Source organism: Amblyomma mixtum, chromosome 10 (assembly GCF_055824585.1).
Source record: "Amblyomma mixtum isolate Tamu chromosome 10, ASM5582458v1, whole genome shotgun sequence".
Lineage (NCBI taxonomy): Eukaryota > Metazoa > Arthropoda > Arachnida > Ixodida > Ixodidae > Amblyomma > Amblyomma mixtum.
This window is the reverse complement of record NC_143021.1, coordinates 77,417,810-77,533,368: the sequence shown is the minus strand read 5'-3', so window position 1 is coordinate 77,533,368 and position 115,559 is coordinate 77,417,810. Positions and strand designations below refer to the sequence as shown.

The 115,559-nt window shown below is 46.4% G+C and overlaps 2 protein-coding genes and 3 long non-coding RNA genes across 7 annotated transcripts; 3 read left to right on the top strand and 2 right to left on the bottom strand.

The window, feature by feature from the left end:
• Positions 1 to 9,667: 9,667 nt before the first annotated feature.
• On the top strand, positions 9,668 to 63,577 carry LOC149326200 (uncharacterized). The gene is made up of 4 exons (XR_016286405.1): positions 9,668 to 9,677; positions 21,198 to 21,318; positions 31,972 to 32,059; positions 62,861 to 63,577. It is a non-coding gene; the product is annotated as an uncharacterized LOC149326200 (long non-coding RNA).
• Positions 33,402 to 38,554, top strand: LOC149326201 (uncharacterized). Its single transcript, XR_016286300.1, has 2 exons — positions 33,402 to 34,024; positions 35,942 to 38,554. It is a non-coding gene; the product is annotated as an uncharacterized LOC149326201 (long non-coding RNA).
• On the bottom strand, positions 60,556 to 82,533 carry LOC149326199 (uncharacterized). Its single transcript, XM_089563385.1, has 2 exons — positions 82,429 to 82,533; positions 60,556 to 61,839 (listed from the first exon to the last, which is right to left on the bottom strand). The coding sequence occupies exon 2, from the start codon at positions 61,570 to 61,572 to the stop codon at positions 60,556 to 60,558; it is 1,017 nt and encodes a 338-aa protein (XP_089419511.1). The 5' UTR covers positions 61,573 to 61,839; positions 82,429 to 82,533.
• On the top strand, positions 82,459 to 105,684 carry LOC149326198 (chromosome-associated kinesin KIF4-like). Of its 3 annotated transcripts, XM_089563834.1 has the most exons (12): positions 82,459 to 82,723; positions 84,015 to 84,045; positions 84,887 to 85,123; positions 89,661 to 89,938; positions 92,660 to 92,820; positions 93,482 to 93,573; positions 95,105 to 95,218; positions 99,744 to 99,981; positions 102,175 to 102,295; positions 102,445 to 102,535; positions 103,300 to 103,481; positions 103,706 to 105,684. In XM_089563834.1, exons 3-12 carry the CDS (start codon positions 84,901 to 84,903, stop codon positions 103,853 to 103,855), a joined length of 1,650 nt encoding a protein of 549 aa, XP_089419960.1. In that variant the 5' UTR covers positions 82,459 to 82,723; positions 84,015 to 84,045; positions 84,887 to 84,900; the 3' UTR covers positions 103,856 to 105,684. The 3 variants fall into 3 exon arrangements, with proteins under 3 accessions (XP_089419960.1, XP_089419962.1, XP_089419961.1); XM_089563836.1 differs by lacking the exon at positions 95,105 to 95,218; XM_089563835.1 differs by lacking the exon at positions 82,459 to 82,723 and having other exon boundaries at positions 84,006 to 84,226.
• Positions 105,685 to 107,961: 2,277 nt separating this feature from the next.
• On the bottom strand, positions 107,962 to 112,987 carry LOC149326197 (uncharacterized). The gene is made up of 4 exons (XR_016285984.1): positions 112,751 to 112,987; positions 112,357 to 112,425; positions 111,782 to 111,846; positions 107,962 to 109,425 (listed from the first exon to the last, which is right to left on the bottom strand). It is a non-coding gene; the product is annotated as an uncharacterized LOC149326197 (long non-coding RNA).
• Between the last annotated feature and the right edge of the window lie 2,572 nt (positions 112,988 to 115,559).

The window sequence follows — 115,559 nt, the reverse complement described above, 5'->3', positions numbered from 1 at the left end:
GGCGGCTTTGGTACACGAGGTGTGCTAGCCGCGCGATGCTGGCTGGTTTTCGACTGAAATGGGGCAAGTGTTGGTACAGGTGTGACCGCGCAGTGATGCGGCAGGTCGTTCGGAATGGTTGTGATGATGCTTATCGCAGGGGCACTGGCGGTGGCCGGTTGGCGGGGCGCCAGGGTCGGCTTCTGGCCATTAATGGCAGACCGGTTGCGCCTAAGAGGCTGGTATCCTTTATGGCTACAGCAAGCGAGGTAAGCATAAGTTTTAGGTTGTATTTCAGAAAGCATTGATTGCAGTGGTATTATGTGCAATTTAATAGGGACAGTCAGAAGTCGTGTAGTCATAGTACACTGTGTACAATTTGTTTTGCATCAGCGAATGTACAGTGTTATGCAATTGCTTGAAATGCATGAAGCAGAGGTCAAAACAAGAAAGTGGTATGCATCAGTGTGTGGTTTTTCTGGGAAAAGCAGTGCGGAATTCAGTCCTTCGGAAGTGGCCACATGGATGCATAGCTAGCAATCAGTGAGCCCACTACAGCTGTTGGGAAACGCGAGGAACAGTGCGTAGAGATATGGACAAGCAAATGTGGCAAGAGGTGACTGCGGCATCGACAAGGTATATTTATTTGCTACATGCTTGGCATGTCTGGAAAGAACAGAGGAAGAATCTGAAGGAAAAGAAAACTAAGGTAGCACAGAGCAAACAAAACTACTTGAAAGGGGGGTGGAAGAGTGTGTTAAGTAGAAGTATGTATGCTACAGCTGTGACGACAAGAAGCATACACGAGATGGCAATGAAGCATGAACACACAGATTGTGTTAGGCATCACATTTGTAGTGCTGTAACTGCTCATAACAATAACGAAATGCTAGCAACTGCTACGTTACTTTGTAACTTGATGGTAAATGTCTTGTTTTTTTTTGCTGTGTGTGACTGTGGCATGCCTGCAGCTGCTGCTAGTGGCTGTGCCTCGGCTGCGGTGGGATCAGGCAGCAGTGGGGCCGGAAACTTCTGTCGACATGCACTCCAGTGGGAGTGCTGTGAGCCGTAAGTAATGTCACCACTGTGGCATGTTAATTACGCATTTCACAGCAGTTCCTCGTATGTGCTCTCAACTGTGTAAGTGTGTAGTGCTGTGTGTAGAACCTGAAGATGTGTACAACAAGGTGTTTGCGTGCTGATCGTCACTTCATTGCTGCGCATGTCCGAAAGGCATCTTCTGCGGCATTAAACTGTGAGGCAATATCTGAAGTTTTCATTTTTACTCTAGCCACATGTGTGTCATTGTTTGTTATAGTAAACAGTTTTTTTCAGTCAATGAGCATTTATTGTCTGCTATGAGTAAGTTTCGATAAGAGATAATATGGTTGCAAAATGTCCACGTGTTCTGAATGTTCGAAGGAGTTCTGAAGCACCAGTGGTCAAGGCAGTATAACCCAAGAGACAGACAGTGGCTGTACAGTGGGAACAGAAACAATCATATTTAACTACTGCATCATGGGGCCAGTAACGACAAAGTGAGGCAGGACTGTGATAACACAGGGCTGTATTGGGATTCGTTGACCAACCAAGATATACTTGCAAGCATGAGGGAAGTTAGGAGAAAAACCAGAAGGGACACTTAAACTCGGCCTTCATGGTATGACGCGATTGTGTTAAAGGATCATGTCAGCAACATGCAGTGCTCTGTGTGCTTCACCTCACCTGCGTTCTGCCGACATGCTCATAATGCGGGGGATGGTAATTGCTTTCTTTTGCTCATAGATCGTGGGCAGTTTTCGTATCACTTCTGGTGCAGTCGTACAGCCGTTAAGCGATGTGCTACTGCCCCAGAAGGTGGCTGTTTGAAGCACAGGCACCGGTGGGGATTTCGAGGTGTAGGTTGCCCTTTTGAAACTGCCTCTCACGTCCTGTCATTGATCTAAGAGCTAGATGCAGCTGTGGGGAGGTGGCCACCTGTCGCAGTGTGCAGGTTGTGATGACAATACCACGTGAGGTACGTGCCAGGTCGGCCACCTGGCTTTTACGCTCACGGCACGGACGTGGTGTTTCCTTCAGAACAGCAGCCTTAATGTTATCATCTTGAAATGCAGAGTCTTCGTTCCCTGCTGTCATTACGTCGGCAACAGTTAGGAAGGTTGGGTTGATCTGCATTGCACTTGGCAAGTAGCCCAAAATGATAGGAGGGATACTGTTAAAAAGTGCGACCTATGAAATGCACTGCCATTGCTTTGAGCATATGATGACTGCAAGCCGTGAGCCAGTTTCCAATGTTTCGTTGGAACACCTGTATAGCAAGACATTATGACCTTGTGGGGCCTTCAGAACCGCGAGTTCTTCACATTTTGTCAGTCATTGCTAAGCGTGCATTAGTTCTGAGTATATATCTTGCAGATATAAGCAGAAGTTTCATTAATTGAAATGAGTATGCTATGCTGCCTTATGCAGGTTTATGTCTGGATATCAGGGAAGGAATTTTCATTGATTGACTAATTGCGTTATGAAGTGGCACATGTTAACAGACGTGGTATTTTTTCAGTCGGTCTTTGGTTTGTTTAAAATGAAATGTTGGAGGTAAGGCTTGTAAGAAAATTTCCTAATGAGGCTCATCCCTGAGATTTGTCCTAGCAAAACACAGGCTTAACCACTCGGGCCAACTCCTCAATGAGTTCCTGCATGAAACCAGGGAAGTAAGCAGTGCAGGCAATCGATTTTGCTAGAGCATGAATGCACTGTAGGATGCAGCTTCTGATGAGGCATTATTTTTATACGTGTACGTTCTGATGGTGTCACAAACTATTTAACTCGGCAGGGGCTGCATCCCGCATAATAGGGTCTTGTTGGTTAGGCCAGGAGGGAGAGGGGGTCACACCCTTGAAGGACGCAGACATGCATGTTTTGTGCGGATGTAAATCGACCTGTGGGCTCCCTTTTAAAGACAGCCAGTGCGCATTTCTAGCTCCTGTAGCAGTGCATTTTGGAAGAGGTAAAGCATGGTGCTAAATTACAGTCTGCCTCTCAGGTGCAGATCTTTGAAAGCAGGATGGATTGTTTACTGTTACAATTCTAAGAGGTTAACAAACGTTTATTGCTGCTACTACTGGGCCAACTTAAAGGTGCGTAAACACTCTGTACGGGCATATCTGGTTTCAAGATATTATGCGAGCCGAGAACCGAGCTGGCACCTGTGCCCTTTTTTGAATGTTTAAACATTTTTCTAATTCAAGGGTTTGGTTTCGCTTCCAGTATAGTGAGACATGTAACAAGTGGAGGCGGGCTAGTTGGTGGTTGACAATGGAATGCTACTGCGACCGCGCAAAACGACGAGGGACGAAGAGAGGAAAGCACAGGACAATACACGTATTGTCCTGTGCTTTCCTCTCTTCGTTCCTCGTCGTTTTGCGCGGTTACAGTATGAATTCCATAGTGAGACATGGTGGACAGGTGCGCTCCTGCTTGAAGTACGCAGGATTACGCACAAAAGAAGTTAGAAGACGAGATGTAGCACTTGTCGTACTTGCTTGCATGTTTTGTTATTGCAAACGGTGGGTTAGGCATTGGTATAGATGGATAACGTAGTTGCGTTAACGTACAAATCCAGCAAATAATGTATAAATCAATTTATTCCTCACGCCGTTTTGGTCGGCGTCCCTCATAGCTTGAGTTGCTTCGGGACGTTACACCCCAACAAACCATAAACCAATCAAGTTTCAGCAGTTCAATAATGGCTGTGGCGAGTAATTGGTGCCTAGGTTGCGTGAGGCATGAAACGAACAGTAGTGTAACCACTAATACATCCTTTCTTGTCATTCCAGCTGTTGCAGCAGGCTGGCATAAGAGCTGTAGTGATTAAAAGTATGTACAGCATAGTTTTTTTCATGCGGTTTTTCGTGCCTCATGTGACCTAAATGCCAGCTGCATATCTCAGTCACCATTCATTTGAAGCACTAAAATAGTGTCACGAAGAAAATAAGATAGCAGTTATTCAACGGTGCTATACTTGAATAACGTGGACTGAATCATGTACATTAATATGTAATGGAACATTTGCGGTAAGAAAACATGGCAGCAAAAATGTAGTGTCTGTTGTCCTTGAATACAGAAGAGCTTTTTTGGCATGTTGAGGTTTTGTGTAGGAAAACTCGGCCGTGAGCTATGTTGCTGCTGACAGGAGCCTGAAATGATTGTTGGTGTACTGTCATGCAACTTTATATGTAGTGAAACCTTTTTCTGACATTGCTGCCTTCCAGCTTTCTGTGGTAAATCGATTTGCTGACAAAGCAGCTTGTCGCCACTTCTCGCTGTTGTATGCAACCCTGATACCTCGCACTGTGTATCCTGCCGAGTGCAGGCACACTTCACGGCTATTGGCAGACATAAGCTGGCTTGAACAACTGTCTCTGCAACAGCGGTGGAACTGACTGTTGTGGAGGGGGACAAGTATTGCATGTGTCATGTTTCAATACTGCGTAAGGGCCAAAACCTGAGGGATGTGCAGTAGGGCTGAACAGCATGTACCATACGCGGTGTGCATTTGTCTGCAGGGATGCGAATGTGAAACGTGGTGGTCTGAAGCAAGTGGCCGATGTGAAACTGCGATAAAGTAATAGAAAAATGCCATAAGCAGCGGTCGCATGCCGTAATGCTCACATAAAAGACAACATGAAATGTATTAAGCAAACAAGGAAGGGGAATGAGGGCCTTTAAGCGATGACATATTAGTAATATTCTAAATTGATCAACACCACAAAATAAATAAATGAATTTAAAAAAAAATCCCCTGTGCCCCTTGGTTTCTGTGGCTGTTGGCTTCTGTCTTAACATGAAATGTATGTTACTTGTTTTGTACAGTATAATGTGAACTTTTCCCTTTCCCTCGAAGATCATAATTGAGCTTAAAGTTGTACGCACATTTTATTTTCAAGTCTTCATTAAATTTATTGCTGGTGGCAATTTTCTTTGGTACAGCAGAGAAACACTGTTTATTCTGTGTACCCCAGCAGGATGTGGCAAGCCACAATAGATGATTTATGTTGATCAGAAAAGGCCACTACTGCATGATTTGAAGTTTTTACTGCATATAGAAGTCGGCGTCTCCTACTGCCTCCCAGTGTGATGATTGTGCACCACTTGGTGCAGCTTACCTGTTTCCCGTAACCGGATGCTGGGTGATAGGCTGTGAAGCAGTGTCACAGACTGATCGTTTGTCCCTGCTCCTGCTGCAGGGCCTCGACCGTTGCAGAGGAGAACCCCGCTCTCGGAAAGGTCAGTGGGGGACGGAGCACCGCGGACACACGAGGCTGAAGCAAGTCACGCGACGCGGGTCGAGCCTTTGCAAGAAAGCCGAACTGTATGTATCTGTGGGTTTGGCAAGACATGTCCGTATTACGTTTCTGATTTCACAGCGGTGGTTTTTTACTGTACCATCAAAGTCATTACGAGGCAATTGAACAGTTTTTTTTTTTTTTCAATTCGTTGCTTACTTTATAGTGCCAAATGGGGGACACCACTACTTGTGCAGCGCAATGAGATTAAAAGGATCAGATGTGTGCTACTGAGAGACAAAGCTTGCAAAGCATGTCTGTGCTAACATCTGAAGTGGTTATGCAATTACCTACTGAAGGTGCAGGGGCCTTCAGACTTGTCTGCAGGGCACAGTGATAGCGCATGATGGGATTGTCTGCGGTGGAGGTACGAGTTGAGTTCAATAATAATTGCTTCAGAGAATAGAGAGGCAGTGTCCAGAGGCGAAGGCCCTTGATTGGCAGCACCCGAAGAAGCAGTGCATGCCCCCACTCACTGCTGTGGCATTGTAAGATGAATTCACAGGTTTCACGTATAATTTACAGAGAGCTTTCCATACTTCTCCTACAGGCTTCACGCAATGAGTGCTTTGTATCATGTGGAATTCTTGGTAACCAGTTGTGCTCCATTTAAACACGCTACGAAAGGCATTTGATGTCAGCTGGTTTGTGCAAGCAGAGAAGGCACTACATGCGAACCATAAGTGGCGAGACAGAGCACAATGATGCCAAAAAACTGAATGACAGGTAAAATTACGTATGGAACACGTTGATGGTTATGTGGGCATGATTTGAGATCACCCTGTGCTGAACTGCCGGCTGGCGAGGACAACTCAGGCTTCCCACCTGTACTGCACATTTGCGTGTCTTCTTTTCAGTCACACCACCAACAGACCGAGATGTGTACACTGGTGTGTGTGGTGCGTGACATATACACAGAGATAGGTATACACACCTACAGGACAGCAACGCTGCCGTGCAACATTGGTTGTGAAAAATGTCTGGCAATATAACATGGCCATTAAACACCTGCCTACGCATCAAATTTTTTGCCGAATGCTGTTCATGTAATGATCTGTGCACACATGTTGCAAGGTTGTGCTTGGTGCATCGTGACCGTGACAAATAAAAGTTGTCTTTCTTTGCAGAATGCAAAGAAAACTGCAATACAAGTGGTCCACTGAAACAAATAGATCCAGTAAGGGAACACTGTATAGGCAAACAGAAATGCAATACCAGTATTAGCTGACGTCAAGCAGTGCACACTGTGGGTGACGACTTTGTAAACCCTGCGCAGCTGAACCTCATGTTTGTTTCCAGTATTAGGTTGCGAGTATTCAGCCTTGAAGCACAGCGTCCAGTCGTGCGTCTACTGCTGCTGAGGGCATCGTTACTCTTTGTGGCAGCTCACGGGAGGAGCCCGGAGGGATTCGGCCATTCCCCGACCGAGTAGCTGCATCCTTGGAGCGGCTCATGCGCCTCATGGATGCAAGGCAGAGGAGGCTCTGTGGACACCAGTTTCATTCGCAACAAGCCAGCAGGTGCCCTATTTTTTTACATTTATTTTGTTGTGTTCACGTTCGAAGTAGGCAAAGCATACCTGCTGCATAGTTCATTTTTCAATTGCTTCCGGCTTGGTCCTAGTTCATGTAATGTTTTAGTCATGTTAACTTATTTATCGGTCATTTTATGTTTTAAGCTGGGAAGCCACTCCTGAGGCGAATGTTTCATGTTATTGCTTTCCGTCTCAAAGAGACACTCCTGTGGCGCGTTTGTTTAGTGTTTGTTTTTAAGGGGGGAGGTGGGGATTGGAGTGAAATTCCTTATTTTTGGTAATAGAGCAATGAAATTTTGCACGGTTATTAGGAACTTTGCTGAATGACTAAATACAAAGTTGGATTGATATATCTCGAGTAATTTTGAGATTAAAATTTTTTATTTGCATCATTCTTATACCGAAATTTCAGAAAGCCTAGTGTGACAAAAAGGTGGTAAAAAGCCCACAATTGCTTTCTTATTTTAGCCAAATGCAGTGAAATGCCAAATGCTCATGCAGTGACATTCTCGAAATGTTTTTATCACCCTTATCTTTTTTACATAGGACATATATTCATGTTTAAAAATTGCAGTCGTTATCAACATGCCAATTTAGGTACACAGTAAAGAAATGAAGTAGTTATTAGAGAAAGTAGGGATGTCACTGCATAGGGAATTTACTGAGAAGTACAATGCCACAACCTCGGTGCCAATCCCACAAGGCATAGTTGTTCTATGCTTGGTGCAACCAGGACAGTCGGCTCAAAACTCACTTCTGAGAAAACTGGCTCCAAAAGCTGCACAGCCACTGCATGTTCTTCGAAATGCCCTGGGGCTGTAATACTCGGTGTCTTTGCTTGCAGGGGTCTTCTGATGCCTCTGCTCTTCCATTTTTTCTGCGGTGTGTGCTTCTCTGTTTCTTTGTTGGTCCTCTTCCTGAGCACTCTGAAGGGCAAAGCTACCAGGTTTGATGCCCCCAGACTTGCATACTTCAGTGTCGGCGCACAAGTTCCCAAAGTTGTAGCGTGCAGCTGCTGCATGGATTGCAGTCTCCACTGCAAACAAGGAAGCATTCTCATCTGTTGAAGTCATTGACCACATGACAGGATGCAGGCATTCTGCGTCTTGTTGCCCTTGCAGTGCTTCAGCAGTTGCGGGTCAGACGGGCGTTGGTAGACAGGTGGCGATGCCTCTGCTGCCCGTCTAGGTAGCTTGTGCTTGCGGGGCGGTGGTGGCTCCTCCATTGTGGCCTGTGCTGACCTATCTATGCCTGCACCAACTGTCAGGGCCAGGTGGGCAAAGCTCACAATGAGGCTCGTCATCTGGAGAAGTCACGGGATACAATGTGGCCATCACGGCCCCTTGCATGTCACTGGCTTGGGTGTTTCTGTGAAAGGCTAAACTGTAGTAGCTGGTCAGCTTTTTAATTAGGTCCTGCTTGAGTCCACCTTTTTCAACCCAATGGCTCCCCTTTCTTTGCTCTTGTCACCCGTGTGCAGAGTGCCGTGGCCATTCTCCTGTGCACATGGTGTATGCAGAGTCCTTATTGAGGGGTATGAAGCCTGATACCTCATCTCTGCAGAGTGCATGAGATGTTCAGCTGTCTCCGTCACTTACGACACTTGTGTAGCGAAGGCCATAGCTGCTGAAAGAGCGCCCAAAATGTACAAGTGCCGCTGCCACTTCCATTTGACCTGAGCCAACATGTGTTTTTCCGGCACCAATGTCGCTCAATCCAAGTGTCAAAGCTAGGGTCCCCTCTGCTGGTCGCTGACAGCACCCTAGGCAGAAGTTCAACAGTACGGTGCAGTCCAGCACAAGCCCGGTGTAGAATTCTATAATGCAGCCTACACCAGTGTGAGAGCTGTGGCCTCGTGTAAGCCAAGTGCCATCATGCACAACTGTGATGTTATTTGTGCTGGATGGTTGCATCTTGCTGGAGGCGTCTTTTACAGCATGTACAGCATCTGCAAAAAATATTTTGTGCAGCTTCCTCTGCTCGAGGTTTAAACAATTTTTTTGGATGGTCCTGATAGGTCTGGTGGATGTCAGACGTTCATTGTGGCCCAGAAGGGCAGTGGGCCCTGTGCACTAAGCCTGAATGAGAATGAACTGTTGTTGGTCGCATTGAGAGTGCTGAGTAAGAGTTCGATATGTGCATTGTTGCCGGCGGGCAGAATGCAGCCCACTGAAGTTAATCTCCATGCTCCCCCGCAGTGAGCCTCGGCTCATCCGCAGAGAGATCCCATGGGATACAGCAGGTGCGCTGGTCTTCGCAGAACGCACTCATCTGGCAGGCTTGAGTCCAGTTGTCAAGTTGAGCACCTTGACAACTTCTCCCAGTTTTCTGAGCTACCTTGGCAGGAGATGTTGGTAAACTAGGACCAATCTCTTGCTTTGTGGTGCTAGACTATGCAAGTCGAAGTGCTGTTCAAAGACTGTACAGGCATTCCATCTGCACCATCTTTTGGTGGTATCTCGAAGCTGTGCCAAAGTTATTTAGCACAGTTAGCACAGACGCAGAAGAGTAGTAGGTAGGCAGGGCGCTCAAACACTTTCCCTCTGGCAAATGGGACTGGTTGATGGGTGCTGGTCCAGTTGTAGTACTGGTGAGATCATTCTGTTGTCATCTGTTTATCCTTCGATGCCATGCAGTTATGCCATCATGCTTTCCTGTTTGTTTCAGTGTGCACAGGAGACCTTCCCGTGCTTTGCCTAGCATGCCGGCAGCAGTGTGTTCTGGAATCTGTCTCCCAAGAAGGCTGCCTTCCGACCACCAAGCAGTGACCCTGACATTGCACCTGTACTGACGCATGCTGTGACAGTGTCTCGCAGTCGGTAAGCATTGAGGACTGTAGCTCAGCCTGATGCTATGCTTGCAAGCAAAGCTTTCATAATCTGGGCCATTGTGGCTTTTCCCCTTGCTCGTTTGGACTTTGTTCTCATTGTCAGTGGTGCAGAGGCTGATGCTGGCACTTAACAATAGGCATGGCTCACGGTGGAAGACAGAAATAACCGGGATTCAGCTTGGGTGCTACATAATCTTTTATTGTGACTCTGGAGGCTCTTGCCAACTCCCAGCGACAATGCTTGCCCATGAGCGCTTCATACACCAGGGGAAGGTTTGATCATTTTCCAGTGACAGGCGGGAGATAAAAATACTTTTAAAAACAACGCGCTGGGATTTATGTAAACTACACTGAGAAAGGAAACACTGGCCGGGGAGCGTCGAAATGAGAGGCTCGCTTCTCCGGGATCGCTGAGTGTCTATGGCTGACCTTGATGGAGCAATTGCCCCTCCATGCAACTGCCCTCACACACACAAAAAATACATCACAGGCCGACAGCGCTTTCCCCCAGGGGGGAGTAACGGGCCGAGGGATCCTTCTCTCGGACACAGTGGGTGGCTCATTGTGTTGTGCAGTGACGATATCTCGGGAGGGGGGGGGGGCATCTCTGGTGCGAACACTTTAACTTCCTCCCTACCGAATGAGTCTCTGTGCCTTGAAGAGGTGCAGGAGTTGAATTGGTCTCCTAGCAAGCATATCCCACATCCCAGCAGGGGGGGCAGACGTTGGTTGGTGAGTGGCGACACCACGGGGTTAACTCGAGCATCCGCAGGGACATCCCCGCAGGGGGATGATGGTGAGCAATGCGCCACCACGGACCCGAGCATCCGCACATAGCCGTGCGTGGCATCGCTGTGTCCGGGGAAAAGGGGATCCTGATGGTTGAGCCGATGCCGAGCGTTTGGACCCTTGGCAGAGGCAACACACCATTGTGGCCCCAGCTTCCTGTAGACGGCACCTCCGGCCTGACCCGACCGGGGGAAATTGGCATTCGCCTTTTCCTATGCTCCCCTCTATCTTTCACTTTCCTATCTTCTCTCTCACAACTTTCCTGTATTCTCCTCTCTTAATTACTTTTTCCTGTTTCCAGGCAGCAAGGGTTAACCCTGTGTGAGTAACTACCTTGAGTTGAGTCATATTGGGTTACAGTTATTGGGTTATAACTATAGGGTTATAGGCGTGCAGCTGGCGTGGGCAGGACTTGCTTTCAAGTTCCTGTCCCGTCCCCTTGTTGGGCTCCACGGTGGGCGGCTGGTACCACGGCCAAACAACAAACTTAATTTATGGCTCCTCCGTCATCACAAACTGATTGCCATCCTCAAGAAAAAGGCGGACCAATGTATTGTTTGAAATTTTCTGCAAAAAGAAAGAACCTTTTGCCAAATGTCGCATAATCTTTAGTGAATCAAAAGAAAAGACAGCCGGAATGATTTCACCCTTCCTTGTTGGAAAGTCTCTGCAGAAGCTTTGGGCTGTGGCTGCAAGGCAACGAAGTTAACCAGTGGTGAACTTTTGCTTCAAAATCTGCGACAAAACCCAACTCCTAGACTCTCGAGCAATGTCTCATTCGGAGAATCCCCTGTAGCTGCCACATTCCACCGGTCCCTGAATACGGTGCATCGTGTAGTATCCGACATGGACCTAATCTCTCTCACACTAGGAGAAATATTAGAAGGACTCGAGGAAGAAAACGTGACCAACGTACAAAGGATAAAAATCACAAAAGACAAAAAAGTCCCCACAAAGCACATTGTCCTCCCCTTTGCCTCCTGCACACTGCCTGACTCAATAGACGTGGGATACATGAAAATATCTCTGCGTACGCACATCCCCAACTGCCCCGCCACGGTGGCTCAGTGGTTACGGCGCTCGGCTGCTGACCCGAAAGACGCGGGTTCGATCCCGGCCGCGGCGGCCGAATTTCGATGGAGGCGAAATGCTGGAGGTCCGTGTGCTGTGCGATGTCAGTGCACGTTACAGAACCCCAGGTGGTCGAAATTTCCGGAGCCCTCCACTACGGCGTCCCTCATAGCCTCAGTCGCTTTGGGACGTTAATCCCCAATAAACCAAACCAAACCATACATCCCCAACCCCCACCGCTGCTTCAGTTTGGCCATGGCTCGCATAGCTGCTGTGGTCAGAAAACGTGTACGAAATGCTCCTCCAAAGATCATAAGCTCAAAAAATGTACTGCTCCAGCTCACAGTGTGAACGCTGGTGGGGATCATCCAGCCTATTCACGGTCATGCACGCCATGGAAGATGGAGAAGGAAATCAGTACGCTGAGAACAAGTGAAAACATTGCATTCAAGGAGGCAAGCCAACGAATGAAAGTTTTTCCTTGCTCTGGACACAAACTTCACCGATACGGTGCGATGAGGTGATGCACCACATCAGTTGTCAGTGCCTTCCCTGCCAACTGGGAGAGGCCTCGTACGTCCCTGGCTTCACGCTACTCCAGGGAGGCGATGGATGCCACCGCTGCGTTGGACTCTGGAGGAAGCCAAGAATGATGCCTCCTGGAAACTAACATTCCGCCAACTTCCAACACAATAAAATATGGCATCTTTTGGTTCAGTGGAACTGTAGAGGAGTAATGAAAAACTGCACAGACATTGTTAAATCAACGTCGCCCATAGCTTTCTGCCTTCAGGAGCCAAACCTAGGGCCAAAACACACAATTATCCTGAAAAAATTCCAAATTTTCCGAACAGGCGAACAAGCTCTCAGGTGGCATCGCAATCATAAAACAAAGCAGCGTCGCTGCATGTGAAAGAGCATTGAAAACAAACTTTGAGGCTGTTGCAGTCAGCGTAGTTACACACAAAGCAATAACAATGCGCTCTGTATACATGCTACCACACCTCGCAGTTACTATCCACAATTTGGAAAGCCTTTTCCAACACTTGTATAAACCGTATGTGGTAGTTGGGGATATTAATGCGCACTCCCCCTTTTGGGGCAGTGAGCGCACAGACACCAGAGGCCAAATAATTGTAGATGTTATAGTACTTGCAAATAACATGTGCCTCATGAATACAGGAAAAACCACATGTTGCTGTCCCAGCTCGTGAAAAATGAGCTGCCTCGATATAACCTCCGTGTCACCATCTGTTTTTGATGATTTCAACTGGGATGCTTTGAATGATCCATGAGGAAGTGACCACTTACCCACAGTTTTTAAATTACCAGACTCCATCCAAATCATTCCAACACGACCTCAGTGCTGGAAACTCCAGCTGGCTGACTCTGTCACTGCTGGCCACACTGCATGGAGAAACAAGCATGGACGAAGCGGGTGTACAATGAACCACCTGCATAATTTCTGCTGTGAAGATAGCGATTCCACAAACATCAGGACAAATAAGAAAAAATCACAAGATTTGGTGGACACAGCAGTGCAGACTTGCAAAAAAGAAGAACAAAACAATGCATGGGGAATGTTTAGAAGGTGCCAGAAAACGGAGAACTTGTTGTTGTTTAAAAGGGCAAGGGCCAAAGCGTGACAGATTCGCAGAAATGCCAAAAAAATGTCCTGGAAGAAATGTGTCTCCGCAATAAACAGTTCACTACCGTCCAAGAAATTGTGGGATGAGGTGGGGATATGCAGTGGCCGCTGTTCCCCTCGCACTTTGCCACTTTTGTCCACTCCTGGCGCACAAACAACATCAGAAGAGCAGGCAAACATACTGGGTGCACACTTCGCTGCTGTTTCCAGTTCTTCCAACCACACACGGAGATATTTCAAAACTACAAAACCCTAGCAGAAAAACAAAAACTTCCCACAGGACCAGGCATGAATGAAGGCAATGACACAAAATTTACAATACAGAAACTAAACAGAGCACTGTCCGCTGGCATACAGGCAGCAGCAGGCCCAGATAGCATGCACTGCACCATGCTTGCAAATCTCTCTGGGGACGCCGTTGAGGCACTCCTGAAATCCTTCAACAAAATCTGGCTTTCAAGGAAGATGCCTGAGCCGTGGAAGAAAGCCATCATAGTACCTTTCTTGAAACCTGGAGAACGATCATCAAGCTCTGGGGGTTACAGACCAACTGCACTTACCAGCTGCCTAGCAAAATCATTTGAAAGTGTGGTGAACATCCGACTAACCTTTGTTCTTGAATCTCGTCAGCTTCTCGACATGCATCAGTTTGGTTTCAAAAAGCATGCTCCACCACAGATCATCTTGTCTGTTCTGAAAGCACAGTGCGGGAGGCATTCATGCACAAGCAGCATTGTCGTGTGGCCTGTTTTGACATGGAGAGGGCGTACGACACCCCTTGGAGGTTCGGCACACTCCGTGACCCAGCAGGTCTAGGCATCCGCGGGAGGATGCCGAACTCTTTGGGCAACTTTCTCACAGACCGTTCATTCTAGGCACATCTAGGTGCTAACCCATCAGTGAATTTTATCCAGGAGAATGGTGTACCTCAGGGTTTTATTCTCAGTACCACACTTTGTATAGTAAAAATAAACTCCATAGCAGAAATAATTCCCAAGTCGGTTATGTATTCATTGTGTGTAGATGACCTGCAAATTGCAAGTAAGTCCTCTAGTGTATCAACATGTGAGAGACAGATGCAGACGAATGTCAATAAATAGGCTGATTGGGCAGATAGAAATGGATTCAGATTTTCTCCACACAAAACAGTGGTGGTGCTCTTCTCACTCAAACGAGGCTTACAGAGCGACCCCACCCTGTACCTGAATGAAGTAGTGTTGCCAGTAAGACAGGAAAACAAGTTGTGGGGCATAACAATTGACAAAAAGCTTGCATTCATATCTCACATAAACAACTTAAAAGAGGAAAGCATCTCGAACCATCAGCGTACTCAAGGTACTTTCACGAAAACGCTGAGCTTCTAATAGAACTTGCCTTTTGCGCATTTATCGCTCTATAGTTTGGTTTGGTTTGGTTTGATTTATTGGGACCTAACGTCCCAAAGCAACTCAGGCTATGAGGGACGCCCTAGTGAAGGACTCCAGAGATTCCGACCACCTGGGGTTCTTTAATGTGCACTGACATCGCACAGCACACGGGCACCTCTTGCGTTTCACCTCCATCGAAATTCGGCCACCGCGGCCGGAATCCAACCCACGTCTTTCAGGTCAGCAGCCGAGCGCCGTAACCACGGAGCCACCGTGGCGGCTATTGATCTATAGTGCGCTCCTGTTTATATATTGTGGATCCGGGGTGTACAGTAGAACCCCGCTGTTACGTTCCTCACTGCTGCGTTTTCCCGGCTGTTACGTCATTTTCTTCGGGTCCCGGCATAGCTTCCATAGGATCCAATGTATTGGGAACCCCGCTGTTACGTCGTAGCCGAGGAAACGATCCCGCATGATATGTCGCAGCCGGGCTCCCCGAACCCAACCGGGCAATGCGCGCCAACCGGCATTTTGATTTTTGACGAGTCTTGGCCAGGCTTGGCTACGGAACTGGCTGCAAGAAGCCGCACGCGAGTTGGAGAGGCCGCCACTAGATGGCTATCTGCCTCGCACGCCGAACGCCGCGATCTTTATCGTGGGAGGTGGTGAGGAGGAGGCCCGCGGCTGCGGTCGCTTATCAGCGCGTCTTTTCTTTCACTCTTTCTTTTTATCTTTTAACTCTCCTCTATCTGCAAGTGACAGCGGTGGTGGCTCGGCTGGAGCCAGTCGGCAGGGCCCGTGCAATTTCCTTTTCATCCTTCTCAGTCGCGACAACATCTTTATTGTGCTTTGATGGCGTGATAGCGTTGAGTAAGCGGAAGGGGCCTTCCCTTGAGGAAAAGCTGGACGTACTAAATGCAGTCGACAGGCAGCCAGGGCGGCTTACGCGGAGCAGCGCGGCGAGCAGCCTACGAACATTTCAGTGCTTGACGCTGTGCACAACGTCGCTTCAGCGTGGACTGCAGTGAGCGCGTGAACTGCACAGCACTGCTGCGTGCGTGCGGTGTGGCCGCACCGCAAAGCGACGCTGACAGCAATGCGGCCTTTGCTATTGAGAAACGCGTTGTTCTTTCCAGCGAGCGAAAGAAACTGCAATCCACCATTCTCGATTTTTTAAAGTCCTAGGGTCAATTTGCGGAAATAAATTGTTTCAAGTCAAAGCTGCACTGTTTTCATTAATTTTCGGTGCTTTCCTCACTGTTGCGTTTTCCAGGCTGTTACGTTTTTTTTTCCCGGTCCGGTGAAAAACGTATGAACGGGGTTCTACTGTATATGGTTCAACCAGGCGGTCATACTTGAAACGGCTAGACCCACTTCACAACTTAGGTCTTCGTCTTTCAGCCGGTGCATACAGGACATCTCCCGTGAATAGCCGTTATGTGGAAACAAATGAACCATCCTTAGCAGACAGGAGAGCATATGTACTGAAAATAAGATCTCTTCCGAAACATATTTGTTATCTGATTGCTACAAAGTGCACCTCCAGAACACTGTTCAACAATAAACCGAAATCAGTCAGACCTTTCCTTCTCCGCTTCGAGGAGAGTTGCCCAAACTTGGAACTACTGGGCAGCCTTTCTGATGTGGCGCCAGGGCACGACCCCCCATGGTGCAGCCTGCCCACTGGATGTGACATCACGTTAGCACAGTTCTGAAGAAAAAAAAAAAAATGCCACGAGAGCACATATTAGAGGAATACCGGGCATTAAAGGAAAAATATGAGAGCTATACAGAATTTGGCACTGATGGCTCAAAAACAGCACATTATGTTGCAAGCGCAGTTGGACAAGGAAACTGGCAAAAAATGGCTGTGCATCCATTTTTACTGCCGAGTGTTATGCTGTCTCTGTAGCTGTGAGCAGGGCAGTGAATAGCAGCAATGAAAACGGCATAATCTACACAGATTCACTTAGCATGCTCACGGCACTAAACTCCAGGTGTGCAGTCGAACTGTTAGCAGGAAGCATAATGCACAGCAGAGAGGAAGTCACAACACAGGGGCATACAATGAAATTCTCCTGGGTGCCGAGCCATATTGGAATAGCTGGAAATGAAAGAGCCGACTCACGTGCTGCTCAAGCTCACAGTCATGAAATCAAAAAAGTTAGCATGCCCCATAGAGACTGCATGAAATTAATACATAGTAATTTGAAGGCAGATAACTTGGGATAATGAAATAAATATTTAACAAGCTGCCTTTTTGTACAGCCTGTCCTCGGAGAATGGAAGTCCTGTACACACCAACAACGTTTTGTGGAAATAATTCTATGTCGTCTCCGCATAGGACACACACAGCTGACACAGAATGTTTTAGTGACTAATCAAGACAAACCTCTTTGTGAAAGATATAGAGATGAGCTCACACTAAAACAAATTTTACTGTCATGCTCAAAACTCGAAGAACTAAGGAAAAAGTATTTTACTCAGTTTTATAATGAACACATCCATTTTCATCCATTACTGCTCTTAGGAGTTAATGCAATTGTTGACATACCTCATGTTTTTCGCTTTTTAGGAGAAGCTAGTTTTCTTGATGAACTAATTTTTAGCCCAGTGCCTCACTTGTCTTTCATGCACCTCAGCCACTTTCTCATTCCTGAGAAAAAAGCTGAGGTGTCTAAATCATTGGTTGGGAGCCTGGAAATCCTTGCCCAGCCAAGGATGGCCGCCGAGGTTACCTGACATTCTTTTAAAACTTGTACCTTTTTAGAATTCAAATTTTTTTCCTTTATTTTCACTAGGTGGAACAAAACTTTTAGGCCCTTTTACACCATCATTGTTTTACACTTTTTATAAAACCCTGCACAAAAGAATTTTCAATACCTTGTGTTTGGCGCACGATAGCCTTAGATGCTTATCCACCACTAAACCCAACACAACACACAAAGCGTGTCACACAGGAGCACGTTCTTCCGTCTTGTCCAGGAAACACCTCCGTGATGTGACCAGTTTTCTCTGTCTGGTGAGGGTGGGAATCGGCATGAAGGGGCACCGGGTTGATCAAGTGAAGGCTGCTTGATGCTCTTCTCAGTGGAATTGGGGTGTGGCCTCAGTGAGCACAAGCATTCTGTTCGCCACCCGCTCCACAGGTCTTTGGTCAGGCACTTCCAGCAATGGCTCATGTAATGCACTGTAGCACAAGTGCTGTCGGTTTCATCTGCTCGAACCTTTTCAGCAAGGCCTTGGTCCATGTAGTCGCAGAGAGCTCCATCACAGACCGACAGCCTGTGTCCGCTGGGTGTCACACGCTGTGACAGCCTGCCCAGGCATTCTTTTGCCAGAGCTTTGTTGCTTTCTGCCCCTGTTCTAGTGGCTTCCAGTACGGGAGGCTGGCCTCGTAGTGCCCATCAGGCAGTCGGATTAGGATTGAAATCTCTCACCTGCTCTTCGTTCTTTCCTTGAGGGCAGCTGCTTGTGGTGATGCAGAGGCTCTCCAGCTCCCAGGAAGCTTGAACTTCATCCGACAGGCTGGCTTCTGTATCGCAGATGAGCAGAACAGCCACAGTGGAGCAAGGCACACCTGAAGCAGACGGCACTGTCGGTCTCTGCAGGGTCCAACCGAAGCCTGTCTTCAGTGAAATTTCAAGGCTCCCTGCACTCTTCTCACTTCTGCATGCACCGCAGTCCATTAGTAATCTGCTAATTCCAGATCAGCCGTCTCACTTATCTCGATAGGATTTTTTTGGCAGAAGGAGCTTGTCGGAACAGATGTCTTCAATTTCAAGCGCCTCTTTTCGGCCATACTGACTTCTCAGCCGCACTCGAACTTGGTGCCCTTTTCTCTTCATAATATTGGCCGAGCCACCAAAAGGCAGGTGGTCACTTCTTTGCCGATCACCTCCAGGCTCAGTTCTCGCGAGAGCTGCTTGGTGACACAGGGTTTCTGGCTGCCTCTGTCTGAGAGACAGCGAGCGAGGCGTTCTTCATGCCCGTCCACCCACACCTGTGCAGTCTGCAGCAGCACGGCGTTGTTGTTGCTGCTGCTCCTTAGAGATGCTGTTGAGTGCAACGCAGTAGCGGTCTTTCCGCTGGAATTCGGAGCAGGTGGGTCACAAAGCGAGGTGATGTGACGTTGGCCCCACTTCGTGCAGCCTAGTGACCAATTCTTCCACCCTTTCGTCATGTGCCTTCTTTTCGAGTATCAGTCGTATCTCCCTTCGTTTCCAGTTTTCTCTCCTCCGCCTTTGGTATCGGGGCTTTGCACTCTGCTGCCTCGTGCATATCGGAAGCGCAGGAAGGGGGCACCTCTCCCTGCCACACTTGACATCCACCTGGAGGCTGGCCACTGGGCCTGTGACGCTGTCGGAGAGTCGTTCTCTCGAGCGTTCTGGTCTCTGTGTTTGGGGAGGAACGTGCGTACTTCCTTCGTGTACTTTCTCTCTGCGGTCTACTTCCCAGCGAACCTACTGTAGAATGGCTTGGAGATTCGACTTCTCGAGCATATCCTTGTCCGCACTGTGGGCCTTATGATGCTCTACAGCCCACTCAACGGGCAGTGCACGAAACAAAGCCGAGCAGAGCACCGCATCGTAACTTTCCAATTTGGTGCCTAAGGTGTCGAGTCCTGCGATATTTTGTTTAACATGGTCATGAAGGTGTCGCAGCGTGTTCACATCACGCAGAGCTCCAACATGAGAAGGTTTAACAGCTGCCCAAGGTGTTCTTGCACGAGTACATCCTTCCCCCCCGAAGTGCGCTTGGAGTGTCTTTAAAGCACAGTCGCAGTTCTTTCTTGGCCCTCACCTGGATGCCGGCCAATGCTGCTGCCACTTCCCCCGTCAGCGCTGTGCACAGGTGCTGGGAATTCTCTGCGCTTGTTCGGCAGTTACTCTCGTGGACTGCTTGCCAGAACACTGTACCCAGAATGGCTGCCATTCAAGCTTGTTGCCGCTGAATTTCTGGAGCTCATGTTTCAGCAACCTCAATTGTGCAGAAATGTGTCGTGTGCAGAAATATGTGCAGAAACATGTCATGTGCAGAAATATGTGCAGAAACGTGTCATGTGCAGAAATATGTGCAGAAACGGGTCATCACACGAGCTGATGCAGTGGCTCGGTGGTTATGGCGCTGGGGTGCTGACCCAAAAGACGCGTGTTCGATCCCTGCCACGGCCGTCAAATTTTTATGCAGGCGAAATTCTAGAGGCCCGTGTACCCAGGTGGTCGACATTTCTGGACCCTCCACCATGGCCTTCGGGTGAAAGCTAGCACCCCTTCTCCCTTCACTTGTGTCACCCTCATTCCTCTCCGCTGTGTTCTACACTGCAGCCACCCCACCCAGCTTTCCACTATTCATCAGTGCACCACCTCTCATCTCTGAGGCAGCCTGAAGCAGTAGAGTGCTCCTTCTTTGCCAGAAGTAGGCAGGCTGTCTTTATCAACTCTCGTGCTATCAGGAGGCCTATTTTATCCAGAAGAGGATAGCGGCAGCAGAGATTCACGTCACACAGGTTATCCTTGCAGCCAACAAGGGCTGACGACCACGGCTGGGACAATCTGCTGACAGTCTTCTTTTTCTGTGTTCAAAGCAGCCTGTTTACTTTTGACAGAGACTGTACAGTTTGTCAGCACTGGCCATATTGAGGCCATATTGTTTTTAATGTTTGCCAGCCTAAGCAGCGCTGAGTACATGTAGCAGCATGCTCCTTTTGAAAATACTGGTCATTAAAGACAAAATGTGCGGCGCAGTTCTACACTGACCTTGAAGTTTTGAATTAAAGGAAGTTACATGAAACGAAATGACTGTACCAATACCTTTTGGGAATTGCGGCAACTGCACCTCTTTCCTGGTCAATAATGTTTGCTGCTCACAGTCGGCTCGTCCCTTTCACATGTAACACTATTTTGAGGGGGGAATGCAAGGCACTGCCACAACTGGAATGCAGCACGGCAAGTGCAGTTCAGATACAGAAGCAGTCAAGCAGTGCCCACTTCGCATGCCACCCAGTCAGCCTGTGTGAAGCTGTCATGTGCAGAAACATCAGAAGCACACACAAGTGCACCGTTCTTCTTGCTCCTTTGCAAATGATGAGGCCATTTACAAAAGAGGCAGTGAGGCAGGTTGCAGCCATTACTGAAGGGATTGCGTGCCGTCTTCATAGTTCTTTGGGAATGAGGCCACTGAGTGGTGAAATGTCAGCTGTAGATGTGGTGTACGTTCTTCTGGTGGGCAAAAGCATAGAGGTGAGCACAGTGGGCACCAGAATATTTTTCCCTCAGCCCCAACAACCAGCAGCGTGAAGGAGTGAGCATTATTTCTCTGCAGCTGTGGATTTAGTTTTGGGGAACCTGAGCTGGACTCCGCATCGGATGTGGCCTGTGGAGCCATGAATAATGACCGTTGGCGATTTCCTCTCAGGTGCTTGTTTGGAACTCGAAAATGCCAATGTGATATTGATTTTGTAGTCTGTAGTCATCGTCTCTTGTCCCGGTGTTTTACGCTGTTCCGTCACAAATGAATAACCAACATGCCCAAGCTGCTGTCCTGGTCAAGAGTAAAGTTGCACTAAGAGCCAGGAAGTGATCGTTGTCTAATGCCACGGTGTATCCTACATGTCACCATTCTTGTGGTGCAGTACGGCTACGGCCCCAGGGACTCGTCGATGGTTGTGTACCGGATCCGCAAGCACCGCCACTATTGGTTCTCGGTGGCCGCTGACTGGCCGGGCGGTGTCTGTGCCACACCAACCATGTCTGGTAAGTGTGGCTTCGTTTGACGTGAAAATGGATGCCACGAGGCAAGCTAGGTCAGTGTGAAGGTTCATTGTGAAAGGGCTCTTGGTTCTGGGTGTCTCTCGGACCAGTCCATTAGGCCCAGTCTTGAACCTGACTTGCTTTGCATTCAGGTGGCAGCCTGTGGAAGCAGCACAGTATTGGGGACCACTCACTTGGGGATGTGAGGCTAGAAAAGTATAAAAACTGAGTGCACTCTCTGCATTAACACATCAAGCATTGGTGATCGGTGATTAATCCCTCTAAAACGAAATTCATAGTGTTCAAAAGTAGCCAGAAAAATTATTTCGTGTCCTCCTACGTCAAACCTTTGTTCTTGTATTATTCCGGCTTCTGATAACGCCAACTTCCTTGGCGTTATTCTTGATTCAGCTCTTAAATTTTCCGTCCATATCGCTCATCAAAAAAAAAAAATCTATGTTTGGCATTAGAGCTCCAATTAACGCGCGTCTATATTTTCCAAGCAACCTACTCCTATCTTTGTATTTATGCCTTCATACATAGTCCCATCACTTACGGGATTATTGCATGGGGAAATACTTATCATTGCCATTTATCGTCTCTGCAACACTTACAAAACCAGGCCATCTGCATTATTACCCTTAGCCCTTTCTCAACTAATGCTCGTTCTTTATTGCAGGAGCGCAATATTTTACCAGTCCACCAGCTTTTCCAGTATCACCTTGCAATCATGTTCTTTAGATTACTACATGGCACCCTACCAGATTTGCAGCAAGAAACAATTTTCTGCTCCCCAAAGTCCATACCAGTTATGGTAAATCGATGCCGTCTTTTCAAGCAATTTCATTTTGGAGCACATTGCCACCCACTATAAAAAAATCAGTTTCCTTGCCTGAGTTCAAAAACAAGCTCAGAGTATTTTTATTGGAATGCTGACGTGTTATCCTCTTTTTGTGTATATTACCTGCGTTACTGTGATTTTTTACTCTTTCTGTGAAGTATTGATTTGATATTTTCTATATTTTGTATTTATCTGCTAACTGTGCTATAATCATTTTTTGTATTATTGATTTATCGAGGGTCCCGGTGCAGTCTTTGACTTTGGAACCCTCGTCTGTATTTTTATGATGTTTTGTGTATATTTTGGGACCAATAAAACCTAACTTCTTAAAAAAAAAAAAAGCAGTTCAGGGATAAGGCAAAAGTGATACTGTCAGGTCATATTGTCATGCAGCACAGATGGCATTAAGGCAAGGGTGCACGTGGATGCGTTAATTCACTTGGTGCCCTTAAGAAAGTGGGCTTGGTAGCAGCAGTAGCCGGATGCACACTTGGTTCTCTTCGGCTCAAGAACGGCCAAGCCTGTTTGCCACACCCCGTTTAAAATGACTCGGGAAAATTCTCAGTAAGGGGCGTACATCTTCGCAGGAAGTCCCCTGTGGCACAGAATTGCCTTCTCATGAGTGTGAATCTTTGAAAACAATCCAGCAGCATCGACAAAGGACATGCTCAGGTTAGGTTTATGGTTTTAGGGGGGTTTAATGTTCCAAAGTGACTCAGGCTATGAAGGACACCGTAGTGAAGGGCTCCGGTGATTTTGACCCCCTCGGGTTCTTTAAAGCGCACTGACATCACACAGTATGTGGACCTCTAGAATTTCACCTTCATCAAAATTCAGCCGTTGCGGCCTGGATTGATCCCACGTCTTTCGCCGAGTGCCATAAACACTGAGCCAGCGCGGCGGCTCATGCACAGGTTACTCATGAGTGGTAAGGCCATGTGATGCCAGCGAACAAAAAAGCATAAGAGGTAATAAAAAATGTACAAACATAATATAACACTGCTATACATTTATAAGTGCCCAAATTGAGAGCCTGGATGTGGATGGATGCACGGATTGTAACGGTAACCTCGAGAGCAACTGTATATGATGATAGCAATATATCTTTTAGAATGCTTTTTTTTTATTCAAACAGGGTTGCAGTCATGCAGAGTGATCATAGTGCCAAGTTCGGGATGCACCTATTATGCACAGAAATAAAAAAATCTTTTTTTTCACGGTCAAACTGGAGATGTGCCTATTATGCGAGTGCACCTATTATGTGAGTAAATACGGCAGATGACTTGTACAAAGCTATTACAGCTCTTGCTGTTATATTTACCATGATGAAAACAGTTCTTGTCAGCTTTTCAGCAGTTGTTGATAACAGTACAAGCATTTTTTCCTGTCCCTTGCACTTTGAGCTTTGACTGTATTGTGGAAAAAAAATGCACTTTCAAATGGCCTTGTTTGGACGAAAATGACAGTTGTTTCGTTTGTATGGTAGCATGTCCCTGTTGATTTTTCCTCCTCTCCGATGGTGATGTTTGCTTGAAGAAAGTAAAGAGCAGTGGGATATTTGTGTTTACAGAGACAGCTTCTTGAGGTTTCATGAACACATTTATATTACCGATGCTGCATCTTCCCTGTGTAGTTTTGCTGGCAGGATCTCATAGGTTCAGTGAATCCCTTTGTTTGATGACATCGTTTTGTTTGCTTGCGTGTTCTACGCTAGAACTTGCATTGGTTACTTGGAACTGATTGATACTGCGCCTAAAACTGGAGTTGAGAACAATGCCATTCTATTTGCATGTATTCTTTGGGGACTTTGCCCTTCGTCTTCCCCTTTGGTCGGCTTCCCCGCGATGCACCTTCCTTAGCCGTGTTAGTTACTTTCACTAACAAGGGAGGGTGCCAGCGTCGTAGTGACTGCTGCGCACGCGGGGGAGGCGTTCCGCTTCGGAGTCTGTCTCATCCAGTTATCCGAAGAGAGCAGGCGTGCATCGCATCACTGCCGGGAATACTGGCCGGCCTCTCCTGTCGTCACTTGCTCACCAGCCGCTGTCCACAGCGGATGTGCTTGCGCGCTGCTCCCACGACTTCGTGTTTCCTCGCCGTCCCCGTGCATGCCTGGCGGTCCTCCCTTGCGATGCCTGCTCTCTTCTAAGCCCTCTCCAACATCTCTTCTTCAGGGCATTAATTGGCCTGCCACCGTTCTTCATCGTCCACGCCAGCCCCTTCCTGTGGATTATTTTGTCTTCACCTCCACCACAACGCCATACCCAGTCGCCGCTTTCTGGGTGGCAACAACACACTCGTCAGCTCCGTCTCCTGCCCATGGCTGCTCCATCCACCCCCTGGCCTGCATACCTCGTAGTCCCCAACTTCCCCTGCCTCGTACTCTGTGAACGGGCTCGCCTCATCTCACAGCCCTGGACTTGCACGGCCATCGCTCCACCCTACCTTGGACCACAGTAGGGAATGCCTGCTCTACCACCTGGTGCCCTTGTCTCCGGTGCTTCAAGTGGTGAGCAGAACTGTTCCACACTGACCACTCGTTCAACTTGTAGACCTAGCCCTTAGCACATCGCCCTTTTTTTTGCGCTCATCGCAACTAGAACTCTGAGCAACTCATCCCCGCTCCGCGTATTTTTACCATGCCATACAAGTCATATGGCTTTTCCCTAGGCCTGTGCGTCTTACATCCCACATATTAATGACCTTTGTCTCTGCTATTCATTAACTTCTTCAATTTTGTAACCCACTGCCTAGCACCTTTTACATATTGCACCACTTCAAACCATCTTAGGTCCTTTATATTGCCCATTCATCCTTTCATATTTATCACATATATCACATTCGTGCAAACGCGCTTTGTGCTTTTTTTTGGTCCCGTTTTTCTTGAGAGAGCAATACTCCCCTCCCTACTGTGATATACATTTCAATCCGCCTTTTTCACGACGCGACTGCGCATGCGCCCATCCCCTGGCGGCGGTGTCGCGAAGCATACTGGAAGTGTAAACAAACCGGCTTCCTACGCGGGGTGCATTGCTACAGCCGTCGGGCGCTCAGCACGACGCATTTGGTGATGCCTATGACACGTGTTACATACGGCTGCAGTGCCCAATGTGTAAAGGGGAGCAAAGTCGGGTTTTTTTGCTTTCCGAACGCTTCCCGAGGCCGCCTTCGACACAAAGCGTGGATAAAAGCAGTCCGTCAGCTCGACAATCGTGGCCGCCCTTGGGCACCGTCAAGCACGTCCAGACTGTGCGGGAATCACTTTGTGACAGGTGCGGACGAGGTACTGGGGTTAAATGCGTGTGCAGTCTATCACGAAATCTTTTATTCATGGGCAGGAAGGCCTCGGATGCTACCGCGGCACCCAGACTTCTGGTCGCTGATCTCAAGATTGCGGTTTCGATGGAGACCACAACAGCCGCATTTCAGTGGAGGCAAAATACAAAAGCACTAGTGTGCTGTGTGTGTCAGTGCGTGTGAAATAAATCGAAGCCGCATATAGTTATGCGGAGCCCTCCACTGAAACATTCCACGCAGCCCATGTGTCAGACGTTTAAGGCCGCGTATCAATACCATGCCATGCACTCATCGCAGGCAACTGTTTTTCAAGAAACATGCAAAGGTGCACTGCTGCGGTAGCCTCACACGCTTCCAGTTCGTCACCGAAAATGGGTTTAGGTTTGTATCCCGGTAGGGCAAAAACTGAATCGGGCATATTTAAGTTATCTCCAAAAGTTTTGCAGCCCCCACATCTCTACGGATCCGTACGGACGGGCGGATGGTGGGACGGAAAAAAAATAGCGGACACTCGAGGCAAAAATATGGCCATTTCATCTGTTCCTATATTAAAACAGTGCAAACTGGAATCACACACCAGCAAGCACATACGAGTTTGCACATTCAGTATCCCGACTGTATGCAGATCGGCCTCCATGCAACTAGGCTGCGGCACGATTTGATAAAGCTAAACAGCACTACCGCCAATAAATGCGAAATGATCGGGGATATTTCATTGAACATTACGTTCCGAATGTAGCCTTCATCTTTGAAGCGGCGGCCCTTGCTTAGCTGGCGATCGCATTGCATGCCGGATGATCGGAGATACTGAAGAATTTGCTCTTCGGTGGGCACAGCAGCCTGCCTCGGACTTCGCACCCAGCCATCAGTCAGCCGTAGAAATCCTCCAGATACCAGGTGCTGCCCAAGACACGCCATCGTCGACAGATTCCAACAAAACGTGCTCCGCTGCGGCACTCAGTCCGGCCGGGCTGGGCGCGCAGTACCCTTCCAGTGAGCTTCCAGCCTTTTACGCGAGGTGGCAGCACAGGAAACTGAAAAAGGCGGATTCCTCTTAAGTTTCTGTCTTGTGCATACATTTTTATTTTATTTTCTTCATTTTTTCTTCTCTTTCCCTTTTTGTGTTTGCGTGTGCAGAGGTGTTCTTATCCTCCACCCCTGCACTTTGTTCCGCAGACAATGCCATATCGGACGTGCCTTTTGGCTGAGTTTCTTTATTATTATTTGTTTTGTTTGTTGTGTTCTGTTTCTCTTTTTGTTTTGCTTCTGTCCGTTTGTGCCTTCTTCTCAGACAATTTTGTCCTCACAGAGTCACGTGCCACTAGTCTAACCGTTATTTTTTATTTTATTTACTTATTTTCCTTTCCTTTCCCTTCTTGCTATTTGTTTTGTTTTGTTCTTTGTTTCTGCCCTTTGTTTTCTTTTTTTATCTTTAGTGTGTCTTTCTCTCTCTTTTTTTTGAAATTCCACACTTTGCTCCACATTGTCGTCTGTCTCAAAATGGACGCTCCCCCAGACAACATGAATCCTCCTAGCACCCCCCACAGCCATCGTCGTCCTCCCACTCACCTCCCTCGTGAGACTCAGTGCAGTGCTAGCATTGGGTGCGACGTGCACAGGTTCCTCCGTCGCCTTCGACTCAGTGTGGGGGCCCAGTATGCAGAGGTCACAAAGAAAGGTCTTCTCGGGGCTGCTGCAGCGATGGCTCATCCTCCCACTCCTGCCTCCACATGGCCCGATTCCTCTGAGACCTCGGAGGAGGAGCTGGACCAACCTCGTTCCTTCCCCTGTCATCACAGGGCAGCGAGCTAGAGCCTCTGTCTTCCGGCCATAAAGCAAAATAAAGAAGAAAAAGCCGAAGAAGATCACCTCCAAGCATCATACAAACAAACATCTTCCTGTTGGAGCTCCTGTCTCACTTGACACCATGCAAGTCCTCTCCTCCACACAACCAGCATCTGATGTCGCTCATGCCATTGCACTTTCGGAAGGAATAAATCCTGCAAGCTCTCCTGTCAATGCACCCACGCATTAGACACCTACTGAACAGCAGGAAGATCCTCGTAACGACCCCACCTGGTTCACTGGCTCGTATCATGAACACAAGGTCCCTACAGGTGAGAAGAGCCCCTCTGAGCACAACGTCCTTTCAGGCAAAACGAGCCCCCCTGAGCTCAACGACCTCACTTCCCCCCTCTCACTCAAGGCTCCCCTTCAGCCAAAGAAATCAGGGGACCATGCACAGGGCACCTGGGTGCAAGTCTGCTACAAAGGACGCCCCTTCACATCCCCCACGGAAAAAAGAACCACCATCCTTTTCAAACCAAAGGGTGTCAGAACATGTTTTCAGAGCTCGAAGGTCAGTGGCGACCGCAGTGATGGAACTGACGCAGACTGTTTGCTCCTCATTACACAACGCTAACATAGCAGTAGTTACATTTTTGGACCTTAAGAAGGCTTTTGACACCATAGCGCATTCAATTTTGTTAAACAAATTACAGCAGTACGGGTTTAGAGGGAGAATTTTTAGTTTTTCCACTAGCTGTTTAAAGAACCGTCAACAGTACGTTCGTATAAACAAAATTTCATCTTCACACCCAAATGTTCTAACAGGAGTACCTAAGGGTTCCATTCCATTCTAGGGCCAATTCTGTTTTCTCTTTATGTTAATGAGTTACCCTCAATTATGCGGGTATGCCGATGATACAGCACTCGTTTTTTCTGGGAAAACACTGGAACCGATAGGCAACCTCGTGAACGAAGAACTTAGGGCAAATAGCTTAACACTTAACACCTCCAAAACAAAGTACATAGTGTTTCACTCTGCGTACAGGCATATTGACACGCATTTTCTATAAATTTCTTTCGACAATTCTCTGTTGGAAGAAGCTGGCACTATAAAATATCTAGGCATCGTTTTGGATCACAACCTGAACTGGAAACCACACATTGCGCATGTGTGTACCAAATTAGCATCATCATGTTAGGCTCTACTCAGAAGTAGAGTGCACCTTGACAAAACTGTCTTGAAAATTATTTACTACTCCATATTTCATTGTCACCTCGCTTATTGTTGCAACTCATGGGGCTCTGCGTTTAAAACCTACTTGGATCCTGTTGTACGGCTTCAAAAACGGGCGATACGTATTGTGACATTCTCCAACCGACACCAGCCAAGCCGTCCGCTTTATCAACGACTTAAAATACTTCCGTTCATGCTTGTGTTTCAGGTTAAGGTGTTATGTGCAGTGCACATTACCCACTCCCAATCCATATTTTTACTATGCCTACCAGTAACATCAGGAATGCTAGCCACCTCAACTTCAATCTCCCTGTAACACGCAACATTTCTGGTGCAAAAATTTGGAATGATATCCCGCTGGAGGTGAAAATATCCACAAACTCTGAATACTGAGTAAAAACTTTTGTTCTTATCAGTATGTAGTAATTACATGTAGTGTTTCCAATTTTCTGATTGTTTCTTTTTCTTTTTTGTACTATGTCAGGGATGCATTTCCACCATTCGTACTTGTGATGCCAAGTGTGCGCAACTATGGGCCCAAACTAGCTATGGCTATGGGCCCAACAAATTCTGATGTATAATTTATGTGTTTTGTTGTCTGTCTGACTGTCTCTCTCAGATCTTGCATCAGAGAAGGTGTCTCCGCCTTCCTCGGTGCACAACCACACGTTGCCGAAGTTCGAGTAAGTCTCAGCAGGATCGTCACTGCTGCAGATGTCTCCGGCAGTTGCCCCACACCCCCACACCTTCTCTCTCTCAAAACCCTTGGTGGCATCCCAGTCTTTGCCTTCGAGGCAGGATAGTCCACTGGTTCTCTCGGTGCACTCCACGGTGTAGACCACACCCTGGATCCCCCTGCAGCAGTGCAGTCACTTGAAGCAGAAGTAGACATCATTAGCCTACGCGAAGTCGGCCAAACCTACCTCATCCGCTTTGCTGCCCCCTACCCTGCGGAGTCTGTATCATCTCCGGGGAATGCGCTACACAGTCTGTCCTGTTCGTGAGAGGCCTCTCCTCTGCAGCCGTTGCTCAGGTTACAGCCACGTGGCCACCTCGTGCGTCAACAATCCTGAGTGCTCCAAGTGCCGTGGTATGCGCCTCTCCAGGTACTGCACCTCCACCCACCGCAAGTGCCCCCACTGCCATGGACCCCACTCGGCCACAGACTCCTCCTGCCCAGCCTGGCAAAGGCAGAGCCATCTCTCCACTGCCCTCCAGAGCACGGGGGAGATGGCTCAACGCAGGGCCATGCTCAGTGCCCATCGCCCCAACAATGTGCCCACAGTCCGCTCTGCTTCCCGCCCTGAAACGAAGACAGAGGCAAACTCTCCTCAGCCTTGCCCCCTGCCAGCCTCCGCCTCACTTGGCTCCCCCCCCCCTTCCACTCATTCTCCTGAGCCATCCTGGCTTGGCAGGTGCCCACACCAGCACCACGGGAATCACCTGATTATGGTAGGCTCTCCAAGGAAACATGAGAATTAGTTGCAAAAATACAGCCTCCCATCTACATGGAAAACTATGGACATATAGTTTCATGGTGGGCATCGACGGGCCCATAATAGTGTGTAAGTTGTGCTTTACTGCAGAAAAAAAAATATATTTCTGGATTTTTCCATTTGCCTAACTCAAGCATTCCATGAAAATGTACACATTTTTCAGGCACAGTTGGGTAAATACCCAAGCTGTGTGATGTTGTCAAAACAAAACATACAGTTACAAGCCTACATTTAGCCGCTTTGTTCTCAAAGTTCTTAATTTACTGACAGACAACATGTATAGAGCACTCGTGATGCCAACTGTATCATAGCAGTGTTTACATGAATGCGACTCCTCAACTTTCTGGTGTATCGTACAAGGGAAATGCATCAGGACAGCATACATATTGCGTTAAGCAAAAGAGCTACTACTGGGGCTAGTTGGAAATACACCCTTGAGGGTATTAGGAAGCGCCAGCAAGAATACAGAGGGACTAACATTTTAGTGCTTCGTCCTATGTGTGCGTCCCTCTCTGCATTTTCCTAGCGCTCACCTGTACCCTCAAGGATGTGTTAAGCAGCCAGACGAGGATAGATCAAGGAGGGAAAGGCAGCAGTGGATGGGAACAGGCGACGTGTGGCCAGTTGGATTGCCTCCCAACACCTGCACTGGACAGAGCACTTCCTAGCAGAAGATACAAGCAGCCTACGCAGAAGGTGGCTGCGGCTTGCCTCCCCGCGGCCTGCCCTGGACATGGCGCCACTAGACTTGGGTGTGGTGCATGCAAATGATGGTGGAACAGCTGAACGAGATACACAAAGAAATATAATGCGCCATGATCGCATTTCTGTAAATATTGCTTATGCATCCTCGAAAACTTCCTCAGACAACTGTTAATAGGAAAGCCATTACTTGTAGGTGCTCTTGGTTCCTTTCATTATTTCGTGAAATTTTGCGTGTTCTGTGTTCGAGTTCTTTTTTGCCAACGGTATTTTTTGTGGTTGGGAATTTGTGGTCCCTTGACAGGAAAATTCTCAGGCCATTAAAGGATAAAATTCCCCTATGAATGGTCATTTCTGTCTGATGGACAGTATAAGTCGTGCCTCGTTAATAGAGACACTTTGGTTTCTTAGAAAGGTTTCCATAAAGTGAGCCTTTCGTAATAATGAATCATGAAGAAAAACAAAAGAAAATATCTTAACAGCAAAAAAAAACATTTAATGGTTGTAAACCGCTTCTGTGCATGGTAGCGGACCATGAAGTGAACACTGGGCAATCTTAGCAGCTTGAGGTGCGTTATTCTGGTTGCTATTATCCCGAAAATCATGTGGTACATGTGGAGGCATGTTTTGATGACATGTTTGAGGCACATGATAGTGCTTCTTGGTGTGTTGAAGTATCTGCTACTACGACTGTTCAGATACCAAGGACTCTGTGCTCACTCGCCTGAGGGCAGCTGAATGTGGTTTTCAATGCAGCATACAGAATTTTGTTTTCGCAGCCACTCATGCAATGCAGCAAATGGTAAGGCGCGTTGAGCGGGCACCTAGCCGCTGCAAAGCATGAAACCATGGACACATAGAAAGGCCATTACGACGACAGTTGCTCATTCGCTGCCTTCCGCCGGGTTTCTGCACTCAAATTATAAGCAGCAGAACAACAGGCAGAAGCATTCAGGACTCTGTTCTCACTGCTGTCCATATTAAAGGGACAAAAACACATGGATACCAATGGGCTCCGTGCATTTTTACCCTGTCCGTTGTCCGCGCAGCGAGTTTCCATAAGGCGATGCGTAAATGGATTAAAAAAGTTTGGTCACCAGAAAAGCTGTCTACATCAGCAGTGGTCATATTAACGGGGCATGACTGCATTCATCATTTCGCACAGAAAAACGACATGGCACTGTGTGGTGGGCAATTAGTAGCCCTGTGACTACGCCCTCATCGTGATTTTGCGTGGGATATCGGTTTCTCTATGAGGCTGACAAAAAATGCATCTTTGCTTTCATTTATATTTTTTTCAGCTGAAGCTGGTCCTAGCGGCCTCAGTGGTGCCACAGAGAACAGCGCTGGACGGCCAGTGGTGACGCCAGCGCTGGAAACACCAAAAAGGTGACGTAAAAAACGAACGCCTGCGTACAGCCCCCACATGAAAAGGCACTGCGAGAAATTGCATTTTCGAAGCGACAGATGCCGGAAAGTACTGAGCAGGATTAGAAAAAGGCACGAGTCAAGCGGAATAACGCAGCAGGAGGCTTTGAAGAAGCTTGAACCACATTTGCCAGAAGACCTTTTTGAATTGGTTTAAGCTCAAACCTGGCTCAATTCGTTTCCAAAATCCAAAAAGACAAATGAAGCAATTTGCTCTCAATTTGTTCTTTCACTCTCCAAAAGCTTATCAATTCCTCAGAGAAATGCTTCATTTGCCACATGTGAGGATACTGAGACGCTGGCTGGCAGACATCCCAATGGCACCTGGTATCATTCCAGGTGCCATGGATGCAATAGAATAAATTACAAAAGATTGGCCACTACAAGACAAAGCATGCTGTCTTTTATTCGATAAAATATCCCTGAAAAAAAATTTGATGCATGATCAATCCAAAGACATTGTAATTGGCTTCACAGATGATGGGAGTACCAGGACTTCTCGTGTGGCAAACACAGCTCTTGTTATCGCGGTGTCTGGCGTATAAAGAAGTTGGATGCAGCCAGTAGCCTTTGCAGCATCCCACAATGCAACTTCTGCCCTTGCAATGCGCAAGCTGCTATTAGATTTAATTCAGCAGCTTGAAACAAAAGGTCTTCTGGTGAAAGCGGTCACCTGTGATCAAGGGTCGAACAATGTCAGCCTGTCAAAAATGCTCATCCATTCTATTCCTGAGCCATATTTCATTGTCAACAACTGCAAAATGTACTTCATGTTTGACACCCCACACTTAAAGGGATACTGAGGCGGTTTTCGAATCAGCTAATTTTTTAGGAATTTGAAGTAGTGTCATTGCTGATCACGTCTGTGAAATTATTTTTTCGATTTTGGCTAAAACAGTGACGCAATCACCAATTAAAAGCGCGATGTTCAAATCTCCCGCGCCCCGCGCGAGCGTAGGAGAGGATAACAGCGGAGAGGGAAACCTCGTCCATGTCGGCCAACGTGACGTCACATTGAGGAGCCGGGGATACTTCGGCGCACCCGAGCGCGCTTTCAGCGCACGTTGTTTCTCGTGCTGCGTGCATTGTGACGTACAAAGCGTGTCAGCCGACCTTGAGAATTAGATTCAACATGAGGTACTACTCTGCGTTCGTGTCCATGAACAAATACGGCTGAGACTGTGTCGTCTTCCACTGTTTTTCGCAAGATCAAAAGCTCGCAGCGCAAGTGCTCGCTGCTGTGACGAAGAATTCAAGCTGACCACAGCAAGCCTACTCTGCTCGAAGCACTTTCGTAAGAGCGGCTACATGCAGAGCTTGTCCCTAATGTGACCTCTGGAGATTTCTGTCAAAAAGGCGCGGCTGAACCATGACACAGTTCCTTCGATTTTCTCGCGCATGAGAGGCATGCAGTGATGGGAATGCTGCGCCAATTGCGCCAATCTGCGCCATTTCGATAAAGCTGCTACATGCTGCTCCAAAAAGGGGCCTTTTTGCAAAATTGCGCCAAAGCTGCGCCAAAACGAGCCGTCGCCAACGTCAGGTACTGCCCTGTGAGGGAACTATGCTTGCGACTGTTGTCCGCCATTGAAGTCTGAGAGTAGCCGGTAAAATCCAATACGATCCAGTTCTCAGTCTTCGTCTAGAGTGCTCCGCATGGTGCTCCGTCTACTTCGTCTCTGATGGGAGAGTGTGACTGAGTGAGGGTGTCGTGAACGCGTCACGCTTTCCACCGCGTCCGAGCTCCGAGCGTTTCCGGTGGGCCGGCACCGGAGGCGAGTAGTTGGTGGAGTGGGCCGTGGCTAGGCCTTGGCGCGTCGGTGCGCGCTCTTGCACTTTCCCGCCGCTCGTTCGCCTCGACTGCGTGGTTTCAGCGGTTTCAGCGGCGTCGTGGCGGCGTCACGATGGCGCTCTCGAAACTGAAAGGTAAGCTTTTTCTCGTTTTTTGCGCCTTTTAGTTTATTCAAATGAGTCTTTCTGGACATAAGAGCTGATGAGTCAGTGTGGCGGGGTTCAAATTTAGAAACTGAACATGACTTAACAGTAGCAAATTGAGCGAATGGCGGTGGATGCACGTTGCAGAACCGCGGTAGTTTGAGCCTGCAAGAGAGGGTGCTGTTAATTCCCGGTTTGTTTACTTTTTATGAAAGAGTACTTGTAGTTTTGTGGCGTTCGTCTTACGCTAGTATCAGCTTCGAAAGCCCTGGAGCACGTGGCGTGCTGGGCAGCCGTGTAACGTCGCTCAGTAATTTCATATTGCCATCCGCAGTTCTACGAATTCCGTGGTTGAAATAAAGCTACAGTGACGTCCGGGCTGCCCATAACAACCTTGCGGCACGAAATGCATAAAACTCGCCGGCGACCGGGCCATTCACGCGCTCCTTTATTCACTCGGCATGCGAGGTCGCTTGGTAGTTTCGGATTGTCCGGCTGCGGAGCCTACGGAATGCGTTTTCCTGACATCACTTGGCTGATTGAAAGACGTCCTTAAAGCGGTGCCTTTGCAGCTTGAGCTGAAAGTGTTATATGGATATGAGCACTGAACTCATGCTAAGGAGTTTTATGTAGCGGCTTCTGAAATAAAGTGTATACCGCGGACGTATATGACGCCGTACATTTCTCACGGAGTTGGTGGGCCTTCTGGCCTTCGTGCTCGTGTTGCTGCCGTAATTAAAAAAACTTCCGAGGCGAAAATGAAAGAAAGTTCCACGGAACGCGGTATTTTGCAGCCTTCCGGCTATACGATGAAGCAACAAGCGTCTTCTGGCGCGCCCGCTACGTTCGTACGATTTTGGCGCTGCGCTGACGGCCCTGTCTGTTGTCGAAGCTTGGCAGGCTTCGCGAATTTACGGCGGAAGCTTTCAAAAAGTAAGGGGAAACAAGGTCGTTTTTCAGGGCAGCAATTAACGGGCGGGTAAGGGATACGTGGGAGAAAGCCTCCACCCTTCCTCGGCGGTCGAGGACTGCATGATAGCGCGATCGCGCGCTCAAAGCAGGTGCGCTCTTTGTCGGCGAAAGTGGTACTGCTTTTATAATTACACGTGTCCGGTTTTTAGAATGGAGCTTGCTCTGCCAAACATCTAGACAGAAGCCTTCAATACTTTGCAGTTAGTGAGCTGCAAATTTTTGGCACTTTGCTTATTCTGGATTTATAACAAACTGCTCTTTTGTTTTTACGTGTTCAAATTAACGTTTATCCAAATTAACGTTTATTCATCAAATTAGTGCAGGAAAGATTGCCGGTATGTGCAGCTCAGGTGCTCTGAAAGCCCTGAAAAAGCTACTTTTGCAGCTATTAGTGCAACAGCTACAACCTCCTTTTGTTAAATTCTTAATCACTGGATAACATGAAATGAAGGACAGATCAGCAAGTGATCAAAACATGAAACCCTGCATATCAGGGCCGTCACGTTTAACAAAATCTTCTCTTCAGTATGTTGGTTGGTTTATGGGGTTTAATGTCCCAAAGCAACTCGGGCTGTGAAGGACGCTGCAGTGAAGGGCTCTGGAAATTTCGACCACCTAGGTATCTTTAACGTGCACTGACATCGCACGGCCCTCTGGAATTTTGCCTCCATTGAAATTTTGTTAAAGTTAATTTTTAATATTCAGTTCTGTATCGAGGAACGTGTTTCTATAACTTGTACTGCCACGTTTGAATGAAGTGTATAATTGTTAACCATGACTGTTGTGGGAAAAGAACCATAGTGTTTCCTGGGTCTTTATTTTTTTTTTTAGAATATGTTTAAGCACTCTACAATTATTCTCTAATTTACAGGATCATATTGCTTGCATAACAGCTTTTTATTTCATCAAACTAACATTATTATTTATCGCTTGCAGGACGCAACAGCAAATTTAACTCTGGCATATTGAAAGATGTCGACTGCAATGGAGATTGCTTCGAGGTGTGGTGCAGACCAGGAAAAAGGGAAGAAAATGCTTATTGCATTATTTGTAACCAGACAATCAACTGCTCACAGCATGGTGTCACAGCAGTGAAACGGCATTCACAGAGTAAAAAGCACTTGGAGCTGACCAGCAAGCTTCGGGGCCCTGACGGGAGGCTGAAGAGGCCAGCTGCTGTTCAAGCATCGTTGGATTTTTCATCGACAGGCACGATGACCCATGCAGACCGTGTCACAGCTAGCGAAGCACTTTTTGTTTTGGCATTGACGATAAAAGGTCTCCCATACTCATGGGCGGATACGGCTACACCCCTTCATCGCTTGATGTTTCCCGACTCAAAGGTGGCTAAAGACTTCTCCTGTAGTAGGAAAAAAGTGTCTTACGTTGTGTCAGATGGGCTTGGGCCTTATTTCAAGGGACTTGTGCATGAGGAACTGAATCGTCCTGGTGTGTTTTACAGTATCAGTGTAGATGAAACACCACTGCCAGAACAGCGGTGCCAGCAGTTTGATGTTCTCGTGCGCTACTTTTCTGGTGCTGAAAAAGGAGTAGTGGTCGAGCACCTGCAGTCGTTTCGTTTGGGGAGGGCAACGGCTGATATCCTTTTGAAATGTGTAAATGAAGCCACTGAAAATATTCCTCGAGCAGGGTTTTTTTCATTTTTCAGTGATGGTCCAAATGTAATGAAGTGTTTAAAGAAAAAATTGACCCAGGAAAACGGCCCCTTAATGGAAATCGGAGAGTGCTCGCTGCACAAGGTGCACAACGCGTTTTCATGTGCTCTTGATTCATTTGGTAGTGAAGTTGAAACTGTAGTCAGTGACGTGTATTACTTTTTCAAGACATCTTCGGTGCAAAGTGCCCAGCTCCAAGAAAAACAAGAGGCTCTTGGATTGCCTGAAACTGTGTTTTTGCGTCATGTCAACTGTCGCTGGTTGTCTCTTGTACCAGCCGTGGAAAGACTAGTCGAGCAGTTTTCTGCCCTAAAGAGCATCCTAGACTCCCAGAAACCAGTGCGTGCTGCAGGTAGCATGAGGGCGAGACTAAACAGAAACCTGAATGACAAAAGTTTCTACGCAAAGGCTCTGTTTGTGAAGAATGCAGGTGACCTAGTTGTGGGATTTCTGACGCTGTTTCAAAAGAGTGAACCTTTGCTGCATGTTCTTTATGATGAAATGGTGATGATGTTGAAGAAAATTTTGGGCAGATTTCTGAGGCCTCAGGTGTTCATGTTGAAACAGGGACATGAGCTCGCTTCCATTGATGTCGAAAGTTCGCAGAATTGGAAGGAAAGCATAGTAGTTGGGGCAGATACTGAGGAAGCTATGAAATCTTGGTCTGCTTCAGAGAAAGCTGAATTTCGACTAGGAGCTAGGTCATTTTACATAGCGTGCTCAAAGTACCTTCTGACAAGGCTTCCTCTTCAGAATTTGACACTTCAGCACCTCAGGTGCTTGCACCCAAACACCCACTCCCAGGAGTCTTCAGCAGAATCGTTCAGATATCTTGCAAAATGTGCGCCTCAAGTGATACAACCTAGCCAAGTTTCATCTCTCCTTGATGAGGTGACACTCTTAAGCTCTGAAGCGCTGAATGTGGGCACTGATGGGCCACTTGACAAATACTGGCATAATATATTTATCATCAAGGGCGCTCAAGGTGAGAGAAAATATCCGCTTTTGACTAAGCTTGTCAAGGCCCTTCTTTCGCTTCCGCATGGGAACGCTGATGTTGAGCGAGGCTTCAGCCAGAATACAAGGGTTTTGAATGAGAGGTCGAACCTTTGTCTGGCAAGCGTGAATGGTATTCGCCAGATTATGTCATTTGCCAGAAGGTACAACAGTGACCCATGCCAGCTTTCAATTTGTCCAAATGTCATTAGGGCCGTTCGAGGCGCATCGAAACGGTATGCAGAGCGCATTGCCTGCGAACAAGAGAAGTCGAAAAGGCCACGTGCAGGTGCGGATCCAGTGCTAGCAAGTGCCAGCTTGTCTAAAGCACAAGCGAAACAGAAGGTAGATGAAGCGCAGCACATGTTCAGAAATGCTGAATTGCTGATTGAGCGGGGCATGAAGCTGAAGAACTTCAGTGACATTGCGAGTGGCCAGGCAATATTGAGCCAAGCTAGGGAAAAAATGAATGATAGTGTCTCTCATCTGGCTGCCTTTAATAAGGGCTCAAAGAAAGGAACATAGGCCTGTCCATCTGATATCAGTATTTTTAAAGCACATGCCTAATTCCCTTTCATTTCTCTTGATTCTTGTGCGAAGGGTTGTCATACATGCTTACTGCAATCCAAGATGGTCAGTTCTTTTTTTTCTCGAAAGCAGGTTTAGTTCAGTGGCTGCTCCTGTTTACACTCATAATTTATTTTAATATTTTGAGTACTTCGGTCTCAGTTCTTTGTTGCTGGTGAAGACAATGTTTCTTTGTCTTGCGGTACAATTACCATGGTAATGATTACCAGTGCTAGTCAATATACACTTTGTGTGTTTCTGTATTGCATTGCATTGATGTATGCTGTTACAAATAAACTATAAATTTGTCTTCTAAGCTTTTTTTTTCGGAAATGCCGGCTCTTGCTACAAAACAAGTGACGCTTGCTACAAAGCGAATATTTTCCTGCTACAAGGCCTGCTACAAAATGGTTTTGGCCATTCCCATCACTGGGCATGTCACCATTCCGAAGAAGTGCCTCTTCTATGAGTAGAAACAGGCTCACTTAGCCCCTGAAGAAACCTTATAGAGGCTTAAGCATGTGTCGCTCTCCTCAGCTTAGGTGCGGCCAGACCACCTGAGACGTGCTCAGCAAGGCTCGGTTAGGGATTTTATACTCGGTTCGACGTGTCCAAGCAAGCAAGCAAGCAGAGCAAAGCACAATAAAGCAAAGCAAGCAAGCATCGAAGCTCTTCATATGTGGCATCTCGTTTAATCGTAGTTAAGCGATTAAAATGAAAGTGTTCGACGTTGATTTCGGATGCAAATTTATGAGAGAAATGAATGCCAACCGAGATTTTGCAAAAAAACACCGCAACCTTACTCGGTTTCTCCATCAAGTTGTGGCAGCGGGCGAGTTGCAGCTAGCTTGGCTTTTAAACACACATATAGTTGGCAACGACTTCACTGAACCTAAACTGCAAATCTAGGAAGGGCGAACGTTTCCGAGGCAGCGATTAATATTATCTGGCATCTGCTGAACGCGCCACGAGTGAAGCAGCAGCCTTCTGCGCGTATGGCTTGGTTTCCAGCGCACAATGATTGCGTCACTATCTTGTGGTCACATGCCTCGCAGTGCTTGGCAACTGCGCTTCGCTAATTTTGACATCAACTTTGTGCTCCTTCATCGTTTCCTTGAAATACTTTCTTGCCCCAACCTGCAACGCCAGGTACTGAGAACAGGATTTTTTGTACACAGTGCTTTGGGCCTTTTCTTTAGGATGACGCTCTTCCGGGCGAGCCAGGAGGCGTCGGGTGGTGGTAATTCACTTGAGTATTGTTCGCACCCCTTCCTTTCCGAGAATACGAGCCGAGGTTGTGCTGGCACCTTTTACGCATGGCCTGCATCGCGTCTTTGACGCTGGCGTATGCTTGTGCTAGGCGTAGATTTTTTTGCTTGTCTTTTTTGGTTTCAGGCGATACGTGGAATGAGCAAACTGTAGTATCCTTTTCTTCGGAGGTCAGTAAAAAAAAATAGTCCCCGTATTCGCTTTTACAATGACACGGAAAGCTGCGATATGCACTCAACGCAGCGCCGGATACGCATCGGCAGCTTCTCCACTCCTCACAGTGACGTCACGACCTCTCTTGACCAATCACGGGAGGCGGCGCGCCGCGCGGCGTGCTCCGCGGCACAGGCCTCATATTTCGGCTAAAAAAGGCAATTCGCGCTTGTTTTTGCCTTATTTGGATGCGATATTCCAGTATAGAGCATGAAAAACTATAGGACGCTGCTGCCAGCCCGATTTTCAAAAAAAGTGCTTCAGTCTCCCTTTAATCAAGTGCACAAGGAATAATTTGTGAACACACAAGCTCACAATTGGCTCTGAGGTTGTTGACTGGACATACATCAAAACCCTTTACCAAAAAACTTGTATCATAGATCAAGCCTCTAACACACCAACTGAACATCTCAAAAACAGATTGGCAAAAAAACTAAAAGAACAACACATGTACAGGATGCCCTTTACTGACATGAGAGTTAAGTATGTCACACAAGTGTTCAGCAAATCTGTGTCTGTGGCACTCCTCACTCTCATCACCATTCAGGAGCTTCCTGTGGATGCCAAATTTACAGCAGAGTTTACGGAAAGGATGGATAAGCGTTTTGACTGCCTGAACAGTTCTGCCCTGAAAAAGCAGGATGACAAGTTTGGCACGCAGTGGCCGAGGGCTCGGAACATCATGTCTTTCTTGAGTCGTGCATGGACTGGATAGCCCAGTGGCATTTTGGTAGCCCTGTGGACAAGCGACCACACACCATCAAAGGTTCACAGATTACAATCAAAGCCTTGCTTCTGCTGTGGACAGATCTAAAAGATTTCGATACCACTCATGTTTTCACTCGTCGATTGCAGCAAGATCCCTTGGAAAATTTTTTTGCAACACTTTGTCAAAAACATGGCTGCAATGAGACACCTAATGTGTACCAATTTGTGGCTGCTCTAAAACGTATTTGGACTGGCAAACTCTTAAACTATCTCAAGGAAACTGCGAAGTGACAACAAATGCGTTCCTCACCAACTTGGGGAGTGTTTCTGCATTACTGTCGTCGAGCACCACTCCAACCACAAGCCACAGCAGGCAGCAAGGCTCAGATTCATCTGACGTGCCGGCCTCTTCGCAAGATGCCTCTGACGTAGTATATGGAAAATGTTATATAACATGGCACTCTCGTGAAGAGCTTTCTTGACCAGAGGACACATGTGAGAGATTACTCCTAGCAGCAGGCGTTGGCTCTCTCCATGGGCGACATCAGTTTTTTGCACTACTCTAGGAGAGTGGTCAGTTGCCAACAACATCGGAGGAATGTCTGAATTATATAAAGGAATTGGATCAGCAGCCAGGTCATCAGCCAAGCACCAGTTTATTTAATGCTGCCTCTCGTGCCCTCTCTTGAAGTTTTGTTTTACTCTTTATAATGTATATAAGTGTTTATTTATTTATTTATTTATTTATTTATTTACAAATACTGCAGGCCCTTCTCGGGCCCATGCAGGAGTGGATACAAAGGAGACAAAACAGGGGAACAAGTTAGGTACATATGTAATACAAAATAAGATTTATTCATCATCATAGCGGCATCGTGGTGGTAATGATGCCAATTCAGGGAAACGAAAATAGCGGGTTCAGTACGGAAGCAAGTATAGTTACAAAAAATACAAATGAAAGTCAGCATCAGAGCTTTATCATGGTGGCATTACTGATGAATCAATGCTATTGACATGCTCTATGAATAATTCAACTGAGTTGAAGTTTACAGCTGTCGAGGGTAGTTTGTTCCAGCTAGATATAGCCGCTGGAAACAAAGAATGTTTATGAGCATTAATATGGCTTATGGGTTGATGAAGTGCTGTCTCGTGGTTAGTTCTCGAAGAGTGACAGAATGGTTCCTGGAGGTATGTTTCTCTTGATATTGTTATCTGCTTAGCACGCACGGGGGTTTATTCACAGAGGGGATCGGTCGGAGCAGAATGGAAGCAGGAAGCCTACCAGCGTCCTTCAGCTCTTTCTCTTCCTTTCTCTGCTGGTCAGTCCTTCATCTTCTGCTTCTTCCGTCGAGGTTCTGTGGAAGCACGTGACATTTCCCTCCTCGCAGACAAAGCCCGTCGGGCGAGTTAAGTAGACCATCTGGGATGGAATCGCTTGAGGCGGGCTACATGCACCGCCTAAGACTGCCATGACCGTCGACCACTTGCAGGTAGTCGTGATATAACGTAATTAACGTCACTTATGCACGCAACACAACAAACGGTCCAGTGTAGTGGGATAGCAGTTTCTGACACAGACCACGCTTGCGTAGAGGGGTCCACAACCATACAATGTCACCAGGAACATAAGAAACTTCTTGGTGTTGGACGTCGTAGCGGTTCTTGGAACGCTCTTGCGAAGATAAAATTCGAACGCGGGCAAGCTGGCGAGCTTCTTCAGCTCTGCAGAGTGTGGTCGCAAGAGAAGGTTCGTCGTGGATGAAAAGTGGTAGAATGGTGTCAAGGCCGCAGCGAGGCGAGCGAGCATAGAGCAGGTAAAAGGGGCTGTAGCCAGTTGTCTCATGTTGCGCTGTGTTGTATGCATGAGTAATGAACGGGAGGACGCCATCCCAGTCCTTATGATCTGCAGCGACGTACATAGCAAGCATGGTGGTGAGCGTCCGATTAGTGCGTTCTACCACACCGTTCGTTTGGGGATGATATGGCGTGGAGTGGCGAAAACTGCAGCTGCTGAGGTGGAGAAGTTCTTCAACAACGTCCGCTGTAAATTGGCGTCCACGGTCGCTAATGAGAACTGCAGGAGGGCCGTGCCGAAGAATGACGAATCGAAGTAAAAAGTTAGATACTTCAGACGCAGTAGCAACTGGTATCTTGGTTGTCTCACAATAATGGGTTAAGTGGTCTACGCACACAAGAATCCATCGATTTCCTTTCGAGGACCGTGGGAAAGGTCCAAGGAGATCAATGCCAACTTGCTCAAACGGGGCTGTTGGAGGTGTGATTGGCCGCAGTTTGCCCGGTGGACTTGAAGTCGGCAGCTTAAAGCGCTGGCATTGCACACAGCTGGCTACATAGTGCTGGATGGTTGAACGCATGTTAGGCCAGTAAAATCGTTGTTGTGTGCGGTGGAGTGTGTGTGTCACTCCCAAGTGCCCAGACGTGGCGTCGTCGTGCATCATTTCAAGAACTGTGATGCGTAGGTTTTCGGGTACGACAAGAAGCATGCGTGCTCCTCCAGAAGCGAAATTCTTCTTATAAAGCAAACCGTCGCGAATGCAAAAAGTTTTCTTTACAAAATCTTGAGCGGCATCAAACAAAGAGGTTAATGTTTGGTCTTTGCGTTGCTCAGTTCGGAAAACTTGAAGATCGGGGAAGGCTTGTGAAAGTGACGCCAAGTATTCATCAAAGTTGTCTGCGTTGTCATCAGTCGTTTGAAGCGGCAAACGGGAAAGACAATCGGCATCTGAGTGTTTATGGCCGCTTTTATGCACCACAGTGAAATTAAATTCTTGTAGGCGCAAAGCCCATCGAGCAAGCCGGCCACAGGGGTCACGAAGACTCACTAGCCAGCAAAGTGAGTGGTGGTTGGTCACGACGGTGAAAGCATTCCCGTACAGATAGGAGCGGAAGCGCTGTACAGCGAAAACAACGGCGAGACATTCTTGCTCAGTAACCGTGTAATTTCTTTCGCTTTTACTCAATGAACGGCTGGCATATGCTACCACGTGCTGATCGTGACCATGGCGTTGTATAAGTACAGCGCCGATACCGATACCACTTCCATCAGTGTGCACTTCAATTGGTGCAGATGGGCAGAAGTGGCATAGGATGGGGCCCGAGGTCAAAAGAAATTTCAGATGTTGGAAAGCTGCGTCACATTCGCTGATCCAATTGAACGGTGCATCTTTATGCAGCAAACACGTGAGTGGGTAAGCGATGTCCGCAAACCTAGCTATAAAGCGTCGAAAGTACGAGCAGAGCCCTAAAAAACTCTGCAGCTCTTTCACTGATTGAGGCACCGTAAAACTTTTGACAGCTTCAATTTTCTTTGGATCTGGTCGAACACCTTCTTTATCAACTAAATGACCAAGAACAATTGTTTCACGGTTCCCAAAATGACATTTCTTGGAATTGAGGATAAGGCCAGCTCGTTCCATGCAGTCAAGCACAATATCCAGGTGGCTGTTGTGCTCACTAAACGTTTTGCCAAAAATTACAACGTCGTCCAAATAACATGAACAAATTTGCCACTTAAGGCCAAGCAGGATTGTATCCATGAACCGCTCGAATGTTGCAGGTGCATTACATAATCCGAAAGGTATAACGTTAAACTCGTAAAGTCCGTCTGGTGTTATGAATGCCGTTTTTTCCCTATCTGCAGCGTGCATGGGGATTTGCCAGTAGCTGGATCTCAAATCAATAGAAGAAAAGTATGAAGCGGAGTGCAGACAATCAATTGCGTCATCTATACGTGGAAGCGGGTAGACGTCCTTCTTCGTGGCCGTATTTAAGCGACGGTAGTCAACACAGAACCTCCATGTGCCATCTTTTTTCTTAACAAGGATAACTGGAGCTGCCCAAGGACTGGAAGACTCTCGAATTATGCCTCGCTTTAGCATCTCTTGAACTTGGCCATCTATTAACTTACGTTCAGTGGCTGAGACTCGATAGGGCTTCTGGCGTATAGGAGGTGTGGAGCCGGTGTTGATCGTGTGATGAATACAACTGGTAGGCGGTGGTGTAGAATCGTCTTTGGCAAAGTCGAACACGAACACGCGCTTCAGAAGGAGTTCCACTAGAGTGCGACGCTCGGTTGTGGGAAGAGCCTGATTAATCATAGCCTTAACTTGGGTCTCCATATCTCTTTTCACGTGCTGCTCACTGACAGAGTTGGTTAACACCGCGACGGAACCTGACACACCTTCCTCGAAACGGGCGAGTTTGATGCTCCGGGGCACAGCTGGCTCTTCAGAGTGGTTCACTGTCCACAGCTCGGTACGGCCTCTTACCACGGGAATGACGCAACGAGGCACGACGATACTCTTCTTAGAGCAGGCGAGTGTCGTAGGCTCTACCACAGCTTCAAAAGATTCTCACTGATTGTGAATAGAGGAAACCCGCACGAATGCTGCGGAGAAAGCTGGTACAATAGTGTCTTCTTCCACCGCAAATGCTCCAAAATCCGGTGTCGAGTTATCCACAAGAGCTGAAAGTAGTGAAGAATTCAAAGCAATTTCTCCCGTACGACAGTCTAATGTTGCACCACACTCTTGCAGAAAATCAATCCCAAGAATCACATCATGCGTTGACCGTGGTAGCACTGCGAATTCTGTTCTAAACGTTAGACCACCAATAACAACATCCGAAGCACACACACCAAGTGGAACCAAAGGTTCACCACCGACACCACGGAATAACGCTGCACGGTCACCACTAAACATCACTTTCCTACCTAAACGGTTCTTAAACCTCAAACTCATAACGGATATGGTAGCACCAGTGTCCACAAGAGCCATTGTTTTCACACCATCAATAAACACTTCCAGTTTGTTCTTCAACATAAACACGGGCAGAGGTATATTGGACGTCATCGACTCGCCGGCGGCCTCACCTCCATCGGCCGCGCCTCCTAGTTTCCCGGAGGCGGAGGGGATGCACGACGTCGAGGAGAAGGTGACCGCCGTTGGCGCTGAGGTGGCGGCGTCACACTGCAGTCAGATGCAGGTGATGAACTCTGCAAATTGCTCGGACGGTACGGGTCCCAAGCGGACGTTGGGGGTCGCTGCTGTGCGGTGTGCAGTTGTCCGTAAGTATGCGCCGGGGGTTGGCAGTCTTGAGAAGTCGGGAAACGACGGTGGCAATATCTAGCGATATGCCCTGCATTGCCACACCGGTAGCACAAAGGTTGAGAGCGCCAGTGACCGCCATAAAAGTCCTGGCGAACAAAGTCGCGACGTTGGCTGGAGCCAGGATCTCGCTGCTGACGAACCACGTCTTCTGGGTAGGTGGGCCTCCTTTCCGTCGGCTGGTGGCCATAACGTTGGGCAATGTTCCGATCGTCCATGGGCAAAGTGCCGTTAGGTTGAGCCCACGGAGTCGACAGGGCGGCAACATCTTCCTCCAGTGCAGAACTGTGCCGCAGATATTCTGTGCGGCAGAAGGTGTCCCGGGATCTGGACAATTCCTCGCGCACAATCTCTCGAATCATATCAGCCATAGAATTTGGAGGACAGGCTTCAACACTGGCTATAGAGGTGACATTGGCCAATCTTCCGAATTTAGGGGTGATTCGACGCAGCTTAAGAGCTTCAAATGTTCTGCAATGTTTTATAACGTCAGCGGTGGTGCTCAGGCTCTCTTTACTAATCAGGAAATTGTAAACATCTTCCGCAATTCCTTTTAGAAGGTGGCCGACTTTGTCTTCTTCAAGCATACTGGAGTTAACTAGCTTGCATAACTTTAAGATGGCTTCGATGTATGCCGTGCAAGTTTCTCCGGGTACTTGCGCGCGGTGAAGCAATGTCTGTTCCGCACGCTTCTTCTTTGCCAATTCATCCCCAAAATTTTTCTTGATTTCGGTCGTAAAGGTAGCCCATGAACTCAGTGCATCCTCATGATTGTCGAACCAGTCAAGGGCAGTGGCGGCAAGGAAAAACACCACGTTAGCCAGTTTGGTAGCAGCGTTCCAGCGATTGTATTTGCTCACCCGCTCGTAGTGTTTCAGCCACTCGTCAACGTCCTCTTCAGGTTTTCCAAAAAATGTGCGGGGTTCTCGATAATGTGGCCAGTTGTTCGCTGTGGATATCCCGGGTTGCTCGGCATTGTCGTCTCCAGGCATGTCCGATGGCAGTGGTGGGAAGCCTGCGAGTCTACGGCTCCTTCGGTAGATGGAATGCTCCGTGGTCGATACCCCGCACCTCCACCAAACTGTTACGTGCTGCTTAGCACGCACGGGGGTTTATTGACAGAGGGGATCGGTCGGAGCAGGATGGAAGCAGGAAGCCTACCAGCGTCCTTCAGCTCTTTCTCTTCCTTTCTCTCTGCCGGTCAGTCCTTCATCTTCTGCTTCTTCCGTCGAGGTTCTGTGGAAGCACGTGACAATATGTTCAAATCACCATAATAAAGTAAGAACAGAAATTTTAGTCTTGATGTTGTTCTACGCTGTGCCAAGCTGTGAAGATCTGCTTTGTGAAGTAGGTTAGATACGCTGGAATGTCTGGAAAAGCTTGAGTATGCAAAGTGCACTGCTAAGTTTTGAATGCATTCTAGTTTGCCTATCAAATATTGCTGATGTGGACTCCAGATAATGTCAGCATATTCTAAGGTTGGTCATACGAGCGTTTTATATGCATTAAGTTTTACATTAGGAGGAGCGTTGCGTAATCTTCTTCTGAGGAAATATAGCTTTCCTTGGGCCTTATGACATATGTTTTAATGTGTTGTTCCCAGCTTAGATTGCTTGATAGTGTCACTCCTAGGTATTTTATATAATTAGTTTTCTCAATTGGGACATTGGCTATAGTGTATGAAAAATCTAGTGGCTTTTTCTTGTTGCTAAAACTTATGCTTTTTGTTTTAGTGGCATTGAGTCTCATTCCCCATCTGGTGCACCAAGTCTGAATAGCCGATAGAAATTCATTTAGTTTAATTTGATCTTCTATGGAATCTATTACCTTATATACTACGCAGTCGTCCTCGAACAGTCGAATTTGTACCCCAGAGTGAATGCATGAATTGATATCATTGATATAAATTAAGAACAATAAGGGGGCGAGGACTGAACCCTGTGGTACTCCTGAGTAGACATCCAAATTATCAGACTCAGAATTTTTCAGTTTTACACACTCTTTGCGGTTTTTCAAAAAGCAGTCAATCCATGTAATGATGTTATTTTCGATACCAATAGCCCGCAGTTTCGTAAGTAAGTCTTGGTGAGGAACTAAGTCAAATGCCTTAGAAAGGTCTAAAAAAATGGCGTCTAACTGGCCTCGTGCATTAAGGGCATTTGCAATATTGTGTGTTATCTCTGCTAGCTGTGTGGTTGTTGACAATCACGATCTAAAGCCATGTTGTCGACTGTAGAGAAGGTTATTAACTTCTAGGTGATTAATAACTGCTTTATAAATAATATGTTCGAGTATTTTACAAGAAGAGCTAGTTAGTGAAACCGGTCTGTAGTTATTTAGTTCATGTTTGGGACCACCCTTATGAACTGGAATTATTTTAGCCCTACGCCAGTCATCCGGGATTGTTAGTGTTCGTAACGAAAGGGTGAAAATTCTTGATAAGTATTTGGAAACCCAGAAAGCATATCTGTTAAGGAAATTATTGGAGATGTCATCAGGCCCTGGAGATTTCTTTACGTCTAGTTTGCACAGCAGGCACAATATGCCATCTTCACTAATGTTTATTTCAGACATGGGATGAGTGATGATGGGGTATGAGTCAAGAGAAGCACCTGAAACCGAGCGCGAGAAAACAGACTGAAAGAACGAGTTAACTGTTGTAGCAATAGCGTCAGGGTTAGTTATGATTCCACTCGAAGTTTTTATTTCACAAACTGTCGATTGTTCACTCGATAAATAGCGCCAAAACTTTCGCGGGTCATGTTTCATAAAGGACGGTAACGTCTCCGAGAAGAAACGTGTTTTCGCGGTTCGAATTTTATCTTTGAGCGTACTGACAAGGCCCACAATATCGCCTGATAGGCAGCGCTTGCGGCGACGCTTAATCTTTCTTTTCAGATGGATAATGTCTCGCGTTATCCATGGATATTCTCGGTTGACGCGTTTCCTTCTCACAGGAATGTACTGCTTTTCGCAGAAGTGAACACTTTCTTTAAAATAGGACCACATTTCACATACGTCGTTCAATGCCTCAAATGCTGGGTAACAAGATTCCAGATGAGCTAAAACAGAAATGTCATCAGCCCGCTCGTAGTCTTTAACAAAAGTGGCAGATGGTTTGACAGTCGTATTCGAAACATGCAATGAACATTCCAGGAACAACATCTTATGATCTGAGATTCCTTCAGTTACATTTACTGAGCAGTTGTCAAGTGAATTGCTAACAAGCATAAGGTCGAGTAGAGAAGAGCACGACCCGAAAGTTCGAGTATCAGAAGTAACTAATTGGTTTAGAGAAAAACTAAAAGTGCTTAGTAGCAATATTTCAGCGCTTTTCACTTCATTGTGATCATGTGACATGTCTAACCAATCTATTCCAGGCAAGTTGAAGTCTCCTGTAATGATTATTTTGGATCTAGAATTTGTACGTTGCATGAGGTAGTCGTGCATCACTTCGAGATACTTGGGAGGAGCGTTGGGTGGTCGGTACACGCCTCCAAGGAGTATGCGTTTGCCCTCGTATTCAATATTACACCATACGCTCTCATGGCCATCAATGTCGTCCATGCGGGAAAATTTAATGTTATTTTTAATCGCTATCGCCACTCCTCCACCTCTTGTTCCTCGGTCTTTGCGGATAAGTTTGTACGATGGCGGAATTATTTCCGAGTCTTGCACTCCTGCATTCAACCACGTTTCGCTAATGACCAGGATATGTGGCTGATAAGACAGTATTATGCCTTCAAGTAGACTGAGTTTGTTAACTATACTTCGCGCGTTGAGCGACACAACTCTAAGAACTTTATGGTCACCTTGTCATTTTTTCCCTCCGGACTTTCGTTTTATCAAGCGCAGAAGCCCTTGAGCGAGATACCTCCATTCTGCAATTTTGTTGTGAACATCCCCAGGATTCCAGCCCATGCGCCTCGGAAAACCGGTTGCGCCATCTCGCAACAGCCTGCGGCGCGTAACTTAATGGCGATGAAAAATAAAAAATCAATATCTCGCCACGCATAACAGTTACAAGCGAGCTCTGACCCTGAGCGGTTAAATAGCTCATAAAGTTTCTTTTAATAAAGTTTCATCACTGTTGCTCAAATATTGCGTTTACCCTGCGCGATGAGATATGGTCGCATGAAGCCTATGACGAGGTCGCGAAAAAAACCCCACTTGTCCTCACTTGATCACTCACCGCTGCCACGATTTACAATATATCGGCCTGCTCTAGGAGCTGTAGGTAACGAAATGTCCCATCTTTTAATAGGTGTAAAGTATTTTACATTTGAATGAGGCAAATTTTTTCCCTGGCTATTTTTCTATTCATCATGAATCCTCAGCATCGGCAAGAAACGTGTGGCGCCCTCTCTCGGTGCGTTTGGCTAGGCGCACGTCTACGCTTTTTTTGCTTGCTTTAGGGAGATCAAGTCATGCCTTGTGAATGCGCGCTTTTATCAAGTGTCCCCATCGGATGTAGGCACACAAACATGGGCCGCTACAAGAAAGCGCTCGCCATGTATGGGTATTAGAGAGGATTATAAGGAAACTCTGGAGCTTTACAGATACATTTACTGTTGCAAACGCATACAGTGGTTACTTGGGGATGAGTGGTAGTGGAATTGCGTGCGCATTAACAATACAAAGCCACGAAACAGGTATTAGCGCATTAATCGCTACATCTTAAAGCTCAATAGCGGTGAGCTCTTCGAAAGTTTAGGCGATGTGGTCAAAATGCAGCAGGGACGCGTTGAAGTCAGTGTACCTCTGTAGTCTCTTTATTGAATATAAAGCTATTTCGTGCATTACTTCGAGATACTCGGGAGGAGCGTTGGGTGGTCGGTACACGCCTCCAAGGAGTATGCGTTTGCCCTCGTATTCAATATTACACCATACGCTCTCACGGTCATCAATGTCGTCCGTGTGGGAAAATTTAATGTTATTTTTAATCGCTATCGCCACTCCTCCACCTCTTGTGCCTCGGTCTTTGCGGATAAGTTTGTACGATGGCGGAGCTGGCTTGATTGATCGTGGCTTGATTGGGCTTGTATACAAGCCCAATCAAGCCGAATTCGTTTGGCTTCTTGCTGTACTCCTGTCATCTGTACATATATAGATGCCCATAAACTTGTATGTTGCAAGTACTGCAGGATTATATGCAAGGAACCTGCTGCGTTTCGTGCCTGTTTCACTAACTGATTGTGCGCGTTAAGCAGTTTGTCCAGTGTAACAATTCGTAATGTGGTAATTCACAGCATTTATTCTAGGTTGTTAAAGTGCCTCCAATTATTCGATCATTCGCCGTCGCTAAGGGCTTTGGCATTGCCGTAATCGCTGCTAATTTCCGCGTTCATGTCAAAAGTATGTGCAAACTATGAAGCGATAACGAAGAGTTCATAGAACAGCATGTTGTGAGCTATTCTGACAAATTTGCCATTTACTGTGCAGCAAGCTACGCCTTTTCCCAAAGCTGCAACCCAGAGGCAAATCCAATTTAAATTTTATGATTATAATTTCCATTTAATTGAGAAGCAAACGCCAGCCAAATAAGTTCTTGTAGGATAACACGACGTTTCAAAACTGGCTCTGTTTCTGCTTTAAGGCGGCAGCTGCAACCGGGCCACTTGCGCAATGCGCCGCTCGCGCTGTCCATTAGCGACAGGACGCTAGGCGCACGCGGCCTTGAACATGCAGTGAATTTACGCGTGTTGTAAATGTGTACAACAATGCTTAGGCACTAGCTTGCGAGCGGTGCGACCTTGATGCTTTTTTTTGTATTTTGTGAATTGTGTACAAAGCCTCCCAGTCTTTTGTGCCGGTCGCTTTCCTCGGTACTTTTCCTCGCTATCCTCTCCCTGTGACTTCCGCCGGCTGTGAATTCCCTGAATTCCGCCGGATGCAGCTCTCGTCCTTCCTTTTGTATTTTTTTGTCAGTAAACGATTACTACTACTTCTTGAAGGTGTGACTACGGGCGCGTTGTGGAGGCTTTTTTAAGCCCACATAAGGTCGACCGCAGGGTCACGGAGCTTAAACCGTGGATGTAGGAAAAGGGAGTGGTTCCCAGAAAACATTCAACATTCTCTTCCGTCATGACTCAAGTAGAAGGCTTCTGTGCTGTTTGGTTCTGTTTCCGCCACAATAGTGCCGTCAAAGTCGCCCCTGTGGTGGCATGGCTAGGAAGTACGACCACTGCGCTGCTGTTCATTTGCTTGACATAAGCTTTGTGCTGCTTCACCCTTTCCGTCATATTGTTGGTGTCCCCAGCCTAAGCCTCATTTACATGAACCGGGCTGCGGTAGATTGAAACGGGGGGTCGAGTTGTGTAAGGTCAGCCCGACTCGACGATTGCGTGTTTACATGAACTAGATTTTAGCGAGTCGAGACCGGTTCAACTGCAGCGACACCAAGCGTCGAGCAGCGCAGCGGTGAGGGCAGTGGCAGCCTCCAAGATTGCGGCATGGCGCCGCTGTCTCGCAGGCGCGATGGCGCAAGCGTAAACACAGGATCGCAATTTCTCCTCTCCCCTCCCGCTAACCCAGTGTTGTCGGTAATGCGTTACTTTTCTAGGTAACTTACTAACGTACTCGTTACCATTTCGGAACTGTAACGGGTAACGTACTTACTGGAAAATTGCAGCGCAGCAGTAACAAGGACGAGACGAGAAGGACGCAAACACAAGCACGGACTAGCAACTGTGTTTTATTGCTCTGAGCCAGCCTATATAAGAACTAGGTACAAAACAACAAAACAGAAACCAACACATCACCTCACGCATTCTTGGCACGATTATCGGAATTGTCTCCCGTTCCTCCACTCTTTCGTCCTATCACTGGCGTTCAGAAATTACATTTCTTTTTCACTAAGGCGTACAGAGGGGTTGCGGACACACTTATCTGCGCATTTTGATATCGCCAGAGCTTCTGCTATCAACCTTGTGGTGGTGTCCCGACACTTGCGAAGAATAACTGTTCTTTCAAGGGCAGGGGTGCAGCCCTCGCATAGGCTACAGTGTAAGGCGAGTTCCCCTGAGTTTGGGTCCCTTAGGTTCCTTTTGTGCTCTTGTAGCCTTGTGTTCAGGCATCTCCCTGTTTGGCCTATATAGACGTTGCCGCATGACAGGGGAATTGAATATATCACATCTTTTTCGCAATCGACGAGACGCGGACGGTGCCTCGTCACGCAGTCGGGCTCACGTTCGGTGTCAGAATTTACTCCTTTGCACAACTGATGCAGTTTCTTCGGGGCCGAGAAGAACGTAAATGTACTTACGTTAACATTTTTCGGTAACGTGAGGTTTCACGTAGCTAGTTACTTTTTATTTCAGTTGTCCCCCTCCGCCTCGTTTTCAGAAAAAAAACGCTGAAAATGACGTTGCAAATAAACAGTCTCCAGGTGCTCTCGACGACCCTTGTTGCGGCTCGCATGCATGCCAGAAAACTCCTGCCCTTGTCGACGCACTCAACTAAAAAAAAAAACGCGAACACGCATTCACACACTTGTTCACCCCCAAACCACTCACACACCCAACTCTCTAAGAGTGGATGCATGCCGAGCCACCAATGGACCATTTGCAGAAATCTGTAAGTCAGTTTCTGCGTAAGCTTGTTTTCCAACCAAAAGGCCTCTTTCCCAGGCGACACTCTCGCATTCCTTGTGGAAGCAGTTCCCTCTTCTGAGTAAACTCAGGAATGTCGCCAGTTTACTTCAAGATGGCCCCAAGAGAGGCGTCGAAATAGTACAATGGAGCAGCACAGAAAAGGGGATTGCAGTCAATGGGCTGTAGCACCGAAGTAGAGGAAAAAGAAGGTAATGGGCCTTTGTTCCTGTGCCGGCAGTAGTCAGCTACCTCATAATAAACTTTCTAAAAATTTTGTGCCCAACAACACTCTCGCTCCAACTTTCTCCCTTCATCAACATTGTTTTCACAATAAATTTTGCTTATTTATATCTGCAACTGCGGCTATGTTTCTGCTTATTGAGTTCCTAAACCGAGCGAAGGTGGCCTTGGATGCCTTGACATAAACATTTGCATTTTTGCGATAATAAAAATTGTTTATGTGTGGAAATATATTTTTTCCGGAACTATGCAATTTAAGCATTTCTTTATTGCTATACAATTTCTGCGTAATTTCGTAAGCAGATGCACACCAGAATTACTGTAAATTTGTTTAGTTCAGCTATATTTTCTTTGTGGAGTTGAAATCATGTGAAATATGAGCTTTATAAAATTGTTTTCTTGAGTTCTTATAGCGATGACGCACTGATTAAAATTTATGGCCATGGAGTAACGGCAAAGTAACGTGCGCTACTTTTTTTCGGTAACGGTACTTTTTTTCGGTGCGTTACCTTTTTTTTGTAGGTAATGTAGGGCGGTAATGCGTTCTTTTTTCTTTAACGTAAGGAGTAACGTATTTAGTTACTTTTTTTCGGTAACGCCTACAACACTGCGCTAACCCGACTCTTCGTCTTGATCCGGTTTACGTGCTATCTTCCGTTGGGGTTGAGCGAGTCAACCCCCCCCCCCCCTTTGGCAGCGGAGTCGACTGGACTCACTTCCTCGACTCCCGGAACTGACTGTGCGGTGTTTACATGAAACCAGTAACCGGCTTTCAACCCACCAACTCCAACGACACCATATCCTGGGCGTACGCGCCCAGCGTCGGTGCTCTTGGCGTACGCCGGAACGGGCATCGAAAAGGGGCATGCATCTCCATGTCCCTGGTGCTGGCTGGCTCCCCCTCTCGAGTCGATTGAAAGAATTTCAAGCCGTGAAGAAAAGGGGTGGGGGGCTCTGACAGGACGAATTAAACCGCGAAGAAAAGTTCGGGGAACACGAAGCCTTGAAGAACAGAGTCCCCGAGAACCCCGCGGTCCTCCGATTGTTGTCAACTGGACCCCGCTTCCGACGCGTGCAACAGATATTGGCGCCTCGCCGAGGTTCGCTGGCGTCTCCTGCAGCGCGCATGCACATACCGGTTCTGGCGTACGCCAAGAGCGCTGACGCTGAGCACGTACGCCCAGGAAGTGTCGTTGGAGTTGGGGCTTAAACTCAATCCCGTCAAGTAAACGCCACTCTAGACGCCAAGCACTCGAGCACGGCTTTTGCGTACCACGCCTTGCATCTTTTGTGTAGGACGACGAGTCTTCGCGACAGTGGAGGAGACGCCTGATAATGATGTCCGGCTGGTACCCAGTTTCCACCGCTTCCTTTCCGAGAATGCTGGCCAAGGTTTTGCTGACGCCTTTTACGTACGGATTGCATACGCGTTTTTGCTCCTGGCGTGTACTTAACTTAGCCTACGCGTAGAATTGTTTTCGTCCCGTGCTTTTCTATAAGGATGTTTTCATTTGTTGGCGAGTTTTAATGGTGCAAGGGCAGCCTTGCACCAAAGTGCGCCATGGAACAGTGTTTTCTTCTACATAAGGTTAGGTGAAAGACTTTTTTCGAATCAATTCACCTAAGAGAAACCACGAGAAAATTTGTATGCATTGGAAACCGATAAGTACCCGGCGGCACTGGGAATCGAACAACCAAACCGCCCGCGATCCGCATGCGCAAAGCACTGCTGTCGCTGATTTTAAAATAAGGAAGAATTGGGAATCGCTTTCAACCTAAACTTGCTTGAATTTCACCGTACCCTTCCGACGCAACTCTTTGACAATACCTTCTTCTCAGAGAGGCTATGACAACGCGACACAAGATTAGCAGAATTAAATGGATGACGAATAGGGAGGGGCGATGGTATTAAGCGCGAAGAAGGATGTGAGCGGGGGCACAGGGAGAAATGGGAGAAGAGGTACGTGGGTGACCGGTTGCGGGGGTAAGGGGGAGGAGAGAGCAAAGGGCAGTAGGGAGAGGGTGCTGTCTCCTGTTGTACCTTTGCTTGCGCCTTTCTCTTTTTCCCCTTTTACTTTTCCTCGAGCCGTGGACCGCAGACCGAGGTTTCTTCTAAAGTGCGCTGTTTTTTTACTTCCGACGCTGAAGAACGACAAAGCTGGCGCGTCTGCCAAAGCAGTCCTGAAAGGTCTCATGCATGAATGCATCCTTGCCAGCTCACGTAAAAAAAAAAAAACCCTTACAGCGGCTAATGTGTCACTCCTTAGGAAGGGTCAGTCCTGAAGCGGTGAAACATTTCTGAAAAATCACATCAGAGTTTTTGGAGAGAATCAGTTGCATTCTTTGACGTCCTGGTTATGCAGGACTGCCACCAGCTTTGTAAAGAGCGCAGTGCAAGGCACAAAGAGTGGCACAAAAACAAATTTTGTTCGATTTGGCGTGGCTACGGCAAATGCGAATTAGGTGTGTTAGCACTGTGGTTTCGATATTCGAATCCACTGATCACGGCTGGCAGTTGATGCAGAAGATACCCAAAGAACAGCGCGAGAGACTGGTAGTTTAGGACACGGGATGTTCGGCTGCGGCCATGTAAGAGCAAGTGCTATGCTGCTGATGTGTATCGTATTACGTGTCATGTCAACCTGCCACTGTTTTCCTCATGGTTTGTACGTGGTTCATGTACATAGAAGAAAAGGCGATGATGTAGTGGTCTGATGCAGTGGCCAGCAAAACTAATCTAGTCGCGCCGTCCTGATTGGAAACCCACTCACGGCCGTAAGGTATTTTCTTTTAGTTAATTTTATTTAAGGTCAAGAAAACTCCAGACATACAGACGGACCTCGGCGAACACTACGATTGAAAGCCTCACCGCCGGATAAAAAAAAAATTCGATCGCATCAGGTCGCTCTTGTTCCACCGCCATGCGGAGGCAAAGGCAAGGTGTTCTCCGGCCGCCCGATAGAAACGCATCATCGTGCGGCCGTGGTTCTCGTCTGCTGACCTAATGAAGAAGACTGTACAAGAAAAGGCTCTACCTTAGAGCCTTTACTTCGTAAACAATTCATTACACAGCCATTATGAACAGGCGAGATCTTTGTGCGGCCACGTAATTGGTGAAAGCTTTGGAAACCACGTGTCCTCAGCCTGTGTGTCAAGAAACCAGTTGTATGGAGCAAGGCATCCATTTCTCTACAGATCATTTGTAGGTGACGAAAGCGACACAGCCGGAGGATCTGGTTGCGTGTTGCGTTCTCGAATATCTTGTTTACACTATCACAAGACAGACGCCTGCACTTGCAAAGCATCACGTCCTGTGCCGATCCAACCCCTTCTAACCGCTGGTAAGGCTCCACCAGCGCTGGTGGAGGCCTATCGGCGGTCTAGCTCTCAGGCCTATATCAGATGTTAGGTGTGTGTGTGTGTGTGCGCACACACACACACACACACACACACACACACACACACACACACACACACACACACACACACACACACACACACACACACACACACACACACACACACACACACACACACACACACACACACACACACACACACACACACACACACACACACACACACACACACACACACACACACACACAAGGAAGCGAAGAGTGTCAACAAAAAGTTTCGTGAATGCAAGCGCTATTCCTATGTAAGCAAGCGCTATTCCTGTGTAAGCGCATCAAACTATATCATATATGCGACGGCAAATCTCATGAAAATGGAATCATGTTTGAGTAGAGCTATCTGCATAATATTCGTTTAACAGTACCTTTTGCTGGGCTAGTTGGTGTGACATTGTGTTCAGAAAAGAAAAAACAGCGCTAAATTCTACACAAACCACACAGAAAGACGGACAGGACGGGCGCTGACTCCAACTAAGTTTATTGAAAGCCACATGTAGCATATATATAGCCCGAAGAAGGTGAACGCATGCGCATTTCCCACATGGCAACAACACCCACACACACACGGACGATAACTTCTCATAATCGCGTATTTTTTAACAATCTGTGCTCACTTCCTCGTAGGGAAATAGAAGTGGTGCTGACGCACATGCCACCCCTCTCTTTGATAAAAAAGGCTTCTGCCAGTTCGCGAGCTAATCTATCTTTACTTCTGGTTAGAATTTTAATCTCTTCAAGTCGTGGTGCACAGTGCTTTTTATTTTCATCAATGCAAGAGCGGCAATGGGCGGGAAGGTTTTCGAACGAATCCGATGCGTTCCCTAAGGACCTTCTGTGTTCCACGGCACGCTCGTTGACGCAGCGTCCGGTCTGACCGACGTACACTTTGCCACATGTAAGGGGGATCTCGTAGACCACTCCCGTGGCACACCTTACGTATGGCTTTGAGTGCTTCTTCCCACACCCAGATGTGGCTTTCGCACCGCTGCTAATCTTGGGGCACATCTTTGCCAATTTGCAGGGGGCGGAGAAGACCATGGGGACTCCGTATTTGTTGCCAACTCGTTTTAGATTGTGGGACACGTTGTGCATATATGGTATCACCACTGGTTTGGCTTCACCAAAAGGTTCTTTCCTCCGTTTCCCCTTTGGCTTGCCCTTAAGTTTCTGCAGCAATGCCTCGGTTACGGCAGCCAAGACGTGGTCAGGGAACCCTGCTTTACGCAGTCTGTTCACCTCGCCCTCGAAGCTCTCCCGCATCATGTGAGAGCACGACTTGAGGAGTGCTGATTCCATAGAAAGGGTGGCGATAGCCCTCTTGACAGTCTTGGATTGAGCCGAATCATACAGTAAAAAATCTTTCTTGGCCCTGGGCATGTAGCGCCAGCAAACACTGCCGTCCCCCAGCTTAATATTAAGGTCCACAAACTGGGGGCGGTCCTGTTCAGGAAGCTCAAATGTGAAAGACAGCCCCTTCCCATGTGTAAGGTGTGCCACGGGAGTGGTCTACGAGATCCCCCTTACATGTGGCAAGGTGTACGTCGGTCAGACCGGACGCTGCGTCAACGAGCGTGCCGGAGAACACAGAAGGTCCTTAGGGAACGCATCGGATTCGTTCGAAAACCTTCCCGCCCATTGCCGCTCTTGCATTGATGAAAATAAAAAGCACTGTGCACCACGACTTGAAGAGATTAAAATTCTAACCAGAAGTAAAGATAGATTAGCTCGCGAACTGGCAGAAGCCTTTTTTATCAAAGAGAGGGGTGGCATGTGCGTCAGCACCACTTCTATTTCCCTACGAGGAAGTGAGCACAGATTGTTAAAAAATACGCGATTATGAGAAGTTATCGTCCGTGTGTGTGTGGGTGTTGTTGCCATGTGGGAAATGCGCATGCGTTCACCTTCTTTGGGCTATATATATGCTACATGTGGCTTTCAATAAACTTAGTTGGAGTCAGCGCCCGTCTTGTCCGTCTTTCTGTGTGGTTTGTGTAGAATTTAGCGCTGTTCTTTTCTGAACACAATCTCCATAATACTGCACGGATGCAGGAAACGAGCGCGATGCATTTTGTGTTTCTCCGTTTCGGACAAATGAAAAGAACATGGTGACTGAGGTTGTGCATATAGATGTGAAATACCGTAAATTAGCCGCATGTCCTGCTGCATGTATCCGGTCACCATACGAGATCAGCCTACACTGACCGACCCATATGACTCTGCAGCCTCTTCGAGCAAAAAGAAAAAAAAAGTGAAAACAAATCCGCAATGCCGTGTTTTCACTAATGCTTATGCGGCCGCTAGTTTGTTCAATAACAGTTTTGCGTGGCGAGTATAGCATGTGGGAACATCTGTCCTGCTATAGGCAAACAGTCCTTCCTCTGCGTCTTGAGGCAAGCTCGTTATACTTTAGGCGGTGCGACAGGGCAGTATGATATTTTTAACTGCCCACAAGGCACCTATCGAAGCCCCCCCCCCCCCCCCCCCCCGTTATCTCGAAGTTAACCCCGGGTCACTCTCGAAAAAAATTCCTGCCTACGTGCCTGCTGACCGCACTACTTCATGTAAATTGAGGTGTTCACGCTGTAACTGGGCTTTAAGTTTACGACATGTGTTTCTGATTAGTCGATATGACAGTGATCTGCAGAAATTATTTCCTCACAGAAAAATCCAAATAACTGATATGGAAATAATTTCGTAAATACAAAAAATCATTCGTACTACGTAGAACATGTGCTGAACGCAATTAGTACAAAACTGGGCGTTTAGACTATCTCAATTTCCCACGACTCAAAGCAATCTGTTTTCGTGGTTCTTAAGTTTCTTAGGTTCCATTTTTCGTTTGATGCACTGTTCACCTCACGGCTGTCCAGGCTCTTAATTTTTAGTGATACACTTTCTCTCAGAATGTGTGTGCACATTTACCTTCTTCTTCATACTTTAGAGAAGTTGTCGATGGTGTTAATGAGAGCAACTGCCGGGCTTTTAAGGCACCGCTGTCTGGTTATCGCAGCAACAAGCTTGTCTTCATAAGTTGCTTTGGCATTCTCCTTGTCTCGAAGTTCTGAACGGCTTTTGGAACTTTTGGGTATTTCTTGTCCCGTATGCAGACTTGCATTATTAGTACGAAAGCACTGTTCCGGTGTGTAAATCCCGATCAAGATCTTGCTATAAATGTAAGTTTGTGCCAAGAACATAGCAACTGCAACATAGCATCCGCAGCGACATAGCAGCGCTGTAATGTACTTATGTAAACAAATGAACAAACAAACAAAATAAATATTGCCGCGACGGAGTTTGCAACCCGCGGCGGGGCAAACAGATCAGTCTCGCTGGCCTGTACACGAGAGCACTACGCTCTCGCCGAAGCCGATCACCGCCTTGTGCTAAACTGCAACACACTCTCACGCTGTGCTTTGCGCCTCGTCGTCTTCAACAACTTCAATCTGTGCACAAGTCATGAAAGGAAAGGAAACAGGTACGCGGCGTTGGTGTCCACACGCAAAAACTTGCTTTCGAAAAATATTTCGTAGTTAGCAGAGCTAAACCGTCAGCAATTTTTCGACGAAGACGACATGCGTAGACCGCACTAGCCACAGTCCGGCTTCTTTTCTTTCACCCCAGCAAAGAAGGGAGCGAGTAGGGGAGCCACACAATCAGCGTGCCTTGAACACCCTGGGTGACAGAAGAAAGAAAGGAAAAAAGAGAATCTCAGCCGGGGCCCCGAAAAGCTGGGTTCACGCGTGGGGACTACACAATAAGTGGACAGTGGGGGAAGGTGGAGGCATCTCTCTCCCAAACCAGGAACGAGGTATGTAAGAGGAGAACGAGGAGCTCAGCTTCATGCGGCGCGTGGTGGCGGATTTGTGAACTAGGGGCGCATGAACCAGAATCCTGGCCATGATTCCATATGTATACCTTTCCGTCCACTTTCAGCTTGTCGAACGTAAGAGACACTTTCGCTCCATTCGCCTTTTCTTCTGCTGCAGAACGCCAAAGGTTTGATCGTATGTCTCTTACTCTCTTTGGAAAGTCCTCACTTATAGATACATCTGATCCCTTCAGTTTAAAACAACTAGACATAATTTTAGCTTTTTCAGAAAAATCGAAAAGTCTCAACATGATCGGACGGGAGCGTTCACTGTTGGTGTTTCCAATTCGATGTATTCTTTCCATTGAGACTACTTCTATTCCAAGAACGTCTTTAAAAATGTCTTGCTTGACTTTATCCTCTAGTGCTTGTGCACCTTCCTCCGGCTCTTCTTTTACACCGTATATTAGGAGGTTATTGCGTCGACTCCTGTTTTCCAGGTCACCCACCTTGGCTGCCAGGTCTAGCATCTGCTTATTGGTATTCGTACAAGCTTCATCGCATTCTGCTAGTTTCTCTTCACAATGCTTCAATCGGCTCACTTCCGTCTCTATTGCCGCAATCCTGTCTTGAATACTACTGACTGTTGATTCTACTTGCTTCAGGTTCGTTGTTAGCTCTTTCAAAGCTTTGTTGGTTTTCGTCTGCTCTTTAAGAATTTTTTTCAACATTTCAGTGTTAGAGCTAGAGTCTGAGTGTGAGTCAGAGCGCGGTCCCGGGTTTAGTTCAACGTCCCCAGATGTTAGTAGCAGCAATATAATTACATGAAAGCAATCAACCAATGTAGAAACAAACTGTGGACTTGGTAGCACCATCAAAGCACGAGAGTCATCACGAACAGAAAATACTGTGTATTTATCATCAACCTGCACAATGAAGAAGAAATGGGTGAGCATCCCTGTTCGTCCGATGCCACCAAGTCCACTGAAGTGTCGGCCGGTAGGGCTGTTGTTTATATAGCTGCGCTGCCGCGCTTCTGTTGACGTCACCTCCTGTGTCAGCTGGTATGGTCGCACCACACGTGGAAGGGAATTGAACAGTGGTGGTAGTGCTCCGTCGATGATACGGCTATCAGTCGAGCGATCCAGGGGGTTCAAAGTGCCGGCCTCTCGGCAAGCATGCGTACTGTGTCCATCGTCGAATCCTGCGAAATACAGTGCGATCTGCACAATGAAGAAGAAATGGGTGAGCATCCCTGTTCGTCCGATGCCGCCAAGTTCATGTGCCTGTTTTTCCACAGTGCTGCTCCGATTGCCCATATACTATGTCGACTGCTTTTGCTCCTGCTGCGTTACTTCCTTTAGAAAGTACAAGTTTGCTTTCTGGAGGGGTTGCGTGCCTTGTGAGTGTGAACATTGCCATGACCAATGGTTCGCAATTTACTCAATAATGCCGAATGGCAACAGCTTACACAGGGTGCGCGGAAAACCCGTGTTTTTCAGCTTCTTCCTGTGCGACAAGCACGCTGTCACAGAGCCCCTCAAGGAATGCCAGAAATCAGTTAATAATGACTGGCTGTATGCTAAAAACAGTCTCTATGAACAGTTGCAGCATGATTTGTGCAAAATTAAAATTGTGAAACACATCATACATAATGTCGAGGCATACATAGACACAGGTGCTCACAAAAACCAAAGGTGCTCTGCAGACCCGAGAGGTTTTGTGGTATATTATTTGGCAACCCCTTTTCATGGCTTGCACTTGGTTGTGCAGCTGGAGAATTTACTGATGACCCACAGGCAGCAAGAACAGACTGGCTGAGGTGCTCGGCTCTGTAACAATTAAGAGGGGTGTACGCATAAGATGCAAATTGGTTGACATGTATGCTCATGTCCAATAGAAGCATGCTCGAACTATGCTGCACTGCTGTTTATAGTTGCTGTGCATTTTTTTTCAGGAAGTTGTAACACTCGAGGTTTCACTTCCTGAAGCAATGCATGGGCTATGAGGGATGCAGTAGCAGTGGCCGGCAGATTACATTGAACTATATGGCGTCCCTAAATGTGTACTGATATTGTGCAGTACACGGACCGCTTGCAATTTAGCACTCAGTAATATTTTAACTTGACACTATGGTGGATGCAATATAATGCAACTTAGAGAAGAATTGCCGGTTTGTTATAAACACTCTGTGCGTTGTTTTCATTTCTCTAACGACCTATTTATATGCACGCATACTTTCAGTTACCCCCAGTGCATCATCACGGCAAACTGAATTAATGACCTCCAATCATCGTTGTTCTCCAGCCATGGTCACAGTTGTTCTGCGGATTTTCAAGAAAGTCTTCTCTGCACACAACTCTCGACTTGCCTTGGTTGCAACTTCCTACCCTTGGCACCAACAAAAAACAAGTAACCGAAATAGGGAATGGCAGACGAGCTGTGCCATACAGCATGCCAGCATGTAACTCATCTGCAAAAGTTAGCTAAACATGCACAAGGTTGGCCGAGTCACACAGTGAGCTTTTCTTGGAGTCTATCCTAAGCACTAGCACTGCAGCATATTATGTTGCCCCTAGTCCAATGCACTGTGATTTCTTATGCACGAGTCAAAGGTTGGAAATTTTCGCTGCATTTCTCTGCATGTGTGTATTCATAGCCACAGACTGATGCATTTCAATACATGTCAGCTGTTTTACTTCCCTGCTATTTACCTGAATCTCTTCCAAAGTCGTGTACACACCTATATTCATTCATGCAGCATTTGATTATATATACCGTACCTACCTTGATACCTTTTTTATCATATATATATTCTCTGTGCGTTCATGTCTTCTAGGTTTACATAATGGCGTTTTTTAATTTTGATTTTTAGAATGCACTGATATTGCAATGCCACTGATGCCTAAAATCACTTTTTGAACATAGGTTGTCACTGCTTATGTTCCTTTAATAAACTGTTCTTTGTACAAAACCATTTATGCTTTTCGTTCTCGAGCGAGTGCCCTAAGGGCCGTTGTACGATTGCTTTTGGGCGGATCCTGACTGGCAGACCGCCCGACCAGACAATAGGCATCCGCCCCGTCCGGCGGGCGGATGGAAAGTTCGTCAACTTTCGAGCGGAAGAGCGGAACCGCCTGGCGACTGGATTGCAGCGATTGGCTGCTTTTTACGTGATGTCTGCCTCCGCTTCTGCCGGAGCAAGATGGCCGTCCATCGACTGAACCGGGGAGCGAGCCATAGGTCGTGGCTGTAGTGGTGGCAGCTATGCCGCGAAGCATATTATATTGGCCACATGTTGATATTACAAGTGTTCAGAGCGACTGCGAACTTCTCCGCGTGCAGCAGCGGCGAGCAGCGATAGTTTCCCGAGTTGAAATCTGCGCTGATGTAGTTGACAGAGCACCTCTTCAAACCGACGCAAGACCGACGCGTTGGCGGTGCCGCAAAGTGTTTATATGGAGCTATTTGTGGCTGCTGCAAGCGTTCCTAATTCCTGCGAGGATCATCACGCACAGCGGCGAGTAACAGCTGCTCACGGTGAACTTCTGTGTGTGCATGAGCTGCCTAGCACAGTGACTAGTGTCCACGTAGTGAAAGTGATTGCGATCGAAGCGAGTGCTTTTACGTCAAGGCAGTGAAATGTGCACCTGTGAGGGCTCACTACGCGCGCTGTGCTTTCCGAATGCTGAAATGAACGTGGCGTTGTGCAGCTAGTCGCATTCCTTGCGATGGTTGCAGTGATCACGACCGAAACGTGCACATGACATTGTTTCTGCTACGCATTCATTACCATTTTGATCGCGATTCGTGTTGGCACTGTGCTTGAGAATTGTCGCGTGTGTGACGTGACGCGAGCTTGGCTGCACGGCTGTCGGACTGTTTTCTGCGGCGACAACAGCGATGTCGCCATCCTTCTGCGCCTTGGTGCTCCATTCAATACATTTTGTGATGATGGGTGCTCGGGTTACGACTCGCCGGAGGAACTGTGTAACCTGTGTGAAAACATAGGTGCAGTGCAAGTGTATCTTCGGGAGCGTCATTTCTATTTATTTCCTGCCGCTGCGTGCACATTTGCCTGCAATCAATATATCGGTGTGATGAATGGGTGACTGAACACTTCCTCTAGCCATTTTGGTTTAGGTTGTAACAGCATCGTATTACGCGATTGCAAACAAGAATCACTGCCGCTGTTAAATCACGGCTGGTTGACGTGTACAAATCTCTAATATGTGCCAACTAATAGGTCTGTTTCCCACCAGCATTTCAAACTGATGTAGCACAGAAAAAAAAAAGTGTGGCAGCAGCTTATGCAATCAAAACTGTCCACAGAGCAAGTTGGGCATAATGAGTCTTGAAGAAAAACAAAAAAGTGAGAAAACCTTTCCCATTGCTTTTCTTCTCTTTTTGCTTAGCAGTGTTAAGTTAATATTGACAGATGCTTGGCAATATTAAGTTGAAGTGGGATGTTGGTTCCCACTACAGTCAGAAAAATGCAGTGGTCCTGAAGCGCCTCATGGGCAATGACAGTGTTTGTTGTCGATCTTGCTCACGGTCCTTTTCGATCCGGAGATCAGTGGTATGAAACTAGATGTGTTCACAATGGTATTGTTGCAGAGCTGCTCGCGAAATGGGCTTTATTGGTGTTAAGCATTTAGTCAGAAGTGCTTCCTGGGTCAGCCACAGCAATTTGTTTAACAAGACATTCTTGAAGCCTTGAGCAGATGTCGTCGATGCACTTGCATATGTCTGTCTGTTACCTTCTTTTGCCTGTGACTGCTTGCTACAGACATGACTACTTGCAGACTGCAAAATAAGCCCTGTGGAGCTGGTAAAGCTACGCTAGGAACAAAGACGACGGTAACAACACCACTGCATAGGGTAGCAATTGTTGCTCTGTCGTCATCCCTTAGCACAGTTTCGACATGCCAACTTGCCACCAGTGCACCCCGCAGTACGCTGTGATCAAGTTCTGTGAAATTTACAGAAAGCAACAACGGGAGAAGAAGCAGGTTGGGTAGGCATATCTAGTGCATGCTGTGCAGACAGCTTCCTGCCTTATTATAGCTGGCCCCTCTGTTTCTAACCCTTCATCACCCTGCACCTATGGCCCTATTTGTGTTATTGCCATGTGCTGCAAATCACCAAACACATTTCATACTCTTGCCCCTGCTAGATTGTTTTGGCCCATTAAGTTGTTTCATCCAAATTGGCAAGCTTCTAGAAAACATTTCTGCAATAGCCAACTTTTTTCTTGTTCTTCTCGACATGCACCTTGAATACAACATTCCCCTATGATGCATTTGTTCTTTCCTTTGAAAAAGCATGCGATTCCCTCATTTATGTAAGGCTGGTTTTCTCGTGCTCTAACTTGCATCCAATAGCTCTAAACTGGATCCAGGCTTAAACAGCCAGCCTTCAGCAGATTTCCCTTGCCAATTATTATGCATCCTGCCTTTTCCTCCAATCTCTGACGTCCCCCAAGGCACTCCCTTGGGCCTCAGCATTTTATTACTTGCATTATTACTGTCTCTTCAGTGCTTTGTCACATGCCATCACTGACAGCTATATGGGGTCTGCCATATTGCAATCAATACCAGAATTTCAGTTCTCCAAAACAACATTTAGCATGCCCTGGATTGGCCAGTTTGTTAGCGTTACTAAGAATGCACTAATACTGTTTTTTATTGTAAGCATTACATTTTGCCAACTTATAACGTGTTCCGATAAAGGTATATTCACTGTATACTGGTTCAAATACCAAATAATCCTCATACACCCACCCACAACTTATGATATTTACACTCGACGTGTCCTTAGTATCACCGTCTTCCAAGTTGCTTGCTTTCAAATCCTCTGTGTGGCATCAGCTTGGGTATTCTAATGGCACATGCCACAAAAACTACCTTAACTAGAAACCTGGAATGAGTTCAGACCTGAGCCGCTTGTTTTATTCTCTCAGACTATTTTTGAAGCTCCAGTGTAACAGCACTAAAAGTGAATCTTCAAATTTCTGCATGTCGTGCAGAAACTGCAGATTTTTTTAACTGTTTATTGTCACATAAGCAACTAATCTGTTCTGACTCATGGTTCCTTCTGCACTAGTCGCACAAGCAGTGTTGTGCCTCAGTTAGCTCAGGCCACTGCATTTCAAGATTCATTTTTGTTTTTGCCACAAAAGGCTGGAATGGCCTTCCAACTCACAGGGCTTACTAACCTCTTTTTCTTTGAGCTAGTCACTGCAGAAATCCATGCAGTAAATGATGATGTTCATCCACTGAATTAGGTATATCCCCCAAGGTGAAGATTTGTGATAAGGGAGTAATTACTCATTAGCATCAACTCAAGTGAAGCTATAAGGCTACAAAGGAAACCTACAAAGCTTTCCTTTGTAGCAGTATGGCTGTACTTGGATGCTAATGGTTAATTACTTCTTATTAGTAAATTACAAACTCATCAAGTTCCTACTTGGTGTATCATGTTAGCTCACCACTAAAATATTGTCACTTAGTACTGTTTAGGTATAATAAATGCTAAAATAAGTTGTTCTAATGAAGTGCTTAGCCACTTGCTCAGCTCAGCAAACCAATACAATTCTATCTTATTTGTAAGAGCTTTCCTCACAATCTATTTCAAGTAATATCGGGGCATATTCACACAATAGTTTTGTCGGACGGTATACAGTTGCATTTAGGCTAACTTGCACACTGCACAAGCTAGGTCTAGCCAGCTAAACACGTGCACTGAAAAGCTAAGCATGCATTACTGTGCCTATCTGTCTCAGTCTTTCCTTGGCGCTTCTCTCTTATCGTCTCTTCAGCTAAGCAAGACATCGACTTCATAACATGGCTCAGTGAGAATGCTGCAAATGCATACTTATGCATGTGACTTTTATATATTCAAGATAGTGTCAACAGGACTGCTGATTCATCTTAAACACAAAAGCTGTCAACTTCAAGTTGCTGTATAGAGATGCCAGAAACGACAAAAGCCATCACTGCTTTTCTGTTTTTCTTTGGCCTAACTTCATATTGGTCTTTTCCAAATTTCTGTTGCTGGCAGTGATATAGGTATATTTTGCTGAACATGTTGATAGTGAGCAACTAATAGCACTCTAAAATTCAGCATATGTTAAGCGGTATGAATATCAGTTAGCAATGTTCACTTTTGCTTGCTACCTTGGGAACTGGTCATCGTTATATTGAGCCATTCTACATTTTACTGATCAGTGAAAATAACTTTAGACATTGCTTTAAGGCTGTATCAGAGAACTTATGCATATATACCTGTCACCTACTTAAACAGCCTATTTGTAATTTTATTTTATTGCACGATATCATATATATCCCTTACTGGAAATCTAATTTTACAAATTCTGCTTGATATGTTAGTGTTTGCTTGAGATAACCATGTAATATGGCCATCGTACCCTGTTTTCCTGACTGTACAAGTATTCTTTCTCAGCCTAAGCCGGGAGCCGTGGCCATGTAAACCCTTAAAATTGGTTCTTGCATTTACTCTACCTGTAATCCAGTTTACTGGCTCCGACATCTCATTATATTTATATTAATGAGAATGGCATGTACAGGCTTTTATGCAATACAAAGGCACCCACTTTGTTTTGTATTCACAGCAACATTTGAGAATGCTTTGGACTTGCACAGAGTATATGCCAGCTTGTTTCGTACATGGCGACAATGACATGGCCTCCAGCAGAACTTCCCATATTTGTTTTCAACACTGCATTCTGCCTTGTGCAACTTCAATATGAGCTCAGGAGGAATGCTAAACCTCAACTTGATGGCCCGCTGTCACTGTGCAGAACAAAGCCATGCACTTTTAGGCTAGTGATGCACGTCTAAGCCCCTTTGTAGCCACATAGTGCTATTTCTATTTTGACTTTAATAATGGCCTGAAAAACGACAAAAATTATTGTTGCATTGTCACTGTTCTGTGAAATGCAGAACTGCTTTATTACAACTGATTTTACCTGTTCCAATTAGCTGGAAATATAATTTCTCATGTCCATTAGCATTTGTGTTAACAGCAGTGTTGTGCTATATTGTGAATGTTAAATGCATGCACAATGCACACACCAACACGCACGCGCACGCACCTTATATATTGAATAGGTTTACATATTACAGTGACTGTGCAAAATGCTTGGAAAAGCCTGCAAGTGCAATTACTTTTTTTTCTCGGTCAGCAATGCAAAAACACTGCAGTGTGCTATTTTTAATAACTGGCTAAAAATTTTAAGTATGTAATCTTAACTATTTAAAAAAAATGATTACACCGATTGTAGTTACGGACGGTTGTTAAGGCGCGTTTATAGTCCGACGTGTTCAGCGCGCGGGCGAGCGTCGCTCGCAGTCTGTTGCGCTACGCCGGTTTCGCTGCGCCGGCCAGAGCGCCACCCCCTCTATACTTTGATGCGTCCAGACGCCGCGCGCCGCTTCGGAGCATGCGCAGAACGACCGCCGACTCGCGCGCCGATCGTCGACCGGCGGGTAGTTTGAATTCCGTTCGCGCCTTTTTCTGCGTCGCGTCATCCGTTTCGCTCCATTCACGCCATTGCGGCTACTATATGAAATATGGCTAGGGTGTTATCCGTGCGACAGAAACTTGCTCTCGTGTTACTAGTCCACCGCTTGCGGCGAAAGCGCAGGCGCTCAATGTATGTGCGAAAGATTTTCGCACAGCGGAAAACAACAGGCGAGTACCACCAGCTTGTGCAAGAACTACGGCAAACAGACCCAGAGTACCATCTCAAGTACTCTGAAATCGAGTCTTTTTGTGTCGTATACACAGGGGTGTTGTTTTATGGCTTCAATAAAGCGTTCCACAACGATATCCGGCTCGGTTTCGGTGTTTGGGCAGCTCGCGCCACTCACGCCGCTCGCGCTGGCATCCGCCATTTTTCTCCGCGCAATGCATTGTGGGTCGGCGCGGTCGGCGGCGCCGGCGCGCATTTGGAGCAGGAGCCAAACCTGCGCCGGGCCCGTCGGGGCACGCTGGCAGCCGCCGGTTGCGTTGGCCGCTGCAGTGCGTCGAACTATAGACGGAGCTGTTTTCACCAACGCAACGCAGCGTGTGCGCGCTCGCTTGCGTTACGTCGGACTATATTCGCGCCTTTAGCAGCGTGTACCGCAGCCTGGCCCAGTCGAAAATTTGCAGTAAGATTCGCGTCGTCGTTGTGAAATCGTCGGGGCAGCGTAACTTTCAGAGCAAGCAGCATTCTGTTAATTTGGAGCAGAAATCACGGGCCGTTGTGAGAACATATCGTCGAACGAGGAGTACTCGATTGCAATGTGACGCGTTTTTCAGCCTCTTAGTAGAAATGGTTCAAACACGTATCGTTTCGGACAACATCGCTTCAGATGACCAGACTCACCTGATCTTGCAAAGTTTTGTCGCGAATTGGTTCGCGGCCGTCAGGGTCATCTGAACTGAGATCCGTGCCATCCCAGCACAAATCACAGCCAACCACGATTCTACCTTCGACGAAAATCTCGCAGCAAAAGAAACGTTGACGCAATGGATATTGTGCTGAATACGCCGCAATTAATATGGGTAATAGAGCACTGCACGGGCCTCAATCTGAGGCCCAGGCCCGAGACCTGAAGCCCGAGCCCGGCCTAGGCCCGCGGCTTTAAGCCCGGACCCGGCCCAGGCCCGCTAAATTATCGCTCTAGCGAGCTCGACCCGGCCCGTGAATTCCGGAGTGAAGCACAGCCCGGGCCCGGCCCGGCCCGTTTCACAGTAACGCTTGAGATATACTGCTCACTCTGAGCAAGTAGACTGTTACTAGACCAACAAGAAACTAACTAACAAAGGTTCTGAAACCACAGTTTGCCTTGCAGAGTTGTTGGTTCTTTTTAACCCCGAAGGAAGTGACTAAGAGTAGTGCTCTCCAGGCCCGTCTTTTGGACAGTGATTTTGTGTAGGTGCGCAACGGTAAAGTTGGAAGTTCCGAGAGCCAAATAGAAAGGGCTGCATACACGCGTAATAGACTACTTTGCTTTCCCCCATGATTTTAATCAGTTATATTTTGCCGCCTGGAAGTATCAACATTTAAGCTGCGTTGCAAACAGTGGGACGACATTTTTTTAGTGAACGCGATCTCACAGGTTGAACTCATAGCCGAACTGGTCACCTTTCAGCAGAAACGAAAAGCTAAAAGGCTTGAGTATTTCACGGTGTGTGTTTTGTAGACTATAAGCATCCTAAACTAATACTTTCTTGTATAGGTATGTTTTGGGATGACGAACGATCAATGGTCAATTAAGACCGGTTGAATTTTCCTCTTACTGGTGGAGCAGATAACGCGCGAACCACGTCATAACTTAAAAACACTTGTCATGACAACCAGGCTGAAGAAGCGAGGAGGGATAGATGTGGTTATGAGATGAGATTTACAAACTCTCGCGAGCTTTTGTGGCTATTTCATTTACGAGACGTTCTGGTCAGCTGATCAAAAAGAAAGCCAAACGCGCTTTAGTTTGTGAATTTTCTCACAAGAGAAAAATGTAGCTATAAAATATAAGCTATGTTTTATTTATTTATTTATTTATACATACTGCAGCGCAATTATATGCGCTATGGCAGGAGTGGGAAAAAACAAAAAGCAAAATACTAAAGGTAACAAAATACAACAAAATGTACAAAGTGAGCACAATGAAGTTCAAAACACACAAAAAGTAACAAACAAAAAAGGAACTGTTAATGGCACGGTAAGAATATTCAGGTATTATGTGTCTTCCATGGCAGTTATAAAACTTTGAACTGGAGATGAACGAATGGATCCAGGTAGAGAATTCCAGGCTTCTATTGAACGGGGAAAAAAACTGAATTTGAACAAATTAGTACGTGCAAAATATGGCATTAAATTTAGCTCGTGATGACTTCTTGTAGATGATAAAGGTGCAAAGTTAATGTAGTGGTTAACTGAGAGCCTTACCGAGGAATTGACGATACAATGTAAGAATTTTAGTGATTCAGTGTGGCGACGGGCGGAGAGCGTGGTTAAATTCAATGAGAGAAGTGTAGAAGAGGGTGAGAAATCGCGATCATAACGATGACATATAAAATGCACAGCGTTTTTCTGGACTGCTTCTAACATGTTAATTTCAAACTGCTTGTACGGGTTCCACACTACAGCTGCGTAACCAAGAAAAGGGCGGATTAGAGATTTATACAACAGTAGCTTTGTGTCTTTTGGTGAATTGGGTAGCGTGCGTCGTAGGTAACCTAGTTTTTTAGTGCTTTATTACATACGTAATATGACACCAAGATATTTATACTGAGAGACCCTATCTACCACACGGCCATTGAACGAGTAACTAAAATGGGAAACGGAAGATTTGTTGCAAAGAGACATGAGGACGGTTTTATCAAAAGTAATTCTCATTTGCCAGGTGCTACACCAACTACAAAACCTATTAAATGACTCTTGCAGATGACGATGATCATTAGGGCCAATAATTACTTCGTATAAAACACAGTCATCAGCGTAAAGACGAATGTTAGAAGAAATGTTATGTGGCAAGTCATTTATATATATTAAAAAGAGTAGCGGTCCAAGGACGGAACCTTGAGGCACTCCTGACGTCACATCAACAGCAGCGGAATAAGAAGAATTATAAGATACGAACTGGGAGCGGGATGAGAGAAAGCTAGAAATCCAATCAACCAAGTGAGGATTGTTTACTACAGCATTTAGTTTAGCAAGAAGTTTGGAATGTAGAACAGTATCGAACGCTTTCGAGAAATCTATAAAAATGGTATCAACTTGGTTTCCGATATTGAGGTTAAGTAATATATCATGAGTGAATTCTGTTAATTGTGTTACCGTACTAAAACCGCGCCTAAACCCATGCTGAAAGTTAGATAGCAAATTACTGGATTCAAGAAAAAGCATGATGTGTTTATGAATGACGTGTTCCAACATTTTGCATGATTGTGATGTCAAAGAAATCGGTCTATAGTTAGACAAGCATTGCCTATCACCGGACTTATAAAGAGGAAGCACTTTGGCTAATTTCCATGAAGAAGGGACAGTAGCAGATGATAAGGACTTATTGAATATGATGGACAGGTATTTCGATGACCACATGGAGTAGCGAACCAGGAACGCATTGTATATTCCATCTGAACCGGTACATTTCTTAACATCGAGGTTTAGTACAAGATTTAGGATGCCATCAGGGTTTACCACAACATCACTGATTGCTGAATAAGAAATTATATTGGTGAGCGGTGGAATGACATTGTTATCGGGAACGAACACTGAGTGAAAATATTTGTTGAAAGCATCTGATATTACTGCCGGCTCACTGATGACGTCATTATCTAATCGGAACGAAGTGGAGGAAGTACCGCGAGGTAAGATATCCGGATGACCAAAATTTTCGGGGGTTAATTCTTAACAGATCGCGCAGGTGGACACGAAAAAAGAAATCTTTGGCCGCATGCAACTTAAGATTAAATTCTTCTTTCGCCTTGTGAAATCTGTCCAAGGTTATGGGATCGTTGCTTCTTCTAGAACGCCTTAGCCTACGAACGCGACGAGATAAATGCAAGATGTCTCGAGTCATCCAAGGAACATTAGTATTTTTTTTCTTAGTTTTAAAAGGAACAAAGCGTTGGACACAATCGTTGACAAGACATTCAAAGTAATTAACAAGAAAATTTACGTCTTGGCTTGCTGAGAAAGCAAGGAACGTATCGAAATGATCAGCTAAAACATCAATGATGGAATTGTCGTCAGCACGAGTGAAGTCAGGAAAAGTAGTAAACAAATAGGGTGATTTGGAAACTGGACAAGAGAGTGAAACTAACACGCCTTTATGGTCTGAGAGCCCATCAATTACTTCGCAAGAGAAGGAATTATGGGCCAAAGAAGCGCTTAGAAAAACTAAGTCGAGAATGGAATTCAGCCTAGTAGCATTAGATACAACCTGAGTTAGTCCAAACAATAAGGAGATGTTTATTAGTTCTCTACAAATTGCAATGTCACGACCAAATGCAGACAACGAAGGCCAGTGGATGCCAGGAGTGTTGAAGTCTCCCATGCAGATAAATCTTGATGAAGCAATGTCGATCTTGCTCATGAAATTTGCGACAGCATGAAGGATATGAACGGAAGAGCCAGGTGGACGATAAATAACACTGATTATAATACTATAATTGTTTAGATAAACTTTACACCACAAGGATTCTGTGTCAGGGGGAGAAGGTAACACTGAGAATCGCAAATCCGATCTGATCAGCAATGCCACACCTCCACCAGTACTGCAACTTCTGTCTAAGCGCACGGCAACAAATCCTGGTGGAGTGAATTCGGAGTCGTAAATTCCACTATGCAGCCAGGTCTCCGTTATGCCAATAATATGGGGAGAGTGAATAGAGATAATGGAAAGTAAATCAGGAAATTTTTTAACAATGCTGCGAGCGTTAATATTTAAGATGACAAGCTTATCAGGACGGCCAGAGCTAAGTCAGGGAGATGATGATGCGGCAGTCAAGGACGCAGGCTCAGAACAAAGAGGATCATGATACGCTTTTACCAATGAATTAGAACTTTCATCCCAATTATAACGAACCTTGTCAATGAAGGCATGATCGAAACTTAACTTCACGACAGAACCGTTGTCACGAAAAGACACTGATGCGTCCCATAACTTTTTCCGAATGGACCTAACCCTTGCAGAAAAATCCTCTGTAATGAAGAAGGCAGAGCCCTTGAGTTTAGACACGTTTTTGAAAACCACACTCCTGTCGGTGAAGCTAGAAAGATTTAGAATAACTGGACGAATATAACCCTTGCGAGCTACACCGAGCCTGTGGAAGCGCTCAATACTGGGGCAGCTAATCTTCAACTTATCAGTAAATACAGATGAGATGCTAGTCAACAATGTGTTAGCGGTTTCGTTCGGATCTTCTGAAATGCCGTGTATGATAATGTTATTTCTCCGAGAGCGATTTTCTAGGTCATCGTTTTTTTTGCACCAGCTGTGTTACTTTGGAATTTAAAGAGTTAATTTCAGCCTGTAAATCACAAATTAGATTGGTATTTTTGGGCGTGGGTGAAGATTCTAATGCAGCCACATGCGACTCCAAAGCATCAAAGCAACTGGCAAAAGATTGCTTAATGTCTGCAATGTCACGGGCCAACTGATCCTGCCCTGCCAGTATTCTAGAGAACATGTCAAACACTGAGGAATTTGAAGAGATTTCGCTGTCAAGATTTACAGTGGAAGCACTCGTATCGTCAACCTCCCCGAGAGTGAGACTGGAACCACTCACAGACCGGGTTAAAGGTCTGCTACCAGATTGACTGTTTTTACTGGAGCTCGCTGGCTTTGATGGGGGGCCTGGATTGAGTTCCACGTCACCACTCAGGAGGAGATGACTTGCACAATAAAACGCGTGTATACACCAGGATACAAGAGTACGTGGGCAAGGGTACAGCAGCAAATATCGATCATCAGATCGGATACACTCAGCGCCAGAATAGTAACATACCTGCATGAAGAGCAAGCAGCGGTTAAACATGATGCCGGTGCCGCTGCAGCCTAGCCCACTGAAGAGTCGGTCCATGCACATGGCTTTTATATCCCTGGCAGGTGACGTCATTGACCAGCAGTGCAGCGAGATTGGCTGGTCCAACAAGAAGTTGGCGAGGTGACTGGATTGCAGACATTTGAAGAAAGCGGGAAGCCCGACGCTATCACGCAGGGTATCAGCTGGCAAGTCCAAGGGCAAGCACACGGTGGTATCCACGTGCCCATTCAGAAGCGAAGAAACCAAACCCGACCAGACGATTCCGCAGGGGCCGTAGTCAGCAAAACAAGCGATGAAATCCATGAAGAGCAAGCAGCGGTTAAACATGATGCCGGTGCCGCTGCAGCCTAGCCCAAGGCTTAAGGGCCCAAGGGGAGTCAGGCTGTGAGAGACACCGAAGGAGAGGGCTCCGGATCATTTCGACCACGTGGGTTTCTTCAATGAGCAATGATACTGCAAAGTACATGGCTGTCATGCTTGCCGCCAGGAGCAAACCCTGGTTCCCTGGCTCAGTAATCAAGTGCCTTGACCAGTAAGCCACCGCGGCGTGGAAATAAGGAAATAAATAAGTCAATGACTAAAACTCAGTTTTTTCTCAGCCCATACTATAACCCATAGCTCATCTGTGTCGCTGCTCCAATGCTGCAGTTGTGTACTTCACTCTGCAATAGTGAATGAAGTCGGATACCAGCCGCTTCTGTACGGACCCAAGCCCGACTCGGGTCCGCAGCTTTAAGCTCGAGCCCGGCCCGGGCCCGAAACTTCAAACCCGGCACAGGCCCGGCAAAACAAATCATATCCTGGCCCGGCCCGGGCTTTCGGGCTGGCCCGAGCCCGTGCAGTGCACTCATGGGTAATTTCTACCGCAAGATATATGCATGTTTCGCTACAAACACATACCTGTACCGCTGCACGTGATTAGACGGGCGGCACTGCCGGTAGCGCCAATCAGAACATTCCAACCATCCGTCTCGTCCGCCAGCATCAAAGTGATCGTACAACACCATTCCGCTCCATGCCCGGGCGGAGGCCGAAAGCGAGCGGATCTGCCAGGCAGGCGGACTGGCGGACCGCCCGACCAGACAATAGGCAACCGCCCCGTTCGGCGGGCGGGAGGAAAGTTGGTCAACTTCAACTTTCAAGCAGAAGAGCGGAACCGCCTGGCGACCGGATTGCAGCGATTGGCTGCTTTTTACGTGACGTCTGCCTCCACTTCTGCCGGGGTGAGATGGCCGTCCGTCGACTGAACCGGGGAGCGAGCCATAGGTCGTGGCTGTAGTGGTGGCAGCTATGCCGCGAAGCATATTATATTGGCCACATGTTGATATTACAAGTGTTCAGAGTGACTGCGAACTTCTCCGCGTGCAGCAGCAGCGAGCAGCGACAGTTTCCCAAGTTGAAATTGACGCTGATGTAGTTGACAGAGCACCTCTTCAAACCGACGCAAGACTGACGCGTTGGCGGTGTCGCAAAGTGTTTATATGGAGCTATTTGTGGCTGCTGCAAGCGTTCCTAATTCCTGCGAGGATCATCACGCACAGCGGTGAGCAACAGCTGCTCACGGTGAATTTCTGTGCGCATATGAGCTGCCTATCACAGTGACTAGTGTCCGCGTAGTGAAAGTGATTGCGATCGAAGCGAGTGCTTTTACGTCAAGGCAGTGAAATGTGCACCTGCGAGAGCTCACTACGCACGCCGTGCTTTCCGAATGCTGCTGAAATGAACGTGGCGTTGTGCAGCTAGTCGCATTCGTTGCGATGGTTGCAGTGATCGCGACCGAAGAATTCACATGACGTTTTTGCTGTGCATTCATTACCATTTTGATCGCGATTCGTGCTGGCACTGTGCTTGAGAATTGTCGCGTGTGTGACGTGACGCGAGCTTGGCTGCATGGCCGTCGGACTTTTCTGCGGCGACAACAGCGATGTCGCCATCCTTCTGCGCCTTGGTGCTCCATTCAATACATTTTGTGATGATGGGTGCTCGGGTTACGACTCGCCGGAGGAACTGTGTAACCTGTGTGAAAACATCGGTGCAGTGCAAATGTGTGTTTGGGAGCGTCATTTCTTTTCATTTCCTGCCGGCTGTGCGCACATTTGCCCGCAATAAATATCTGCGTGGTGAATGGGTGACTGAACACTTCCTCTAGCCTTTTCGGTTTAGGTTGTGACAACATGGTATTACCCGATTACAAACAAAAATCATTGCCGCATTTAAATCATGGCTGGTTGACAGTGTACAAATCTCTAATATGTGCCAACTCATAGGTCTGTTTTTCATGTGCATTTCAATTGATGTAGCGCAGAAAAAAAAAGTGCGGCAGCAGCTTATGCGCGATCAGAACTGACCACAGAGCAAGTTGGGCATAACGAGTCGATGAAAAACAAAAAAAAGTATTGAGAAAACCTTTGCCATTGGTTTTTTTCTCTTTTTGCTTAGCAGTGTTAAGTCAATATTGACAAATGCTTGACAGTATTAAGTTGAAGTGGGATGTTGGTTTCCACTGCAATCAGAAAAATGCAGTGGCCTTCAAGCACCTGATGGGCAATGGCAGTGTTTGTTGTTGATCTTGCTCACGGTCCTTTTCGATCCGGAGATCAGTGGTATGAAACTGGATGTGTTCACAACGGTATTGTTGCAGAGCTGCTCGTGAAATCGGCTTTATTGGTGTTAAGCAGTGGTTCAGCAGTGCTTCCTTACTTAGTCACAGCAATTTGTTTAACAAGACATTCTCGAAGCTTTCAGAAGATGTTGTCGATGCACTTGCATATGTCTATATGCCACCTTGATTTGCCTGTGACTGCTTGCTACAGACATGATTACTTGCAGACTGCAAAATGAGCCCCTGTGAAGCTGGTAAGGCTACACTAGGAACAAAGACGACGGTAACAACACCACTGCATAGGGTAGCAATTCTTGCTCTATTGTCGTCCCTTAGCACAGTTTTGACATGCCAACTTGCCACCGCTGCACCCCACAGTACACTATGATTAAGTTCTGTGAAATTTACATTAAGCAACAATGTGAGAGGAAGCAGGTTGGGTAGGCATATCTAGTGCATGCTGTGCAGACAGCTTCCTGCCTCATCATAGCCTGGCCACTCTGTTTCTTACCCTTCATCACCCAGCACGTATGGACCATTTTTGTGACATAGGCATCTGCTGCAAATCACCAAACACATTTCATACTCTTGCCCCTGCTAGATTGTTTTGGCCCATTAAGTTTTTTCATACAAATCGGCAAGCTTTTAGAAAACATTTCTGCAATAGCCAACTTTCTCTTGTTCTTCACGACATGCACATTGGCTGCAACGTCACCCTATGATCCTTTTTTCTTTTGCTTTGAAAAAGCATGCGATTCCTTTATGTAAAGCTGGTTTTCTCGTTCTTTAACTTGCATCCAATAGCTCCAAACTGGATCCAAGCTTAAACAGTGAGCCGTCGGCAGATTTCCCTTGCCAATTCTCATGCATCCTGCCTTTTCCTGCAATCTCGGACGTTCCCATGCCACTCTCTTGGACCTCAGCTTTTTATTACTTGCATTATTATCTTCCTGTCAGTGTTTTGTCACATGTTTTTACTGACAGCTCTATGGGGTCTGCCACCTTGCAATCAATACCAGCATTTCAGTTCTCCAAACAACATTTTACATGCTCTGGATTGGCCTGTTTGCAAATGTTACTAAGAATGCATAATATTTTTTTTTATTGTCAGCATTACATTTTGCCAACTTATAACATGTTCTGATAAAGGTATATTCACTGTATACTGGTTCAAATACCAAATAATCCTCATACACCCACCCACAACTTATGATATTTACACTCGACGTGTCCTTAGTATCACCGTCTTCCAAGTTGCTTGCTTTCAAATCCTCTGTGTGGCATCAGCTTGGGTATTCTAATGGCACATGCCACAAAAACTACCTTAACTAGAAACCTGGAATGAGTTCAGACCTGAGCCGCTTGTTTTATTCTCTCAGACTATTTTTGAAGCTCCAGTGTAACAGCACTAAAAGTGAATCTTCAAATTTCTGCATGTCGTGCAGAAACTGCAGATTTTTTTAACTGTTTATCGTCACATAAGCAACTAATCTGTTCTGACTCATGGTTCCTTCTGCACTAGTCGCACAAGCAGTGTTGTGCCTCAGTTAGCTCAGGCCACTGCATTTCAAGATTCATTTTTGTTTTTGCCACAAAAGGCTGGAATGGCCTTCCAACTCATAGGGCTTACTAACCTCTTGTCCTTTGAGCTAGTCACTGCAGAAATCCAAGCAGTAAATGATGATGTTCATCAATGAATTAGGTAAATCCCCCAAGGTGAAGATTTGTGATAATAATAATAATAATAATCTTTCTGAACATACAAAAAGACGGAAGCGCCGAAGCCACAAGTGGGCTTGTGCGGCGACAACCAGCAGCCGCGGCAATCTTCGCGCTACAGTGCACATGTTTGAGGAATAAGGGAGTAATTACTCATTAGCATCAACTCAAGTGAAGCCATAAGGCTACAAAGCAAATCTACAAAGCTTTCCTTTGTAGCGGTATGGCTGTACTTGGGTGCTAATGGTAAATTGCTTCTTATTAGTAAATTACAAACTCATCAAGTTCCTACTTGGTGTATCATGTTAGCTCACCACTAAAATATTGTCACTTAGTACTGTTTAGGTATAATAAATGCTAAAATAAGTTCTAATGAAGTGCTTAGCCACTTGCTCAGCTCAGCAAACCAATACAATTCTATCTTATTTGTAAGAGCTTTCCTCACAATCTATTTCAAGTAATATCGGGGCATATTCACACAATAGTTTTGTCGGACGGTATACAGTTGCATTTAGGCTAACTTGCACACTGCACAAGCTAGGTCTAGCCAGCTAAACATGTGCACTGAAAAGCTAAGCATGCATTACTGTGCCTATCTGTCTCAGTCTTTCCTTGGCGCTTCTCTCTTATCGTCTCTTCAGCTAAGCAAGACATCGACTTCATAACATGGCTCAGTGAGAATGCTGCAAATGCATACTTATGCATGTGACTTTTATATGTTCAAGATAGTGTCAACAGGACTGCTGGTTCATCTTAAACTCAAAAGCCGTCAACTTTAAGTTACAGTATAGAGATGCCAGAAATGACAAAAGCTATCACTGCTTTTCTGTTTTCCTTCGGCCTAACTTCAGATTGGTCTTTTCCAGATTTCTGTTGCCTGTCTATGCCTCAGTTAATTTCTTTCTTTGAAAGCAGACTGGCAGTGATGTAGGTATGTTTTACTGAACATGCTGATAGTCAGCAACAAATAGCACTTAAAATTCAGCATATGCTGAGTGGTATGAACATCAGTTAACTGTTAGCAATGCTCACTTTTGCTTGCTACCTTGGGAACTGGTCATCATTACATTCCGCCATTCTACATTTTACTGATCAGTGAAAATAACTTCAGACATGCTTTAAGGCTGTATCAGAGCATATATACCTGTCACATACTTAAACGCCTTATTTGTAATTTCATTTTATTGCACGACATCATATATCTTCCTTACTGGAAATCTAATTTTACAAATTCTGCTTGATATGTTAGTGTTTGCTCAAGATAACCATGTAATATGGCCATCGTACCCTGTTTTCCTGACTGTACAAGTATTCTTTCTCAGCCTAAGCCGGGAGCCGTGGCCATGTAAACCCTTAAAATTGATTCTTGCATTTACTCTACCTGTAATCCAGTTTACTGGCTCCGACATCTGATTATATTTATATTAATGAGAATGGCATGTACAGGCTTTTATGCAATACAAAGGCACCCACTTTGTTTTGTATTCACAGCAACATTTGAGAATGCTTTGGAGTTGCACAGAGTATATGCCAGCTTGTTTTGTACATGGTGACAATGACATGGCCTTCAGCAGAACTTCCCATGCTTGTTTTCAACACTGCATTCTGGCTTGTGCAACTGCAATATGAGCTCAGGAAGGTATGCTATATCACACCTTGACGGCCCGCTGTTACTGTGCAGAACAAAGCCATGCACTTTTAGCCCAGTGATGCACGTCTAAGCCCCTTTGTAGCCACATAGTGCTATTTCTATTTTGACTTTAATAATGGGCTGAAAAACATAACAAAAATAAATTGCTATTGTTGCATTTTTACTGTTCTGTGAAATGCAGAACTGCTTTTATTACAACTGATTTTACGTGTTCCAATTAACTGGAAACATAATTTCTCATGTCCATTAACATTTGTGTTTGACAGCAGTGTCGTGCTAAATTGTGAATGTTAAATGCATGCACAATTCACACACACACATATATTGATTAGGTAAGCATATTACAGTGACTGCAAAATTCTTGGGAACGGCTGGAAGTCCAATTATTGTTTTTTCTCTGTCAGCAATGCAAAAACACTGCAGTGTGCTATTTTGAATAACTAACTAAAAAATTTTAAGTATGTACTCTTAACTATTTAGAAAAATGTGATTATACCGATTGTAATTACGGACGTTTGTTAGCAGCCTATGCTGCAGCCTGGCCCGATCGAAAATTCGCAGTAAGAATCGCGTCGTCGTTGTGAAGTCGTCGGGGCAGCGTAGCTTTCAGAGCAGGCAGCATTGTTATTTTGAGGCAGAAATCACGGGCCGTTGTGAGAACGTATCGTCGAAGGGGGACGCGATGTGACGCGTTTTTCAGTCTCTTGGGTAGAAATGATCAAAACGTATCGTTTCCGACGGCATCGCTTCGGATCAGCAGACTCGCCTTCGATCTTGGAAGGTTTTGTCGCGAATTGTTTTGCGGCCGTCAGGGTCGTCTGAACAGAGATTCGTGCCGTCCCAGCCCGAATCACAGCCAACCACGAGTCTACCTTCGACGAAAATCCCGCAGCGAAAGAAACGTTGACGCAACGAATATTGTCTTGAATACGCCGCATTTAATATGGGTAATTTCTACCGCAAGATATCTGCGTGTTTCGCTACAAACACATGCCTGTACCGCTGCAGGCGATTAGGCGTGCGGCACTGCCGGGAGCGCCAGTCGGAACGTTCGAACCATCCGTCTCGTCCGCCAGCAGCAAAGTGATCGTACAACACCATTCCGCCCCACGCCCGAGCGGAGGCTGAAAGCGAGCGGTCCGCTTGCTGGCGGATCCGCCCAAAAAACGATCGTACAACGGCCGTTAAGCTGCTAAGCAGTCGCGCTGCTCGCCACCATGCTACATCAACAGACACATCGAAATACAAAAGCGAGTGAGCAGATTCCGTAAGTACTTAGGAAATCAAGTGCGAATGCAGCGCGAGAGTAGCTAATCACCAGCATTTACACAGCTCCGATCGAGCAACCAGCCGCAACTATCCGCTTGAACGCGCGCCGCCATATTGGATTTCTGGATTTACTTGTTTGAGCTTGGCTCGGGGAGTTTTGGGCAATCCATGCGTTTACCGCCTCTCCCAGGTACCGCCACCATCGCGGTACCGTTATTCTTGTTCTTGCTGTCCTGGTCAAGTTCAGTAGTATTTGGTCCTGGTCAACACACTAATTAATTGAAAGTTTGAAAGAAAGTAGGTAAGTGTAGCTAACCGGTAAATGTGAGCTCTGTGATTACTCAGTACTTGTAAACTGGCATTCTGTTTAGCACAACTTAATACCACAGTACAGAAGTTCTGTCCATTTCCCTAAGAAGGTAATTTAGAGCCTCGCGCCGCATGCGCGCCCTAAGTTTTTACGGAAGTTACGAAAAAGCTTAATTCCTCAGCAACCCAAGCATGCAGCCTCATTCCCAAGTGTGCTCTGCACTTACCTGCGTGACTGCCGCGACCTGCTTGATGTAGCATCTCACAATGTGAGACCGCGCCTTTGTCTTCTAGCTTCCTTCGAAAGCTTCAGTTTGCTGACGGTGCACCCCTGTACCTGCTTGTTAATGTGTCGTCCGTGCTGCAAGTTTGGAATAGCTTGCGTTTGCAGACTCGCACAGCTGCGAAGATGAACGCACGAGAGTATATTCGCGACATAAGGCAACCAGAGACGAGACGCGGTAATGCGAGTGTGCTGAGTCACCTAGATGGCTTGAAAAGTTGTCACGTGTGCGTATGTCATTGAATGGTGGTGGAGACGGGGCTCCAGCTCACCTATTTTAATTTCTCCCGGCCGGAGGTGTTACGTTTCCGGGTGAATTTCCGTCGCACAAGCATACATGATTCAGCGCGATACAGGGTAAGAACGAAAAAAAAAACCATGTCATATGTGGCTAGCCCCGCCTCATGTAAATGGGACAGCAAAACTGTCAAGCAACTCATAATATATTACAGAAATTCAGGACATATCATACTGAGGATAAAAAGGGAAAGAAGAAAAATTGGTGGGGGGGCTTTAGTTAAGCCTGGCCAGGCTTAACTAAAGCTAAGCCCCCACCGCCCGCGCGAGCCAGTCTGCAAGCGTGACGGTGCAAGTTGCAGCGAACGCGCCGTGCATTGTGAGCTATGAAATGGCCAAAGGTGATAGACGCAAACGCGACGAGGTTTATTCGCCACTGAGCGGTAAAAGAAGATAGGCAAGTATTTTACTTATCTTTTGCCTCTCAGTGGCGAATAAAACTCGTGGCATTTGCGTTTGTCACCTTTCGCCATTTCATAGCTCAGAATGCACGGCGCGTTCGCTGCAACTTGCACCGTCACGCTTGCAGACTGGCTCGCGCGGGCGCCGCAACCACCGTGGACTTATTGGCCTGCCGGTGCATTGAGGTCTTCGCGCCTTGCCAGCAGCTAATTTCATTCATTCAAGCCACGGTTGAGAGCAGCACAATCGTGGCGCGTGAATGCGCTAGTCACTTGATTTTTTTTTTTTTTGTACTTCGCAGGGTTTCCTTGGAGCTCGGAAAAAAGATACACGTGAGGCGCTTTCTTTACCGCAAATCAATGGAATGGCGGTTTCTGAAGATGCTTTCCAACTTTGCTTTTGACATTTGCTGTCTAAAGTCAATATTTATGCGGCTAGAAAAATTATCTTAATTGCTAATTAATTGCAAAACAAAAAATTGCCTATGATGTGCAAGCCGGTTGGTAGATGTAGGTAAGTGGTTTCTCTGGCCTACCTCAAATATTTTATTTTTTAACCTTTGGCTAAAGTTAGTGTGGACACAGCAGTTGTTTTACCGCAGGCCAGCAATGTTATATTCCATGTGCTTATGTAATTTATGGTTAAACATTATTAAAAACTGTGGCTTACAGAGCAGATATAGCTTTATTATCCTAAATCTGTATATAGAAAAGTATGAGCATGCAGTGTATGGCAGATTTTAAACAAATGCAAAAGGTTTTTTATGTTTGAAACCTCTTTTAAAGTGACTGTGGAATAACCCTTAACTGAATGTCAATAATGAAGGTATGAGGAAAATGATAAAATGAAATGACATGCACATTTGTGACAGAAGCAGTAGCGGCTCATAGCTTGCATAGTTTAGTACATTGGTAGTTAGTGTGTTAATCTTGTAGCATACGCTCAAGAAAAGGGCTCCTAATGCTTTTATTGCTGCATATAAAACAACTTCAGAGTCTCCCTTTTTTCTTTTAGCGACTCCAAAGTCTTCTTTTGTATTTGTCTACTTTATGCACAATAAGGATTCAATTCAGGTCAACTTCAGCCATCCTAGTAGAGGCTATGGTTAGTGCCTCAGCATGGCATTTGTGTACGGTATCTGTTAAGTGGTACATGTCTGGTTTCCTCTTCCAGTGGCAGTGCAAACCATGGCGGATGGGGCGGTAAAAGTTGCTGTCAGGGTGCGGCCACCCTTTCCAGAGGAGCAAACCCAGTGCGAGGAAGGCTTCATTGAGATGATGCCCGAGAGAGCTCAGCTCATTGTGGCCCGTGAGCATGGCTTCAGCTTTGACTACGTATTCAACACAAGCACGACGCAGGAAGACCTCTATGCTTGCTGTGTTTCTGATCTCATAGGGAAGATTACCACTGGTGAGTCGTACATTGTGAATGATACACACTAAAGCTGCCTTGAATGATTGCTAATTTAATTGCAGCGCAAAAAAGCATTTTTTTGTTGGTGTTTGTTACTTCGCTGATCAAACTTGTAAATGGAAAAAAAGTTTTTCAGAAGTTCGGTTCCCCTGTCACAGAACTCATTTAGTTCTACCCTAGGAGGATATAAAAAAAACTGCTGGAGTGTAGACGGCGCAGTGGAAGTGAAGCCGCACGGCGCCATCTTGTGGTCGGCAAGAAAGCGCTAGGCTGCTGCACGCTTCGAGGCTGCTAGGATGCCGCACGGCGTTTTGCGTGCAGTGCTGTGAATTTTCTTGTGCAAAACAACGTCTTTGTGAACTCGAGTGCTTTAAAACGCGGATTCAGCAAGCATGGTGGCATCATGCGTAGCATAAGGATGCACAACCGTGTGAATTCGGCACCGGGAATTACATTCCATAGGTGAGTGTGAGAGAGCTGTTCTTAGAAGTTGGCGTGGTGTCCGTTTTGTTTATGGGCAGTTGACACTAGTAATCGTTATGTCGGAGATATTTAAAATTTAAAACAGCGTATCATTAGCAGGTTTCCTAAGGATGCTCAGGAACGATGTGTTTGGGAACAAGCAGTTCGCAGGGAAAGTTGGCAGCCTAAAAAAGAAGATCGCCTCTGTTCAGAACACTTTACATCGGATTGCTTTGATTGAACTGGCCAGACTACACGGCTGCAACCTGGGTCAGTGCCTACTTTGTTTCCTGCCTTTCCAAGCCATCTCCAGATACTGGTAGGTGAGCGAAGAATGGTTCGTGCCGTTGTTCGGCATAAAATCATGCAACATGAACGACGGCAGGTGCAAATACGCTGAAGGTGTGTACTGTGCTTCTCATTTTTTGTAGCAAGATGTATTTAGTAGCTTTACAATGAAAAAATTTCTTTAATGGAGTGATGAACATTTGGACTGTGTCTCTTGAGGTTTTTTTTTTTGCATGCCCTCGCTTGCTCGCCCTTTACTTACGCACCCCATTGAAATATGGATTTTGAAAAAATGAAATCAGCGTTCTAGGGCTTATCAAAAGAGGACGCTACAAATGCAGCATACTCGGACTCGTTCAGCAGTTACTGTTCAGTTGCTGTGCTCTATGACATCGTCTCTTTTACCTTTGTTTCATGAAAAGGCACGAACTATATGATTGAGGGTAGTCAAACAGGAAAAGAAATCGCCGCACAGTTACGAGTTTGTAGAGGAATGATCGAGCACTAGCTGCTGTGTGATCGTAAAAGAGTGGAAATCTAGTAGAGTGCTAACCATTCGGCCATGCCAGCGGTGGCCTAGTGGTTGGAGCCTTCGCCTTCTATCCGTGAGGTGCTGGGAAGCACGGCAAGTGGTAGGTTATAACCTTGTAGATGGGCTTGCTGCAGCAGATAGTGGCGCAAAATGGAGAAAAAGAGCTAAGGAAAGCTAACGCTTCGAAACTTTTATTTCAGGCAAAAAGGAAGCGACCACCACCGAAGCTGCGAGTGGCTCCAGTTGCTTGCTGACGACCTCGAAACACCTGGGTGTGAGGAAGCAGGCCCGACAGCTTCACCTACGAAGCAGTGGTATAAGGAGAAACTGCAAGCCTCAGAGGAAGAAACGCTGCATCTTAGGAAAAGGATAAAGGCACTACAGCAAAGCGAGCGAAGGCTGACAAGAAAAAATCAAACAGCCGAACAAATTATTAGGGAACTAAAAAAAAAACCTTCCATCTGAGGAAGGTTCTCAGGTATTTGAGACGACATTTTCTCCCCATATTCAATAACTACTGTGCAGAGCAACAGCAGAAACAAAAGGGAAGTACCTCCGTACGTTTGCGCTGACTTTGCATTTTTACTTGCCAGCCCCGTATCAATATGTTCGCTCCAAATTCAACGATGCCTTGCCTTCCCAGTGCACACTCAGGGGATGGTACAGAAGTGTTGATGGACGTCCAGGCTTCACAGATGGAGCATTTTCCTTTAAGCTGGTTAAAGGTCGCACACAAGTGCTGTACTGCGCTCTTGTTGTAGACGACATGGCTATTAGGAAGCACGTCGAGCTTGTCGGCGGCAAGGTGGTACTTTATGTTCACTTTGGAACAGGCCTTGAGAATGACAGCCTCCCTGAAGCCAGCTATGCATGTGTTTTCATTGCTGTAGGCATCAATATGAGGCTAAAAATTTCAGTCGGTTACTTTTTATTGACTCACTCATGGGCGCAGAGAGGGCTGAGTTGGCAAAATAATGCATCGAAAGGCTGGCGTCCGCTGGAGTTGTGATGATTAGCCTAACATTTGATGGGGCATCATCGAATTTCATGATGGCAGAATGTCTCGGAGCAGAGTTGTGCCCTGACTCTCCCCAGTTTTCTGCAGCTTTTAACAGCCCAGCTGATAAATCAAAGGATGTACGGATCATTCTAGATGCTTGCCACATGATAAAGCTGGTCAAAAACATGCTGGCGACCTTAAGCCACGTCATTGATGCTGAAGGCCATCACGTGAAGTGGGCCTGTATAAAGGCACTGGATGCTTTGCAGCAGGAAGAGGGCTCCCAGCTTCGTAAACAAGCTCACGAAACTTCACATTCAGTGGGAGAAACAAGATGAAAGTCTGACTTGCAGTGCAAGCACTCAGTTCGTCGGTCGCTGATGCCTTGGATTTCTGCGAAAACTTCCTACAAGTGCAACAGTTTAGAGGAGCAAGTGCCACGGTGAAGTTTGTGAGGCTCTTTGATCGGTTGTTTGACCTCCTCAACTTGAGAAATCCTATGTCAAGATCTTACAAGGGTGCTCTGCGAAAGCAGAACGAGGCTTGTTGGAAACCGTTTTTCGCTGAAGCTCAGGAATACATCAAAGGACTGAAGGATCCATCTGGGCGTCATATTTTGGAAGGACCAAAAAAGACAGGATTTGTAGGCTTCCTGATCTGCATGAAAAGCACAGAAAACATATATAATGACCTCATCGGTAAAGGTCACCTGAACTACCTTTTGATGCGCAAAATGAGTCAAGATCACGCAGAAGTTTTCCTAGGCTGCATTCGTGGACGAGGTGGGTTCAACAACAACCCCACAGCTGCTCAGTTCACTACGGCATACAAGCACCTTCTTGTGCAAACTGAAATAAAGTCATCCCTTTGTGGCAACTGCTCACAGGATATTGTTTCCATCCTCAGTGCATCTGCAAGGGCAGTTCAGGATTACTCATCTGCGGATATAACAATGACAAGGAAGTCAGAAGTTTCGGAGGTTGTCTAGTTGGAAGACCTCCACTACACCACTCGTATTGACTATTCGAAAGCCTCTTCACTCTCCGTGAGTTCTGTGTCATCCTATATCGCAGGCTTTGTTGCCAGGAAGATTGCCGCAGGAAGCACGTGCGTACAGTGCATTGCAGTTCTGCATACGAGTGATCGACCGCCTTTGGTGAGACTGAAGAACCGAGGCGGGCTGATTTCACAATTGCAGGATGTGATCGCACTCGGTGAAGCAACAAAGAAAGGGCTGCGTCGGCTGGCGGCAGAGTCTAAAAAGGTGAAAGCAATCCACGGAAGGACAAAGCAGCTAGTCTTAGAGGTACTGAGCCAAACAGCAAAAAAAAATAGTTTTCCCTGCTGGATAATTATCTTCTGGACTTTTACACGCTCGACAACCATGTATATAATTTATGCAAGCAAGTAGTCGAGTACTACATCAAGATAAGACCACCACGTGACAAAGGAGAAAAACAGAAAGATGGTTGAGGAGAAGGTGAGAGCAGTTCTCTCAAGGCTGGTTATTTTCAAAAACCAGTAAAATGACAAGCTGACGAACGCAACTATCCCGAATCATGAACGGCAAAAAACCCATAATTAAATGCACCCTTTTTCCTGAAAAACTTCAAATAAATGGTGAATATTTTTTTATTTGCTGTTTGATGTCTCATGAACTAGAATTGTTCTATCAAGGCTGGTTATTTTCAAAAACCAGTAAAATGACAAGCTGGCGAACGCAACTGTCGTGAAACGTGAATGGCGATAAACCCATAATTAAATGCACCATTCTTGCCTGAAAACTTGAACTAAATGGTGAATATTTCTTTTCATTGCTCTTTTATGTCTCATGAACTAGAATTACTCAAAAAAGTGCTGCAAGGCTGCATTGACTGTGGTGTCAAGGTGGTGTGCTAAGTGCTTTTTGCCCACCACAAGATGGCAGCCACTGGCTTCATGCCGGCCCATTGGTAAGTATAGGAGGCTTCCACTCCAGCAGTTTTTTTATATCCTCCTAGGTTCTACCATGTATGGAACTTATGGCTTGCGGTTTTTGAGAAGGTTTGTATGTAGGCATGCTTATAGGTACTACGGAAAAGAGCAGGGGGGCCTGTAGACGAAGACAATGCCTGATTTTCTGCTTGCATTTCACAAGCAGGTGCTCTGCCTGAAGGATGCGTATTTTGAGAATCCACTTCAGCCCCTTAATGCTCAGTGCTGTCCCAGTATTGCATTGCCGTGGTCTTTACCACAGACTCTTGTTCACCCAGGCTACAACTGCTGCGTTCTGATGTACGGCCAGACAGGCTCTGGCAAGACGTACACGATGGGCACCAACTATGGCCAGAGCCAAGTGGCCGCAGCCAACCCTGGCATCATCCCCAGGGCTTTGCGAGACCTGTTCTCAGGCCTGGCACAGCAGCCGGAAGGCCGCTGGACCGTGAGGGTCTCCTTCCTGGAAATCTACAACGAGAGCGTCTTTGACCTCCTGGCGGGCCCCAGGGATCGAGAGGCCGTCCCCATTCGTGAAGTGGGCAAGGTCATTGTGGTGGGTGGCACCCTTTCTCCCAGGGTTTCACCCATTTACTGCGGGGTTGTTCTGAATATCTTAACGTATGGACCATCGTGTTGCCCCAGTGTAATGTTCCTTTGAGAAGCGGAAATTGTTGCAGGGCTTACGCACATAAACCTGAAAAAGCCTCTTATTATTTTCATTGCATAAGGCCATTCATTTAATCTTTCCTGGACTCCTGCCAGTCGGCATTAAGGTGCGACTTTTTGCAACATTAAGATCTAGAGTCCCTGTGATGGAGTCTTACAAGCGACACAACTTTGCATTGTGCACAAAGTTATGTTGCTGTGAAGTCACATGTGACTGCAGTGTATATGCATCCTTAGGGACTAGTTCATTTTAAGTTTGTTTGCACTGCACTTGGGAGTAAAAGCGTGGTCACCTCAACTTGACAGCGTTGTTTCATAACGGTAACATTAGTACTGCCTGCATATGTCTGTGAGACTGTGAGTGATGCAACAGTGACCATATTCCCAGGGCAAGGTAAAAACACGACACATATGACAAGTTCTGATTTCACTGCTCTGTCTGATGTGCATCTCAAAGTGGAGCACTTTGCCACCAGTTGGTAGGCTGGCACCATTTACTACTTGAAACAGGTTCCACGCTCACCTAAGCCCTCCCCTCTTTCAGTGCGTGAGGTGCAGACACTGCCGAAAATCATTTTGCTTGATGACGTGCCATGAAGTAGGCCAGCCGTTGCTTCACTCTAGGCAATGCTACAGCCTGGTCAAAAGTGGTGCTTATGCCACTAAGATTTGTTGATGGTTCATAGTCAGAATGGAGCTAAGCACCCAAGGAAGAATGGCGAGGGGTGGGAAATAGGGAGGGGTAAAGGAAGTGTTAGTATTTTCTCGCATAATGATCCCACCTCCAAATTTTGTTGGCAAAACTCAATTTTTTTATTCCCCACGTAATTATCGCACCCCGAACTTACCGCTGCGATTTGTCGACGATGTCGAGTCTAGCCGACGATGATCGTACTTGCCATCTGTCTGAGAGATGGCACGTGCAGCTGACCATTATGTCAGCATTATGTCAGCACTATAGCGGCAGCTGCCTGTTGGTTGACCTGCGGTCACACAGGCAGTCCAAAAGCGGTTACGCTTAATCGCGGATACCAAACTTAACTGCAGTTATCTCAAATCACGGTTCGCCGTTGTCGCAAGGCTCGTCACCGTTCTGGGTTGCGGTGCAACGAACGAAGTGACGTGGTGATCGGGCTAAACTTTCTTGTTCTCATAAATAATAAGCCCTGGGATATGGGAACGTCAAAAATGAATCCTCCTTGAGGATCGCGGGCCTGTACCGAGTTGCTGGTAGGAGTAATAACTGCGATACAAGCTAGTTTTACGTTCAGAGCCGCGTAGCAGCTGTCGCCGTTGCAGTGCGACTGACCCGCCAGCATGCCAGCTCCGCTGATAAGACGTCGCTGAAATCGATCGTATATATTTCTTTTAATATGAAACAATTCGATTGTCAGTAAGGCAGCACCATAAGTAGAATATTCATTATAGCGTTGGTCAATTCAAAAGCGCCGTCCATCATTGCGGCACCATTGCGGTAAGCGCGCGCAATCCAGTGCTCCGAGCGTTGCGAACGTGTCACATAAGTACAGTCTTTGTCAAAAGTAACCGGGCTGCATGGTTTGCTTCTAGCTCGTACTGTGGAGCCCTTGTGACTTTCCTAAAAACCAAAAGTTGATGGAAGGTAAGAAGACCCCCAGTCCTTGCCTTTAACGGCCATTTCAGCTTTAGGGAAGCTGTAAGTGCTCCACTGTACGGGCTAGAAGCAAACCATGCAGCCTGGTTACTTTTGACAAAGACTATACATCAGTGATGTGGCAGGGACCGGAGATTTTTCGTGTAACGGTGGTAAAATGCGTAGCTTGAGCGCCACGGGACGTTGCTGTTGTACACCGTTGCTGCGTCATCGGACGAGGTCAAAGGCTGCATAAAAGCGCCATCGCGCAGCACTATACACACTGCTTATTTTGATGCGTTGCTCTTGGAACGTGATTTAGTGCGAAGAAAGTACGATCTTGAAGCGGGCCAGCTTGTGTGCTAGGTTCGCGATTACCGCGTTTAGCGATGTAATGCGGTATAACCGCGGGTAGCACGCCTGTGTGACTAGGGTTGTCTGTAACTTGTTTGCGTTTTCGATGCGCAAAAATTTTTTGTAAAAAATTTACCCCGCGTAATGATCACGCCCCAAAATTTGCGTCAATTTTTTGAAAAAAAAAGTGCGATCATAATGCGAGTAAATATGGTACATGTGTGCAGGATGGGTTCTGTATCTGCCCTGATCTCCAGACATTCAGGACTGTAAGCTCTTTCTTACCATCCAAAGCTGGTGGGTATTAGTGGGGTGAGAGGAGTGCTCGTCTACACTTTAGAGATGACGTCTGCTTGTTTCGTGTTGAGTGGTGGGCATGTTTGAGGAGGGAAGACAGTGCAGTTTTGCCTGATATTCTTGCAGTGTGAGGGTTTGTTGGCTCTTTGCATATCCACTACAGGCAATCCTTGGAAGCCTCATTGTGGCTTTGACGTGGTCAAAGCCATGAGCACAGTCTAATGCACATTTTTCCCTTTGTTGCTGTCCATTGCTCGCTTGTATCAGTTGTGGGATCCTGGGCTGTACAGTCGTACTCTGCCTGGAAAGCATGGGAAGTGCTCACACTGCTTGCCCTGTGTCCAGCTCCCAGGGCTGGTCCAGCGGGAGGTGGGAAGTCTTGAGGAGGCACTCCACTGCCTGGAGCAAGGCAGCCGCAACCGGAGCACGGCTGCCACCCTGCTCAACAGCTGCTCCAGCCGCTCGCACGCCATATTCAGTGTCCACCTGCAGGGACAGGTTGAAGGGTGAGCGGTGGTGGTGGGCGATACTGCCCAGATCCCTGTTCTTCTTGCCACAAGTGTCGGCAGGTTTTATCTGGGCCAGCTTGGCAGAGACAAGAGCTTCAAATTTTTTCGGCATCACTGCTGGCCGGCTTGTCTTGCAGTTTGTTTTATGCAACAACACATTTAGCATTAACACTTGATGCTTCGTGCCGCCGCAGTGGCTCGGTGGTTATGGTGCTTGGCTGCTGTCCCAAAAGACGCGGGTTCATTCCTGGCCATGGCGATTGGATTTCAATATTTTGATGGAGGCGAAATGGTAGAGGCCCATGTACCGTGCATTGTCAGTGCATAGTAAAGAACCCCAGGTGATCAAGATTATCCGGAGCCTTCCACTGCGGTGCTCCTGTTGGCCTAAGTCGCTTTGGGATGTTAAACCCTAATAAACCAAGCCAGACTTGATGCTTTGTCTGGTAGAAGTGGGAAGCTGCATTCATCCGCGAACCTGGCCCTCATAAGGTCTAAATGTTTATGTGACTGCATCCAAAAGGGAGAAGCAGCTGTTGCCAGCAAAGCACACCGTTTCATGGCTAAGTCCGATCAGTACTGAGAGCGGTACCACTTTCTGTTGCCATTAGGTTTGTTGGGCCAGAGCTTGCCTACATGGTCATTCCAATTTGTGCAGGACAATGTTTACCTCAAAGCTGCAGCTTGTTGACCTGGCCGGCTCGGAGGCTGCCGGGTGGATACACAGCAGTGGAGACCGGAAGGAAGAAGGTAGAATAAGCTCCCCTCTTATTATTGGGGCGAGTGAAGGGAAGCAGTGCCTTTGTACAAAGGTGGTGGTACTGGTATTCAGATAGTGGAGGCAGGATATGTAACAGCTAGGGCATAGTAAATTTAGCCTTTGGGATTGTCGTATTGGGTCTCAGGGAAAGGCCTTCATGCCAAACGGGGCTGAGCTGCTCATTTCCTAGAGGACCCCCCTTGCAACGGCGTTTTGCCATAAAAGGCCCTGGTGAACAAAACAAACCATTTGGGCAGGTTATTTGTTGAAGAAGGAAAATTATTTCAAGACTACCAGGAGGCAGATCACTATCACTATCTGTCTGACTCCGGTTCTAAAGCATCAAGTTTTCTGAAAGACACTGAAGAAGCTAGTCTACCTTATCTTCCGGTGTATAAGTGACAGATTTCTGCAAAATTTTTAGTCACTGCAACCTACATTATGAAATGTGCATGTATATTTTTTAAAGTCAAGAGTGTAAATTGCGCGAGATGACATGGTAACTTTTTCATAGGCTTTTAAATGGCATCTTCTGCGTTTCATACAAGAAGATGAAAATCCAGAATAGCCAAAAATGACCATGTCACATGCAATGGGCACTTCGTTTGCTTTGGTTTTTTAATAACACTTCAAGATGTTTTCAGCTGAGGCTCAATCGTGAAACAAGCAATGCATTGCTGCTAAACTCTGACTGAGCCAAGAAGAGAATTAGAACAGCTGCTGATGGTACCATAGCAGGAATGTCACAAAATACATGAAAAGATTTCTCAGTGCACTTTCATTGTGCCAACCATGGAGTAGTTTTATTGTGAGGGTGTGACTTACACGCAGGAGCAAAATTTTTGCAGACTAAGAACAGCTGATGATGTTGTGCTACTTAAAGTGTGTTGCACCTTATATACTGGAAGATACGATACCTCCAACTCACTGACCCAGCTTTATTGACCCACCTCAAGCTTGGTTGGACTGCATCTTTCCCGTCACTTAACCTAGTGTCACCACCATGTCTTCCAGCCCATAAATAAATTAACCAAGAAGTTCTAATTACTATTGCTCTTCAAGATCATCAGATATAATTTCTAGCATCAATACACTAAAGACCGGAATAAATTAAAGCCATATAAATGAGTGGGCTGGTCTTTTATTGGTGAAACTGCCACCATAGCGGTAGTCAGAAATGCGTGAAGTTCAAGGAAACTTGGCCTTTGGTATAAAAAAAATGTAAAGCTGTTTTGTTCACATGACCAATCACCTAGCTGACGCGGTACGGTGCTTGGCTGCTGACCTAAAAGATGCAGGTTCAATCCCAGTCTGCATTTAGCTAACCACTAGGAGGCCATAAACCTTGACATGTGTTACTCATCGACCTAGTCACTGTATGAACTGCTCATAGCTGATCAATTGCAAGGTCACCGTGCCTATTCTGTTTTGTGCATTGCTCACAGAACAAGGAAAGGGATATGCTGTTTCTCTGTTTGCCTCATGACTCTGAGGATTTGTCGGGCATGCCACTTTCTGCAGGTATCTTCATCCACTTTGGTCTCCTAGCCCTGAGGAATGTCATAAATTCTCTGTGCTCAGGGAAGGCACAGTGCATTTCCTACGGGTACTCTTCACTCACACGCATTCTGAGCGGTGAGTACTGACAGCCGTTCTCAGCCTGCCCTGAAAGCCGTGTACACTGCTATACTATATGCATCATGTAGCATGCAAGTTAGAAACAGAGTTTGCACATAATGATACAGGTGCATTTTAAAGCAAAGAAAAATATACAAATCTCTATAGCTTATATGGCGCTTACTTTGCGGCTTGTGCAAAACCTCTGGTATATGAAAGGACGCTTTAGCATGGCTGCTGAGCTAACTCTGGCAGTGCATGGTGACACAAGGAAAAGTTTCATATTTGTTGGACTGGAACCCTAAGCCATGAATGGCCTGCAAAGAAATCGTGGTAGCTAAAGCAAAAGGGCTAGTGAGCTCAAAGCAAATTTTTTTTTTTTTTGTGGCACGAGGCACTTTCAGTATGGCTTGAGTATAACTGAAACAGTTTTGTATCTGTTTTGTATTGAAATTGTTTTTGAAACTTGGCAAAAAAAAAAATACCTGTAAGCTTGTCATGGGCGCACAGTTCAGCGCAAATGGCTTGGAAATAATTAGCACATTAAAAAAGATGATGAGTGCAGCGATATTACGAATTTAACTTTGTTACCCTAGAATACAGCACTTGTTTCACATATTTAACAGCCAATGGCTGTGCCCTCATTAGGGCATGCTAGGCTAGGGCATTCATCTCCAGTAAGCCTGTCCTTACCAGCTGTAACTTCCCTGTCCCAGCAGGTCCCCTGGTCTCATCTCCCAGCCTGTGGTCTCCGCCGTCCACAGTTTTATTTATTTTATTTAAACACCCTAAAGGCCCAAGTGGGCATTACATAGGGGGGAGGGCATGAAAGCGACACAATACAGAATATTTGCTCACAGTAGTTACGAAACAGAAACAATAACTATGCATACAACTTGTAAGTACACACCACTGCAGTCGCTGAAGGATACATATGTTGAGCGTATAAGACATAATTCTTCAACAATACTGAAAATATCACGGTGAGTTTTGTAGACCAAGGTGCACTGAAAGTTTTGTTTGGAAATGTGATAACTCAATTTCAGCAACTATGTCAGCCGGTAACGAGTTCCACTCTGCCATAGATAAAAGTAAGGGTGATGTTTGATACTTCAGTGTTCATGCAAAGATAGGTTGCGCTTTGTGGGAATGATCAGACCAGGATGAAATATGATGGGCAGGGGCGATGCGATCAGCTGTGAATGGGTAGTCATCGTAGTACAAAGTATGAAAGAACGATAAACGAGAGAACTTGCGTCGTGTGATAAGGTCAACAGTATTGATTGCTTGCTTCAGTAATGGCACACTTCAGTACGGTGAGTATGAAGAAAGGATGAACCTCACAGCTTTATTTTGCACAAACTCAAGACGGTTAATTAATGAAATACTGCTTGGACTCCATATTAAAAATGCGTACTCTAAAGCTGACCTTATGAGAGTAGTATACGCTTTGTCTCGGGGTTGGCAAGATATAGACGATGTTTGATGAGTCCCAGTTTCTGAAATGCTTTGTTTGTGATGTGATTTATGTGAGTGTTCCAGCTTAAATCAGCACTGATATAAACACCGAGGTACTTAAAACAATCCGTTCTTTCAGCTATATTCTCATTATTTGTGTAGACATTAGAAGGTGTATTAGTGCGCATGGAAAAGGTCATGAACTTTGTTTTTTTTTTTAAATATTTTCTCTCTGTCATAGCTGGCACCATTCATTTAGGCACACTAAGTCGGTCTGTAGAATAACTGCATCAAGGGGGCGACTATCCTTCTACAGATCATGCAATTGTCAGCAAATAGTCGTACATTGGATGATGTGTTAGATGCTATGTCATTAATGTAAATTAAAAATGGTAATGGCCCTAAGACGGATCCCTGTGGGACTCCTGATATGAGTCGTGAACTCTTAGATGAATACTCTTTAATTTTGACGCTTTGGGAGTGATTGCTTAGGAATTTGATCCAACGGGTGATGTTGCGGTGCAGTTGAAGGTTAACTTTCTTCAACAAGGGGAAGCTTTGGGCCAGTTGGTCTGACATGTTGGAGAGGAGGAATAACCGCAAACTTGACAGGACTGAAGAGCGAGAAGAGGACGGGACGAGCGGTAACTAGCAACTGATGCTAGTTACCGCTCGTCCCGTCCTCTTCTCGCTCTTCAGTCCTGTCAAGTTTGCGGTTATTGCTCCTCTCCAACATGTTAACTTTCTTCATTGGTCTTATATGGGGAACACAATCAAAAGCTTTTGAAAAATCTATAAATATGGCATCAGTATATATTAATTCGTGTACCGATTCACGAAGATCTGTTATGAGCTCAAATAGCTGTGTTTGACAGGACTGTTTTTGCCTAAAGCCATGCTGGTTAGCAATAAGCAGGTTGTTGGCGTCTAGGTGGGTCATTATGTGTAAATAAGGGATATGTTCGAGCAGCTTGCAACAAATCGATGTTAGTGATATGGGGCGATAATTTTCCGGTGATGTGCTATCACTGGATTTAAAAACTGGGCTGACGTTTGCTGTTTTCCAGTCATTGGGAATGCATCCTGTACCTAATGAGTGCTGAAGTTAGTAAGGCAACCAACACGTGTGCGGTAAGGTTTAGAAGTTTGGTGCTGATGCCGTCTGGACCAGGGCTACAAATAAGTGGAAGTTGCTCAATAGCTCGGGCAACTCCAGCTGTGCCAATGACGATCGGTTCTTATGGATGAAGTTCTAGAGGTGTTCCTTCCTTTGGAATCCACTCTCTTACACTGTCATATTGCTGGTTGTCCATTTCTCACATTGTATGTCCCACCCAAAATCATCTCATCCTCTTGATTTCTACTAGAACGTTATTATGCCCTGTGACAGTATGCCTACCCAGGCGCTTTGCTGCAGCAATGCGGCCAAGTGCCATTTAGCTAACAGGTGCCATGCTGCCAGGTGCCAGGTGCCATCGCTGCCATTACCGATGTTGAGAACTTCAAGAAAACTGTGTTTTCTGCCATCATATAACTTGTTTTGCATAACTATGCACTGTATTTTTTTTTTTGTTGTACCACTCCTTTCTGTAATGCCTTCGGGCCCTGAAAGTATGTGAAATAAATAAATAAATAAATAAATGCTACACTCCTTTGTTGTTTTGAGTTTCCAAAGTGAAAATGACAGCAGAAGCAGGGACTGGGACTGATGTTTAAAGTGGCTCGCAGAATGGTTCAACACAATGAGAGTCGTAGTGGATGCCTTTTGATGGAGGCAAAATGCAAAAACACCAGTGTGCTGTACGACGCCAACGCTCGTGAAAGAACCCCCAGGAGGCATAAATTAATCCATAGCGCTCCACTACGGCGCCTCAAAGCCCACGTGTTGCTTCGGAACGTTAAACCCCCACATAGGATACCATACCCAAAATTATTTGTAACAATAGCGAATGGACCACAGTCATGAACGTAAAATAAGTATACATGTCAGATTTCTAAATGGCACCGGCAAGACACTGACACTGCAAAAAGTAAACTAGTTTGCATTAAGCAGAGAAATTTTTAGCTGCTTTAGAAATAATTAAAGTGTGGGAGGAAAATTATCAATATATCATGGGTTTCAACTGCCAGAAAATTCAGCTGTAGTATTTAATGTGTTTAATAGGAAGCAGGAGCTGATGTCATGTAGCAGACCCACCACTGCGTAGTGACTAATGACCAACAAGGTCATACAGCTCCTCGATTTGATATGTTGTATTAACATTTTAGTAGACTTACAGGAGGGAGCTGATGTCTAGTAGACCCACCAATGCCTATTGATTGGCAAGGACATGCAGCTCCTAAATTTGATGTCTTATATTAACATTTTAATAAACTAAGGAAGCAGAATTTTGTTTAGCAATGTTGTTCACCCATATTGCAACCAGGGTGTCGAACCTGTTTGAACAGGTTCGACGCTATCCGAACCTGTTCAAACCGGAACGGAATGTCGCTCCGGAGCCGAACCCGGAACTGAACACGAACCTGAACAGAACCCGAAAAAATTCCGGTTCGACACCCTGGTTCCAACGCATTACATATTGCCACGCGCCTAACGCTCCGCGTGGCCTCCGCGCTGAGTCGAAGACGACGACGAAGCGGCGGTGGGCTCTCGAGGCGCGCTTGTTCTGTTTGGTGTCCTGGAACCTGGCGCTGTAATTAAAAGAAGGCTCCCAGTCTTGGGTTCTTCCCGACGCCTATCTCCACGGCCCCTCTGGTCGTGACAATATTTAATTGATCAGCAAACAGCTGATCAGAGGTTCCCTGTGCATGCCTGAGGACAATGCTTAAAAGAGTCTCCTCTGCGCAGACTGCCTGAACGGCAGCAGCTTCGCAGTGATGATTGCCTGCATCAGCCCAGCCATCGGCAACGTCGCAGAGACAGTCAGCACCCTACGCTATGCAGACAGGGCTCGGCAGATTAAGACTAAGCCAGCCATCAACAGAGTCCACAGAGGTGGTCCACTGCGGCAGTTCATCCCATACCTTCGTCGCTGTGTGCGTGGAGGAGGAAAACATGCCGTCCCTTTTCTCTCTCTGTGTGCAGTGAGCACTCCGTACCGCAGAAACCTGGACATGCCACCCCCACTGCACACCCGGGTGCCACCCAAGTCGGTGTGCAACAGCTCCCTAAGGCACCGCCCTGGCACCTCAGCTCTTCAACTGGAGAGCACTCTGCTGGGGACTGAGGAGGATGCCGCTTCGATGGCCGCTTCCGACGCTGCTCCCTTCGTGACGACCGAGAGCCTGTCACCTGTGGCCAAGCATCCAGCCCTGCCCTTGACGTGAGTTGTTTTATTTTACCCCAGTTATTCACTTATTTCAGTTTGTTTCAAGTGTTACCTCATTTTGGAGGACGTGCCCTAGTGTTTGCTCATGAGTTGTTCTTGGCTAGGCATGTGGTGGGGATCTCATGAGCATTAGTGAGGATTTGCCCAGAAGAATGCTGGTAGAAGTATTGCTGCAAGAAGGGACAGGTTATGTGGCTGATTGTAACTATGAAGAAGAAAAATTTGCCTGAATATATTGCACGAGCTTGTTTTAATTGTTTATGTATGCATTATGCCACTATTTTCTGCTTGTGTGCCTCACTGTTACAACAATAGGTTGACTTTGACTGCAAATATCAATATATTACAGGGCTGCTGAGAAGGCTGAGCAGCCATGCATGCAAGGATCAACATTTCAATGGCCTTGACACACAGCAAAAGTGCTGCAGAGAATATGGTGGTTTGATTGCTCTTTTTTGTTACAGAGAAACAGGATGACTTCTCGGCACCACCAAACATCTGGTTATTGCTCGATTTAGGAAAAAGTTCTTTTTTACGGTTACATCTTTTGGGAGATCTTTGCTCAAATGAAATGCTGTACTTCTTTGCAGTGAACACAATCACTATTTTTGTCATCAGAATTTCTAACGATTTATTATTTTCCATAACGAATACACCTCTGCCCCAAATTTAACAAATTATTAGGGAAACATTACATGAGTGACTGTGGTTATTTGACCCGGAGAAGGTTGCAGGAACTCGTGTAGTGAGAGTGAAGCACTAACATAGCCTCTGACCAACATCAGCTCCTTTCTCTGAACTTAACTGACATGTTCGTAGCTGTTTTAATCAGTTGTGGACTGCTGTTCACGTTAAACAGCCTTCTTGTGTGCTACCTCCTCCAGGAGCCGTATTCTGCACCGCTCTCAATATCGCTCTCAAGTTTGAAAGCATGACGTCAAAATGATGACACCGCGAGATGGCGACCGCGGAATCAACCAATTAGCAGCAAGGTTGCGGTGGCTAGTAGCAGGGCTCCGCCCCGGAAGCATTTATTCGCACGACAAGGGGCCTTATGCTAACGCTTTGTTGTTAAGACACCAAAATTAGCAACGTTTTATTTTCAAACGAAACTGTTTTTGGAACTTGACCACGGTAATCAAAATAAGAAGTGTTCTTAGTGTTGAAATTAAGTTTGCTCTTTAGTAACTTTTTTTTGCAGCAGAGATGCGCCAACAGCGGTGAAGTGGAACTTGTCAGCTAAAAAAGAAACAAAAATGCAATGAATAAGAAAATAACATTTTATTTTCCTAACAAACTGTGTTGAAACCTAAACAACTTGAAGGAAAATTAGAAGCGTTCTCAGTTTTGCAATTAAATTTGCTGTAGGGTAGCTTCTGCTGCCTTGAGGGCGCACTAGTAGTGGTTAAGCGTCAACATGGCGGCTTGCAAGAAAACAGCTGATTCCATGCAAGTTCCTTCATTTATTACGTGCCGTATACAATCACAGAAAAATGTGATTGAAGGCAGTGAAGGCTGTGGGTGTGCAGAGATTAACTTGCAAGGAGCTCTCGGCACGAAAATCGACAAAGACAACTTGTTGAGGTTAGTTTGTTGCCGGTGGTCGCTTACTATCGATGACAAAACTGAAGGAATACGACCAACCATAGGAACGAGCGAGGGCGAGCAAAACTGTTAGGCACACAGTTTAAACCTCTCAATCGTCCTTGCTCTTTCATAAATAACTCTGCTACAAGTTGTTCCAATGCAGCGCAACTATTCCCTGCTATTCCCTGTCTACAGAGTTAATTTCCCTGTCCGATACCAATAAATCGCCCAGGGAATTGGAGCGAAAAAACGTTATCAGTTGAAATGGCGACTCCTCCGAAGCGCCGACGCATGTCCCTTTCGCAAGAGCTGATGCACCTCGAGTTTCTCGAGGAGCATCCGTCCTTGGCACGGCCAGCGTCAGAGCTCTTGCCAGAGTAGACAGCGACTCGCAGGCGGGAACTATGGGATGAAATTGCCGCCGCTTTAAACAGAGAGGGCCCGGCAGTTAAGTCTGTGGAGCACTGGCGCCATACCTGGCATGTGCTTCCTTGCTGGCAGCGCGCGGAGTTGGCGTGGCTGCAAGCTGGCCAAGGGTGAGCCTGTCAACATTGGTCTGTGGAGTACCGCTTGAACATAATTTTCCGCATCCTATCACAGGGGTACCGGTGGAGACAAGCGGCCGAGGATGGCTGGCCACTTCGTAGAGTCAATCGGGCCAGTGAGTGCCACGGGCGTCGGGGGCAGCTTTGAACGGGCTTATGTCCCTCGCCAGCAGCAGGTATGTCCACTGTCGTTAGTCAACTGCTAGGACGTTACCGACTATTGCAATGTTTGCAGCTTGCTGGTAATGAAGGGTTCTTCACCGAAACCGTATGATGAACTTCGAGACATTCATGTTTGAACGTGTGGCATTGTGTTTCCTTGCAGGAGCAGCCCAGCCCACCTTTCCCACCCAGAATTTCAGTGGGCAGCGAGCCGGGCACGAGCGGCCTGCAGAGCGGGGCCCACTCAGCTGCTGGTAGGTGAACTGCTGCTCAAACCATTTTATGTGTATAAGTTATAGCTGCTATACAGTGCTGATGACGTCATGTGTGTTTTTTTATAAGTTTGGGAGGTGTAGGAGTGAATAAACTAGAGACCGCAAATGCAGCCTCAGCTTCTTTACCTTCACGTTTCTGGTAGTGCGTTTTCGTCTTCATTGTGCCTCAGTGCCGACTAACCACACATTTTATTTCTATACCTTTCGTGCTTTGCTGAAACTGTCAAATGAGCAGTTGTGGCTTATGTAATGATTTCGTATAGGTGACACCACCGAAACGTCGTGGGCGGCGCAGAGTGAGGTGGTGCTGGAAAGCGATCAAGTGGAGGAGCAGCAGCAGCGTGCTGACACAGCAACTAAGTTGACCTGCCAGTATGCAGTCTGTGCAGGCTCCACATTACCCTTTTTGTAAGGGGCTTCAAATGAATAGCATTTGCAGGAGCGTCATACAGTCACAGTCGTTTTAAAATGTCCACAAAAGTTTGCTTCACATCTGGCATTGGCATGTTGTGCTTTTTGCCCCCTTACAGCGGGAGCTGTGCCGAGGGTGATGTGCACATTGAGTACACTGAAACAATGCTGCCTTTGTCATATCACTGAGTGTAACTGTTTTGAAGTACAACTGCTCCCCTCAGACATTGCAGCAAACATTTTGCTGCAGTGAGCTGCATGCTGCATTATGCAGCACATCGTGCTGCACATTGTATGGCAAGTGCACATTGCGTCTGTTTTCCCTCCGACAGGCACCCAGCAGCAGCAGCCCACTGCACCACCCGCACCGCCCACGTTTCCCGGCCGCCCATTGCGGCGGAACAGTCTTCATGCCATCGGAGTGGATGAGCTCCTTTTCCAACAGCGCCGCACAGCGGACCTCGCTGAGGCACGCAACAGGCAGGATGCCGAATACCAGGCACGCCTCCTGCAGGTACGTGCTGACAGCATCCACCACACTTTTTTACATCAGAAGCAGCTGCACGCAACATAATGCTGCTGCATTCATGGTTCCAAAGCTGTGCTTAACCTTTGCATGGCTGCCTCTTGTGGGACGTGGCCCAGTGTATTTCAGTGGGTCATTTATAACATGAAAGAGAAACGAGCCTTGAACGTCTGTGAGGAGCACAAATTTGCAACTGAACCTTGGGTGTGCAGCACCTCAGCAAGGTTTGTGCCGCTGTGACAGACCTGGCCGGGGCGGAGAGACACATCAGGGCAGAGTTGGTGCGCCTGCAGGAGCACCTGGTGGTGGCCATCTGTTTGATGTTGCTGCTGTACAGCCAGCAGCAGCAGCCATCAAATTGACTGTGTTATTTCAGTGCCTTTTTTTTAAGCCTTCTGCAAGGTGCAGAAGGCTATGTGTGATATGTAGAGTTTTTTTATTCTTTATGTGATATGTATTATAGTTTTTTTTTATTATGGTGCCTTTTTACCTTCTGCAGAATGCAGGTGTGTGATATTTTCTAGTCAGTTTGCTTTTGCATATTTCCAATGGTGTCTTTTTACATTCTGAAAGTAGCGGATGCTTGATGTCTAGTCAGTCTCTATCTGCATTTTTCTGATGTCTCCAGTTTTCCATTCTGCAAGATGCACAAGTGTTACTGGCCTAACCATTGAGCTCCTGCAAAACGGGGCTTTTATACAGTGTTGCCTGCATTGCAACAGGCTATATATTTTGTACAGCTCTGCATGACTGTGCTTCATGTTTTGCTGTTCAGCGAAAGACTACTTGCGTACCACCTCATCAACACAGCTGTGATGTTTACTCGTCTCTATGAGGACTTTGTGCTCATGCTGCAATCATTGTGGCCACTGTGACTTGTACTAAATGGCATGCATTTAGTCATGCACTATTTTCATCGCAACTGCTCCACTGTTCACCATTTGTAGTGATATTGGCCATTTGTGATATGAATGCTTTTGAACATTTTTTACAAACTTTTTACATTTGCAGTCATGTTAAATGCATTATGTAGCACTTACTGAACATTATACCAGTTGTGCACCATGTTTGTACACTCACGTACAAAAGTGGGCTTCCAGCCTGCACAAGCTGTGATAATTACCATGTCAACTTGTAGTCTTCAGATCTTTTTACTATCATGTCCACGTGAGGATTTGTGCTGCACTTGATAGGACATATGGAATTTGGTGTCAGTGTTATGGCATGCAGTATGTTTTGCTAATGCCTGTACTGATTCAACCACCTATGTGAAATGGTGCTGTATGCGGTAAAATCTATTATCTAAGTAGTATTATCTGTATGCGGTAAAATTATCTAAGTAGAAAACTGTCTTCAGTTACAGGAGCTGTAGCACACTGCCGCAGTATACTGCCTTTGAAAGCGAAACTTTAAATATATCAAGCGTTATTTAATTCTCATCTAAATTATTGTGCTTTAGTATAGGGCACAACAACAAAGAGAAATTTAAACAGGCTTCTAGTAATACAAAAGAGAATAATTCGTCATATTGCGAATATGGAGCCAATGGCCACTACAACGAGTACCTTTAGGTCATTTGAAATACTTTGTATTGAGGATATTTATGAATTCCGACTATTGAAAACATTTTACTTTTCCTCCCTTACTACAATAAATCAACTATGTCATTAGCATCACTGCAGCGCTGCGACGCTAACGTACCCACAAGAAATAAAGATTTGTGGGAAATCCCACGGTTCCGAACCTTTTATAAGTATCAAGCGTTATCACACAACCTCCCAATTATACTAAACAAAAATACTCACACTTTAGGTTTGAATAGAAGAGGTTTGAGGTCTCGTTTTTTGTAATTGCTCTCCCCTGGTAATACTTTGTATTGTTATACTATGTTTTGTTGCACATTGTTTTTTTTTTCCTTGTTCTGTTCTTGTGCTTTGTTTCATGTAAATAAATTGTACAATATTTCTTGCCACGTTTCTTGAAATGTGTTTTTTGTGTGTTTTGTTTGATGTCTGACTTGTGTTATTTACATGGTATAATTTCAGTGCTCCGAATGTTGTACAAAACTTGAATTTACTGTTGCAAATTAGAGGTAAAATGTCTGTTTTAATTGTAATATGTTTTCACTGTAACTGCTATGTAAACGGTCTTCTTGGCCTTAGTCAAGCTGCGTGAGCAGCTTTTAGCCAAGGAGACCCTCCAGGCACTTTCTGGAAAAATAAACATTGAATTGAATTGAAACTTAATGGTGTGCACTGAATAAATTCCTTGGTGCTACTTTCCAGTTACAACAATCATTTTGAACATTTCCTGCCTTGTTCCAACATTGCACTAGTTATTCACGCACTTCATCATGCAAACAGTCGAGCACAGCACAGGCGGGCTGCAAGATGACGGCAGTGGAGGGGCAGGTGGGTCCACATGGACAACGGCATAGGAGGGTGCAAGAAGTCCTTTGGCTTTCTGGGACAGTTGTTTCGGCGCAAGTTTCAACTGCAGAAGGAGAACGAGTGACTGCACGATGGACCGGGAGGTATAGGGTCAAATGCACTATCAATGAAGTGGCAGCTGGTGCGCACGCTTGCTTCGTTGCCACTGCAGGCTTCCAGACACACGCTGCAAACAAGAAACAAAAAAACTGCCACTTGGCTAGCTGTAACCAAAACAACCACGACACACACAGCAGCATTCCCTGGACACTGCCTTCAGTGGCTGCGATGGCTTGGCCGGCTAGTTCATTGCCTCTGGTGTAGCCTGTGCAGCCGTGCCAGTAGATGTTTTCTCCGCAGCTGATAAATGACACGTGCACGCACGGCTTTCCCCCCGCAAGTAAGTCAGGTGGGTCCCAGTGCATGGCAAATAGCCGGCAGGGAGAGGCGGGCCGTTGTCCTCTGGGGCAGGAGCATCCTCGTCGTCCGCTGGCATAGGGGCCTCCAAGCAGAGGTTGTGCAGCGCAGCACACGCTGCGATGATGAGAGCCGCTCGCTCCGGCTCGTAATGGAGCGTCCGGTACCTCTGCAGGCACCGGAAGTGGCTCTTGAGCATGCCAATGGTGCTCGACCACCGATCGCATTGAGGTGTGTGCCGCGTTGTACAGCTGCTCTGCAGGCGATGAACTTGGGTGGCCTGGCACTGGTGTCATCAGCCAAGGCTCCAGAGGGCACCCACTGTCTCTTGCACAACCAGAATGATGTGATGTTGAGAATGTGCTTTGTCGTGACTGATCTCAACAGCCTTCAAGTATGCCCTAGTATAGAATGAAGGATTCAGATCAAGCAGCCCACTGCCAGGTTTTGCTGAACATGACATTCATGGGTGTGTAGGCAATGCACGACTGAGCTGTTTAGCCAAAAACATATATGTAAGGCCACCCTTGTAAGTTCACATTCATGTAAACGATTCACTACTATTTCCAACACACCACAACCCTGCTGTGGCGTCGGTGGGGCTCCTTATGTTTCTGAGGTATATTTGAGAAATAGCTGCGCACGCGCTGCAAACACACATGAAGCAAGTGTTCCTGATCTCGTCTCCTAAACAGACCCTGAACACAACTCCAAAAGTGCATTCGGCAGTGTCGGAAGACATGCTAGACTCCTCCTCTTACACAATCTCTCCCAGTGCCTTCGCTCTCAGAAGTTCACTCATAACGCTATCTCTCTGAAAACAAAGCGCACCTTCGCAACATCGTACCCTCTGCACTCCTGCAAAGTAGCCACTGCACTCCCGTTGATATACTTTGATCTGCCGAGTTTTTGTAAGAACTCCGAAGTAGAAAAGCTGTCACCACTTTTAAGCAAAAGTTATTTTTTCTTAGAAAGCAAGCCGCTCCTGCTTTAATTACACATAATGCTTTGGCCGGCAACAACCGTGCCTTCGTAATGGCACCTGCACAGCGTATTGCTGGTATCGACATCAGACGGACAAGTCACAACGGGTTATGATTGCTGTTCATGATTCTTTACTGCAATGCGCGACAACAACTTGGCTGATGAACTGCAGCGTTTCTCCTCTCTCTTTTAAGAGAAAAGAAAACGCGCAGAGATGGCGCGACGCTCACAGAGGTTTCCAGTGCCTTCCTATGCGGACCCTCATGAGCTTTACCCCTCTGTTTTCGTTTCTTTGCATTTGAATGCACCCAGAAAAGAAGACGTCTATAAAAACATGCCATCCCATTCACTTTTTTTTTTCCGGGGCATGCTCGATATTCATGCTTATTTTCCAGGTGAAGATGGCGAGGTATCCCTCACTTCTTCAAAGGCAGAAGCGTGGAGGGACGGCCTCGAATCAACGGTAAAGGTCCGCTCACGTTATAGCGTGGTTGACAAGGTAACGAGGAAGATGCGCTAGGTGGCACAAAAAAATCAAGTTGATCACCTTGATACTGAGTACAATCACTGCTTGACCAGCCCGCAACTGGGCTCTGGCCAGTGACGATGGCCGGCTGCACGACAGAAAAGGACACAGGCACCAGGAAACCATTTATTGCACACAACAGGTATTCTGTACGTGAGTACCTACCGCAATGCTTCTCAATGAAAAGTGGACGAAAATGAAAGCAAAAGACAAATTCGAAGCACAAGAGCAAATCTCCTGGGTAATAATTTTTGTGTGCGCTTCTAAGTAAATCAATTCAAGGCACAGTTTATAACCAGAAGATTAAACGGCACGGTGGCGTTTATCATTTCTCATTCGAGCTTGCTTCAGAGCTGGTCGCATTTTCCTGTTTTTCTTTTTTTGTCTGTGTATTTTAATAGGAGCTTTGAGAGAAGTTGCGCTCTCTTCTTGAGCACAGCGTTTTCCTTCTCCACGTGGCTCAGCCTCGCTTTGTACTCACTGGAGGCGTCGAGCGTGTTCTTCAGAGGGTTCCCTTGCTCCTCACTTTGCGAACTGTCCTGAGGTGATGTTCTCTGGTGATTCGGCTCAGGGATCAGCAGTGTGCCCCGCGGCAGTTCACCCAAATTCTGAGTGACTGGGCCTGCAGGTTCTTCACTCGGCAGCAGGCCAGTCGCCCTTTTCATGATGATCTCCTCTAGGCTAAAGGTGCTTTCAACAATGGCGTGGAGGGCTACCAGTAGCTGCGAAAATTGCGTCCTCAAACTTAGCACATAATCATATATTCCCATACGGTCTGGTGGCTGCTCCATCAACTTCTCCCCGAGGTGGTCAAGAGCGTGCAGATTGGTCGAAGCGTTAACCATCCTGCTCTCATTTTCCATCTGCCCCTGTCGGATCCTCACTGGTGGGAAGTCAGACTGTAGACTTGGCACCTCGTCCTTCAAACAGCTACTCTGGAGTCCCAAACTCTCGCTACTGCTACTGCCAGAAGACGAGGATGAGCATGAGCCAACGAATCTGCCCTTCACTGACCCGCGCGATTTCTTCTCCGGCACATAGTCGTCACTGGTCTCTCCGCGCGCATGCTTTTTATTTCTGCCACTCTGGTCCCTCGGCCCGACAGCCGCTCTTTCGGACGCGCACCCGTCTCTGCGCCAAGTGTAACTGTGGCCGTGCTGGTAGATGCGGTCGTCCTCGTTTCCAGTACTTGACCATCAGAAGCCACCGTCCCTACGCCAGGGGGAACTGCGGTCTCAATGTCACCACAGGTCTTCCTAGTTCCAGTCATTTCACCAGAGGAACCCGTGGTCTCTAGGCCAGATTGAAATGTGGTCTCAGCGGAGTCGCATGCCTTCGCTCTTTGCATTAGTTAACCAGAGGAGGCAGTATTGTCTACACCAGTAGGGATTTTGTCGTCGAGTAGCGTTTGTTGACCAGAATGCCTTATTGTCTACGCCGGTAGGCATTTTGTCGTTGAGATTATCCGGTGTGTCCATTGGCTCTTTTGATTGCCGAGAACTCATCAAGAAATGTCGAAGTCCCAACTTCTGCACAGGTTAGAAATATGAGAGGTCTTCTACCAGCAGTGGCCGACCTGTGAAAGTAGCGAAGACACCATTGTGAGACAAAGACACAGCGTTTTCCAGACAGACAATATAAACACGCTCATATCGATATGCATATCAGTGGCTTATGGCTCCTTCGACAGGGCGACGATAAGGAAGATATGTACAGTTGAGTAAATGAAATGGACTACGCAAGCGCCTTCGAGAAAGCACGGCACCACCATAGGTGGCCCAGCTGCTTAGTGCCGTGGACTGTTCTCGAGTGCGTCCTTTCGTGCTGGCACCATTCCAAAATATTTCGCATCCACTCAGCAGGCTGCTTGACCACAGTGAGCCACATGCCGCGGTGGCGCACTGGCCATGGAATTAGTCTGCGAGAACAATTAAATTAAGGTTGCCAGAGAGAATCTCAGACTACTTTCAATAGAGGCGAAATGCTGAGATATCCGTCTGCTTTGCGATGTCAGCGCACGTTAAAAAACCACAGGCAGTCCAAATAAACCACAGCCCTTTCCTACGTCCTCTCTCCCAGCCCATGTGAAGTTTTGGGACTCTCAACGTTGCACAGACGCCGTCATAGTGCGATAATCAAAAATATGCCTCGGGCAAATTCGCTGGAGCATTGCTGGAAGTGATTGCTGAGTGCGTCTTATCGCGGTCCCCCCGCCGCACTTACGACCATCGCGTCAAGGGCGCCGGCCACATTCAATCTCGTTCTGCAACATAGCAGAATGCCTTAGCCATTGCGGGGTGTCCACAGCACAGACGTGAAATTAACTGACATTCCAGGGGCGTCCTGAAAACGCGTTTAACCCTCCTACGTTCAGGGTGCGCTGCAGCACATGCGCTTACGGATGCCGTATGCCGACGGTGGGATTCAGTGACGCAGTGAGCGGGTCGAACTGTCGCCGCAGAGGGCAAATTCATTAGAAAATAATCATGTCCCACAGCGCAACCTCTTGCTAATGACTTGTTTCTCGACACTTCGGCACGGTTCCCAACACGTGGGTTTTCTTCACAGATTTTACTTGTCACACCCAAAGTAGTATATCTTCACAGCATGCAAGGGAATCAAACATGATTTTACTAGAAGTCGACCGTATCCAACAAAATGTTATTGTTTAAAAGCCTAGGATCACACGAGAATGCGTGGCGAATATCAGTGGCAGAGCATGGCCGAAGAACCTGAGTGAGGTGCGACATTTTTTCCAGAGAATTCTCAGCCTAGAAGAGGAGCCCGCGCACACATCGTCAACAAAAGATTTGGAAGGTTTTGCACTTTGCAGAAAATGAATGCGGTCCGTGCCTTTGAAAACGCGGTCGTCAGCTACCGAGAGAGCGAAGCGTGCAGGATTACTTTCGCGCAGTTGAAGCGCTCGCAGTGAGCTGGCGCAGCAACCGTGACGGCAACTGCGGCGTCATCTGGTGCCACTCACTTTGACCAGAGAGTATAGCCTGAACGGAAGAGGACGACTGCGAAAGGACGCGACCTAGAAGCGGCGTACATGCCCTAACAGAAGTCTCGACGCAAGGCGAATGGGCCCATAGACGTCGCCACGGTTTTTCTCGCACTTGCTGGTGTGGTTAACTTTATTTTCTGCAAACATTAGTGCCGACGCCAATGTTTTCTGTAAACATTAACGACTGTAAACAGTAGCGCCAGACAGAGACTAGACACACAGAGAGACAGACAGGCAACAACAAAGAGTTACTGTACAAAATAAGAGATATGTAAGAGATACAGAAATAAGTAAGAGTGACAGAAAGAGAGGCAGCAAGAAACAAGGGTAGAAAGAGTAGCAGACAGAGGCAGACAGACAAACGTCCATATCCACATTCCGCAAATGGGCATATAGAAGGCCCACGATATTGATAGGATGAATGCAACCAGCGGCTTGCGAAGTCTAGTGTCATCTTTGTGCGTGCAGTTTAGCCCGGTAAGGATGCCATTTGCTGTAGATGCAACCTCTCACGCCGCGCTTAGAACAGAGGTCAGTTATCAGTTACGAATGATTGTGCAATCCGTTGTTTCTTTTTTTTTGGTGGGGGGCTATGGGACTCGCTTTATTTTGAGGCATATATAATACCGCAATAAGTGAGAAAGCTTGTTAGCAGTGCGCCAGCGGCAACAAGACCAATTCCAGCCCGTTACCAGCGATATACTCTTCCTGACGGTCTGAAAAAAAAATCCTTCAGCTGTTGATTCTGTGGCTGTGGGCTCGATACCAGCCGTACTGGCGCTAATTAGGTGCAGGTGGAATACAAAAACGCCTGAGTGCTGTGTAATGTGAATGCACTTTGAAGACTCCCAGTCAATGCGGAGCCTTTCACTATGGCGCACCTCAGCCCATGTGTCGCTTAAGAACATGAACAGTTCAAACTTACCTGAAGGTTGCTGCTGTACGCTGCAGGTACTATATAGCTGCTAGCTTAGGTCAGTCAAATCCACACTGTATGGACAAGAAAATAAAGTATGAGAGAGCAACTTATACCACATGTTGTCAATGATGCAGCAAAACACAATCTCTGTTGAAACTACAATGCCCACAGGGTTCACTGATGAATCATGCATCAGGGCACTGACAGCATATTTGATGATCCACAGCTGCACAGGAGTAAGGAAGAGAGGTCTGGTCACAATCCAGGAACATGTGGCTCTAGGAGTGCCATATATGGTCCTGTTATCTGGCTCAGCATTGAGCCCTGTGGGCATAACATGTTTGGCAAAGTTATACCAAATCACTGCAAGAGCTCATTGCACTCAGTGATTGGGAAGTAAGTGAAAAATGTGTGACTGAAGCTGCAAATTTAACACAACAGTTAAGCTGTCCTAAACAATGCTACTGCGCAGTGCAAAGTACTGTGTAGTGGATGGTTGGAGACTTCCATTTGGCAAGCCTAATGAAAAAATTGATAAGCTGTGGAAGTATGCACAACTTTATATGACATTTTCAACCTACCTGTGCTTTCCATGGCTTGGTATTATTAATGTAGGCACCAATACACTCGGTAGCCAGGCCACATCCACACTGCAAAGGCAACAGAAAAGTAAGAAAAACTCAGTCGCGAAGCACTGAAAAACTAACACCGTCCTGGCACTATGCTTTTCGTGCGTTCTGTTTTATCGCAATTATGAACCTACGCGCAATTGCCTTAAGATTCACACCATGCAACTACACACCGTCTCAACTTTTTTTTCACAAACAGAGAAACACGTTTGCGGCAGTTAATGCATAGTGCTTGTAATTTCCACTCCGTGGCAAACAAGTTGCGCAACAGAGTACAACTGCGTTAATGCGCTTTACTCATCCCACAGCAACATCCTGAAAGTAATTTTCAAGCACAGTTACTCACCTCGCAAGTGGTAACACCATGGCCGCTTCTTTCATCCAAAGCCACAAAGCATGTCTCGGCAAGGGGTCTTTTTCACGAGAGCTTCAGAAGCAAACGAAGGTCTTTTCGAGCGCGTAGGTGACACATCACATTTGTAGCACAGCCAAGCAACCACAGAGCGAACAAACCGCACATTGCAGCAAAAGTAAAGGTCGAAAGGAGCACCACGCGACCAGAACCAACGACTGAACGAGACGAACGCGCCACAACCATCCATGGATTGGATTGGATCGACTTTTAGGCCTACCGCTCTGCCACGGCTCATGGAGGAAGGAAAACTAAAGAGAGGCACTTCGTATTCCCAATGCATTGACAAGAATGTGGCGGAAGTGACGTCAAAATTTAGGCTTAAAAAGTCGGGCCACTAGCAACGTTGTCGTTGTTGCTAAGAGAACTCGGGCCACTAGCAACGGCGTACTGCGTCGTTAGCGTCGTTGTTGCGTCGTTAGCGTTTTGTAGCAGCCTACAGTTGTCTTCTCTGGCAACTGCCATCAATGCCAGCTCAAAGAATTCCTTGGATATTTTTTTCGCGGCAAAAACGCACAAACCGGATATGTTGTTGTTGTTGTTGTTGTGACTGAGAGAAGGATGAAGAGGAAATTGCACGGGCCTGCTACTGGCTCGAGCCAAGCCACCACCGCTGCCACGTGCAGATAGAGGAGAGTTAAAAGATCAGACGAAAGAGAAAAAGGAAAGAAAAGACGCGCGTCGCAGCAACAACTGCGTCCGCCGGAGCGGACGCTGCTCAAAAAGAAGCGGCCGAAGCCGCGCTCGCCGAAGCGAGAACAGATACTCCTCACCTCAACCGGATATGCCATTCAGGGCCATTGTTATAGCCATGGAGGAAGGAAAAAAAGAGGAGAGGCCGTCACGTGACATTTTGTGAAGCCGGAAACAAGCTGGGCGCCATCTTGTCCGGGCTGACGTCACGCCGCCGCGCCAATTGCGCGCGCGTTTCAAAGCCAACGAAGGAGCGTGCTACCGCATGGGCACAGGCCTCCGCAGGTTTGCATGTATGGGGTAGAAGTTTTGACAAATGCCATTTGTTTGCAGTTGATGACTTGTTGTAGAGCAGAAGCTTTTGTGTTGTTGTATATGATGCGAAAATATTGTAAATAGCCACGTTTTTCCGTATGAGTTGTTTTTGTGAGAAAATCAATGCTTTTTATGAATGGAGTTCTTCGGATCCTGTGTGCATTCGTATCTTTATGTAGATATTACAGTGAAGAAAACTAACCCTTCGCCTTCATTAAAGAAGAAAAATCTCTATGGTATTGTTTAAGCGCAGGGTATTTTTCTTTTACCGGCGGCGTATAAAACTCCCCGAAAAATATTTCTGCGTACGCCACTGGTAGTGGCTGTATTGTGAAAATAACAAAAATTTACTCATCTGCTTTGGCTCACGTGTCTACCTTGAGTTTAGACTAACCTAAGGGCGTGTGTGATCAATGAATACATTAAGTCGGGATCGAGTTAATTGCAGGTATAACGAAGATGCCGGTAGAAACTACAGCGAGTGCATAAAGGTATACGCAAAAATAGTCGCATATAAAATCAACGGTAAATTTCACATTCGACTGAACGAGCCCTTGCATTCTTTACAGAGTATTTCATGCAATAGTCACCGGTAGCTCAGGTTTTTTGAGTCATTTCTGAAAAAATATTTTATCAAATTTTAAAAGAGCTTTGGGGAACGTTCTAAAATTAAGAGATTTCACATACCGATTGCCTGAAAGCACTTTTTTTTTCTTTTTTTTAATGCTGTGTGTCTTGGATCTCACAGCGTGTTTCATGAAGCTTCCGAACAAACTGTCCTAGCTTAATGCAGTGTAAAGTACTGCCTTTAAACTTAAGCCTCCTAGCTGAAATGTTTTAGTATATTGCTACCCTGGAGGCCTTTCATGTCCAGCTTGCTGACACGAGGCTTATATTTGAATGCTACTCTGCAACAGTTTCTATTTGAGAGCATAATGATTTTTGAGTGGACAGCTGTCAAATGTGCTCATGAGGTTGTAAAAAAAATCCTTCTTTGCTAGAATGAGTTTAGAGGTTCATGCATGAGATCTCTGAGCAAGGTTATTGATATTGGGTTGTTTGCATGCTATGCTCGCTTAAAAGTGTTCCATATACTGGCCACACTTTAATTGCGCTCTCTGGTGGATAGCACAAACCTCTCAGTTTTATGCTGAATGAGTGTGCACTTGTCTGCTTTCGGCTGAGTCGTGAACAATGCTGCCATGCATGGTCACACCCCACCTTAGTGTTCAACCTGCCTTTTAATGCAGCTCTTGTTGCTGAATGTTGCAATCTGCTTCCATTGCATATGTTTGGGAAGCTGGCTGTGCCAACAGTGCCTTGTGCTGCAGAACTAAGGGTAAGAAAAATTCTGCAGTACTTTGTTGTTGGTCTTAAATACTATACTTATCTTCATAGCAAGTTTTCGTGCGGCTGGTGATGCAAGGAATGCTTTCTCGTATACAGCAGTGAGGATGGGCAAGTATACTAAAAAGTTTGAGTTCTTGACCCTGAACGCAAAATGTAATATCATAACGTGTTGTAATGGTGGCCGTGCCTGCAATGACTTTTGATTCACAACTCCAAGAGCCACTCACACAGGTGAGAGAAACGGAGAGGGCCAAAGTGCATATAGTAGACGGCAGGGGAGGATTTATCTGAAATTTTACGCAGGATAACCATCGTGGACATCTTTTTATCAATGAAAAAAGTCGAAGAAATACATGTTTAAATTGTGACTGCCCCCCTCCATAAC

Coding starts and splice junctions, on each gene's coding strand:
- LOC149326199 (XM_089563385.1), bottom strand. CDS start 61,572: ATGCTCACCCATTTCTTCTTCATTGTGCAGGTTGATGATAAATACACA.
- LOC149326198 (XM_089563834.1), top strand. CDS start 84,901: ATGGCGGATGGGGCGGTAAAAGTTGCTGTCAGGGTGCGGCCACCCTTT. Junction 93,574..95,104: donor TGGAGACCGGAAGGAAGAAG/GTAGAATAAGCT, acceptor CACTTTCTGCAG/GTATCTTCATCCACTTTGGT. Junction 95,219..99,743: donor ACTCACACGCATTCTGAGCG/GTGAGTACTGAC, acceptor CTCTGTGTGCAG/TGAGCACTCCGTACCGCAGA.